The sequence below is a fragment of the Lynx rufus genome, unplaced genomic scaffold (genome assembly GCF_022079265.1).
Source record: "Lynx rufus isolate CCGP_SWC_20201006 ecotype Redwood Valley unplaced genomic scaffold, mLynRuf1.p SCAF_23, whole genome shotgun sequence".
In the NCBI taxonomy this organism is placed as follows: domain Eukaryota; kingdom Metazoa; phylum Chordata; class Mammalia; order Carnivora; family Felidae; genus Lynx; species Lynx rufus.
This window is the reverse complement of record NW_025814838.1, coordinates 17,544,951-17,648,016: the sequence shown is the minus strand read 5'-3', so window position 1 is coordinate 17,648,016 and position 103,066 is coordinate 17,544,951. Positions and strand designations below refer to the sequence as shown.

General features: G+C 49.3%; 1 protein-coding gene across 2 annotated transcripts; it reads right to left on the bottom strand.

The window, feature by feature from the left end:
• Window positions 1-5,086: 5,086 nt before the first annotated feature.
• Window positions 5,087-70,786, bottom strand: USP7 (ubiquitin specific peptidase 7). Of its 2 annotated transcripts, none has more exons than XM_047087103.1 (31): window positions 70,674-70,786; window positions 38,733-38,837; window positions 32,684-32,882; window positions 30,609-30,747; window positions 29,679-29,767; window positions 27,611-27,719; window positions 26,547-26,677; window positions 26,060-26,114; window positions 24,966-25,046; window positions 24,775-24,865; window positions 22,034-22,116; window positions 19,464-19,573; window positions 17,780-17,936; window positions 16,006-16,150; window positions 15,600-15,730; window positions 14,757-14,891; window positions 14,196-14,297; window positions 13,925-14,030; window positions 13,086-13,178; window positions 12,930-12,997; window positions 12,501-12,601; window positions 11,505-11,658; window positions 10,700-10,767; window positions 10,145-10,253; window positions 9,979-10,056; window positions 9,073-9,173; window positions 7,941-8,040; window positions 7,126-7,245; window positions 6,958-7,029; window positions 6,748-6,838; window positions 5,087-6,503 (listed from the first exon to the last, which is right to left on the bottom strand). In XM_047087103.1, exons 1-31 carry the CDS (start codon window positions 70,756-70,758, stop codon window positions 6,397-6,399), a joined length of 3,315 nt encoding a protein of 1,104 aa, XP_046943059.1. In that variant the 5' UTR covers window positions 70,759-70,786; the 3' UTR covers window positions 5,087-6,396. The 2 variants fall into 2 exon arrangements, with proteins under 2 accessions (XP_046943059.1, XP_046943060.1); XM_047087104.1 differs by lacking the exon at window positions 70,674-70,786 and adding an exon at window positions 37,806-37,981 and having other exon boundaries at window positions 38,733-38,810.
• Between the last annotated feature and the right edge of the window lie 32,280 nt (window positions 70,787-103,066).

Below are 103,066 nucleotides of genomic sequence, written 5' to 3'. Positions count from 1 at the left end.
AAGCTTCAGCATCTGAAAACATCTCTGTACCTCCAGCTGGGGGCAGGGTGGGGGGAACACCTCACTCCCCATTATCCACAGCCTCGCATATCCACGAGAATTTGGCCAACGCTTGGGACATTAAAAGGCCCCAAGCTGACGAGGACCAGGATCCCCCCTGAGTTAACATGGGGTCTGCTGGGGATGAGGTGGGGGGGAGGGGAAACCCTGGGGGGGGGGAGGAAACTAAGAATTTTTTTGTTTGTTTTTAAAGGTTTTTAAGTAATCTCTACAGGCGCCCCCTAAGGGATTTTTATTTTGCAAAACAAGGTGAATGCTATTCACCCACCTTTTCAATTAAAGTGAATTTCCTACAGAAGGGGGGAAGAATGCAGGAGAATTAGGAGACAGAAAAGAAAGAGAACCAGGTGCCTGGCTGGCTCAGTCAGAACTGAGACTCCTGATCTCAGGGTTGTGACTTCAAGCCCCATGTTGGGCATAGAGATTACTTAAATAAATAGGCACTAAATTTGCTGTGATGCTCACCCTCCCCTGGGAGGGCAGTGTCCCCCCCCCCCCCCCGCATCCTATAGATGCGGAAGCCCAGGCAGGAGGGTCCCCCTGCTCCAGGAACTGGAGGCAGCAGGGCCCGGCTCCCTGAAAAGGTATGGAGGTGTGTGTGTGTGTGTGTGTGTGTGTAGAGCAGTTTACCAGTCAGCAGGCAGAGAGAGAAGTTCCCGGAAGCCTTACAAGGTCAGGGGAGAGCCCTCTGCATGTAGCCGGCTGGGACAGATTTCTCTGGATCTGAATGTCAGCCCCCTGAAGATGCCAGGGGAAGGTGGCTTTCCGCCCACACCCCAGATGCTCTGGAGAACCAGGGAGAGCACCAACCTCCGACTCAGTGCTAGCTACGGGGTCGGGAGCCTCCATTTCAACACCTAAATGGACCCATCTTAGCAAGGTGTTGAGGGTTAGAAGCCAAAGCATCTGGGGCGCCTGGGTGGCTCAGTCGGTTACGCATCCAACTTCGGCTCAGGTCATGATCTCACACTCCGTGAGTTCGAGCCCTGTGTCGGACTCTGTGCTGACAGTTCAGAGCCTGGAGCCTGCTTCGGATTCTGGGTCTCCCTCTCTCTCTGACCCTCCCCTGCTCGTGCTCTCTTTCTCAAAAATAATAAACATTAAAAAAAAAAAAAAAAAGCTGAAGCATCGGACCCAATAGGCCCCCTGGACCCAAGAGCCAGTCTATTATCTGTGATACAGCAAGCCGGGACAGGGGTGCCAGGTGAACCCGGGGAGACAGAGAGGCCCAGGTAGACAACACAGGTGGCCACCCACCTGGGTCCACACCTGAAGGAGACTGTGCCAGCTCAAACACGGCAGGACATGATCCCTGAGAGGCCAGGGCAGGCCTCCCGGCTGCCAGTACCCAGGGGACGTCTTCACCGGGACCGAGCCAATCTCCGGTTCTGGGGAGCTCTGCACCGGCACAGAGGCACCCGAGCCACATGGGGATGGTCACCGGTGCGCCTGGCTCTGCTGAGGAAGCCAAGACCCGTCTTGAGCCAGAACCAGATGCATCTGGTGAACTCGCCTCGAGGCCCTTGTTCCGATTCCACGATCACCGGGGCACTTGCTGGTTTTGACTGTGATTCCCAGATGGGTCCCGACGGGAGCATCAGTCCCAGGACAGGCACCTCTCGTGGCAAACACACTGCTCGCGGTGCGTCAGAGGGTGCCGGTGTTCGGGCCTCCTCCGTCAGCATGGCTCAGCCCCTACAGTACTTTTCTTTAAAGGTGGTGGGTCCCCGGGATGCCCTCGAGGTCCCGCACGGCTCCGGCCGCCTCCCGACTGTGACATCACAGACCAGCCTCCGGTCCTTTCTGACTCAGAGTGCCTGCCCACCGTAAGGAAATGTCGTTCAGGGACTTGACTGGCAGACTCACGATGAAAATCCAGACTTTCCGACTTCTTCTAAAACCTATGAGGGACCCCTGGGTGGCTCAGTCGGTTGGGCATCCAACTCGGTGCAGGTCATGATCTTGTGGTCTGTGAGTTCGAGCCCCGCGTCGGGCTCTGTGCTGACGGCTCAGAGCCTGGAGCCTGCTTGGGATTCTGTGTCTTCCCTCTCTGCCCCTCCCCCGCTCATGCTCAGGTCTCCCTCAGTCTCAAAAATGAATAAATGTTAAAAAAAAATAGTAAAAAAATAAAAACCAAACCTATGATGGTCCAGCCACACGGCACCCTCCAGCAACCGTTGGGCTAAGTGCTGTGTGACTGCGCCTCACCTCTCCCCACTGGCCCCGTGTTCCCAGGGCCTCCACACTCGCCGCCTTAACGGGAGCCCCCCCAGCCACACTCCCGTTCCGAGATCTCGCTGAAGGTCAGGCTGGGGTGTGGGGCCCGGAGGCCTCACTCTCCCAGGGCACACCTTTCCCGGAGGGCCACCTGGGCGGCATGGCTGGAAGGGCCCAGGGCTCAGAGGGAGGCCCCAGCCTGGGATCCCACAGCCCCGCTCCTTCCACCCAGGACGGCCAGCTGGGAGGGCCTGGAAAGCAGGACGCTGAGGCCGGCAGAGTCTGGGTCTTGAGGCCAGCTCTCCAGCAGGCGAGCCCAGAGCCCAGCCAGGTGGCACAAACTGTCGAAGTCCCCTGGCTACTCCGGGCGGCCCAGAGGCAGCAGGGCACAGTCAACGGTGAGGGTCGTTACAAGAGCGCCTGAGTTTTCTTAGCTTCCTTCGCCCCCAATCAAGGCTAAAGCCCAGAGATGGGACAGAGACCCCCCCCCCCGCCACCCCGCCTTATCCCAGGACCAGGCCGCAGGGCGTGGGGCTTCTCGGCCTTAGTTGGGAGGGAGCCTGGAGCGCTTGGGGGGGCCGCGGGCACCCAGGCGAAGTCGTGCTGTGCGCGCAGGGGCAAGGAGGGCCAGGGGCGGTGGTGGTGTAGAGAGGCCGCAGGCTGAAAGCGGCCGCAGACGTGGCTCAAATGTGTCTGTGCCGCCTGCCTGACGCAAGGCGGACTTTGCAAAGCGAGCCTGAAGGGACAGGCTCTTCGGTGCCGGCAAAGCAGGCAGATGAGCACCGTGGGGGCTGGGGTGTGGCTTTCCCTCCCAACATCCGATCACGTCTGTGAACATGAACCGACTGCGGCCCGATCGCGGCGTCAGCACCCACAGGCCCACTCCTGGATCCACCCATCCTTCGGCGGGTCAGCCGCGTGGGGGCCCTCCCTTCGTCTTGCCCGGACCGCTCTTAAAACCCCCGAGGGCCTGGCTTCAAAGCCTCACTCAAAGATAAAGGCTGGAAGGACGGGTCCGCACAGGCTCTGCTTCCCCCGGGGACAAGGCAAAGGCCTCAGGAAGCTTGGTCTTTGACTTTGCTCCCATCCGGTAAATGGGTCCAGCAAGAAAAGGCCAGGAAAACCTGCCACGGTTTTCTACGTTAAGTCCAGGCTCCGCGTGAGCCAGTCACCGGAAGGACCCCTAACGAACGGGAGGAAAATCGGCTTAGAGCGGCTTTCTCCAACAGGGTAGACGCTTGGCCACACGCGGCTACTTAAGTGAAATTACGAATCCGCCCCCTCAGCTGCTTTGGCACATCTCGGGCGTCCGGCAGGGATGCGTGGCTGCGGCTACCCCTCTGGGCCACGCACAGAACCTTCTGCCGTGGCAGGAGGCGCTCTTGGACAGGGCCGGGCCAGGACAGAAACGGCAAGACGGAGGGAAAGGCGGGAGCCCCACACAGAAGTCCATGGGGCCCTTGGTTCCGGCGTGCTGACGTCCGAGGTGCGTGTCCGCGTTGGCAGTGTTTTCAGGCAAGGCCTGGCCCCGGGCTCGTGCTCACGCGGCCTCTCCCCCGACGGCTCCTTCCCCCCTGGACTTGTGCCCCGGATGCCGTCGCGCTCACCTGCTCAGGTATGGCACGAGGCTGCTACCAGGCTCCAGCAGCAGAGCTCAGTAACTGTCCCCGAGACCACCACGGGGCTCCCACGCCGCGGCTTCTCGCTGGGGACTCCAGCACGACGCTCACGTGTCCCCATCCTAAACAAGCAGACCGCGACCGCGTGCCTCCGAACAAGCACAGAGCCATGCGGGGGGGGGGGGGGGGGGCCCGGACGAGGATCCACCACGCAATCCCAGGGATCCGGTCTGGGGTCCCCCACCCTGACGGACTCACGCTGCGGGGGGCCTCACCCCAGCATGGTGTCACGCACCAAAGCACCAAAGCCACACCTCTCAGCGCCATGCACACAAGACTCTGCTTTTTACCGCTCTGGCAACACGCAGGAGACGCGCACCCCTTCCTGCTGGAAGTGGGGGTCCCTGAGGCAGCAGACTTGGAAGTTCTTAGAGAAAGGCGACCGATCCCCCAGCGGGAAGGGCATGGCTGCCTACAAAGAACAGCCGTTACAGCAAATGGCACGCGCCGTACCCTGGGACGCTCGAATTTTTCTCTGCACACGGCTCCCGCGTACGGGTCACGTGCGATGACCATGCCCCTCATTCCGGTCGCATTATGGTTCCCAAGGGACCCACCCTTCTGCGAACTCCGATGGCTGTCAACAGATGGGAACGTCCTCGGGGCTTAGAGTGAGCTGTTTGAAAGGCTGGGTTCCACCCCGTGCCCCAAAATCAGTCTTAGGAGCTCAGACGCCGAACCCTGTAGCCCGGAGGGAATGGAGAGGCAAAAGCGTAGCGTATGTCCACATCACCAGTCTTTCCGATAGGCAGTCGGTCACTCGGTAACTTAAGGGACAACACCGATCTAGCTATCCTACTAGAGCCAACCCACGGCCAAACCTCAAACAAAAGACCAACTCTTTCATGCTCAGAGGGGGCAGGTCCCGGGGGGCGGAGACGCGCACGGGGCCTTGGAAACCTGCAGACAAAGTCGTGCCGGGCTGGCTCCGGCATGCTTCTGGTCCTCAGATGTGGGCTACGGTTTCCTCCCGGGAAACCTTCCACTGCTCGAGCTTGACCATGACCTGGAAGAGGCGAAATCCAACCCCCGGATGACCAGGACTATCCACGAGCAACCCCGACAGCAGGGGGAACACAGACCTCCAGGGGGAGCAGAAGTCTCCCCTCGACCTGCACGTCACTCACTGATTTCCAGTTTTTATAGAAAATTTTATTCAACATACAACATTTTCCAGCAAAAAGGCAATATACAGGAAGAGTTGGTATACACTGATGCTACAGAAAGAAAGGAAAATCCTGGGAAAGGATGAAAAATAAGTGTGATCTGCTGATTCTATTTTACTGCACTCAAAACTAGACACGCAGCCGGCATTAGCTCCAAAATAAGAGGAAACGAGGCTGGGACTGAAATAAAACTACACACAATGAATATCAACATCAGTGAAGAGTCACTTAGATGCACCCAACAAAAAGTCACCTCCTCCCAGCGGTGAATTATACATGTTCACTCATTAAATATACAATTTCATTTCTCTGTTTTTTTTCTTTTTTTTGTTTTTCTTTTTCTTTTGTTCTTTTTTCGTTTTTTTGGTTTTTTTTTTTTTTTTTTTTTTTTTACAAAGTCAACAGCGTACTGACCACTAGTGAGCATGCCCTCTTTGCTAAAAGGCTCTCCTTTTCTTGTTCCGTCTGTTCCGTTCTGAGGAAACTCTACTGAGAATTCTTTCACCTGCTTGTATGAACTGCTGAGATTGTGGAGTCAGTCTGCCCACAGGCGGCACGCCTGACACCTCAATTGTATCAAACAGCGTTTTCAAGCGAACCAAAGGGGCCCGGGCCGTCCGCCAGGACCGTGCTCACACTCGGGGGCGTCCACGCTGCACACGGGCTGAAGGACGGTAGCGGCTGACGGACTGAGACGCGTTTACCGAGAGACCCGGGCAGCGGGGGGGCGGGGGCGGGGGACCGAGGAAGGGGGACAGTACACGCAGTGAAGGAAAGAGCTCTATTTATTAGGTTGTGAGTTTCTCGGTTTTGCCTTTACAGATGCACACAAAAGGTTGGAAAGTAGAACTGAGGGGAAAACGTCAGACGAGCCTCAACGTAAGACCAGCTGCGGGGCTGGCGCCCGCGACCCCAGGAAGGCAGCCGGGCAGGCCTCTGCCGACTGGACACAGCCCAGAGGCCTCGAGCCGGAGCCGCGTGGCCCTCACCTCTTCTCCCCCGTTACGCTGACGGTTGCCTTGCGCTGTGGTTACCATAAAATAACTCTCATTGGCATCCAAGCTTTATAAAAACACCTTCATTTTGCTCAAAAAGGGCAGTCAATAGATACAGAGAAGCCAAACGGAACAGCCTCAACAAAATAAAATTAACATCAGCAGCAAATCCTCTTGCTGAAGACTTCAGATGGTGCGCGTGTACCAAAGTTCTAGGCTGTTAAAAAGGGGCACACACCCACGCACGGCCCCTTGCCTCGCACGCACTGGGTGAGGAAGTCAGTTATGGATTTTAATGGCCTTTTCCAGGTAGGTGTAGCGACTCCTCTTTGGGGCTTTGTTGAAGTGGTCAAGCCCTAGCCAAGGCCGAGGGTGAGACATGTTACCTGGCGGAGAGAGAGACACAGGGCTGAGGGCTGAGGCTAGACGGCGAGAAAGCGGGCCGAACCCAGCGCAATGCCCCCCTCCCCCCTCCCCCCCCACTTCCCAGCACACGCTGGAGAGCCACCGACATGCCAACCCTGAATGCGTCTTAGAGGAACCCATGGGTCACGCGCTGTGCCTCCCTGCCTCGCAGAAGGAACTGGGACCCAGGGCCGCCCGCGTCTCTGACCACGGGAGGGCTCTTACCAGGCTGGGGCTCAAAGTCTTTCAGGTTCACTTCATACTCATCCTCGTTGATGTACTGGTGTCGGCCCATCATCACAATGGCAAATTTGAACTGAAAGACAGAAGGGCCGCTCCTCCGTGAGCCCTGGGGGCCAGCAAACCCCCCTCCGGCCAAAGTCCGGCCGCCGCGGGAGCCAGGATTTCGGCGTGCGGCCCGGGAGTCCTGCCTACCTTTTCAAACTCCTTTTCCTGGATGTCCAGCAGACTCTGAATCCGCTTCATGACTTCTCTGAAATGCTCGCCCTACGAAGGGTAAAGGACACGTGTGCGCACTCCCCGGCGTGGCGCCGCGGGATCTCACGTCTGGCGGCGGCCCTCAGCCTACCTCCCCGGCCTCACCTGGTGGATCCTCAGCAGAAACGGAATCCCGAACGTCCCGAACACCTCCTTGTGGAAGTGCGCCACGGTGACGAGCATCTCGCTCTCCTTGTCTATGTCCACCTGGTCCAGAGGGATTTCCTGGGACGCGGGGTGGGGGGTGGGGGCGCACACTGAGCCGGGCGGTGCAGTCCACGCGGACACACACTGCGTCTGCCCGCCTCACTGCCCATCAGGGAAGCGGGGGTCCCACGCCCGCCCAGCGCTGTGTCTGGGTCTCATCAGAACCAGGGGAGCTCAGAGCTGGAAGGGGTCTCTGCGTCGGCAGGAAACTCTGAGGTTCCAGCGACCAAAGTGCGTGCGACTCTGGTCACTGTGGACACTTCAGCTGCTCCACACTCGGCAGGGAGCCAGAGCTTCTGAGCAGACCTGCCCGGGGGCCCACATCGAGAATTCCCATCTGGGGACAATTCCCCTAGGATCCCCTGTGGACGGGCACGTAGAGGCCAGCCCCCGAGGGGAGGGCAGGCGGGGGGGAGGGCGGAGCTGCACGTGAAGGGACAGCGTCTCAGGCAAGTGTGACGGGCAGGGAGGGCCGCTCAACGCGCCAACGGATTTCCGGAAGCCGAGCTGTACACACTGCCCACGACTACCGTGAAAAAGCACATTCTGTGTACTTTCTTACAACGCAACGTTAACTTCTCAGCAGCCGGGAGAACAAAATCAACTGCAGGGCTCACTTCTTCCAGCGCGCAGACAAAACTGAAGCAGCATCCACCGCCAGCGGCCGTCCCACCGCCCCACGACCCCGCCCCGCGCCCACGAGGGCCCATTACCTCTATTCGAAACGTTCTACTCGTTGCCGGAGATAAGCATTCTAACAGCTCATCTTCTTGGTGCACACCGATAATCTTGTAGCTTACGATTTCTAGCAGCCTGCACAAAACGGGGGTGGGGGGGGTGGGTGAGGGGGGGCAGGGAGTGAGCCACACCAATCCACGGGAGAAAAGGGGCTGATGAGTTCTCCTAGAAATTCTTTATTACGAAGCTATCAACATTTGCTTATGGTTTTCCTCGTTAGAGACTGGGAATGTCCAAAGCAGGCGTCCTCAAGGAACACAGCACAAAATACTAGTCAGTGGTCCCCCTGGAGTGGGTGGTTCAAGAAAAGGCCGAGGGGGATGCTCCGGCTGGAGGGGATGCAGCGGCATTTGGGCACGGAGAGGGAGACCAAATCTCCCCAAACCGGGCACATCTTTCCCGCAATGGTTCCCAACGGGGCCAGACTTGCGCTCTTTCTCCCTCTAGCTCGTTAGAGAATAAAGATCTCATTCTTTTATTAGCATCACTGAGCAAGCATTCCAGGAACCAAGTAGCCCCAAGGGCTGTTATGTCCTGTGAGCGCCTGTCCGGCCCCATGGTAAGAACGGTCAACTCTCTGACATGAACAGCGCTCGTCAATCGGGGGCCTCTGACTTCAGCCTGAACACCGGCCACGTGGTTCAGAAGCGCCCTGATTCCTCCCGCACAACCAACAGCAGTTTTGGCTGATCCTCTATTTGCATCCTTTCCTTACCGAGTGGCTTTTCCACCTGAATCTCAAGTTCTTTCTATAGCTTAGTAATAATCAGGAGACAGGGAAAGAAGAAAATATGGCTCAGTGGTTAAACATCTGACTTCGGCTCAGATCATGATCTCACGGTTTAGGAGTTCGAGTCCCACATCGGGTGAGCACAAGCCCCATGTGGGCCCCACTTCTTTCTCTCTCTCTGCCCCTCACTCACTTGTGCTCCCTCTTGCTCTCAAAAGAAAAAGGCGGGGGGGGGGAGGGGGGTCCCATTATGAAGGGTCTATGAACTGCTACAGAAGACGGGCCGAAAGCCGGTGTGCAGCACTGTGCGCGGGTCCCAGTGTCGGGTGCCCTGGTGACGCCCCCGCGGCCCGCCGGCAGCTTCAGGAAATACTTGCCTAAGTTTCCCTGACGCTTTCTCCCCGAGCTCGACAGCCTTTTTACATTCTTCCAGCAGGTCCCGGACACACCCGTGCTTGTCGGGATATAGTGTTATTTCCTAGGAAAGGACCGGAGGAAATCGATGCTTTCAAGAAAACGGAAGAGGTCTGCCACAACACGTCCGTGTTGCTCGAGGAAGGAAAGAACGGCAAGGGACGTTCTGTCGTCTCTAGCTTCCCACCGCATCACCGATGCCCCACCCCGAGGGCTCCGGATGCGTGAATTCTGCCCGCCGGCCCAAACCGGAGATGCCCACCCCACCCCAGAGGTGTTTAGGACCTGAGAGGAGTTTAGGAAACAACGCTGATACAGAAAGGTCGCCCTTCACAGGACAGCTCCTCAGGAAACCCCACGGAAAGCCACGCCCCTCCCCTGCCTGCCGGATCCAGCATGGTGACGTGACAGACAGACAGACAGCCCAGACAAGGCCCAGAGGAGGAGCGGAGTATCTCAGCCTGTCAATTCCACCAGAGGAACACGCGTACAGCACGTGGCCTACATGCGCCTTCAAGACTGGTGGAGCTACAAAGGCGAAAACACCGGGGTCCAAGCAGGGCCAGACTTTCTAGAACCACCACGTGCAGGCGGGCTGGGCCTGCCTTCCGTGCAGAACCAGCCTCAGCAATGGCAGACCCCGGCACCCGCCCCACCTGAGGAGGCCCAGAGGCAGCCGGGGTTCCAGAAAGATACTGCCTGGGGCCAAGCAGCTAGAGCCACGACTGAAAATGCTCCAGTCATCGTGGCTGGAGGGGACTGAGGGCCTCTGACACCTTCCCTTTGTTGTTTTAGTTTTCGAGGGCTAGACAGACAGAAACATTAAATGCCAATAAAAGTAAAACTTCCTACCGTTAAAAAAAACCTACCTCTTCCCTAAATTGGCTGTTTAACCATATACACTTAAAACTTCGTCTGTTTTCGAAGTCTGTGATTTTCATCTTCAGCTGGTAAGAAAAGAGAGACCGTCAGATGTGCTTCCACGAAACCCAAACCTTCTCTTCATGACCCACTTACATGAATTCGGGCTCATACCTGCTGATAGTAAAGTTTCTTAGGTTGTCTAGGCTTGAAGAACTGTAGGAGATCTCTTAAAGTCCCTTCATAATTATGTCTAAGAGGATTACCTGGGCCGTCCCTATAACTGCACAAGAAAACAGCACATAAACAAATGCCTTGTTGACTATTTGCCTACACCAAATCCCCGTGAGTGTGAGTAAAAGCAAACCACTGGCCTTCCGCCTACACCTGAACTTGGGCCTGGCACGGGGCCTCCCTTAACACTCCCATTTCCTGAGGCCCACGTCCCTCTGGCTGTCCCACTGGCACGCACAAGTCTGGCTGGGGCAGCCCGGCCGGACGCGTGGGAGATGTGCTGACAATGTATCTACAGTGAGTCTGGCTTTGGACGAGGCCGCCAATTAGTCTGACGTCCGGGAGGAGTGTGGTCAGGACGTGCGTGCGGACGACTCTATCGGAAACTAAGTGAGGGCATGTCAGGTGTTAACCTATCAGAGTTAGTTCCACGATGTCTGGACGGACTAGGAACGGCATGCGGGACAGACAGAACAGCGAGCGACCGAGGCTTACCCTTGAGACTTGAAAAACTGGAGCAGCATGGGGTCGGTGTTGAGCCTCTGTGCCACTGTCTTTGCAACCTGGGAGGAGGGAAGGGGCCCACAGACAGAAAGGAAGTCTCCTTCAGGGATGAACTGAGAATTGCGTATAAACCTTACCAATGAAGCCATTTACCTGATGTTTTTACACAAGTATGAAACAAACAGCCTGAACTTAAACGGCCTGAACCTTTGACACCTACCAGGAATAAATGATACTCCCCAGTGTGCCCTCATGGGGGCAGCACACTGGTGAAGTTAGCTGTTACAGGGTCTTTCACCTTTTTTCTTGGTATGTTTATTTGAGTAAACTCTACACCTAATACGGGGCTCGAACTCCTGACCCTGAGACCAAGAACCACTTGTTCTTCCAACTGAGCCAGTTAAGAGCGCCCCGAGCTCTTAACTTTTAATGGTGAGGTCTACAGGTTTATTTTCCAATGGCATGTTGTAATTGAAGCAAAGATGCTGTTAAGACCATCATCTCTGAAACCAAATTATGCCAGGGTGGGTGCAGGGTCGGATGGGTGCAGCGTGGGGTGGGGTGGATATAAGGGATGCGGGGCAGGTGTGGGAGGGTGTGGGGGGAACAGGGCGGGGTGGGCCTCGGGAAAGAACAGCCGCTGGCCCGGGGCCAAGCCCCTCAATCAAGAACTTCCTCATAGCAGGGCTGAGGCCCTCCCTCCAGAACCAAATCCAATAGCCTTCAACAAGCGCTGTTTTAAAAACTTGGTCTTTCTGCTGTAGAATACGAAGGGAAAAGAGCATTTATCAAATACCTGAAAATAATTCATTCGATTTGATAATGTAACCACAAATCCAGGATCATTAGGGATTGTTTTATCACAGAAAATGACATCAACACGGTGGTAGAGGTCTCTGAAATATTCTTTTGCAGTGGGTAATTCACTGTTATCATTTTCAGGGTCATCCCTAGTGGGAGGAAAAAAACAGTTTGCAGACTAAATCAAGTCCAGGCCAGGGGTATTGGTTAAAAGGAAAAAAAAAAAAAAAAAAAAAAAAAAAGGCATCATCTCCCAAACCACAGTGACACAGACAGAAATTGGTGTTGACATAAATTCTGACTCGCATTTTAGGGTGCCACAGTCTGTCCCGGGCACCCCGGTCAGCAGCCAGGATGGCACAGGAGGGGTGCCCTGAGCCGGCTCAGTGCTAGTGCTGACTGCCTTCTGCCCCTCATCTCAATACAGAAGTAACAGTGGACTCGGGGTCAAGCGCCTCAGGGCAGAGCCTCCTCTCTGACCAGAAGCGGAAGGGACGGGTGACCACTCTCGGGCTCCAACAGCAGGGCTGGGGAGTCGCTAAGTCTAGGTTATTTACTGCCTGGCCCTCCAAACAGAAGTCTTCAAGAGCAGGGGAAAAGGCTACTTTCAGACCAGGGGCCACGACAGCAGCCCAGCAGCCCCAAGGGTTTTAATGCACACCGATTTGAACGGATTATCCACGCAGGTGCACACGGGGGAACCTCACGCTTTAAGGGAAGGAAAACCATCGTGCAGTTCCGTAAAGACGTCTGCCACCCCGTTAAGAGTTACCCTGCTCTACGCCGTTTCTTCGGAAATAAAGCATTCATTAAATGAGGAAGAGGCTCACTGCCCATCATCCCCAAACCAAGAGAAGGTCGGCCTCTATCCACAATCTCAGATACAAATTTAACTTGGGGTCTAGATGCAATTTTGTCTCCTGGTTCTAGGGCTTATGGAAAAACCTCAACGCCCATACAAAGTGATAAAAGTCCTTCAAAAAGTACATACTTCTGGAACACTATAATGTCACCATCCATTAGTTCATCGAGGGCTTTATCAAGAGACACGTCATAGTCCTGAATTCTCTCTGTTAAATTCGGTTTAACTTCCTACAGGAAAAGAGATGAACGGTTACAATTCAACATCTGCTTATGTGTAATATGGCCAGACACTGCCTGCACTTTCTGCATATTCAGTACCTCTCAGCCCTACATTTTTCGTAAGCGAAACGCTAAGTAAATACTAATATCCATAAAAACGTAATCATCACTGGGCCTAAATGAGGGAAAGTCATTTTCCTTCCACACCACCCGAGGCCCCCACCACTGAGCTGCACACTTCACAGAACAGTGAACTCAGGGCCAGCAAAACGAACAAAGACAGCCCTCCCCCAACCACCCAAGATACGCGGATTATGGAAAAACACGCCATCCAAACCTCATAGAGGATAAGGCTAGTGTCCTGGGTAAATCCCGCTCTGTCGCACATAACCGGGAGCAAATCACCTGGGTTCAAGAAAACAAAGAATCCGAGGCTGTAACACGCCAGCACGTTAACAAAACCAGCTCCGAGGTCGGCACAACAAGGACTTACGGATTTTACAGGATATTGGTGTGTAGATGTGCCCACAGTAATTCAAGCTCCGTGTTTTGGGGTCATACATCTTCAAAAATAGCATGACATCATCTATAAGATTAACAAACAGGTTTTGTTAGGATCTTAACACTCGGGACAGTGTTTTAAAAATGTTAACAGTGAGCCTAGTGGCATCCCAAAGGAAGGCTTACAGAGCCTAAAAGCAATTGTTTCAGGGGAGGGTTAGCCCCGGTCCCAGGTCAACAGCATCATTCCAAACAGGCCCCCGGGAAACACTAATCTGAGGCAGTGAGGCTGGGAGCCAGGGCAGTGAACTCATCAGGAATCTCACACTTCCAGAACAGGTATAACTAGCTGGTTGAGCGTTGCCATGGAAATATGCTAATATAGTGTCTTCGCCGCCAGAAGGGACAGCCTGGTCTGTAACAAGAACCACCCAGCATCTTATAGGCACCTGCTGTGTAAACCTACGGCCAAACTGTCCATCCACACACTCTCTGCGGCCGCTTCAGGGCGGCACAGGCCGCACGGGTCGCAAAGCCCCAACTATTAAGGACCGGCCCTTGGCGGAGAGTCTACAAGCCCAGCGCTGTCACAGCCCCTGTCAGGCACGTGGCAAACCATGGGCCCAGACAAAAGTGGAACAGGAGGACTCAACGTGGCCGGTGCCTTCCAGCCACCGGCAGAGGTGGGGCCCACCCAGCTTTGCCAAGAAACACGAACACAGGAGGGGGCCGAGGGCCGGTTTCTTTGCCAGGGAAGAACGCCGGACCCTGTGTCCCTGTGTGTCTAGACGGTGGTCCAGGGAGCCGGCTCTGCGCTCCGAGGACACTTACGATCTTTGTCAAACTTGGGTAACGTGGCTCCGCTGGCGGCCAACTCCGGATCAACGGTTTCCAGGAATATCGTCCAAGGGTTTTCATTGTCACTGAGCTCAATCATCTATTTCCAAAAGAGAGGCTGGTTTTAGACTGTGTCAGCGGCTGTGTGAGGGTGAAGAACACGCCCACCACCCACAAAGTGGGCCAGAAGCAGATAAGGCACGCTGGCGCGCAGGCCAGGCCTCCACAGACCCCCATCAGGACAGGCGGCACCCGCGACACTCACCGTCTTGTTGCCGTCTGCCTCATTATCCAACATCGCTGGCCGTTTGGTTCCATTGCTCCTTGCCTGCATGGGCCATAATCGGATTTGATCTTGTGGAAACCCCTGGGGGGAGAGGGGGGGAGAAAAGCAAACCAAAGTAATTAAAAGCAGCTCACATTTTAATTCCATACAGGGGCGTCCGGGTGGCTCAGTCGGTAAGTGCCCGACTCCTGATTTCAGCTCAGGTCATGACCTCATGGTTCCTGAGTTCGAGCCCCACATCGGGCTCTGTGCTGATGGTGTGGAGCCTGCTTGGGATTCTCTCTCTGCCCCTCCTCACCTGCTCATGTGTGCACTCTCTCTCAAAATAATAAAAACTTAACAAAAAAATTCGATATGAATGTGATGATTCTAGGATTATATTACAGTTACAGCTCTCCCTGCTACGTGGTCCAAGACTCACCCTTCAGGGCTCCTAGTATTCCAGGGCTTGGGTGCCCGATCTGACCCCGTGCAGTTAAATAAGCAAGGGAGGAGAACGTGGGAGAACAAAATAACCACCCCAGAACGGGTGGCACTCACCATGGTCTGAGAGAGGTTCTGGACAAATTCAGCCAGTGAGGAGTTTTTCAACACTTTGAACACAGTATATTTCACTTTTTCTTCATCGTACATATCATTGCCTTGGTGGCCACAAAACTGGTCCTCTGCAACTATCTGAAAAGCCACAAGCAAACACAACACTTTCCACACGATACATAAATGCCACGCGACCACCCCAGCCAAAACAAAGTTCTTACAGTAGTATGCTAAGAATAGCTAGTCTTTTGCTCCGAAGAACCTTCTTCAGAAGACCCAAGGAGAAAAACATCAAAGTGACCGGAGGAAATCAGGTGTTTCATCAGAATCGAGACACCTCCGTTTCCACACAGCCGCTGCCCACTGACCGCGAGCACCAGCGGGAAACCCGCTTGTGTGGCAGTCTCTGGACAGCATACCGCCAGGATACTCGAGCTGGCAGCTTTTTCCCGGCAATCAACTTGCTAAAAGGAACGCCTGTTTCCTGGTATCGCAACCAAACCACAAACCAACACCACCCGGAAATTCACCTCTCCGTCCAGCCCTCTTTTCTGTCCCCACCACTGGCCAAGCTTCTCCATGGCCTGGAGGGCCACCTCCCACTGGGAGCTCGCCCGCCTGAGGCCTTTCCCCTCTGACCCATCGGTGCTTCTCATCCACCCCCTGGCCCAGTGTCTGGGGGTCTGAGTACGTCTAACATCAGCCCTCAGCCTGCGCTGGAACGTATGCCCCATAGGGCCAGGGAAACTGAGCACACGTGCCCAGGCAGCAGTCCCCCCAACGAGGCCACAGCGCTCCGGAAGCGAGGCCTAGCGCGGGTCCCGCCCGGGGGGTGGGGGTGCTGACCTGCACTTGCATGTAGAGATGGGCTTCCTGCCGTTCCTTCCGCTTCTGAGCCTCGATCCTCTTCTCCTCCTGCAGTCGTTCCACCAACTGCTGAGGGATATCGTGGTCGGTGACAGCTTGTAAAACCTCACCTGCACGACAAATGTGCCCACGTTTACCTCTGCGCGGGTTCTAGGATCCCCTCCTGAGAACGCCCCCGTTCAGCGTCGCCATAAATGGAGCAGATCTAATTCGGGGGAAATGACTTGGTACCGTGAGCCCGCATCAAAACCCACACGGCCCTGTCCAGCTTGCTTGCGGAGGTCGGGAGCGAGGCCGCACAGGCAGAGCGCGGAACGTGCTGGGGCAAGTGGCACAGCTCAGGGTACAGCTGTCAAGCTTCCCAGGTAACAAGCCGGCTACTCACTCAGCTTTGATTCCCTGATGTAAACCAACATGTACGCGTTCGTGCAGTGCCGCACCGACAGGTCGTCATCGTGACCCCCGTAATTGTGCTCGATGGCCTCCTCTTTCGTACACCTGGACACCACATCGTCGTCGAACTTACACCACTGGCAACAAGACGCAGCAGAGAGAAAGCGCTTTGAGAAGCACACAACCAGAGAGGCAGCGTTTACCTACAAGTGACGCAGGGAGGTGCTGGGCCAGGCGCCGCCTCGGGCCGCCCTCTCGGGGAAGAGGCCAGCCAGCACCCGTATTCTGGGGCCACTGTGAGTTTGTCCCTCGGCAATTCCGTCACATGCTCAAATGGCCCACTTCGAATCAGATTCAATCTCCCGACAGTACAACTCTTTGCAGATCTGAGAAAATCATACCGAGTACACCTGACTTCCTCGGTAAAACTGGAGATTTTACTGTGTGCTTACAAAATTCAATGGGACATTTGATAGGATACGTTATCGCAGCAAGAGAGGACCTGGCTCAAGAAAAGGTCAGCAGAGTTGTACAGAGTACTTCCCTTCTGATCTCTTCATTGTGGGTCGAGGTGTTCTAAATGGCGCTAAGTCTTGCAGGGAAAGGTTCGTCGTGGTCTGGGGCTGTGTGAGCACCCCCTGCCCAAGTCTCCTCACATGAGGGAGGTGGGCTCGGTCTCCGCTCTGTTCTGCACTGGCGCTACGATCCTGGACACAGACCCTGAGGACACCCTCACCCCTGGGGAACACTAGGAGACGCGACGGAGCATCACGCAGCACAGACAAGCAGGCGCGCAGAACGTGTGATTCATCCAGCCTCCCCTGCCCAAGGATTTCTTTCTTTCTTCCTTTCTTTCTGTCTTTTTTAAATTTACATCCAAATTAGTCAGCACAGAGTGGAACAATGATTTCAGGAGTAGATTCCTGAGTGCCCCTTACCCATTTAGCCCATCCCCCCCCCCCCCACAACCCCTCCAGTATCCCTTAGTTTGTTCTCCATTTTTAAGAGTCTCTTCTGTTTTGTCTCCCTTCCTGTTTTGGTATTATTTTTGTTTCCCTTCCCTTATGTTCATCTGTTTTGTCTCTTAAAGTCCTCATATGAGTGAAGTCATATGATACTTGTCTTTCTCGGACTAATTTCACTTAGCAAAATACGCTCCAGTTCCATCCACGTAGTTGCAAATGCCAAGAATTCATTCTTTTTGATTGCCGAGTAATATTCCATTGTATAGATATTACCACATCTTCTTTACCCATTCATCTGTCAATGGACATTTGAGCTCTTCCCCTATTTTGGGTATTGTTGAAAGTGCTGCTATAAACATTGGGGTGCATGTGCCCCTTCGAAACAGCATCTCTGTATCCCTTAGATAAATGCCTAGTAGTGCAATTGCTGGATAGTAGGGTAGTTCTGTTTTTAATTTTTTGAGGAACCTCCGCACTGTTTTCCAGAGTGGCTGCACCAGCTTGCATTCCCACCTGCCCAAGGATTTCTTAAGTGGACAGCAAGTGCCTCCCATTAGGTATGCAATGATAACGGTCCAATGTTCAAGGCTACTTCAGTGCATACGTCAAGTGCAAGCACTCATTCACTATCACCTTTAAGGTATCAGCCATTCATGCATGGGAACACAGATAAATCAGAGCCCAGGGTGGAATCCTGCACTATTCAGGCCATCGGGTTGGGAGAGGAAAAGGCGAAGCTGAGCGCTGGGTGAGTGCCCCACACACCATGACATCTGACTCCGCCCCCTGCCCGGCACTTACTTTGCCGTCCCCTTTGGGGTTTAGATAAACCACGTAATGTCCACCATGATTATCTCCACTGTGAACCAGGACTGCGTGAAGAATATAATTTGCAGGGTCCTTAGGATCTGTTTTTTGCAAAAATTCATCGAGTGGTAACTGTTCTGGGAATTCAAACCTATTAAAAAAACATTTTTAAAGAAATCCAGGTTTCACTGACATGTAAAATATTTCATGTGGAGACTTTATTGCTAGACGTTCTAATTTACTGGCTCGTCTTTATGTGGAAAGAGAAGTATCACTCTGACTCGGGAGGCCCTCCGAAGGACTTCTGTGGCGGCTCCTATTCATTAGGACAATTATTCACACATCAGTACAAAATGTGAAGCTAGGTATGAGAAAAGACGCGCACAATGCATGGAGACACCCAACAGATTTCTAAGCTGAGGATGTCACACAACAGCCAGTCTCAGGACAAACACACACCAGGACTTGTCTAGGATGTGGATGGCTGCAAATGTATTAATGAGTGATTCCCACTGTCCTGGACCAAGACCACTGAGGACACGCTGCAGGTTTGAGAAACCTGGAGGGATCGAATCTGACAGGGGACACACGTGAGAAAGGATCCCGTACACCCTGGGATTTCGGGAGACATCTGAACTTGATTTGTTTGTAAATTACTGGATCCATAAGCATTTTAATAACAGGGTCACGATTAATTACTAGGAGGGCCTTGAGAGACAGGAAGAAGGGCAGGCAGCTCGGCGAAGACGCGGAGGAGAGCGGCGCATGGAGTCTCCAGGGGCAGCCGGCTCGGCGCCCCCGGTGCTGCCCTCAGCGATTCTGGCTGCGCTGCCACATGTTCTGAATTCCTAAAAGATGCCAGAAATCTGGGCTTTTATGTGAAATCTCAAGGTTTTGATCTGTTTTGTTTTAACGTTGGCAACTAATTCCAAAAGCAGAAACAAAAGCAAGGTGAGGACCCAGCGACACCCACCAGCAGGTGGGGCTTAGTCTGTGCGCTGCTGACGTGTGAGGTCTGGTGGGGACGGTTTCTTTACTACACACTCCACGATCGTGGACAACGAGGAGCCGGCAAAGACCCAGCTGGTGGCAAATAATCGGACTGGGTCCACTCTCGCTCCAGTTCCACGGGGGGACTGACCAACCACCCTATCCTGAGCTCAAACTAACCAGGACAAAAATAATGTATTCTAAACCAGGTAAGGGTGTGTGTACTATCATTCCTTTTTATCTGCAATTTTGAAAACACTGGCAGTAAAGCACACAAGTCCATCTACATCCTCTTCTTGAAAATTCCAACACGTTCTAGAAGTTGATACGGAGAGTACAAAATAATACGGGAACATCAAATCCCACTCCTGAGCAAACAGCTAAGCTACATCGGGTCGAACAGAAAGCACCCTCCCCCCCCCCCCCCCCCCACCTAGGACGTCCATCCGCCACAGCACAGAGGGGGGCAGGGTTCTGGTAGAGGGAGTTATGGGAGGAGGAGCCTCTGAAACTCTTAAAGGAAATTATCCCTTTAAAATTATACTTCTTGGGAAACTGAGGCACAAGGGAACTCCCAAGTACATCGGAGATGAACTGACATTATACAAAGACAAACAAAGCATGGAGACCGACCCCCCGAAGTCAGGTGATGATTCAATCTTAACTTTAACACCCCACAATAGATTACCTATCATTGATCTTGATATTTTGGTCCGTCTGAGGGTCATACATAAATCTCATCAGCTGCAGATGTAACACTGGTGGCAAAGTTAGGAACTTCACACCTTTCTCTGCTTCCTGAACATTGGAAAAGAAACCAAGTTTAGTTGGGCCCTACTTTGTCCCTGGAACAAGGGCAACAACGGCGGCTGGCAAGACGGGGGTGGGGGGTGGGGGTGGTTTACGGGATCCAAGGCGGGGTGCTTTGAAAATGTTCAGGCCCATAAGCAGAGAACAAACGGGTGGTTTTCGGTGGGCAGGGGCTGGAGGATGTGACAAAATAGGTGAGGGGGATCAAGAGGCACTAACTTCCAGTTATAAAATAAACAGGTCACAGATTCAAAGTACAACGTAGTGACACTGAGAACGCTATGTGGGGACAGAGAGCCACTAGGCCTGTCGTGGTGAGCATTTCATAATGCTCAACACCAAATCTTACATGGCACACCTAAAATAAAATAGTGCATGTCAACTACATTTCAAGTAAAAAATAAAAATAGCTTAGGTCAGGATCTTGTGGTTCATGAGTTCAAGCCCCACATCATCTCCTCTGATGTCAGCACAGAGCCCACTTCAGACCCTCTATCCACCCCCCCACTCCACCTCCGCCCCATCCCCCCCACCATCCCCACTCACGAGTTCTCAAAAATAAATATTTAAGGGGCACCTGGGTGGCTCAGTCGGTTAAGTGTCCGACTTCGGCTCAGGTCATGATCTCCCGGTTCACGGGTTCGAGCCCCACGTTGGGTTCTGTGCTGACAGCTCAGAGCCTGGAACCTGCTTCGGATTCTGTGTCTCCCCCTCTCTCTGCCCCTCCCCTGCTCATGCTCTGTCTCTCAATAATAAATAAACATTAAAAAATTTTTTTAAATAAAATAAGATGTTCTACTTAGACCTTCACCACGTCTGCTACCAAAACTGAGACCATGCAGCAGCAGCTCATGTACGAGGTTTATTTTGGGTTATGTTCTCTCTGAGGCCCAACCACAGGCAATAGCCAGGTGAATGGGGGCTTAATCATGCTGCCATGTTATACGCTCATTAAACATGATGGAAAATACATGGAAAAGCACAGCAAGTCATTAAATGGAGAGGCAGAAGCCTAGGATTACAATTCTGTAAGGTTCGAGGTGTCCACAGACACCTGGACAGAACAGGCAGAGGCACAGACAATTATGCGCCGGAAGGTCTAGACTAGATCAGCTTCCCTCACCCTGGACTTTCGGGACCTTCGCGTCGGAGCGCGCCCTCAGTGCTCAGTCCAACCCGCTTCTGAAGACTGTCCTCAGTACCAGCAACTCAAGTCTCTGTGCTGCGGGACTCGCCCACTCCTGAATGAGGCCCACCCTGCAGGCCCGACTCCGGTCTGCTCACTAAAATAAGCCTCTGTGGAAAACTCAGCCACCAGCAGGCCACCGGGGGTCCTGTCACAGCTCCACTTTCAATTCAGACCTTGCTTCTGGGCTATGTCCACCCGGAGGAACGGGGCTGTGACAAGCCACAATGTTCTCTGATGCTGAATCAGTGTGCTTACGAGGGCAAGGTTTCTCTGGAAAGAAAAATGAAAACCTGGGAACCTCCTGCCACACAAAGGAATGGCGTGGTTTTCCTACACCTTGAAAGAATCAAAGAATTGTTCCTCCACCACGGTCCATTGTGACTGTGATTCTAAAATACTACGTACTGCTCACCCAGACCCCCAAACCCACTGTGGACAAGGCAATTCTCGTGAGCTGACTGCAGTGCTCCCTGAGCACGTCTAGCTGCGTGTCTGCAACGTGACTTTCTGATCCACAGTGCAGCATCCCTGAGTGGCCTGACCAAGCAGGAGAAGAGGAGATCCGAGGCCCACTGAAACAGGGGGCACATCAGCACCATGAATTATAAATCGGCAAGCCTGGCAAGCAGGACGGTCTGAGAAATTGGCAACTGGCTGAGCCGATGTGTCCGGGTTAGGAGTCTGCAACACAGACCCTGGATGGCTGCGTCTGCGAGGGCGCTGCTGGCCCCACCGATCGTGCCCTAGGCCGTGTCTCTCCACCTGACCAGTCACCGGTCCACAAGGCTCACTGCTCTGCCAAGAAGCTTCAGGTCCCTGCAGGGCCTTGTGGAAGATAAGCAGGGACAGCCCGGGTTCACAGAACCAGGACAGAAGACGCACTCCTTATCCTCTAAGTCACGACCCTTTCAAAAACTAACTGCACCCCACACATGCACCCCAAAGTGGAGTCCGAGCGACAAAGTCCACCGCAGCCGGAGAAGCGGAGGAAAAGCTCTGCGTGGGCAGCACTGAGGCCAGGAGCAGGGGAGAAGGACACAGTGAGAAAACGCCATGTGCTGGGTGACAGGCTTACCTGAGAAACGAGCTGCAACCCCCCCCCCCCCAGCCCCCACCCCCGCCGTGTGATCGCAGCTCCCAAGATGTAACGGCTGCACTCAGAATTCAAATCCTTTGAGCTCTGGGTCTGAGCAGCTTATGAAAAGCTCCAAGTGACTGTTTGGTCCCCAACTGAAGCAGTGCATCGTTCCCCGCGTTACCTGCAAGCCGTGCTCCCCGGCGTCGTATTTATTGTCGCCGTCTAGTTGTTCCACGGCCACGTAATCCACAAATGATTCAAATACTTCAGAGAGAGAGAGAGAGAGAGAGAGAGAGAGAGAGAGAGAGAGAGAGAGAGAGAGAGAGAGTGTCAGTCAGCCAATGGTCTCACTAAAGGCCTTCATGACGGCACGGCTGCCCCATGCGCTCAAGCTTGCCAGGGAGGACACCAGTGGTGGCCTCCAGCCCCTGCCCCGGACGGCCACCAAGCCCCCGCTGCTCCATGAAAACCCGGACCCCTGAGAACACTGACACGGTTCCTTGAGGGTGTTTGAAGCTGTAACACGGAATCAAGTGTTTTAATAGCTTTACCAAAATCAAGTACCGTTAAAGTACAAAATCTAACCCACACATAGAGCTGTAAGAAAGACCGTGTATATAGAGCAGGAACGTGGGGTCAAGGTGAAAGGGTGCAAACTTCCAGACGTCAGAGAAGGACTAAGGACCTAACGCAGAACACGATGACAAGGGCTCAACATCCTGTTGTCTAACTGAAGTTTGCCAAGAGTGTAGCACCTAAATATTCTCTCATGCACGTGCGCGCGCGATGAAGGGACGTGTCAAGGTGGTCACTGGGACAGAGCACTCCTTTCACAGTATATCCGCAACGATCACAACGTACACTTTGAATATCCTAACATTTTTGTCAATTTAACCAAAATAAAGCTGGGGTGGGAGGTGTACAATTTGCTCAGGGAGAACCAGTGGACCAGAAGCAAGAATCTAAAAACAAACCCACACAAATATGAGCAACTGGCCGCTAACAAAGGTGCAGAGCAACGCGGAAAATGTGACGGGATCACCTGAGACCCACAGTCTCAGGTGGGTCGGTCTTGACATCCTACCACATGCAAAACACCACTGTGTGGGGACTGTAGACAAACAGAAAAGATAAAACAGTAACAAATCAGAGACGACCTTATGACTTCAGGACAGATGTTCTTAGGACACAAAAAGCAAAGAAAAAATCCGGTGATTTCACTAAAATTCTGCAATTCCATTAAACACGTGGCAAACTTAGAAGAGTGAAAATAGGTGAGCCCCACAGAGGGAGCAGCTCAGCAACACAGCCGGGCCAGTGCCCAGAGCACCGAGAATGGCTCCTGCCCGGCTCCCTGCCCGTCACGGCTCCCTCAGGAAGGAGAGGCACCAGGCACACTCTCCTGCGCTGGACAAGGACCCCGGGACTGTCCCGTCCAAAAGAGGTTTCAGGCCCGGGAAAACAGGCGGTACGGGACCATGATGGGTAAGAGCAGTTCAACTGTCCCAGCTCACCGTGTGGGAGAGAAACCCAAACAGGGCCCACAGCAGCTGCCATCTGCAGCGCAGAGTGCCCAAGAAGAAAGCGGCAGCTCTCCCAGAGCCCCCAGGGAGGGCTGACCAGCAAGCAGGGTGAAGACTTATCTGGGGGCAGGGAAAGAACCACCCAGAGGCCGGGGGTACAGCCCCCAGAGGACACGCGAGCCTGGGAACAGTCTGTGCTCCCTCCAGCCACGGTGAAAAGCCTCCTTGTACACGGAGCTCCGGGCACGGCCTCAGGTGGTGGCCCATGTAGCGCTAACCACAAACTGCTGTGCTCCCACCGGACAGGGCGTAAAAACAAGCCTCCAAAGAATCACATGGTGTCCAAGCAACTCCAACAGGTCCCAGAACAAAGGTGAAGAACGTCCATACCCGAACAAGGTAAAAATCACAATGGCAGGCATCCACTAAGAGGACCAGACATGCAAGGAAGCTGGAAAACAGCCCCTGATGAAGAGCAAAGTGAATCAACAGAAACCAACCCAGAAATCACAGGTGACAAAACTGGCAATCGAGGACATCAACTATTATTAACTCCATCCCAGATGTTCAAGAAGACATCCAAATTGCCAGTAAGCAGCCGGAAAGGTGACCATCTCGCTGACCTTTGGGGAAATGCATACAGACAGCGAGAGTGCCACACTCTCACCAAAATGTCCAGACTGCTGACCGGTGGTCCTGCTGTGGATGCGGAGAGATGGCCACTGTCACACATGGCTGGGGAACAGAGATCAACAGACTGCTCTGGGAGCCTTGCTGGCCTCGCCCACCGAATGTATATGCGTACCCTTGGAGCCTACAATTCCGCTCACCGTGAACGCAGAAGGATGCGTGCCAGAGACGGGCACAGCAACGGGAAAGGAACCTTATGTCCGAGCACCACACACTGAAAACGCAAACATCTACCAAGGGAAGAGTGGTTCCCTAAAACCTGCGGCATCCTCCTCACGTGGAGTAGCGTAAAGCAACGAAAGCCATCAAGTTACCACCGCTCCTCGCGATATGCACGATGCACAGATGTGGCGCTGGGCAAAAGGAGAGAAGCAGGGGCTGTGTAGCCTGTACGATCCCATCTCTATAAATACTTAAAACAGGCAAAAATAACGGGGGTGGGGGGGGGTGGGTGTTAAAAGGCCAAACAGCGGTTCTCCTTTGAGACGAGGAGGTCGTGGCCGGGAAGAACCAACGTGTGGGCGGCAGGCGTCGTGATGTGTGACCCGTGTGGGGCCGCGAGCCTGCGTTCACTTGTGAGGCTGTTCACTCATCACTCGGGTGGGGGTCTCTGTCTGCACTAGATTTCAATGAAAATCACCGGGGTCAATGAAGCATGAAACCAAAACAGAAATGAGCGGAAGGCCAAGGTTATGTACACGGAACTTACTGTTTTTCTTTCCTTTTATACTTAGCTGGATATCATAATAATCTTCTCTCCTATCGGATCGATAGTCTACTTCTTTACACTGGATATAGGACTACAAATAAGGAAAATAAGAGGGCTTAAGTGTTAATTGTCGCTATCGTAGCGTTCTTAAATCATCTTAAAATCATTCTCTAAAGCTGGTAGCCACATACCACCATTTTGCCTCTGAACAATTTAGGTATGGTGCCTTCCACACACGTGCCCTTCATCTTGTTTTCCACATTATCAAGCAGCTGGAAGAGAAAAGTTTGGGCTTTAAGAAAATGTGATGCTTCATTAACAGACAGTAATTCGAAACTTGACTAGGAAATTTCAATGGTCAAAGAAGTTCTAGACTATGAATATTATGACCTCCAGCATGCAATTATGAAAACATACAAAATCTTCGTCCTCGGTTGGGTATTTACAAAAATATCTACATGCAACAGTTGAGATTAACCTCTATACAGCCTTTGGAATGAATTAGTAATCTGTAGTGCCTTTAGAAGCATTTTTTATATTCATTTTACCTCTGTGGAAAAGCATGTAAATTGAGCACTAAACTTAACTCGTATTGGTCCACACCAAGAGATAAATGAGGTTGAGCCTGTCAACAGGATTGACTGGTTTGTCCATGGATATTTAATGAACTGGATTCAATCCAGCTAGTGCTGCAAAACAGAAAACACACCTTGCCCAGCCAATCACCTTGAACAGCCGTTTCATGTTGTGTATGTGTGTGACTTTGTGTGTGTCTGTGCGTCTTTGGTCACTGGTCACGACTGGAAGGACGGGAATTTGCTAGTGACTAAAGATGGTTTGGGGGAGAATCACCCGCACCGAGAGCTGCCTCTGTTAGAACTTCTGTGCAAAAGACGAGTCTGGGCGCTACGGAGTAACAGGAGTCCCTAGTCTACGGCGAAACAGGGCGGCCAGGACAGCTACGTCAGCCAATCTGTGGTTTCTCCGACTGGTAACTGGGGCAGATGTACCAACGGCAGATTTAAACCACACTACCTACCGCTACCGAAATTCAAGTTTCCCCTCACGCTGCCCTCTCCAAGAACAATTTTGTTCTCATTCTCTCTGGCTCGTAAACTAGACAGACGCTGCCTTTCCTTCCTGGCCTGGCTCTGTCCTGAACAGAGATGGGCGCACCTGAGTTGCACTGGCGCAAGGCAGGTCTGAGGTTTTACTTGCTACCACGTCCGACAGTGCTTTACAGCAGTCAATGTTAAGTAGTGTGCGGTTACGGCGGAGAACTTACCACTCGACACAGCTCCTGAACGTCGTGCTGCATGAAGCTATCTAAAGTTTCCCACCTTGGAAAGAGAAAAGGAATGTTTGCATTTATTTACACTTCCAGACTTCAAGTAAGAGTAAACTAAGCAACTCAGACTTGAAAAGCGAGCTGTAGGACAGGCCACTATTCGTCAATCCATCTTCTGAGGGAATTATCTTTAGGGGTCCCCAATTTAAAGACCACTGAATTCTATCAGGGCACCAACATCTTCACAGCTCTGTCCTGTTCTGAACGTCCTGCGGTGCATAAGAGGACGTCGTTAAGTGGTGAATTATTTCTCAGGCCAAATTCCAAACCACAGCCTTTTATTAAGGAAAGGACAAACCAAATCCAGTGATCGAAACACCCAGGCGCACTGAAATGCCTACACCGCGCTCTGGATTCTCCTACTACGCGCTCACCCATCTTTGCGGAAGGAAGGAGAAGGCGAAGAAGGCGATACAATACATACCCGAAGGACTTCGTTAGCTTTTTTGTTCCTACAGGCTTATCGCTGTGCTGTAATTCGTAGAACACTCTTTGTAATGCTAAGGGGACGCTTTTGGATGAATCATCACCCTCTGTTGGCATCATGTACACAGCCTAAAATAATTGATTAAGAAATAAAAATGGAATTTTATGTGAAAGTATCATTTCCAATATCACAACGGCTAAGGTAGTTGGTAGGGCTTCTAACTATCCCTCCAAAATAGCTCAGGAAACTTTTTTAAAAGATCCTCAAAGTCTGCAGAGGCAACAAAAAAACCATGAGAAAGCAAAAAAGAATTTAAAAATTTACCTACAACTCGCCATCCAAAGAGAACCACTTGTATTTCATAGCTCTTGGAACAACACTTTTTAGCTTCACATCGCTTGTGAACAAAAGGTGTCACGAAACCTAAGTGCCACTGGGATGATCCACACCCCCACCCCCACCCCCACCCCCGGTCCCGACTATACCGTTCTGTCGTGGTCACTACAGCGCCAACGTAACCGGAAAAGCCAGCAGAGCAGACCAGCCAGTGCCTGCCCCCGCCCCCAACCCGGAGTCCGTGTGGCCTGCACCCTCGCATGGCCTTCCGAAAGGACTGACGACTAGCTAGCCTGTCCCAGACTCCGGGGGTGTCTGTGGTCTTTACTATTAGCGCTCTGAGGAAAATGACCTTTACCTGTATGTGAAATTAGACTTCACAGCCGGTGGCTTTGCAATTCAATTTTAACATAAAAAACTTGTCAGATGTTGCTGCTAATGCCTTTCATATTTAAAAAAAAAATTTTTTTTTTTTTTAGTATCTCTAGCCCAACAAAATTAGGTTAGCCAGCAAACTTTTGATCATCCAAGTTAGTTTCACGAGTGTCCAAACACGGAGGAATAAAGATATGCATAAGCATCCCAGAGGGGCCCCCGTCCGGAGACAGCACTGTGGTGGTACCGGGAGAGACACGGCAAAGTCCGCCGACAGGACTCTGCTTGTCCCTTAAAACTTGAGAAGAGGGTGGGCGGGAGGTTGAGGGAGAGAAATACCATCCATTTACCTTTCGTAGTTGATTTGTGAAAAATAAAGTCTGCAGCAGGCTGTTCATGTAACAAGTCGCTCCCTGATTCTTTAAACCGACATAGCCCGTGTGCTTCTTTGAATCCCACCTACAAGACCAGTTTGAGGTTGAGGGAAAACCGCACAGGACACCGCCTCGCTTCCGCAAGTGCGTGTGGAGCGTGTGGCCGCCACACTGCTGTGCACCACCGCCTGTCTCCCGCCATCCTGACGTGGGAGCGACTGCCACGCACTCCTCACCGCCAGGCCCCTGCCTGGGCACCAGGGCCCACAGTGCTGGGCACAATCACGGGCTCAGTTCACCCAGGTGCACGAACCGGGCGCTGGAGAAGCAGCTTAATGCCGCCGACAGCAGCGCTGTCCTCGTCTACCGAGATCGCCGCTCGCACGTACTGGCTGGATTCTATCAGACTGGCTCCCAGTGTGGCTCTCCTGCATTCGTATTAAGTCACGTGTGGAGTCAGCAAGAAATGCCAACGGCTGAAACCCCTCTTTTCTGCAGACTCATACACACGAGCGAAGCCAGGCATGTGTACCAGGGCAAGCTGAGCTCAGACTTCTGAACTAGCTCTCTCTCTTTAACCTGCTAGGCTGGTGGTCTTCTCTGAGCAGAATGGGTAGGTCTTCTCAGAGCTGGCGGTCCCCACTGCACGCCCCTCCACCAGCCCATAGTGACAGGAAGCTCGAGGGAATACCAGTCAAACCACCCCCGGGCCCATCCCCATCTGCATATAACGTGAAGACAAGAACGAACACTTCTGCCACTGAGCTGTGGCCAACACTAGACCAGGTGTCGGGGTCAACAGTAAGTGCTGATTCCAGGGCTTAGTCCGTGACCTTTCTGACACACTTGGGTATACCACACGGCCCTGGTTACAGTATGTGCGTATCTGTGGATCATTTTAAAAATTGGCAAGAAAATGCAAGAATCCTAAATTATAAATGGTTATTTTAAAATCTATAATCACAAAGATTTAGGTGATAATGCCTGAATAGGTTGTGGTAAGTAACACTAAGCCAAGAAATCAGTTTTGATTGGTAAGGGTGAAAAACCCAGTCCACTTTTTTAGTCAAGAAAAGTAGATCATAAACAAAGGGAAAAGGTTTTTAAAATGGGGGGGGGGGGGGACACAAATGCAAAAGACTGAGTTTTCTTGTTTTTTGCCTCCACCCCTGCTACAACTCAAGCCCTGAAAAGGCTGCTCAAGAAAAGGTGGATCCCTCCTGTACTTGCCCTGGCCACGTCAGCCAGGACCTGGGCTAAGTAACAGCTCCTCCCTGGCTGCCCCACAGTCCCCGCCGGATTCCACCCAGGCCAACCACACCCTCCTGCCAGAGCAGGGCCCCATGAAGACACACAGGCAGGGGGGAGAGACGGGTGCCTGCCACTCCACTTCTTCCCAGACTGTGCTTTCCAGCCTACCCCACCCCCAGCCCTGAAAAGTCAGCAGGTCCCCATGGCCCAGCGTACCCACCTCAACTCCCACCCCTTCCAGATGCGCCACCCAACCCCACACTTCGCTGCCGGTGCCTTCACTCCTGATGTTCTTCCTGCCCCAACCCCTTAACCTCCTTTACATGTAGCCCAACCCCATGCTTTCCGCAAGGCCAAGCACGGCTTTGTGCACACAGACCTCCCACCCCTGGGGTTCGATCTCATCTCCTCCTCCGAGCTCAGCTACACCTCCTTCACCCTCCCGCCCGCCACCCCTCCACCATACCAGCCACTTCCAGAACTGGTAGGAACTGCCCCCTCCCCGCCACAACGGCCCCACCAGTCTGTGTATTCCTTGGGGACAGAAACCCATGGCTAACTGGCCGACCAGAATTACACTCCTAGTGCAGAGCAGTGTCTGGCATACAGAAAATGCTCAATACATGTGTCAAGTGAAGGGGTCAATGTGAAGCTGGGTAAGGTGTGTGCGCCTAGGGGCAAGCACAGGGAGGGTGCTTATCGGTTAAATATATGCACTGTTAATATGCTAATGTTTCTCTCACTACAGCACAAAAGGCATTTCTTAAGAGCGCCCAATTAAAGAAAAACTTACGCAACTCCATGGGGAGCATCCGCCTGTACAAAGACTTCAAAAGTAACTTTGTCATCATCTATAAATCCTTTCTCAGGATCAGTCACTTCCTATAAAAAATAAGAATATCCAACTTGCATAAGAACACACGGACGCGTGCTACATTCCAAAGAGACAATTACCCTCACACCCTCTGCATGTTAGAGGAAAAGACTGCTTTTTCAAACACCCAAATCGTGCTTCTGGTTTTGCAGTGTTTTGACTGGTTTTAAATAGTGTCCTCTGAACAAAACCAGCAAAAGCATGGTTCCTCTTGGAGGCATCTGGGAAGTCCCGGGGAGCCCCTCGCCAGGGCACAGGCGGGAAGGAACGCGCACCTGCTCACAGGAGCAGGGCCTGGAGAGCCCAGCAGGATGCCCCCTTAAAAACCTGCCCTGGTTTCCACTTCTGCAAAAAGCAGCCAAGGGACACCTGGCTGACTCAGTCGGTTAAGCGTCCGACTTCAGCTCAGGTCACGATCTCAAGGTTTGTGAGTTCGAGCCCCACAGAGGGCTCTGTGCTGACAGTTTGGAGCTCGGAGCCTGCTTCGGATTTTGCGTCTCCTTCGCTCTTTCTCCCCGTCCCTTGCTCGCGCACTCTCTCTCTCAAACTAAGTGGGGAACTGATGAGGGTACATGAAACCAGGCCTGGCTCAGGGAAGTGCCCCCTTTTAAAGGAGATTCGGCCTGTTGGGAAAGCTAGGAACTACCTTACGGACGTCCGACAAAGAGCTGAGACTCAAGCCCTGTCTGCTGGCTGCTTCAAAACCTCAGCTTGCAAACTGGAGAGATCACATTTTCACAGACACCTGTTCACCTGATAGAGCAAACATTCTCACTGCGAACAGAAGGATCTGCAGAATGAAGAAGGAACGCTGCTCAGGTCAGTCAGTGTAATGGCACGGTTACTTACGCTCCAGGCCATGAAATTGGAGAAGCCCCAGTCATTCTCTTTGTGGAAGAACAAGTGGCTGATGCGTCGACTGAAGGACTTCTCGTCGTCTCTGTAATTTATTATCTTCAGCACAGCTTGTGCATGGCAAGACCACGACCTGGTCAAAGAGAACCTAAGCCTCAGGTGACCCACTTAACTGACGTTTACACATTGTTTCAAAACAGAGCATGTGAAAATTCCCACATTTTTTCCCGTCCTTCTTTTTGGGGAGGTGGAGTGGGGGGACACATTTACCTTTAATGAAGAAAGAAGCTAAAAGGGGTCGAGGAAACCACCCCCCGCCCCCGCCAGTGTGAACTGTACTGATTTGACCCATGGGTTGTTTTTGTTTTGTTCTGTTTTTTAAGTAGGCATTGAGCCCAACGCAGAGCTCAATACAGAGCCCAACGCAGGGCTTGAACTCATGACCCTGAGATCAAGACCTGAGCTGAGATCAAGAGTCGGACGTTTACTGACTGAGCCACCCAGGTGCCCCGAGCCATGGTTTTATTTTAATTTTTACAAGTTTTTTTTTAGGTCAGTTTTTTTTTAATTGGTATCAATAAAATACAGTTTCTGAACTTTAGATACTGGCCTTTAGAGTCTGTAAGAGACTAGCTTCTGGTCAGACAGTGGTTCTGGTATCTGGGTTGGGTGTTGGGTGAAAACACAAGAGCTCCCCTCCAGGAGCCCCCGGGAGCTCTGAGCAGGGGCGCCTAGTCACAGCCACAGCCCAACTGTCCGGGCTGCAGTCAGGCTGGGGGCGGGTCACAACAGAGCCTCTGGATCTGTGCATAAAAACCGAACGGACGCAGCCCTTTAAAGGGCCACTGGGGGCTCGGAGCCACAGCAGAGCCACACACAGCAGAGTTTCCAGAGAGCTCTGAAGTGACGGCAGTGCAGGCCCAGTATGGGCACTCCTGTCTGCCCAGGCTGCCTGCTCCAGGGACGGACGGCTCACCGCGTTCCCAAACTACTGTCAGGCCCAAATTGTCTGTTAGGCTAAAATGTAGCCTCAATACTCACCGGAAATCAGATCAGAATGTGAACACAGGAAGGAAAATTTTAACCTATATACAGGCCCTGGCTGCAGCACAGAATTGGCCTGGCACTTCTTAAACATCCACGTAAAAAAGAAAAATGTAACGGACTGTGTTCCCTGGAGCTCGGACAGAGTAGCCAAGGCCAGTGCCCCTGTGGCCCTCTGGGGACCAGCTTTCACTGAGAGGTCTAAAGGGCCACAATCTGGGGGTGGCAGGGAGCCTGGACAGACGTGGGCCAAGGAAGCAGCCTTCTCACAGATTCCTCTATATGGGAGGAGAAGGACACAGTGACAAAGTGATCTGGGACCCTTTCAAACAATGTCAACTAAGCTTCTGATATACGCTGACCGGTGACAGTTTTTAATTAAGGGAAGAATCAAGCTATTGAGGATCTATCAATAGGTAGAAAACGTGAAGCCTCTGATCTTTGTTTTCATCTGAATAAAGGGACCATAAACACTTTTCCTAATTTGAAGACATTTTACTACATATTTCTTTTTAAGAATTGTAAGAACAAAACAGTTTCTCTAAAATAAACTGGGGAGGCCCACGTGGTAAAACCCTCAAAGGATGTTTTAATCCAAACTCTCTGAATAACACACAGGAGCTGGTTAACACAACAATGCCGAGGCCTCAAGACTTGAGGAATGTTCCTTAGCTACAGTTTTCCCCTCAGGCACTTACTGGTAGAATAATTAAACCTGGTAATCCAGCAGTCAGCTAGTCCAGATGGACCCTGATTCCGTGTTCCCTGGGTGGGCAGATTCTAATACCTGAACCTCAGTGTCTTGTTTGCAAGAAAAACATACACCTTTTCTAGCTTGGAGAGAATACCTACCATTGAGTTTTAAAGAGAGAAATGTAGTTCATCTAATGTAAAATCAGAGGGCTATGTAGAGGCAGCAAGGAAAGGCAAAAGTTTTAAACTCAAAGAGGCCGATCAGACTGAGCCTCCAATCACGGAGCATAACTATTTGTGGGTTCGTAATGGCATCATTTAAACTGTCTTACGTGGAATCAGATTCAGCATTGCACTGGAGAAAGAATCCTACGCTTTTTTGGTGTGGTCTGTCTGGATAAAAGCGTGGCATCACCATAATCTTCCACGGCAGATTTCGCACAAAACACGGAGGGCTAAGGACCGACTCACTCAGTCTGCTGAAGCGCTCGACAGTGAACTGAAAGGTTGCCTCGGAGCGCCAACTCGTGTCTGCAAGAAAAGGCCGTGTCAGTCACAGGGCTCGGGCGTCGTGAGACCACACCTGACAGCCGACAACCGTGGGACCCGCGCGGGACAACCAACCACGTCGGGGAGCCGTCCCGCACAACTGCGACCTAACCGCTAGAGCCTAACTCTTGGGAAAATGAGAGCATGGCACCTAGAAGAGGGAGGGGACACGCCATTTGTGTGTGAATGAAATCCAAATCCCAGAGGGCTACTGACACACCCCTGCCTGCCCTCCTAGATTCCAGAGCTGGGCCTGTAAGAACGTCTACTCTACCCTCGAGCCCCGAAATTGCCAAGTCCTCCCTGGTTGAGTGGACAGGCTCTGCAGAGAAGGCCCGGGGCGGCCGTGGGACAGCTGCTCAAGGTCAGGGCGCGCGGAGGAAAAGCGGAGGGCGGACTCAGGCCGAGTCAAGTCTGGAGAAAGGAAGGGGAGGGGGCATTGCACCCGCAGGCTCACCAGGCCCCGAGGGGGCAGAACAGTCATTCCCGCTGTTCTAGAGACAACACTGCTGAGAAGTTAGCCCCAAACAAACGTTAACATCATCAGTTCACAGTTTCTGTGAAATACCAGCCTGGACTCCCTAGGGGGAATAATTTATAGAGAAAGAAACCGGTATTCTTCTCAACACGAATGGTAAAAATTGTTCAATTTACTCAACAAGACGTGAAGGCCATGTACAGAACTAAGGTTTCCTCCAATAGAAAGCGATATATTGGTAGAGTGCCTCTTAGCAGACTTTCAATTACAAGTCACACTTTAGAATTCCACCCTTTGCCCATGGTGACTGTTCATTTACAAGTGACTCAGGCTCCCAGGACATCTGCGGCCCCCCGCCCCCAACTGCTGTCTGTGTGGTGCTTCTCAAACTCTTGGGGAGTGGCAGCCTCCCAAGGCTGCCCCGCCACCCTTACTGACCGGCACTTTTACGAGACATCACAAAGCTGCCACAGCAAGGTCAAGTTGCCATACAAGCTTCGAAACGCTTTCTCTCACTTTCGGTGCCTATCTGGTTGGAGACGGGGTACAGTTCACAGACTGGCAGGGGAACGAGGGCCACGATGTGAAAAGCCACCACTGGCGTATGCAAGAATCAAAGGGGCGTGGAAGGCTTTTTCTGGTGTGGCAGCGGGAGGCTATTTTGCCATCCTTGCCCCCCAGGCTCCTGACGCACAAGAGGAGACTCTCGGGCTCGGGGAAGGGCATGTTCGGAAGAACAACATGCCGCCTTCCTTCACCCTTCTGTCTCCTAACTTCTAAGACAACCAAACGCTCAGGACAGAGACTTCTCAGGGTACAGAGACTGCTTGCGTTTGTGACTGTCTGAATTTGTTCCTAAGAAAACATGTCCATCAATCCTCATGAGAGGGTAGTATTCTTTACCAAAGAAATAAGAACCAAGAGGAAATGCGACAGTTAGCACTAACACCTTCTTTTCACACTCTTCATCCCCAATTGTTCTGCTACACACAACCCTGCTCAGCAGACCGCAGAGGCTCTCTGGGAGGAAGAGCGGCTGAACAGGGGAGGGGGGGTGTCCGTCTGAGAGATGCAGTATTTACTCCAGCTTCTTGAGGTGGCAGATACGACCCTAATCCCTCTGAGGGACCAAAGTACCAAAAAGCCAAGAAATGTGTTCTAATGTCTAGGAATGGCGCAGGAAAGACGTGGGCCACTATTTCAAAGACACAAATCACACGTGCGCAGCACTTAAATCCTGCAAGGTAGGCAAGGGCAGGGGTTCTAGGAGTCCCACTTCACAAGATGAGGAAAACTGAGGCTCGCTGAGATTACATGGTTTTATCTTATCTGAGGTGTTTTACAAAATGACCACAGTGGGTTTCAGTACCCATGATCTGTGCACCCTGAACAGTGACCTTGCCTCTGGTTTGTACAATGCCATATTCTGAAGTTTAACATACCCCTCGCAAGGCAGAGCACAATAAAACTGGGCTCTTCGTGGAGACCAAAGAACTGCAATCAACCAAATAAAAGTCACCAGAGGGCACACACTCATGGGACCTAAAGAGCTCAACTTCACAAAGTCCTGCCTCTCTTGTAACTCACTTACTTGTTTTCAGAAACAATTCAACCCATTGTAGGATTAGATTTTTACATAGACAAAATGGAAATGTATCATAAATGCTTTCTCCATCCCAAACTTCAGCCCAAATTCGAAGCTGACCTTAAATACGCAACAGAACCAACCAGAACCCTGCATGGCACTGAGACTGCAAGATGGCAAGCCCTTCCTTCAGAGGCAGGAGGAGCAGCCAGGAGCCAGTGCCTGCAGCCATCCTGCCTCACAGAGCTCAGCTCACACGTGCATTTATACACTCCATGTGAGATTCCGCCTCGCATTCAAGGCATATCCTTAGGACAGACTTGTTTCTGAAATATGCTAGGAGACTTCGTGAGAATAAAAATGTTGCCCTGTGGTTCCCAACTCTTCATAACCAATTGAATTAATTGAAAAACTACATTATATACCAAAAGATAAGGGCGCGGGGGGGGGGGTCTACAAAAAAGTAGAGCAGACTTGAAACCCATCTCTGGCAGAAAGGCCTGGCCTGATGACAGTCCCATGAGGAATTAAAGGAGACCTAAATGTCTTCACCCGAGAAGACAGGTGAAAAGTACTCAAAAGTCCTATTTTTGCAACTTCCCTGTGTCTATAATTACTTCACGATTAAAAACGTGTTTACATGGGGCGCCTGGGTGGCTCAGTCGGTTGAGCGACCGACTTTGGCTCAGGTCATGATCTCGCGGTCCGTGAGTTCGAGCCCCGTTTCGGGCTCTGTGAGGACAGCTAGGAGCCTGGAGCCTGCTTCTGATTCTGTGTCTCCCTCCCTCTATGCCCCTCTCCCGCTCATGCTCTGTCTCTGTCTCAGAAATAAACATAAAAAAAAAAAAATTAAAAACATGTTTACGCCAGTGCACTTGGGAATCTGGAGGGTGCCCCGCATCCTGCGGAATTAGTTTTCGTCCAGGGACTTTGTAACCCGCCTCAATGCCGCCGTCAGCGCATTAATGCTGTGCATCTCCGTTTACTGTCAAGGACAGGACGACAAAGCTCCCGCTCCCTGCTGTCATCACACCTCCTCAGCCCGAAAACCTGGGGAGCCATCACCTCCACTCATGCCACACACAGCAGCACTGGCTGTCATCGAAGCGGCCACCACGCCCATTCGTACCCCAACCTTATCTTCACAGGACAGAGGCCTGGGGTACAACTGCATGGACTTTGTTCTGTTTTGTTTAAATCAGAAGGCTGGCCTACGGAGTCCCCAAATGGCGCCCTTGCGGTAAACTTATCAAACCTCAATTTTTCATTTTTTGCCAAGTCCCAGTTAATACCCAGAAATTACTTTTGTTTCACGGGTACCAACAATCTCTATTTGCAGAGGCTATATTTGCTCTAAAACTTCTTGCGGTCATCTATGGAAAAAACTAAGCAAGAAACTAAAATCAAAGTAGAATAGGTAGGTGTAACCAGAAAATGATTCTAATTCTTGTCCAAGTTCCACATTAACATGATTTTTTTTTTTTTAAGATTTTATTTGGGCGGGGCGGGGGGGGGGGAGAGAAAAAAAAAGATTTTATTTTTGAAGTAATCTCTACAGCCAACGTGGGGCTCGAACTCACAACCCTGAGATCAAGTGTTGAACATTTTGCTAAGCCAGCCAGGTGCCCCTAACAGGATTTTTAAATGCTCTTTGTCTCAAGCAAACACCTGTCCATCTGTGCTGTCAGCCACTGAACTTTTATGTAGGAAACCCCCCCTCTGCCCAGTAGATCACTCTAATCCAGCGTTTCCCAGATTGTGTGCCCCACTTTACGATGTTAGAAGGAGATTCCGGAAAGGGGGTTCTAAAGTTCAGTCTTGGGGAATCATTAGCAAATCTTCGGGAGAAAGATGTTAGGGTGCTGACGGTCCGGAGGTCCTCTGCAATGCAGACCCTTGCTTGGCCCAGCGCCCCTGAAAGTTCCTGGACTCAGCCCCTCTCACCACATGCTAACGTCCTGCAGAAGAGGGTTTCAAAGCACTTATCACGACTGGGAAAATGCTGCCCTAAACTAATTCTACTCCTAGAACCAGAACCATCTCCCTCCCACTCTTTACCATTAAAAAGATACAATCTTTTCACTCTCTTAGCCTGGACCTTTCAAAACACACCTCAAATCCCCAACTGGGAAGGCCGTGCAACTGAAGACCACACTCTGCTTTCTCCTGTAATGTTCCCAAGTGGTAACTCACCACAGGAATATTTCTACTTTTAGGTTCTATGGTTTGGCACCATTATTTACTACCACTAATTTAGTAGTAAAATTTGCCTCAAAAGGAAAGGGGTTTTATGTACGTTGTGGAGACCGAGGCAATCCGGCAACCTGGACTTCCGGAGACATCTAGCAATGCAGAGCCGTTTCTGGTTGTCGGGGCTACGGGGAGCGAGGATTATGGGTGGGATGGCACTGGCATCCTATCACACAGAGGATTGCCCCGCAACAAAGAATGATCGGCCCAAAAAGGCAACAGCGCCACCAAGGTTGAGAACCTGCCCTTCATCTACATCTGCACCTCCTCCCAAGCCCTCCCCAAAAACACTCGCAGAAATATTCATTTGGAATTGCTCTGTGGAACTAGACAGGGAGCTCGCTGCCTGAGGTGGGCCAGTAACCGCTCTGCAAGTGACTGGAACCCACCTCTAACTCACACCTGGCACATCTGGCCTGGTCACACCTTCCCAACTGCGCTCACAGAAGCACTTTTGGCATCTCAGGTGTCTGAAATTAAACCAAGAGCCCAGCAACCAAAGAGACCACACCCACACCGTTGCCCTTGATCTACGGTGGAAAGCGCACTCCACAGGTAACAAAGCAGCGGGGTTCAGACCACGCCTCTTTACCTTCCTCAGATATTGCCTCAGCCAGCTGCCAGGGGGTAAACCGCACTGTGAGAGAACTCTCAACTACGGCTGCAGTTTCTCATGGAGGCTGAACTTTTGGCAGGAGGTCTGAACAGCAGTCCTTCTGGTGGTGCAGCCCGTGACTGACGGTTTCTTTCAACTGCCCCGTTACTCCCCTGGGAAGGACACAACCCTCATGAGGATTGATGGACATGCTTTTGACAGAACATGGTTTCATATTACACTGCAAGATTCCAGGGACTGCATAAAGTGATTACTGGCTGCTACCGTCTCATGATTTTGACCTTGCAAATAAAAGTATAGGTCACATATCTGACAAATTATAAAGAAGAAATAGCCTCGAAAGAAATGGATTTCCTGGGCACAAAATGTCCATGCATACACATATGCAAACGCTTTTTGCATAGAGGATATAGACCAAAAGTTAGTGTGGGAGAATGAAGCCCAAAGCTCGATTCTGATTTTCACACCTATTGGGAGTAGGGAGGGATTTTCGGCTACAGACAACTGATATACACACTACAGTAAGAATGCAATGGAAAGCCAAGTTCCAATGTCTAGAAGTATCTTGCTGCAAACAAAAAGGAAAGGAGAGTAAGGTACACTAAGATACACTTGTTCTGAGCGCTAACAGTGGTGGGGAAATGGCAAGCCTGAGTAAATACCCATCTATCACAAACTTCTGTACTGAAACCTTCTCTCCTGGGCTGAGGAGAACCAACTTACCCTGAAATTTGTAGGTAGTCTTAAAATTCAAAACCAAAACAGGTTCCTCAATTTTCCTCAGATACAAACCTCCTGAAAACTAGCTACTCCTAAGAAACTCACAAGTACTCAAGGAAGAACTCTATAGCACATCCAGTTGTGTTTCTGCCCATTGCAAGTAAACAAACCACATGTACTCACCATCCTCCATATCTTCCTCTGTGTTGTTGTGCCCATCACTCATGGCTACATTCCCGTTGATAACAGGGTTTTGAGTAATTCTTGGTGGATCATCTGTATCTCCAGCTTTAAAGAAAACAAAGAAATTCCATGGTTTTTACCCCCAATCTTGGATTAAATAAAAACACATTTGTACTTCTGATGATTGTCAGTCACCAGTATGTTCCAAGTGTGCCATAATAAACATACTCTAACCCAAAAGGTATTTACTAGTATGTTTACTAAATAAATATGAATTCTGGTTGTTTTCAAAATGCTACATGGGATGCAATCACTCTACCACATTTGTTCCATTTGCACTATGTTGAAATAGCCTTCATACTCATTAAAACTCAACCCCAGAGAAAATACTGTTGAGCTTACTAAATATATACACAGCAGTGTGCATTAGAATGTTCTACCACATGTCAACGCTTTAAAACATCAAATTGTGTCTCTCAAAGTATCACAGGGCAGTTACTTTAATAATTAAAAACTGTAAATCCACACAAAAACCAGAACTGGAGGGACTGGAAGTTGGGGGGAGGGGATAGAGGGTGTGTGAAAGGGGGTCCCTAGAAGGACTGGCATTTATAAAGAGTCTGGAAGGGATTGAGAAACACATAAAAAGGTTTTGTCATTCTAAATGCTTGCTGAAATCTGGCTTGACAAACATTTACACATAATCAAAGGCATGGATGCAAAACTTCGAAGGAGTGGCAAATATAGGGTGTAAATGCCAAATGTAACATTCTCATCACTATTTATGCACAATCTTCTTACTTTGACATAGGTCCTTGTCTTAAAAGGAAAAAAAAAAAAAACACTATGTCAAGATTTGGGATTTAAATAGCCTCCACTGGCCAAAAGGGTCACACACCATGTGTAAACCCTCTCCATCCTCCACATGTCATGTCACTGCAACTAATGCGGGCCCCCATATGTTGCCTGTACACGTTCTGATCGAAATTAGCAGTCTCAGCTACAAACAGGAGATGTGGTTTTGAAAAGCGCTACTTAAGTGTGTCCTAGTCTTGTGACAGGTCTCCCCCATCAGCGGTCAGTCTGATTCAGCACCACGGACAGCACCCTCGCCATTCCCCTCTAGACACTCTCCCAAACCCCCAACTATCCGATTACATCCGTCAAAGAATCTCTGGATATAAACCATGCTTTTCCCCTTACACATCTCAAAGCACACCTTCAAAATCCTTGGAGGCCAAGAGACTGATATTACCACCCAAATTTGTATCACTTCAATCCTGATATTCTTTAATTATCAATATATATACACTTCAATTAACAATCGTGCTAAAGGTATTTTTAAAAACAAACACATATACATTTTTAAACTGGTCTCGACCACCACACCCTGACAAAAACCTGGGATGGGTGGGGGAGAAGGACAAATTCTTGTTTGCTCTTGCTTATAATTACCTCAAAGTCTAAAAACTCTTAAAACATATGTGCTTAAAAAATCAACATGAAAAATCAGGTACTTTGAGACGTCTTTCATCCCACATTTATCCTCCTAAATTAACATCTAACCATCATTAAAAATATTTTATGAGGGGGGCGCCTGGGTGGCGCAGTCGGTTAAGTGTCCGACTTCAGCCAGGTCACGATCTCGCGGTCCGTGAGTTCGAGCCCCGCGTCAGGCTCTGGGCTGATGGCTCGGAGCCTGGAGCCTGTTCCCGATTCTGTGTCTCCCTCTCTCTCTGCCCCTCCCCCGTTCATGCTCTGTCTCTCTCTGTCCCAAAAATAAATAAACGTTGAAAAAAAAAATTTAAAAAAAAAATATTTTATGAGGAAAAACACCTATGAAGGCCTATGAAATAAATTCTGGCACATTCTGCCGACAGAATATTATACAGCAGTTTTCTCTTAAAGGTTCTCAATGTACCTAAATGTAAAGTTCTCTAAGCTATGTTAAGTTAAAAAAAAAAATTTAAAGATACCAAGCAATAAATGTTATCACACACAACCTCAGTTATAAAAGAGACAGTCTGTTGGAATAAGAACGGATAAATTCTCATTTCCCCTTCCATGACAAACACTGGAAGGACACACAAACACACAACTAGAGGTCCTGCAGGAGGAGCAGCAGTGGGATGTACACACACACACACACACACACATCACACCAACACACTGTCTCACAGTAACTTGCTCCACGTATGCCTGCCATTTTAATTTAGTTCCTTGTTTCAAAATCTGTCCCACTACAAGTGCCTTAGGTTTTTAATGTTTATTTATTTTTTAATATTTATTTTTGAGAGAGAGAGACACAGACAAAGCACAAACGGGGAGGGGCAGACAGAGAGACAGACACAGAATCCCAAGCAGGCCCCAGGCTCCGAACTGTCAGCACAGACCCCGATGAGCGGCTCAAACTCATGAACTGTGAGATCATGACCTGAGCCAAAGTCGGACTCTTCACCAACTGAGCCACCCAGGCGTCCCTAAAATATGATTTTTAATGCACAAAAGCACAAACAAATCATCTCTGTATACAAAACAGAGCATCACACCTAAAAACTAGGGTGATGTGTAAATATAAGCAGTCTGCACTACTGTAGGTCATAGAATTCGACAAGTGATTCATAATCCCAAAGATTCTTTTTTTTCTTTTACTTTTTTAAAAAAAAATTTATTTTTGAGACAGAGAGAGACAGAGCATGAACGGGGGAGGGTCAGAGAGAGAGAGGGAGACACAGAATCTGAAGCAGGCTCCAGGCTCTGAGATGTCAGCACAGAGACCACAGACGCAGGGCTCGAACTCAAAAACTGGGAGATCACGACCTGAGCCGAAGTCGGACACTCAACCGACTGAGCCACCCAGGCGCCCCAATAATGCCAAAGATTCTGACATCCAAGCGAATTCAGATTATAGCTGAAGCAAGGTATCTTTAAGGGTTTTGGTGACTTGAAATAGACTATTTCTCACCAGAAGTTATGGCAATAATAAAAATCAAGATCAAGTCAAAAGATCTATGGCTTATCTCCACAGCACTTTACTGTATGTACAGTGTGGGAAGATAAATCGGGTCACAGTTTTGCAGAAGCAGGATTAACTACAATGTGACAACTGATGAAAGGCTAGTAACTGATAAACAAGGGATCCCATCCTTGTGTTAGTAAGATGGGATTTCTCTGCCATAGGCCCCTAAAGGCAAAGTAAATAGAGTTCTACTTTTGAACCGGGTTCTCCTGAGCAGTACACCTCACCTTTTTACACACCAAGTTACACATTTGTGCTGGGCTGACCCACTTGCTCTTTTCCACCCTCCAAAAGCATGGAGATGCTAGTCTAAGCCAGTGGCTGTGAAATGACAAAAAGTCCCTGCTGGTCCACCATGTATAGGAGAAACTTGACCAACGACAGGCCCCGTGAAGCTCCCAACCAAGTGCCATGGGGCCTTGGTAGAAAAAGTTGACAACTCAAGTCTAGCTCCTAAGGGACTGAATATATCCAGTTAAAAAAAGCTCCTCATAAATGAGCTAGTTCAGCAAGAGGATTAAAAATTTAATTAAGACACAGTAAATCCCTGGACCTGAATTCAACTATGAAAGCAAGCCCACAAAAACTCTATACTAGGCTTCCAGAATTATCTTAAATACTAAGTCTGCTTTCATTATCATCAAAGAAGTTTAAGATTGGGGTGTGTATCTATTTATCACCACATATAAAGTGATCCTGTTCCTGAATTTTAGATACCATCTAATTGGAATTTTCCCTTATGTGTCAACTCTCATTTGGCCAAACATGAACTACAGCACTAATTTTTTGACAGACATGGTCTCAAATAACATTGGGGACATGTGGCAAGCACCAATGACAATATGCAATGCCTCAAATAGAAAGACAAAAGTTCCCTAATGTGCCAAATATCTGTAGGGGTGGGGTGGGGTGCGGAGGAGGAGTTATCATTTGAAAATGCATTTATGAGACTCAAATACAATCGAAGATCATTTCCATTACTTGTGACTGGTTAACCTTGCGATGACAAACCCTGTGGTAAGCACCCAAGGCACAATTTATACATATACATGTACATATATTTTAACATGTGTAAGAAGGGGCACAAAATGCCTTTTCTAAAGACTAGAAACACACAAAAGGCTAGCTTGTCTGGTTACGAAGCCTATATATCTCCTCCTGTTACTGAGGAGGCCATGCTTGTACTCTGAGTCCCTTCCCACAGACTTCCACTTGTGAGGTCATAACACAGGATCGCTCCACAAAGAACACTGGCCGATTGCTATGGAAATGATGTGGTGCTAACTCAGCATCTCAATCTCACTCCTGGATGAAGTAACAGACAAAGCAGAATTTCAATTTGTCGTTTTTGACATTTTCTGTCACCTCACAAAAATTACTCAAGCCTCTCCCCAAAAGGGGGGGGCGGGGCAGAGAACCACCACAGGAAGACCTCAGAGCCTTCCAACTAAGAGGTGTATACTGCCACCAGGTGGTGCGTCAGCCGCAAAGATGGAGCCACACCTCCGATTCAGTCTCCGCTCAGGCCCCAGATTCCCCCTCAAACTTTTCAACTAGTGATTACAACCCAGTGGGCAAAACCACAGCGCAGTTAAGAGGCCAGAATATATGGAGTGCCAACGCAGAGCACACGCTCTCAACTCCGGGCCCACTGGTTCACTTGGAATTCCAAGGCAAAAGCCATCTGGTTTCTGCTTAGTCCGCCTCCCCTCATCTCCTCTCCAGACCCTGAACCCATTTTAAAGATTATCACTGAAGCAGAGGATATCACGGTAAATGAGAACACGGGTATCTTTCTGCATAATGACTTCTTAATTAGCAATCCCCAAGGTATTTCAGAAGGACAGTTTAGAAACATTGGTGCTACTGGTTCTAGAAATCCATCAGCATCTAAAGATCCCCATCTGAACTCCCAAGTCACCTTCTCGTCCAAGCTTGTGGTTCCCCGCCATGTCCGCATAGCTCAGCAGCAGAGTCTGCTGGGGCTGGAGCCAGGACGAGGACGGTTCTCTCATCCACATCAGAGTGATGCATAGAATCTCTAGGAACTCTACCTCAACATTCTTTTTTTCAAAGCCCCTCCCCCCCCCAAAAAATTCTTGGGTGTCGGACAAGGAACATATTCAAGAAACCTCATCAACTTACAGAATCACTCCCAAAAGGTAACGAGGTCCAGAAACAAAAAGCGGGTGTTAATGGGAAAAAAGGAAGTCTGGAGTTTGGTTACTAGTTCCTTAGTTGCTGACATGGGCACACCGTACACAAACTACATCTTTCCTGTAAATCTAAAATTAATCCAAAATTAAAAGTTCACTTGAAAATAGACAAAACGGGGGTGCCTGGGTGGCTCACTCAGTTGGGTGTCTGACTTTGGCTCAGGTCATGATCTCCCGGTACGTGAGGTCAAGCGACACATCAGGCTCTGTGCTGACAACTCAGAGCCTGGAGCTTGTTTCGGATTCTGTCTGTCTGTCTCTCCCTCTCAAAAATAAATAAACATTAAAAGAGAGAGAGAGAGAGAGAGAGAGAGAGAGAGAGAGAGAGAGAGAAAATAGACAAAAGAGAAGACCCGTAAGCCTAAGAAGCAAGGAATGTAACTGATATTAAAGATATATGTGGGAAATTTCAGCATGAAGCATCCACATCAGCATGCCAGAGATTCTCACACAATTAAAGATAGAAAAAGGTAGCCTGGAAGGGAGCTTGGGTCAGTGCTGGGGCAGGACCAGCAGAAGAAACAGGATCTAAAGTTTGATGCAAGGGCACCTGGGTGGCTCTGATGGTTGAGTGTCCGACCCCTGATTTTGGCTCAGGTCGTGGTCATCGTGGCCCCAAGATGGGCTCCTCACTGAAGGTGGAGCCTGCTTAAGATTCTCTCTCTCCCTCGGCCCCCTCTCCCATGCCCGCACATGCACACTCTCCCTCCCTCCAAAAAAATAAATGCGGGCCCAGAGCAAACATTCTCAGGTGAAGACCACAAGCCTTTTTTAACATGGACCCACTGGCTTCGGGTTACAGCTGGATGTGAGAGGCACCACTGCCAGGGGAACCCTGTCTGCATTCTCTGCTTTTCCTCCTCAAGACTGAGTCTGCCCACGTGGTCTGTCCTCAAGGAGAAATGCTCACCCCTTAGACAAACTAAAAGTTCACTGGAGCCCCCAAATGAGCCCAGAGGCACCAGTCAAGAAGAAATAAAGAAGGAAGAGGTCCTGAATAAAGTAAGACAATGCTATGGAAAGGCTGAATTTCTTTATGTGTTTTTTTAAGTGCCTACTCTCAACATGACCCGTACTCCTGCAAATTTCTATCAGGTCAGGCTGATTCCATTCCTTATTAAACATACTGTGAGATTACAGAGTCACAATTACTATAAAAATAATAGAGATCCAGGGCACCTGGGCGGCTCAGTCATTTAAACGGCCAACTTTGGCTCAGATCATGATCTCATGGTTCGTGAGTTCAAGTTCCACACTGGGCTCTCTCCTGTCAGCTAGGGAGCCAGCTGTCTCCTTCCTGTCTGCCCAATCCTGTCTCCCTCTCTCTGCCCCTTGCCCACTCACACTTGATCGTGCTCTCCCTCACACACACACACACACACACAAAAAACAAACATTAAAAAAAAATTTTTTTAGGAGTGCCTGGGTGGCTCAGTCGGTTAAAAGTTTCATGATCTCACAGTTCGTGGGTTCAAGCCCCACATCAGGTTCTGTGATGACAGCTCAGAGCCTGGAGCCTGCTTTGGATTCTGTGCCTGCCTCCATCCCCCGCCCCGTGCCTCTCCCCGCACTCACACTCTGTCTCCTTCTCTCCCCCAAAAACAAACACTAAACGTTAAAAAAATTTTTCTTTGATAAAAAAATAAAATAAAATAAAAAGAAAGAATAAAGATCCAATTCCCTTTACCCAGTTTCCCCTGGTACCATTTTGCAAAATCATAGCACTATGTAATTCACAACCAGGACACTGGTGCCGAAGCAACATGCTAATCCTGTTCCTGTTCACTTGCAGTTGTAAGACACAAGTAGGTCTATGTGTCCAAGAGTCAAGACAGTGAATGGGTCCGACACAAGGACCCTTGGGTTGCCCTTTCATGGCCACACCCAGCTCCCAGTGTGCACCCCCCCTCCCACAACCCCCCGGCAACAACTAATCTCCATCCCCATATTTTTGTCATTTCAAGAATGTTACATAAATGGATGTGGCATACAACCTTTTGGAACATCTTCTGTCACTCAGCATAATTCCCTTGAGACTCAGGTCACCAACTGGTTTCTTTACATCACTGAGTAGGATTCCACGGCAGGGACATACCATCTGACATGCAAACAGCTGGGTTGTTTCCAATTTGAGGCTATTGGAAATAAAGCTGCTATAAACATTTTTGTGCAGGTCCTGGTTCTATTATTTACTTTTACTTTTGGGTTTCAAAGAATGAAATGCTAACAGCACCAAGGCAAGAAGTACAGGATGAAGATGGGCAAATAAGGACTCCTCCACTCCACTCCTAACATGAAGGAAGCCACTGTTTCATGCGCCCCCTTCCAGGTTTCCTCAAGGTTCATATACATGCACGTGCAACAACGTACGTGAAATTCTTCTGAACACAAAACGGTATTCACAGGGCACGAATAAACTAGAGCTACCCCAAGTCGGTGCACATAAATATGCGTATTAATTTAATTCTGAATAGCACCATACCATATCACGATTTATTCAACCATTCCCTGACAAGGACTGCCTCCAGTCGGGTTTTGTTTTTTGCCAGTGAATGGTGCGACGATCTGTACTGTGACTTTAGTTGGGCTACGATTTAACACCAGGTAGTCTTTCTCAAACTCGTGGGACCCCTCCCCCCAAGTCATTATCCAAGCTCTTTCCAATGGCAATTAGTAACACATTAATCCTACTCCTGTTCACTTGCGCTAATACACACGTAGGTCTGTGTGTCCACCAGACACACAGACACACCAAGACCCACAACGCTGCCAATTAATGCCCAGCAATACATCAGAACACCTGCGTCCTGCACTACGCTCACACGCTGTACCGGAGAGCTCTTCCAACTCAGACACAGCTCCTTCACTCTTGCTTTGCAGAATTCAACTACAATTGACATCCTGACGTCCACAGCATGAATCCTAACGTACAGAACCTAGCTCTAAGTTCACCCAGAGGAGCAAAATGACAGCTGATAACTCAACAGGGAGACACAGAGGATGCACTCAGCACGACTGAGACAGAGAGTGCAGCCGCTGAAGTCTGGCTATACAGGGAGACAGAGCAGGTGACTCATCTGTGGGATCCAGCAAGTGGGGGTGGGGGTGGGCAGTCCCAAACAGCCCCCCCCCCCGTGTAGGGGCTGGGGAGGCGGGTGCTCCAAGGACATCCCCGGAATCAGGGACTCACAGGCCACGGTGAGATGGCATACTCCCTAAGAAACCAGAACCCCTAAGACCTGGGTAAGAGTCCGGGCAAACACGCAGCACCGCGGGAAGCCTCAGCTGCTGTGGAGTCAATGCCAGGCCCTGTGGAGGATTCTTCTAAGGCAAGGCTGGGCCTCAGGCAGAACCATGGACCATCTCCAGGCCTTGAACAGAACCCGGAGGTCACAAGGGGGTGGCAATCAACCAAGGAGACACTAAAGGTGAGGACGGTGGGTCCCAATAACTCTGCAGCTGCAACTGGCCTCCTCTATTCCAGGACTCAGTGATTTCTAAAGGGAACCCCCCCCTCACAGCCACTGAGTGGAACAAGGCGGGTACTGACCAGGAACACTGGCTGTTGACTATGCTCACCTCCCCAGTTACAAAGACCACATGCCTGGGGGCTGTGAGAAACACAGATGCTTTCCTGTCACTCTCTGTGCCTGGGGAGGAAAGGGAATCCTCTCAGAAGCAGTTTCCAGGGCGCCTGGGTGGCTCAGTGGGTTAAGCATCTGACTTGATGGCTCAGGTCATGATCTCACGGTTCATGGGTTCGAGCCCCGCGTCAGGCTCTGTGCTGACAGCTCAGAGCCTGGAGCCTGCTTCAGATTCCGTGTGTCCTTCTCTCTCTGCCCCTCCCCTGCTCACGCGCTGTCTCTCTCAAAAATAAACAACCATTAACAATTTTTTTAAAAAAATACAAAATTAAGGCAGTTTCCGAACGTGGTCCTAGATGGAAAACTTCAACTGTGCTTCAAAAAGATCCTTTCTTTTTTTTTTTAATGTTTGTTTCTGAGAGAGAGAGAGACACAGAGACAGATACAGACAGCGAGAGAGCAGGAAAGGGGCAGAGAGAGGGAGACACTCCAAAGCAGGTTCCAGGCTCTGAGCTGTCAACACAGAGCCCGACATGGGGCTCGAACTCACAAACCGTGAGGTCATGACCTGAGCCGAAGGTGGAAGCTTAACAAACTGAGTCACCCAGGTGCCCCCAAAAAAATCCTTTCTAATCCATTATCATGACATTACCCAGGATTCAACATCTCTCCCTAGAACACAGGCAGGCCCTGTGTGCCTGCAATTAAAGTAACTACTAACTAAGACAATGTTTTAATTACTTCTTTGCTGAACGCAGGAAGAGCGGGAAGAGCTCGAGAGGTAAGGGCATCCATTTCCGGGGGGGGCTGGGTGGAGCCAGCACCCAGTGAGCCAACCTGCTTATCAAGTATCTCATATGTGCCAAGTGCTGGGTTGGGACTTGGAGGGAGCACAGAGATAAGCCCCCCACCCCCACCCCGGTCTCCTGGTGCTCCTTTCTTGCGGGAGCAGACAAGAGGGAAGAATTCCAACAGACGGGGAAACAGAGTACAGGGGAGCCGCGGGGCCATCAGCCTCGAAGGAAGGGATGACACGTGGGTAAAGACCACGGAACGGAAAGGAGCCCGGCTGTCAGACATCCGAAAGAAGCACACTATTCTGGATTCAGCGAACAGGGTCAAGGGCAGTGGGCCACGGAGAAGGAGGGCAGGGCCAAGGCCATGGAGGGCCCTGAAGGCTCCGATAAGGACTCTGAATTTCTTTCTCCTATGTTCCCCGCTGCGCAGGCTGTCGGTTCCTGCCGCTCAGCCCACTGCTCAGGCCAGGTCTGCTGCCGTGGAGTCGAGACTGTCGGTCCCATGACCGTCAGGAGCTCCTTACTTCCGTCAGAAGCTCCTCTGCCAAGCCACCGAGGATGGATGCGGAAGAGGGGGTTTTGTTTTGTTACTGGTTTTTACTAGCTTGCCCCTTGGGGCTAGCCTGCCAGGCTGGAGGTATCGTTAACAATGAAACCATGGCCGAATCAATACCACCACTCCAAAGTGCTCTGCTCTCATTACTTTTCTGATTTTATATACAATGTGGCTACACCCATCCCCCATGAGGCTGGCCGGGAGCCCATTTCCAGATCATGGTCGTGGCCTACTAACCAGGGCCTGCTTTGGTCCTCTGCCGTTGGCGGGCCACCGCAGGGGCCAAGGCCAGTGCCCGCACAGCTTTTAGGTCACAGAGCCTGAAGGTTCAGAGCAGACCCGCTGTGTTGAGACCTGACAGTTAGCTTCACGCTCTGAATCCTGATTTAAATTAGGAGTATGAAAATAAAAGCCCCAAAGACGGCCACATATAAATTCGTGTACCTTAAATAAAAATATTTGTTTGGGACCTCCAGGTTAGTGTGATTATGTAAAAACCATCCTTTCCCCTAGAGGATGGCCCTAACTGCCAGTCACGTCCCACATTCTGCCGGCCGGCGTGCATACTGGCTGGCGCGGAGAGGGGCCTGCGATCCGCACCACCGAAGAGCTTAGGGTTGCGGCACTAACTACTAACTTGTATAGCACAGACCACCGGCGGGAAAGAAAAGGTGAGTCCCAGCAGGCCCAGCAGAGACGCAGCCTCATGGAAGCCAAAGGACAGAGGCAGGAAGTATTTGCGTCACACGACGGCCAAAGGATTAACAGCCAGAATACACACACAGTTCCTAAAAATCAACAACAATCAATCCAACTACCACAGAGGAGAAATTCCTATAAACTACAAACGATTAATAAACATGCTCGACTTCCCTCACTAACATGATACCATTGCCATCTAACAGCTTAACAGTGAAAAATACTGGAAATGCCCCCTTGATGCTGTGGGTCTCACAAAACGAGTGGGGTCAAAAGGCTGTCAACTATCCGACCTAGAGGCTGTATTTATTCAAACCAAAATGCCAAATACCCTTTTACTCAAATGTCATTCCTAGGAACCCATTCCAAAGAAAACTAGCATCCATGCCCAAAGATCTCCACAAGCACAGGCTTTACACTGAAGCACCATTTTTTACAGAGAAGTTAATGGCTCTATTTTTATGAAGTGTCCAGAACAGGTAAATCTACAGAACGGTGATCAGCGCTCGCCCGGAGCTGGGGAGATGGGGAGGTTGGAGGGGTCGCAGCTCAGGAGTGCAGGGGCTTGTGTGGTGTCAGAATCTTCCCAAACGGACCGTGGTGACGGTGCACAACTGTAAATACACTAAAAGCCACTGAGCTGCGTGCAGTGAATGAATGACCTACAGGGCGAATGAGAGCTCGATAAAGCTGGATGCAAAAGACAGAGACAAGATCTTAACAGAAACGGGCCATTCTGTGTGGGGACAAAACAGTTCCAGAAATCACAGTGGTCTCTGAGGCTACGCAGGTCAATGGCGTGCACAACCAGCTGGAGCGGAACTGTTCGGCTTCCTGCAGCATTCCTCTAAAATGAAGATGCAACATTTTGGTGTTTTCAATGTTCAGTGATCTACAAAACTGACTCGTGTGAAGTCCACTCTACATTCATGTAGTTTTAAGGAAAGTAAAACGGTCACGAAGGGAGATGCCCACCAAGAGACGAATCACCGAGTGGGTCACCAGGATGTCCTTACACAATGAGTAAGGCTATGTGTGTGTTACCTGGGACAGAAGACCCACCATATGCTATGTGCACGTTTACTTCCACGGAATCGGGCACTTTCTCCTTGCCTTCTGGCTTCCGTGTCATTTGAACGGTTCCGAGAATATGCACTACCTCATCCAAAAGTAAAAACACAAGAGGCGCGTGCACCACCCACCCACCCACACACACACAGCAAAGCAAACCATGGTGCAAAAGGTACAACCCAAATACTTCCTAAGGCAGGACACCAGTCCAAGAGTCCTTAGAAAACGCACCAGAGAAGGAAAAAGATGACACACTAGTTGCACACCTGGAGTCAGGAGGGAATGGAGTCCTGAAAGTTCTCTTTACACCGTGGCGAATGGCAACATCTACTTAAATGTGTGGGTTTTCCTGAAGAACTGGTTACAAAGAAGGCAGTCTAGGGGCTGAGGATGAGTTCAGACACGGGGAGAGCAAACTCTTGATTGTGCTAATTAAAACTTTTAAAAAGCAGTCAAACACAACCAATTTCAAATGGGTTCATTTATTTGAATAAAACCACCAACAGCAACTTAAGAAGGGCACCTGGCTGGCTCAGTTGGTTGAGCATGCGACTCTTAATCTTGGGGTCATTAATTTAAGTCCCATGTTGAGTGCAGAGCAAATTTAAGAAATAATAATAAATTAATAAGCAAAAAACAGCAACCTAGAACAGAAGACTAAATTGTTTGATTTCTTTTACACATTGATGCAGGCCGACCACCATTCACCACACCTTCTTCTCATCTTCCTTTTGAGGAGACCCATCAGGGCTATCAATAAACAGACAAATCCAAGACCTTTTAAAACAGTAGTGGCCACAGAAATTGTGTGATTTCGGGGGTGAGGGGTGGAGGCTGGTGCCTGGTTGGCTCAGTTGGTTAAGGATCTGACTCTTAATTTTGGCTCAGGTCATGATCTCATGGTTCATCACTTTGAGCCCCGCATGGGGCCTGCTTGGGATTCTCTGTGTCCCTCACTCTCTGCCCCTCCCCAGCTCTGTCTCTCTCTAAAAACTAAATAAATAAATAAATTTGTCAGAGGAAGACTAGTTTCTCAGAGAATAACGAAGGAATTCTGGTTTTGTTTAAAAAGGTGGGGGGGAGGGGGGACACTTCAGTCTACAAACCAGTGGAGACCTTGACCATCTGCTATGCACAAGAAACATCCCCTGTGAAAACTGGACTTCCAAGAGGTAAGGTCATTAGAATCGGAGGCATACCATGTTCATGGACTGAAAGACTCCTACTCAAGATGTCAGTTTTCCACAAATCCGTCTTTGTGTTTGAACACAATTTCAATCAAAATCCCAAAAGGATTTTTTTATACTTACAGACAAGCAAAAAGTTTTCATAGAAAGATGAAAGGAATACAGACAATAAAACCATTTTGGAAAGAACACAGTCCGAGAAATTACACCTGATTCAACTCACTCTAAAGCTTCAGTAATCAACACAACAAGCAAAGTAATCATAGTGTTGTATTAGCAAAGAGATGAGCACACAGATGCATGCAACTGTGGGGAGTCCAGAAACAGACCCCCACACAAATGTTACTATTTTTGGGAAAGGTGACCACGGAAAAGGGATAGTCTTTACAACAAATGGTAAAGGAACAGGGCGCCTGGGTGGCACAGTCAGTTAAGCGTCCGACTTCAGCCAGGTCACGATCTCGCGGTTCGTGAGTTCGAGCCCCGCGTCAGGCTCTGGGCTGATGGCTCAGAGCCTGGAGCCTGTTTCCGATTCTGTGTCTCCCTCTCTCTCTGCCCCTCCCCCGTTCATGCTCTGTCTCTCTCTGTCCCAAAAATAAATAAACATTGAAAAAATAAATTAAAAAAAAAAACAAACAAATGGTAAAGGAACAACTGGACGTCCACAGACTAAAACAAGGAACCTCAACCCACACCTTACACAAAAATTAACTCATAATGGACCTTAGATACAAATATAAAATTTAACAATGTAAGGCTTTAAGAAGAAAACACACAGCGTGGGGCAAAGAATTCATAAAAGAACATTTTGACAAATAAGACTTCACTAAAACTAAGTTTTGCTCCAGAAAGATACCATTAAGAGAAAAGACAGCTACGGATTAGGAGAAAATGCATGTGCAAGTTGCCTCTCTGACAAAGGACTTGTGTCCCAAATACACAAAGAGCTCTCAACATTTGACTGGAGTAAAACAACCCCGTACTTGAACACACACTTCCAACAGGGTGGAGGGATGGCAAATAAACACGTGGAAAGTTGTTTGACCTTCAGCTCTTAGGTGTGTGCAAATTAAAACCACAGTGAGAGGGGCGCCTGGGTGGCTCAGTTGGTTGAGCGACCGACTTCGGCTCAGGTCATGATCTCGCAGTTTGTGAGTTCGAGCCCCGCATCAGGCTCTGTGCTGACACCTCAGAGCTTGGAGCCTACTTCAGACTCTATGTCTCCCCCTCTCTCTACCCCTCCCCTGCTCACGCTCTGTCTCTCTCTGTCTCTCAATAATAAATAAACGTTAAAAAAAAAAAATTAAAAAAAAAAAAAAAACCAGAGTGAGATACTACTGCCATTAGGATGACTAAAACCTAAAACACCGACAATATCAAGTGCCGACAAGGACGTGGGTCAGCTGGCTCTCTCGTACACTGGCATGGGATGCAGGATGGCAAGCAGTCTGGGTAAGAGCTTCTGTAAGGTTAAGCATACTGTGCCATATGGCCCAACAACTCTGCATCTTACTCTAGACAAAAGAAAACTCATGTCCACATGAAACCTGCCACTAATATTTAGAGTATCTTCATTCATAACTGCCAAACATAACTGGAGGCAACGCAGATGTCCTGCAGTGGGAGGACGGATAAACAGTGGTACGTCCACACACCGGAAGGAAGACTGCTCGGCAATAAAAAGAAATGAAGCGCTGACACACCGAACCCAGATGCTACACCCTGAAGAAAGAAGCCAGTCTAAAAGGTTACATGCTGTGCGATCCCATTTACATGAGATCTGCAAAATGACAAACCCGCAGGGGACGGAGGACACAACAGTGGTTGCCAGGGGTCCCATCAGGTGGAAGATGGGACGGCACAGGAAATACTTGAGGGGGGTCATGCAGTGAGTGAACTATTGTGCATGTTGATTGTGGCAGTGTTGACACAAATCTATACAGCTGTTACATTCGCAGAATCCCCTCCCCAAGTCAATCTTACTTTATAGTAACTTAAAAAACCAAAAGGGAAAAAAATCACCTGCAGGGCAGAGAGAAGAAATAATTTACTGACTCTTTAAATACTCCCTTGATGTATGGTTTCAGATCTCTTAACTCTTAGGGAAAAGAGAACTAAAAGATTTTATAGAAAAGATGGAGAGTCTGAACCTTCTTTGCCCCAAGACCTTCAGATGGGTCTTCGACAAAGCAGTACAGGAATGTCTGCATCAAAATTTATTCTTCTTGGGGGAGAGGGAGCTGCAGGTGGCAAGGAACCAGGGAAGCGGGAGGTCAGAACAGAAGTGAAAGAAAGTATCGACCGAAACACTGGTTTCCTAACGCGCACAAACTATGCGCCAATAAACTGAAGCACATTTAACAAGGTGTGCCGTTTTACGAGCAATATTTAAATCCAGACTTATTTCCCCAAGAATTCCACACAAGCTCTGTTCCACACAAGCTACTGGAAACTGGAGGAAGTGGGGGAGGGAGATACAAACAATAAATATTAACAAGTGGAATGGTCGCCATTATGACTAGGAAGGAAAATAATCAAAATCACAAGTTGTTTTTGGCTTAAGCCCTCCCTCGTTGAACGCTCACGAAATCTGTTGTTGATCATAACAGCGTCATCTTGTATACACCTTTAAGTAGGGGGAAAGCTGTTCTGGAGTCCACTCCCCAGTCACGGTGCTTCCACATCGCGCGAGGGGCTGGGGGGGGGGGCAGGGACACCCACTCCTGCCTGCTCCTGCCCCATGGCATTAGCTCATACGCACACAGCGGCCACCCAGCCACCCTAGTTACCACCCAACCTTCTTCACCCACTCCGCCGAAAAGTATTAAGACTTTTCATACACAACAAAAAGTCACTGCCCTCTTTGTCTGGATGAGCTTCCTAGAACTCTAAGGACAACCCTGTTCCCAATTAGGTAACAGCAAGGCACAAGGGCATAAAACATGAATGGGATATTTTATGCATTTACACTCAATGTTTTATTTATTTTTTTAATGTATTTATTTTTGAAATAGAGACAGAGCATGAGCGGGAGAGGGGCAGAGAGAGGGGGAGACACAGAATCCAAAGCAGGCTCCAGACTGTCAGCACACAGCCCAACGTGGGGCTTGAACCCATCAAGCGAGATCATGACCTGAGCAGAAGTCGGATGCTCAACTGACTGAGCCACCCGGGCACCCCCCTCAATGTTTTGTGTTTTTTTTTTAATCTTTTTAATGTTTATCCTTGAGAGAGAGAGAAACAGAGACAGAGTGTGAGCAGGGGAAGGGCAGAGAGGGAGACAGAGTCTGAAGCAGGCTCCAGGCTCTGAGCTGTCAGCACAGAGTCCGACGCGGGGCTTAAAGTCATGAACCACAAGATCACAACCCAAGCCGAAGTCGGACGCTTAACTGACTGAGCCACCCAGGCGCCCCTACGCTCAATGCTTTAAAATGCAGCTGCACAATAAAATGTGTCAACATTTACAAGACCTGGACAACTCAGTGAATCAGTATTTTCCAAATGAGCACCGAATGGCATAGAACAGGTCCATTCAGAGTACAAGACAGAACAGTGAATTTTAATGTAACAGAAAAGCGATCTGCAGGGTTTCGAACTGGCACAGTGCAGTCAACTTTAAAAAGCTACCAAAGCTGGGTGTGGTACCAAAGAACTGACTGTCTGAACAGGCTGTTAACCCACTGTCCCCTGTATTAACTAGACGCCTCTGTGAGCCTGGCTTTTCTGCTTCTGCCACAATACACTGCAGCAAGTGACAGAAAGCAGAAGCTGAGAGAACAGAGAGAGCACAGAACCCAGCTGCCTCCTATTAAGCCAGACAATAAGGACATTTGTAAAAATGTAAAAATGATGCCATTCGTCATTAAATTTGGTTTGGGAAAATATTTATTTCCTGTAAAACATACATTATTCGTGTTGCCTCATAATGGTTTGTTATTCTTAAATGAGCAACGAAGACGGGTCATAGGTTTCGTTTCTAATATGGCAAATGATGACAGACACAACCCACCTACTTAAAGCTCTTGGGGGTTTTCATCTCTTTAAAAAGCGTAACAGGATCCTGACAGCAAAAAAAGTTTGAGTCCAAAGACCAGACCGAGTGGGGGATGTGCGCTGTGCGGGGCTAGCAAAACTGGAATCACAAACCCTACTCTGCAGAGCTCCCACCTGGGAGCCACCATGCCCGCAACCTGGAAGGAGGCAGTCAAGGAGCCCACATTCCTTTATGCCTGGGGGTTTCTCGGCCTTCTGGGCCCTTCCGGAAGGGCACCTGGAAGCGGTAAGAGGCCCACAGGGGTGTGGTTCCAGCTCGGCCTCACTCACCCTGCTCCCCATTCAACTCCCCTCAGACCCCACACCGATGGACTCCAGCACCAGATCCCTTGTCACCAGATGGTCAGCGGCGCCCACAGTTGTGCATGGTAAAATCTAACCAACCCCTCATATCCGCTGCTGCTCTGACTGAACCCTCAAATGACACCGAGAGCCCCACCCTGCGCCACCCGGTTCATTCATTTAGTAGTGAAGCACATACACAGCCACAGAAAGGTTCCAAGTCCCCTTAAAACATACTGAATAAGGGGCGCCTGGGCGGCTCAGTTAAGTGTCCAAATTCGGCTCAGGTCATGATCTCACGGTCTGAGTTAGAGTCCCACGTGGGATTCTGGGTCTCCCTCCTTTTCTGCCCCTCCCCACTCGTATTCTGTCTCTCTCGCTCGCTGGAAAATAACCAAACTCTAAAAGGAAAAAAAATTTTTAATGTATCAAATAAAACCTACTACAGATGACAGAATCATGGGAGCCCGCACATCCTCTTGCTCCAACAGAAATCACGGTGAGGTCCCATTCGATGGAGCACTGGCGCATCTACAACATGAAGAAGCCTTGAAGATGAGATACTCAGTGCAAGAAGCTGGACACAAAAGACCACACACAATGCAGGATCCCATTTATACCAAAGGCCCGGAAGGGGCAAATCTGAAAAAGAGGAGCCGGACAGCTGCCTAGGCTGTAGGGAGATGGGGAGTGTCCCTAATGAGTACAGGATTTCGTTTCGGAGGAACGAAAATGTTCGAAATTTGGGGGTGCCTGAGTGGCTACATCAGATGGGTGTCCAACTTTGGCTCAGGTCATGAGTTTGTGAGTTCGAGCCCCACACTGGGCTCTGCGATGACAGCTCAGAGCCTGGAGGCTGCTTCAGATTGTGTCTCCTTCTCTCTCTGTACCTCCCCTGCGCACAACTCTGTCTCTCTCTCAAAAATAAAAAACATTAAAAAAACTTAACTAGGGGCACCTGGGTGGCTCAATCGGTTAAGCATCTGACTTAGGCTCAGGTCATGATCTCACGGTTTGTGAGTTCGAGTCGGGCTCTGTGCTGACAGCTCGGAGCCTGGAGCCTGCTTCAGATTCTGTGTCTCCCTCTCTCTCTCTCTGCCCCTCCCCTGCTACTGCTCTGTCTCTCTCAAAAATAAACAAACAAAATTTTTTTCAAATCATGGTGACTAACACGTTTTATCAAAAAGACTTACAAAAGGGCAGGTGCAAATCTAATCCTCTATTAACTGTTACCAAAGCAGGTAAAATTAAGAGCAAATATTGTGGCGTGTTCCCATCTGATTGAAACTAAAATACAAAAATGCAGTGTACCTGATTATTTGTACTATGTGGGAGAGAAACTGTGGATGGAGGCACGGCAAATGACCCAGACTCTTCCCTACTCCCCTGATCTCAAAGTCTGATGGGGAGAAAAGGAAAGAAACACCAGGCAGCGTGTTAATTATACCACAAAGAACATATCAGGAAATACAAAGATGCCTCTATTTTCACCTACTGGAAGCCTTGCCTCTGGCTCTCACCTCAAATTCCCTGGAACTCAAACCCTAACCTTACCCAGCCAGCCCTCCTACCCCACTCTCCACACCACTGCACCAGACCTCACTGCCTCCCCCACAGCCAACGTAATCTTTCTCTTCTCCACCTCCAGAGCCTTATCTCCTCACCTCTTGTGGCATTCATCACTTTGTATCCTGCACGAATTCTGTGCTCACGGGACCTATCTACATCCTGCTGACTTTCCTTAAGCAAAGACATCTTATCACCTCTTCATCTTTGAGAAAGCACCCCTATCCCCAGTGCCTGAGCAGTGATTCCAAGATTACCAGCAAGTATGCACTATGATGAGCCAGTTTGGGGAACCTTCTTCCTAAGTAATGACAGAAGAAAATGCTCGGTTTCCCATTATTCTAGATGATCCTGTTCAAGGCAGTGCGCACTAGAGAGGCAGAGCTAAAATCCAGTCCACAGGTTGGGTCCAGAGCATCCCTGCCCATCAAATTTCTGTGCTAATGGAGATTCTCCATAGACAGCTGCGCTGTCCAATACCAAAGCCACGACCCACATGTGGTGGCTATGAAGCCCTCGAACGACAGCTCGTGAGACTAAGTGACTGAATGTTTAATTTTACTTAATTTTTATTAGCCTAAATCTACTCAGTCATGAGTGAATACCGGCTACAACACTGGTCAGTGTGAATCTAGAAATCATTCCATCCCTCAGAGCCTTGGTTTCTTCATCGGTAGAGCAGGGGCATGACAGACACTTTCTGCTCTAACGCACAATCATACGACCAAACGGCTTCTGATAACACACCCAAAATGAAATAAGTACTTCAAGAAAACCAAGAGACCTTCAAATAATTGATCGGACCAGGGTGCCTGAGTGGCTCAGTCAGTTAAGCATCCAATTTCAGCTCAAGTCATGATCTCCCGGCTCACAGGTTTGAGCCCTGCATCAGGCTCCCTGATGTCAGCCCAGAGCCTGGTCCCGCTTTGGATTCTGTGTCTCCGTCTCTCTCTGGCCCTTCCCTGATCGGGCTCTGTCTCTCTCTCTCTCAAAAACAAATAAAACATTAAGAAACAATTTTAAAAAATGATTGGACCTAACTTCATCAAAATAGAAATTAGATTTTAAATAAGAGCCTCTGATTTCCAAGAACTACTGACCCTAAAACGTTTAGATCTGCAGTGCCAGTTCTCCCCTTCCCCATATACACGCCAAGGTAATTAACAACCAAGTGAATCGTCCTGAAGACTTAAAGGGGTAGGGACCGTGCTTTTCACATCACCCCACGGCACTGGAGCGGAGCCAGCCACCAAGAGGACCACCAGCGCCCACCTATGGTTGGTGAGAGCGCACGGCTGTGTCCAAGATGCAAAGACTAGCATCAAGCCATGTTAGGGTTTCTTAAAACTATTCTATAGACATTGACTGCTGCAATCACTTTCCAAACTAAACATGCTCCCCAAAGCCTACAAATTGTGTGTGTCTGTGTGTGTGTGTCTATTTTTTTTTCTCCCTTCGCATTCCCTGTTAGGGGAAGAGGGCCCCCCCCCCCAAAAAATATTCAATATATGCCATAAAAGCAATGCCACATGGCTAGGTGGTGGCTATGAGGCAAGGAGGATGGCCTCTTAGGTCACCCCGTTTCTTTCAGCACCCACCTTGTTAAGGAATCTGGGTCTCTGGGACGCCTGGGTGGCTCAGCCACTGAGTGTCCAACCGGCTCAGGTCACCATCTCACAGTTTGTGAGTTTGAGCCCCACATTGGGCTTGCTGCTGTCAGCGCGGACTCCTCTTCTGATCCCTCTGTCTCCCTCTCTCTGCCCCTCCCCCTCTCTCTGCTGGCACTATCTCAAAAATAAACAAACATTAAAGGGGGGGGCGCCTGGGTGGCTCAATCGGTTGAGCGTCTGACTTCGGCTCAGGTCATGATCTCACAGTTTGTGGGTTCGAGCCCCGCGTCGGGCTCTGTGCTGACAGCTCAGAGCCTGGAGCCTGCTTCAGATTCTGTGTCCCTCTCTCTCTGCCCCTTTCTCGCCCATGCTCTGTCTCTGTCTCAAAAATAAATAAAAACATTAAAAAAAATTTTTTTTAGCTTAACAAAAAAATACTGAACAAAAAAAAGGAAAAGGAATCTGGGGCTCTGGTACCCAGCTCCACAGAATCAGAAACTCTGAAATGCAGCATGTTTACATCCTGAGCCCCTGCTAATAAACCTTCTCAACTTTTCATCTCTCCATATACCCAGAGTCCCAAATGGTTTGCTTTAGGGATGATCCATTTCAGCTAAGGATCTCAGTATATAACAGTTACTGAATACCTCAGTTACTTCAATTCTATTCTCGCAAGGAGGGAGGCACCTGCCCTAAAAGCACATAATATTCTGCTCTGTATCTTCCTGACCCACACATCCACTTGCTGAACTGTACACGTGACCCCAACCACTTCTGGCAGTGAGCTACTTTCTATATTCAAAGCATGTGGTGAACCACACAAAAACGCTCAACCAGGAAGACCGACTGCAGCACACCATTCAGGGTTGGCGAGGGAAGGAACGTGGGAGAAGGCAGCAAAGGTGTTTCAGCTAAAAAGCAGTAACCACGTCTTTTACGACCCACGGGGTCTACTGGGTTTGACGAATCGCCATCAGCTGTGAGGCCAGACTGCACGGGTTCAAATCCCATTACTGACCCTGAGTAACTCGGTGTCTTGTTCTGCTTTGCTATGAAGCAGGGGTGATGATACAGCCATCTCGGAGAGCCTGCACATCACGTGGCCCAGAACAGAGTGAGGGGTCCTCAGTGAGGGTGGGCAGCCTCGCACTCATCGGGCTTCACCAAAGCCCCCTACAGGTTCAAGGCCAGCTACAAATATCGGGCACACACCTGCTCCTCACCCACCTCCCCGGATCCGCTATGACTTTCAGATGGCTGCTGGAACTTATTACTATAAACTTACTGGCCTAAACAACACACCCTTAGTCTTTGTTCTGGAGATTAAAAGTCTGAACACTGGGCTCCTTGGGCTGAAATCAAGGTGATAGCAGGGCTGTGTAGCTTCTGCAGGCTCCAAAGGAGAAATCTATTTTTTTTCTTCCCTCTTTTTTTCTTAAAGTTTATTCATTTTTCAGAGACAGAGCATGAAGGGGTGAGAGGGGCAGAGAGAGAGGGAGACACAGAATCTGAAGCAGGAGCCAGACTCCGAGCTGTCAGCCAAGAGCCCGATGCGGGGCTTGAACCCAGGGACTGGGAGATCATGACCTGGGCCGAAGTCAGATGCTTACTTAACCTACTGAGCCACCCAGGTACCCCGAGAAATCTATTTTTTGCCTTTTCCAGCTTCTAGAGACCTCCCCCATTCCTTGGCTCCCCTTTCCATCCTCAGAGCCAACAAGGCCTTCCCACCCCACACCACCCACACGGCAACCTCAGGACCCTTAGGATTACACCAGGCTCACCTGGGCAGCACTGGATACTCTCCCCATTAGGGACACTTACCTTTGCAACGTAAGGCAATACAGTTGCTGGCTCTGGGGATTAGGACAGGGACATCTCTGGGGGCCATTATTCCACCTACCACAGACCCTAAACCACAGACACAGACGCACAGGTCCCGATCCGACCAACCCTGTTGTGCTACTCGACATCTGCCTCCGACCACTCCAGCGCAGCGCCCCGCTTCTCAAAACCGGTCGTGTGCCCCCCTCAGAAAAGCCTCTGCTGACTCACCCTTCCCAGGGGAGCCAGTCCCGTCCCTACTATGTGGCACGGCCACCTCCTGTCCACCACCCCTTCGGAGCCCTTCACGGAGGCCCTCCCGTGCACATGTCCACCTGGCACCTGAACTCCGGCCCTCCGTAGGCAGAACATGTCTGGTACACAGGAGCCCTGCTAACCAGGCTCTGTGAGAACCACAACAGATCACCTCTGCTGCCGCGAGAATGCAAGCCTCCATTCCTGGTCCCTCTGGAAGCCAGACAAGAAGACAAAGAGGACAGGGCTAAAAACGAGAAGCCCTGCACAGGGTCGGCGAACAGGTGCCCCTCTGTGCACCTAACCACAATGAAGATCGAATGTAGGAACTTTCCAGTGATGTGACTTTCCCGCAACACCCAAGCATGGGCCTGTCACACCGGACCACATTACACCCTGCGAGACTTCAGAGTTCATTTGTTAACTGCAACCCCAAAGTAGGTATGATCCGCAATCCACTTCTTTGAACAAAAGAGAACTTAGCTCTGAGCTTGTAAGATACAACTGAAGCTATCCACAGAGAAATTCTAGAAAATCACTTTAAAAATCTCCCCCATTCTCGGTGTACCTCTCTAGCACTGAATTCACAGGAGTATTAGCAAAACAGAGAAACACTGGGGATAAACATCAGCCCCCATGAGCAGCAGAAGCGAGATCATCTGTTACTTTAAGAACTACACATGGAGGCTCTCGATGTGGGGGTTGCGACTTCACACAAAGTCGGGTTTGGTTACCAGAGCGGACCGACCGGCAGTTACCAGTGTAATAGGGTCTCTCTATACTCATGGTCTAGACACACACTTTCTTTTTTTTTTTTTTTTAATTTTTTTTTTAATGTTTATTTATTTTGGGGACAGAGAGAGACAGAGCATGAATGGGGGAGGGGCAGAGAGAGAGGGAGACACAGAATCGGAAGCAGGCTCCAGGCTCTGAGCCACCAGCCCAGAGCCTGAGGCGGGGCTCGAACTCACGGACCACGAGATCGTGACCTGAGCTGAAGTCGGACGCTTAACCGACTGAGCCACCCAGGCGCCCCTAGACACACACTTTCAATGAACACAAACGGTTTCTGTAATTTTCTTTCTTAGGACGTATGTTTGTTCTAATCACTGATTTCAACAGTTAGCTGTACATTTGTTGAATTAATAATAAACTTGGGCTTGTATTTTGTAGGTTTACTTGTATTTCACTTACATCGTCTGTTGGCACTGTATTTCTACAAAATACAGTCTAGAATGTCCACAGTGGACTAGAAATTAAAGAAAAAACCTGGTTCTTCACCACAAATAACTGGAGAAGCTAGCTCTATAGGGTTTGCCCAAGAACTATTTTATTCATTTTAACTGAGCTCTCCCAGAACACACTGCAAGTTTCCCAACATTCAATGTGATACCAATGCTTCCAGAAACACCACCAGCCAAGGATCCAACCAGATCATTTAGGCCAGCACTGGCCACTAACACTTTCTGCCGTTGCCAGAAGTACCCTGTACCTGCACTGTCCAACATGGTGGCCACCATCCACGTGTGGTTATTCATCACTTGAAATGTGGCTAGTAAAAACATTTTTTAATATGGCAAGTCAGTTAAGGAATAGGATTAATTTAAATTTTTTTAATTTTTTAATATTTATTTTTGAGAGAGGCAGAGCACGAGTGGAGGAGGGGCAGAGAGAGAGGGAGACACAGAATCCGAAGCGGGCTCCAGGCTCCACGCTGTCAGTACAGAGTCTGATGGGGGGCTCGAAACCACAAACTTCGAGATCATGACCTGAGGCAAAGTCAGACAGTCAACCAACTGAGCCACTCAGGTGCCCCTAATTTTTTTTAACGTAAACTCTACACCCAACTTGGGGCTAGAACTCATGACCCCCAGATCAAGAGTTGCATGCTCCATCAAATGTACCAACCAGGCGCCCCAATTTTATTTTAAACCTAAAATCGCAGGGCTGGTGGCCACTGTAATGCACTGCACGGGTCCTTATACCCATGTGGCATTTCCTCCTCCCCCCCATATGAAAACAAGTGGATTTCTGGAGAAAGATGGGCCTAAGAAGGAACCTGATCTCAGTTTGTTCTCATCAGAACCGGCAGGAGACCTGGAGTGCTTCGGAGAAATGAGGAATCCTGGCTAGGACAGCACCCCACTCCAGTCCAACCGAGGACAAGCGACCCCTCAGCCACTACCGCTCCCAGTCTCGAGTGGGAGAGTCAGCCCAAAGGCTGGGGCTCACAAAGGGGCCACAGCAACCCACGCCCCCACCAGCTGCTTCTGAGGGCATTCTGCAAGTCAGGCTTTTCCACCCGATTTGTGCATCCTCTTAATCCTTACACACTCAGCATAGAAGAGAGAAAGGCTGAGAATCTTTGGGGACAATTCTTGTAAATGTCCATGATGGAGACAAAACAGCACTATGGACTGAGGAATGTTTTTAACCACTTCACATACAGTTTCTTTGACTGAATAATGTCTCCTCCACGGTGATCTAAACCACCGAATGCAAGAAGCAGGCACTTCAAAATCACCCACCCAACACTAAGAGAAGCTAGGCTGCATAACCACACCGACAGTTAAGAACTGTTACACGCACTCGTTTTAAGACAGCCACTGCACAGGGTCAATTAAGAGCCTTGAAACAGAACCTATTCCTGAAAGTCGCATTGATGAAACATACTTCCAACTCCAGGTACGGGGCCCGTAAGTCCTTTTATAAGGGACCCCACAGTGATGGAGTTTGCTCAGCCAACACATTAGAGCCACTGGACAGGGTCTCCCTCGGAATAATCCCCCATCAACTCCTTCTGAAAGTACTATGAATCGGGTGGCAGGAGGGGTGGCCAAGAGAAGTTTTAGTTCCACCCAGACACCTGTGGCTACGCCCTGGAGCGTATCACACTCTACAAGACAGGCCACTCTCGTAAACTCATACCAGAGGCCAGTTTAGCAACTTATTGTGAGAGCAAGGCCTTCCCCAGGTGGATATGCTGAGGGCTGGCACACGATACAAGAGTCCTACCAGTATCAGGATGTCAGGAAAACCAATTTAGTCACTGGCACGGAATCAAAACCGGAGGACCTAGGCTTTGAATAGTCTATGCCAGGCAGGAGAATCACACAGAACCGCTGTGGTCACACAAGGGAACCTCCTCCTCCCCAGCTTTCAGACTCTCAACGACCCTCTCCCCCACACCCGACCAAAAAAAAAAAGGATCGACCGCCACCCTGAGACTCAGACTGACCACTCACGTGGCAAACGGTGGACTAGAGCTCCCTCAGGCAGGTAACCTGTTCTCTTCCAAAGGACACGGGCCCCCCTGGGCATGTGTGTCCACATTAGCAGCGGTGACCTGCGCAGTCTCCACACCTCCAGGCTGGCCTAAGAACTAAGCTGGTGACAAGCAGCACAGGGGCCAGGGAGGGCCCACCGGGCGGGGCGAGGAGCACCGTGCTCCCTGTTACCCCCAGAGGCCTTCCAACCCCAGCTCTTGCCACCCCAACAACATGCCGTGCCACCACTTCTCAGGGTGCAGCCCTCGAGCTCTCCCTCCCCCGTCTCCTGCTCGACTCCCACTTAGCCCTGTCGTCCCCATGTTCTGGAAGCATTCAGCTCTTGCCCAGGTCCGTGTATTTCCTGACTCTCTCATTACCCCCATTCCCAGCTTCCAAGTTCTAATTCACCAACCCTCAGAAGTAGGCCTGCTTCTCTTCAAGAGAATTTCAACACGTCTGACTTCTCATTAGCCAAGGCATGTGTTAACTTACTAGAAAAATGGCATAACTGACTTTCCTGCCTACGCTTGACACTTAAAATCCTGCTTCCTCCAACTTTCTTAAGTCCAAGTAAGTTCAGGACAAGTTCATGAAGCAGGTGACATTGAACAGTCAACTCTGTCACGGTACGTGTCAAGAAGTGCCTCGTTACAACTCTTTGTCTCCAGAGTAAGATCCCTTTGCCTTGGAAATCAAACAAAAAGACTCAGGCTACATATTACTCATCCAAAAAACCAGAAGAGTAACAAAACCAAATTTTAAAATACTCAGAAGCAACCGTCAGTAATTTATATAGACCCGTCAACACCCTGGTCTGGAAAACAGAAATGAGCTCCTCCTTCCAAAAGGATCAAAAATGCCATCTGAAGCAACTTACGTTAAAAGCAATAAAACTGAATTAGCAGCTATCAAAGCAACATCAGTTTATGGCTTCGGCTTTCTCTTTCACACACCACCTTGCCAGCCAGCCACCTCCTGTTGTACCGTTTAGCCTTAGAATTGCTTTTTCCTGAATGAATATCCCCCACAAGTACACTGAACAACAAAACAACAAAAAAAGAACAGGAGACGGTCACCTTCCACACTAACAACCCAACACTGAGGAAGAGAGGGGTATGCGAGGGACAACCACGGTCTACAGGACTCCAGTGCAAGCCAAACAGCCGTGGCAACCAGAAAGGTTTAGGGAGAAGGTGGCATGGGAACAGGTTTTGAACCACTGTCCTGGGGTATCCATCCTGTGTGCATTCTCAAAAGAGAAGCCATCGGTGTCTATGCAAGGCCCCAAAGCCGGGGCTGCACCCCAGGAAGCACCAGCCTGTGTGTGTTCGGACCCCAAAGCACAAAGAAGGCCAAGGCCAATCCTGAGGACTCTGATGGCCTACACGGGACTGTGTGACTCCCCACATACAGCACACCTGCGCCCCCCTAAAGCAGGGCGGTGAAGGGGCCAAGCGGTCCTGCGGGCAGTCTACTTTCAAAGAGCTGCACGAGCCGTGTGAGGTTCGGGAGGGATGGAGCAGACATCAGCAAGAAGGCTATTGCAAAGTCCCAGCATGAGGCAACAGGGGCCTCATTTAGGGTGGTGGCTGAAACCAAAGGGCTTGGTAACAGGATGTGGGGATCCAGAGAGAAGAATTCAAGGCCAACTCCCGAAGTGTGGAGACTGGGTGACCTGATTCTCAACCTCAAATCATCATTACATGCTCTAAAACTTTTCCCAGAACAGGAATACTCTTTATCACAGGGCTAGTGAGCTGAGCACACTTCAGTGCCCGTGTCTCAGCGCCCCAAGTCCACTCGTGTCCTCCGTCATCCACAGATGTTTCTTAAAATATTAAACCATTAATCTTAAGTACCTCTTTAGGCATCCCAAGCCCAGAATTCCATAATGCTGCTTAGATTGAGGCTGGTCCTGTTTTCTTCCTAGTCCACACTAGGACATAATCACCGTAGGACATTTCTGCACACCACGGAAAATCACAACCTGCCCTACCTGTGTATGCCATGCTCTGGTCCTAAGTCGATCACTTCCTCCCGTGCAAGGCTCCACTGTCCCAGGAACCCCACGAATTGAACATCCGCACTCCCAGTTCTCTGCACGGTACTTTACAAGAGCTTTGTGCTCTTGTCACACAATTAAATGGCAAAGTCCACACTCAAACTCAGGCCTGGCCCAAAGCCTGTGCTCAAGCCACCATAACTGCCGCACCACGAGGAGCTGGAACTCACTGGCCCCTTTCTCCCTTTCCACCAAGCTGACTGCAAAAAAATAAAAATAAAAATCAAGGAGGAAGGTACTCACTTTCTTCCCGTATCTGCTGTTAGCAATCTTTTATTTGTTCCCAGATCATCAAAATCAGCAGCCTGAGAAAATCGAGAGGGTTGATGCCTGTGGAGAGTAACTTCCAATCCTACCAAAACCTGCCAGGCTCAGAGTCAGACATTTCCAGGTTTGGCCTAATTTTTTTCTGCATTTCTTCTGGGTTCTCTAAGTTGACTTTCATCTTGTAGCTTCGCAGTTCTTTTACCAACCAAGGCTAACGCGAGAGAAAAATAGGGATTCCCGTGATTTTTGTCTTGTTACAGGGCTATCTGAAAAGGCAACTTGCGTTTTAGACAGAATAAAACGTGCCCAGTTTGGTTTATCTGGGTGCGTGTGTGCAAGGAAACTCCCTTTCACTCCCAAACCTGCCTTAGCACAAGGGTAACTCGAAACTCCGCCTCCCCACGAAAGTTTAAAAGAAAAAGAAATCCACCAGTGCTGCCTCTTCCCAACCAAAAACACAGAAGTCAATGATCAATTCTTTGCAAACTACAGATGACTCACTGATTTGCTCCCAGCTTGGTGTCCCAACGGCAGTGGTCTGAGTGTTGTACCGAGGTCAAACAAAACTGTCTGTCCCCAACAGTCTAAGAGATCACACTCTGCAACGGAGATTGCTCACAGGGGCCGAAGAAGCAAGGAACAAACATCAGGGTATTTACATTTGTGCTGGCCCGTCTATGCAGCAGAAGCAAGGGCCTTGGGAAAACTTCCTGTTGACTGGACAGGGCACAGCACTGACCAGATGATCACCGCTCCAAGTACTCAGAGGGCAGAGGCGTGCACAAGTCGCTCCTTCAGCCCCTCGGCCCGCACCTCCTCTGAGTTAGACAAGGAATAAACTGCTAAGTGAATTCCTTCCTGGCCAGACCGAATAACACCACCACCACCACCGCGTGTGCCTCCCCACTTGAAACGTGTGATCAACTGCTTCGGGACCTAGAGGAGGCATGGGGTCCGACCCCATGAACTGCCGTCCTGTCCCTCGTCTCTTCCCTCTCTGCCCTTCACCCTTTGTAACTTTCGCAATTGCTCAGAACAAGTCATTTTTAAAATAACAAAGCGTGAGCATTGTTACTCTACAGCAGATACGCAAGGACCGAGCAAAGTTCCGTCAAAAGCAAATGCAATCCCAGAGAAGTGGAGTGAGAAGGAGAGCAAACTAACACTGACCTACTGATAGGAAAGAACAACCGACCTAACCAGTCTCCCAAGCTCCTCCGAAACGGCCCTGCCCAGGAGGGGCAGGTAGGATGCTCCTCATTGACAAAGCCTTCCCTTCCTCAAGCTGATCAGAACCCTAACTGCTACCAGCTGCCAGTTCTATTGGACTCAGGGCAGGTTCAAGGCACTAGCATAACCTGGCACGTGAAGCCAAATGGAGTTGATTGTCACTAAATCCCACCCTGCTGGCTTTTTAGTAGGAAGGATTCTTCCCCTCTTCCTGATCCTAAACTACAATATTTAAAGCCAGCACATTTCAGGAGTGGGAAGCTTAATAAAGGCTGATAGGCAGCTTTGTGAACCACACACCTGTGGGTGCTCACAGGGAATTGACAATCCCAAGTCCTACAGAGGCAAGGTATCGGCGGGATAATGAATTTGGGACAGAGGTCCACTCAAAAGAAACAAGTTTTCTTAAGTTTTAGAAATCAGCATTAATAACCGCAACCTTCCCCTCCAATTTTGAGATTCCAGTAAATTCGCAGATTAATGATTTTAGGAGTGACCTTTCCAATACAAACTTTGATATGAAAATAAAACTCCATGAGAAAAGGAAGTCATCTTGCAAGCAAAGAGTGTGTGGATTTCTTGGAACTGTGGATTTCTGAAAATTCTCCCACTACCCTTCAACACTCTCCAATCTTACAGAAAAGTCCGCAGAACTCGGGGCATGACGATTTCCCCAAAGACAGTTCTGTATCAGAAATAGGTCCTTCAGTGATGTCCACCTTTATTGCTTCTCACTACTATTTTAAAACACTTGGAAAAGTGGTAAAACAACATATAGGGGAAATCAGTATGCTAGCACTGTTGGATTTTTGTCTTCATGGAGCGCTATTCAAAAAAAAGTGGGGGGAGGGACTGAAAAGCAACCTGTTTGGTTATGTGGCATAAAAGGAATACCCAAAATTGTCTCAGCAACATATTCCTGCAACTAGCTGGTTTAATCACCCATGCCAAAAGCTTCATGAAGCTACTGCCTTCCTGAAGCCAAAGGAAATACATAGCCCGGTCCTTGGCGCGGACTCTGCTCTCCTGTCCCCCACGACTGCCCATTGTTAAGTACCACTGGGAAGTGCTTTCTGCAGGCATTTCCACCACTTTGCCTTTTGCAATCTGGCAAGCCATTTTTTTCAGGGAACATCCAATTACTGGCAGTACGTCATTCACAGGGGAATACCAGTCATGGTTAAGTGTTCCCACCAACCAGGGTGGCAGGCAGTCCCCACACGTGTAGCCACCCGACAGGACAAATGTGGTCCTTTGCCTCAGCTTCCTGAGCAAGGTTCCATTCATTTATGCAACCCGAGATCGCTGGCTAAAAGCAAACTAAGAACATTCAGTGCCCAGTTCACTTAGCTACCCCCTTTTTTGGCTCCTGCCGGTCTGACCCCTCAAGGCAGGTAAAAAAGCTGTTTTTCCAGACTACTTTGACTTTGCTCTTTTAAACACTTGGGGCCACGAGAACTAAAACATGCCTTCCAATGGCCAACTTGGCCCGAAATATGTAAACCAAAGACTCTTGACATCAAACCTTTATAACCAAGACCCCGTATCTGGAAGTACCTGAGGAAACTGCTGCCAGAAGGGCAGAAAATTAAGTTACTTTTGGAGTCAGGATTGATTCGGCTGTAGGTAGCCATGTGCGGCGGGGCTCTCGCGCAGTTGCAAACACACACCTGGCCGGATGCTGACTGCACCGCACACAGTCGGGTAACCCAACTCTCCCCTCCCCGCCCCCCGCCCAAACAGGTAAGTAGAAACAGCGTCCGGCTCAGAACTCGGGGCCAGTCCCAAGGCGGAGAACATGTGCCTTCCTTGCAGGTGTTGCACCAAAATGAAGCCCAACGCTAGGAACTGCCGTTTTAAAGGGATCCGGGGGAACGCCTCGCAGCCCTGGTGGGCGCTCCGGGGGAGCGCACGCGAGCAGGTGCGGGCGAGCCCCGCGTCCACGGAGGGCGAGCGCTCCCCAAGCTCGCCGGCCGGAACCGGGCCAGGCGAGGCAGATCGCGGGGACGCCCGCCACGGGGCACGGCCCGCCCCCACCCACACCCCCCCTCCCCCCCCTCCGGAGCCCGGCTCCCGACCCGACGGCCGCCAGCAGCCCGGAGCACGCCTGCGTCCCTCGGGCGGCCAGGGCGCCCTCATTCACAAGCCCGGGATCCGGGCGCTTTGTGCCGGAAGGCGCCCCGGACAATGAGCCGGGCAGGGGGCCGCCGGCCGCCCCCAGCGCGCGCGGGCCCGGCATGACGGTGCAGCCTCGCCCGGCCCGGCCCAGGCCCAGGCCCGCGGCCGCCGGGGCCTGCTTAAAGATGGCGAGCCCCTCGCGTGGCTCCCGCGGCTCCCCCCGGCCACAATGGAAGGCGCCCCCCGGCCCCGCCGCGGCCGGTCCGCGGGCCTCACCTTCCATCTCCATGTCCTCGGGCTCGCTCAGCTGCTGCTCGCCCGCTTTCTGCTGCTGCTGCTGCTGCTGCTGCTGGTGGTTCATGTCGGCCGCGGCCTGGGCCTCGCCTGCGGCCGGGAGCCCGGGCTGCGGGCCCGGCGGGCGGGCGGCGGCGGCGGCGAGCCGGGGCGGCGGCGGCGGCGGCGGCGGCGGGGCGGCCTCCTCCTCCTCCTCCCGCGCGTCGTCGGCGGCGGCGGCGGCCCCGGGGCGGCCCGCGGCGGGCGGCGGCGGCGGCGGCGGCGGCGGCAGGGAGACGCGCACGTACTTGCTCGCGATTCGCCCAATCTCGGCGCCGAGGCGGGCGGGCGGCCGGCGGGCCGGGCCGGGCGGCCTCGTCGCTCGCTGCGGCCGCCGCCGCCGCCGCCGCCGCCGCGGGGCCCGCCTCCCGCCGCCGGGGCCGGGGCCGGGGCTGCGGGGCCGCGGGCCGGCCGGGGGCGGAGGGCGGCCGGGCGGGGGCCGCGGAGTCAGCCCCGCCTCGGGCCGGGCGCGGCGGGCGGGAGGCCTGGCCGGCCGCGGCGGGCCTGCGGGGCCTGGGGCCGGCGGGAGCGGCGGCGGCGCGGGCGGGCGACTGGCCGGCCGCGCTCGGGGCGCTGCGGCCTCCGCCTCCTCGGCGTCGTCGTCGGGGCTCCGGCAGCGGACGCGGCGCCCGGCGGCTCGGCTCGGCTCGCTCTCAAAATGGCGGCGGCGTGAAATGTCACATCCGCATGGGGGGCCCGAGAGCGAGCGAGCGAGCGAGCGGAGAGCGGGCGGGCGGCGCAGGGAGCGGGCGGGCGGGAGGGCGCCGAGCAGGAGGGCGGAGCGGGAGCGGAGGGCGGAGCAGGGGAGGCGGAGCAGAGAGCGGCCCGCCCGCCGCTGCCGCCGCAGCCGCCTCGGCCCGCCCGCCGGCTGCGGCTCCGGCTCCCGCTCCCGCTCCAGCCCGCGTCGCGCCGCGCCGCGCCCCCCGTGCCTCCCACGCCCCCAGCGCCGCCCGGCCCCGGGTGCCTGCCCCTGAGTCCCGGGACGCGCCGGTGCGGGCCCCCCGGCACCCCGACCCTGGAGGGTGAGAGCCCCGAGCCCGGCCCAGCGCAGGGGCCTTACCCCCCTTCCTCCCCATACCCTGGGGCCCTCGGCGCGGCCGTGTGACCTTGGGCGTGTAGCTGACCAGGCTGCTTAGAACAGGGTCTGGGACAGAGCCGGGGGCGACGCGTACCACCAGTGCCTGTGGTCAGTAGTAGTAGTAGGATTACTCTCCACCCTTAACCGAGCTGTGTTGTACGTGCCCAATACCCTATGTGGGAGAACTTATTTTCTCATTGTTGTCCAAACCAGAAAAGTTAAGTGCCTCAGAACTGACCCCAAAAGCTCTTCGTGTGGCATTTAACCTGTTCCCCTCAAATCAGCACAGACTGGTGAGTAGCGTCTCAGCTTTTTTATGGTAACCGAGGCAGCGCAGGTGAATAAATAGGCAAAAAGGACATACATCTCTGTACATCTGTCCCCATCTAAGGGACCGTCTCAAAGGAGAATGTAATTTTGCCCCCTAAAATGGCCAGGAAGTTGTGATTCCCACCCCACTTTCCATCTCCGTATTTCCTTTCCCTGCATTTTTCTCCAATTTAGTTAGGATCCCATCTCCCCACCCACAAAAGAACGTTTTGTTCACTGTGGTGTCCCACGTGCGTGGGACATTGCAAGGGCTCAATGAATATTTGTTAAATGAATGCTTGATTCAAATGTGACTGCCCCCCCTCACCAAGCATTTCATATATGCGAAGGTTTCCCACCAGCGGAATTTCTTGCTAGACCAAGGAAGGCAGCAAATGAGAGGGAAGGAGTGATTTCACCAAGAATCGGTCCCAGTCCCTGGGTCACCCCCAGATCCCGAAGAGGTGTTGTTATTCACACAGATTCTCACAAATGCTAATGAACTGTTCTCAGATGCAAAGGAATCCTCCCCTCCAGCTCTGCAGAGCCTTGGGGGAGGGCAGAAAGGACCTTGGTGGGGGGGGGGGGGGCAGTTGGCAGAGAGCAACACACAATGCCTACTAGGTTCCACACCGCCCAACCTTATTTTTATGACTGGGTTCAAAACCAACCTGGGAAATATATGAGGAGTAAAAAGGATACCCTGCGTGGTGGATAAAATAAATGTGGTATAGCCATCCCATGAAATACTATTTGGCAATTAAAAAGCATGAGGCACTGAGACATGCTACCCGTGGATACACCTTGAAAAACACTGTGCTGAGTGAAAGAAGCCAGACACAAAAGACCACATGGTGAATGATTCCCATTACATGAAACATCCAGCAGGCAAATCAATCTATGGAGACAAAGTAGATTGAGGGGTTCCGGCTTTGAGCAGTGATGGCTCCTAGGCCAGGGGTTTCTTTGGGGAGGTTATGAAAATATCCTAAAATTTGATTCTGGTAATGGTGCGAATATGCTAAAACCTTTGGAACCGTATGCTTTAAGTGGGTGAATTGTAGGATACATGAATCATATGGCAGTAAAACTTTCTTTTAAAAAAAGGCCAAGATGGGGCGCCTGGGTGGCGCAGTCGGTTAAGCGTCCGACTTCAGCCAGGTCACGATCTCGCGGTCCGTGAGTTCGAGCCCCGCGTCAAGCTCTGGGCTGATGGCTCAGAGCCTGGAGCCTGTTTCCGATTCTGTGTCTCCCTCTCTCTCTGCCCCTCCCCCGTTCATGCTCTGTCTCTCTCTGTCCCAAAAAAAATAAATAAATGTTGAAAAAAAAATATTAAAAAAGGCCAAGAATGAGTGAGGAAGACCAGAATGGAGGCTGGTCACAGTCTAGAGGAGAGATGGAGGTGAGCTAGACAGGTGTAGTGGACCTGGAGAAAAAGAAAAAAGAACAGGTGTAGGTGTGTTGACAGGTCAAACTGGCTAGACTTGCTGATAGGCTGGAGTTGGGTGGGAGAGGAAGAAATGTTGCTTTAAGCCTCTGAGTTTGTGGTCACTTATGACACAATAATAAAAAAATGAATACACACAAATAATATGTCTCCAGTCCTAGAAGCATCTCAAAGGGAAGAAACTTCACAGCTGTATCCTAGCACGGTGCCTGGTATATAGTAGATGCCTGATAAAGCCTGATTGAATGGTTTCACCTCAGCTAATGTTTACTAATTGCCAGGAGCCAGGGTCTGTCTGGGATACAAAAGACTGCTTGCTTGCTTTAAAGGCTTTTAGTAAGGATTCAGTTACAGAACTTCTTTGCAGCTTCCTGCCTTTCACCTAGGAGTAGAGGATGGGGGGCAGGGAGGAGGCCTCATTTCTAGGCCGCCTCAGCTACTCAAAACAGCAGTACCAGTGCCCTCTGAGGCCTGCGAAGAAGGTCCAGACTCAGTTATTCCAGAGGCCTCTGCTAGCCTCTGCATCTCCACCTTGGGGAATCAGGTCTGCATTAGCTGTAAAGCCCATTTGCTCACAGAAGGAGTGTGTAGGGAAGAACACTAAAGACACCAATCAGCTGAGTAATGCCTGCTTCCTGGGAGCTGGAATGCCAAGATGCCTCCAAAGGACCTAGAGCAATAAAGGGCAAGGCGACTTACTAGGGCACCATTTCTAATCATTGCCAATTCTTAAAAATTTCACACCCCCGTACCCTGGTTCAGAAACCAGGGACCTAAGAAAGACGGGAAACTGGGGAGACAGGAACTGCTAAAGCAGCTGACTTGTCATTAGGTAGAGTCAGTAGGTGCAGGGAGGGGCCACCCTATCATTACTCTCGGAGCAAAACATATTTTTGCTGCTCCCAGGGCCGGAGCCATGACTTGGCATAAACAGCCGGTTGGGTTTTCTTCTTAAGAACCAAAATATTTATCTACCTGGCAGCTATGTGGGCCAGGGTCTAAAATGATTTGATGGAAGTGTCAGACAAAAAAGAAGGGATTAATGGGAGCTCTTTATTTTTCAGGATAACTAAATTTGTAGATAATCCATGTCTGGAAAGATGACCTAACCCCACAGCCACAGGGTTAGTGAGGAGGGTCTGAGCTTAAAAGAAATAAGGCGGAGGGCACCTGGGTGGCTCAGTCGGCTGAGCTTCCGACTTCGGCCCAGATCACGAGGTTCGGGAGTTTGAGCCCCGCGTCAGGCTCTGTGCTGATGGCTCAGAGCCTGGAGCCTGCTTCGGATTCTGTGTGTGTATGTGTGTGTGTGTGTGTGTGTGTGTGTGTGCGCGCGCGTGCCCCTCCCCCACTCGTTCTCTCTCTCTCTCTCTCTCTCTCTCTCAAAAATAAAATAAAAATGGAGCACCTGGGTGGCTCAGTCAGTTAAGCGTCCAACTTCGACTCAGGTCATGATCTCACAGTTGATGGGACAGCCCATGTTGGGCTCTGTGCTGACAGCTCAGAGTCTGGAGCCTGCTTTGGATTCTGTGTCTCCCTCTCTCTCTCTGCCCCTCCCCCACTCATAATGTTTCTCTCAGTCTCAAAATTAAACATAAAAATTTTTTAAATAAAATAAAAACATTTAAAAAAATTTTTTAAATAAAATAAAAAAATAAAGAGGGATAAGGCCAAGGTCCTGCAGCTAGAAGCTGTTTGGAGGGTAAAGGGCTTTCCGAGTCAGAACCAAATGACCTAGGTTCCACAGGAGAGGTTCTGCAAAGTTGAACTTGGGAAGCTAGTTGCCTTAACCTCTTTGAACTCAAGGTTCTTACCCGGGAAATGAGGAAGACAGTTTCTACCCTAAAGGGGCCTTTGGAAATCAAATGAAATAAGAAAACTTTACTTAAACACGTCATGGTCCAGAGGTTGTGAGACAGTTATTGGAAGGGCGAGGGCAGAATGACATGAGACCCCAGCCCCAAGTTCCCCGCCCACCTTTCACGCAGAACTGTGGATAGGTTGACTACCTGCTGTGTGCCAGAGACTGGGCTGCTGGGGAGGGGGGGGGGTGTACAGGGAATGAATGGCAGAAATGACCAAAGGGTGTCTCAACACAAAGTCACGTGACCAACATTTTCCTGGGCCGGGTTTTGGAAAGGGAGAGGCAAATGTTAATGCAAGCTCTTTGCTAGAGTGACTGCTCATACTTGGCCACGAATGCATGTAGATTTTAGGGTCTTGTTTTTATTTTTTGAAAAAGAGCTCACAAAGATCCTTTGGCTTCAGTGTGACCAGGCTGACTCCAAAAGAGGCGGTGGAAAGAGGCGGTGAGAACCTGGCGGACAATGGTGCTTTCTTTTCCTTGTTTTAAATTTACGTTTTGTTGGTTTGTCTGTTTGTAGGAAAATTAGTCAAACCATTAACCACTCCTCTTGGTCACACCCTCTTAAAAGGGTAAGAATATGGAACAATGGGATATTTCCAATTAGGTGGTTTTGGGGGAGAAAAAACAAACTCAGTTGAAGAACACTTACTGGGGCACTTGGGTGGCTCAGTCGGTTAAGCGTCTGACTCTTGATTTTGGCTCATGATCTCACTGTTCATGGGTTTGAGCCCTGCATCAGGTTCTGCGGTGACAGAGGGGCCTGCTTGGGATTCTTTTCCTGTCTCTCTCTCTCTCTCTCAAAAAAAAAAAATAAATAAATAAACAAATAAACATTTAAAAGTAAAATAAAGAGCACTTACTCTGTGAACCAGAGACTGTTTATTTTTTTTAATTTTTTTAACATTTTATTTATTTTTGAGAGAGACAGAGTGCAAGTGGGGGAGGGGCAGAAAGAGAAGGAGACACAGAATCCAAAGCAGGCTCCAGGCTCTGAGCTGTCAGCACAGAGCCCAACGCGGGGCTCGAACCCACAAACCGTGAGATCATGACCTGAGCCGAAGTCGGACGCTTAACCGACGGTGCCACCCAGGCGCCCCGAACCAGAGACTGTTTAAAGCATTCCACATGTTGACTGTTTTACTCTCACGTCAACCCTATAAGGCAGGTGCTGTATTCTTATTTTACAGTTGAGGTCACTGAGGTGCAGTCTCCAGACTAAGTAACTAGCTCAAGGTCACACAGCTAGTAAAGAAAAGCCCAAATCTGAATCCAAGCAATCTTGCTTCATATGACCCAATAGAAAAATATTAATAAGAGATTTACTTTATAACCCCAATGTAAATCCCCAAATGTGATCAAGAATCCTATAACTTCACGGGGCGCCTGGGTGGCTCAGTCGGTTAAGCGGCCGACTTCGGCTCAGGTCATGATCTCGCGGTCAGGGAGTTCGAGCCCCGCGTTGGGCTCTGTGCTGACAGCTCAGAGCCTGGAGCCTGTTTCAGATTCTGTGTCTCCCCCTCTCTGACCCTCTCCTGTTCATGCTCTGTCTCTCTCTGTCTCAAAAATAAATAAACGTTTAAAAAAAAATTTTTTTTGGGGGCGCCTGGGTGGCGCAGTCGGTTAAGCGTCCGACTTCAGCCAGGTCACAATCTCGCGGTGCGTGAGTTCGAGCCCCGCGTCGGGCTCTGGGCTGATGGCTCAGAGCCTGGAGCCTGTTTCCGATTCTGTGTCTCCCTCTCTCTCTGCCCCTCCCCCGTTCATGCTCTGTCTCTCTCTGTCCCAAAAATAAATAAACGTTAAAAAAAAAAAAAATTTTTTTTTAAAGAATCCTATAACTTCACAACCGCATATACGCTACTTATCCACGTTAGCTGGAAAACAGACACAGGTCATCTTTCCACAGAACTGGTCTGGAACTATGCAAAATCTTCAGTAAGCAGCCTTTGCTTTTTTTTTTTTTTTTTTTTTACTGTTTATGTATTTATTTTGAGAGAGAGAGAGAGAGGGAGGAGAAGCAGAGAGAGAACCCCAAGCAGGCTCCACACTGTCAGTGCAGAGCCTGACTAGGGGCTTGAACCATGACCTGTATCAAAATCAAGAGCTAGATGCTCAACTGCCCAAAAGCCGCAAACATCCTTTGCTTTTAAAAGGCAACTGATCTATGTTTTGTTTTTGTTTAATGTTAATTTACTTTTGAGAGAAAGACAGAATGTGAGCAGGGGAGGGGCCGACAGAGAAAGAAAGATAGAGGGAGACACAGAATCCGAAGCAGGCTCCAGGCTCCGCGCTGTCAGCACAGAACCCGATGTGGGGCTCGATCTCACGAACCGCGAGATCATGACCTGAGCCCAAGTCGGACGCTTAACTGAGCCACCCAGGCGCCCCTCTTGTGTTTTCATGTGGCCAATATTAACCTAGAAGTTTGTCACATTAGGTACATTCTTGACAAAACTGTCTCAGCTCTGACTGTAAACCAAACACGTACCTCCTCACAGAGCCAGGTAACACGCTCTAAGTGGCTATCTTACTTAATCTTCACAAGGTAAGAGCAATAATCATTGCTAATATTTATTGAGTGCTTTCTTCCCGCCAGGCACTGTTCCAAGGACTTTACATTAACTCTTTCCTTTAACCTGTCAACAACCCTGTGAATTACAGATGTCAAGTACTCCTCTTTAGAGAGGTGAAACCGACAGAGAGAAGGAAGGTGCTCAGTGTCACAAATAGCAGCGGAAGGGTTTCTCCACATAAGTCAAACACAGAATTAGCACAAGAGTGATCCAGCTATTTCACTCCTGGGTATAAGCCCAACACAATTGGAAACAGGGTCTCAAACGAAAACTTGTACACTAATATAGCAGCACTATTGCCAACAGCCAAAGGTGGAAGCAACCCAAATGTCCACAGACAGATGAGTGGATAACGAAATGTGGTCTGTCCACACAACGGAATATCATTCAGCCATCGGAATGGATGACGTCCTGATCCGATGAACCTTGAAAACATGCTAGTAAATGATGGGGGGCCTGCTGGCTCAGTCAGAAAAGCATGCGACTCTTGACCTCAGAGTTGTAACTTCGAGGCCACGTTTATTTAAAAATAAAATCTTGGAGCGCCTGGGTGGCTCAGTCGGTTAAGCGTCCGACTTCAGCTCAGGTCATGATCTCACTGTCCCGTGAGTTCGAGCCCTGCGTCAGGCTCTGGGCTGATGGCTCAGAGCCTGGAGCCTGCTTCCGATTCTGTGTCTCCCTCTCTCTCTGCCCCTCCCCCGTTCATGCTCTGTCTCTCTCTGTCTCAAAAATAAACGTTAAAAAAAAAATTTAAAAATAAAATCTTGGGGCACCTGGGTGCCCAGTCAATTGAGCATCCGACTGTGGCTCAGGTCATGATCTCACAGTTCATAGGTATGAGCCCCACATCAGGCTCTGTGCTGACAGTTCAGAGCCTGGAGCCTGCTTAGGACCCTGTGTCTGCCTCTCTCTCTGCTCCTCCCCCACTTGTGTTCTGTCTCTCTCTCTCTCTCTCTCAAAATAAACATCAAAAAAAATTTTCTTAATATATATATTTTTTAAAAATAAAAAAATCTTGGGGCGCCTGTGTGGCTCAGTCGGTTAAGCATCCGACTGTGGCTCAGGTCATGATCTCACAGTTTCTGAGTTCAAGCCCCATACCAGGCTTGCTGCTGTCAGCACAGAGCCAGCTTCAGAACTTCTGTCCCCCCTCTCTCCGCCTCTCTCCTGCTTATGTTCTCTCTCTCAAACATAAATAAATCTTAATAAAAATAAAATAAAATCTTTAGGGGCGCCTGGGTGGCTCAGTCGGTTGGGCGGCCGACTTCGGCTCAGGTCATGATCTTGCGGTCCGTGAGTTCGAGCCCCTCGTCGGGCTCTGTGCTGACAGCTCAGAGCCTGGAGCCTGTTTCGGATTCTGTGTCTCCCTCTCTCTGACCCTCCCCCATTCATGCTCTGTCTCTCTCTATCTCAAAAATAAAATAAAATAAAATTAAAAATTAAAAAAAAAATAAAATTAAATAAAATCTTTAAAGAAAATGCTAGTAAACGAAAGAAGCCAGAGGCAAAAGGCAACATATTCCATGATTCCATTTGTATGAAATATCCAGCGTGGACAAATCCATAGAGGCATCAAACAGATTAGCAGGTGCCAGAGGCTGACTACGGGGGGTAGTGGGGCATGGCTGCTTCATGGGTATAGGGTTTCCTTTTGGAGTAATAAAAACGTTCTGGAAATTGAGTAGCAATAATTACATAACATGAATGTACATAATGACACTAATGGTAAATTTTGTTATATGCATTTTACTACACTACACAAAATAACAAGATTTGAAGTAGGGTATTCTCTCATTCCATAGCTTATGTCTCTAGCCAATATGCCATGCTTTGGATTCTGGTAGAAAGCATGATTATTTTCACTACACGAAAGAGGAAACTGAGGCATAGCTAGGAAGAAGTAGGAAGGGATTCAAACAGCTCTGCCCACTGCAAAGTTGCCGGGAGCGCCTCCAACCCCTTCTGTGACAGCCAAAAATGCCTCCAGAATTGCCACTGCGTTATTCAGTGACTCAATTTACTTTTCTACCAATACCTCTAAAAATAAATTGCTGACCTGGAAAATTAAACGATTTTTCACAAAGACATTTGGAAATGAGGGTGGAGAATATCTATGTGTTAAAAGTAAAATTCAGTGGGGCATCTGGGTGGCTCACTCGGTTCAGTGTCTGACTTGGCTTCAGGTCATGGTCTCACAACTCGTGAGTTTGAGCCCCATTTACCATCAGCACAGAGCCCGCTTCAGATCCTCTGTCTCTCTCTCTCTCCCTGACCCTTCCCCGCTTGCGCCTTCTCTCTCTCTCAAAAATAAATAAACATTGGGGAGCCTGAGTGGCTCATTCAGTTGAGTGTCTGACTTCAGCTCAGGTCATGTGTTCATGGGTTCGAGCCCTGCGTCAGGCCCTGTGCTGACAGCTGGGTGCCTGGAGCCTCCTTCAGATTCTGCGTCTCCCTGTCTGTCCCTCCCCTGCTCACACTCTGTCTCTCTGTCTCTGTCTCCCTCTCTCTCAAAAAATGAAAAATCATTAAAAAAAAAATGTAAAAAGGAAAAAAGAAACCTTGCTTCAAGACAGCAAGGTGGGTCCCCTGTTCCGAGAGACCGTGGCTCATCCTTCCAGCTGGAAGGGCCCTTTCTTGGAACCCTTCCTCCCATCTCTCTGGACACTTAACCAACACAGGGGGCACAGCAATGCTGCTGTTCCCTTCATAGTGTTTACTGAGTCAAGGAATACGCACGCTGGCACCCGCTTCCAGGCAGATTTCTTGCACCACAGGAAGAGTTCAGTGACTGTTGCAGACAGCAACTGGGTTTTATCTGCCAGATGGGAACTCAGGGAATTTAAATTAATTAAAATAATGGCATTTGATATCACAGTTGATAGGGAAAGAGTTCCAGTCTTGGGTTCTAAGGGCAACAAACAAGCTTGAAAACATCCAGATCCCTTTTGTAGGAAAGAAAATTACACACAAGGAACAGAAAAAATTTATTAAGCACTTACTGTGTGCCAGGCACAATGTTGAGTGTTTCCCTTGGCTTTTTTAATAACCCAGAACCCCAAAAGATGTAATACACAAAGATAATGTCCCATGTCAATAACGGTCACATTTCTTTAGAAAGTAATTTTTGTTCACAAATAATCTGTTGCCCCTCACCATGTCTACCAAAGTAAGAGCATAAACGGAATTCTTGTCTGTAATTCAATTACTACATTTTGTGAGAGCCTTTTGAGTTTTTTAAAACAACAACGTTGTGGGGCGCCTGGGTGGCGCAGTCGGTTAAGCGTCCGACTTCAGCCAGGTCACGATCTCGCGGTCCGGGAGTTCGAGCCCCGCGTCGGGCTCTGGGCTGCTGGCTCAGAGCCTGGAGCCTGTTTCCGATTCTGTGTCTCCCTCTCTCTCTGCCCCTCCCCCGTTCATGCTCTGTCTCTCTCTGTCCCAAAAATAAATAAACGTTGAAAAAAAAAATTAAAAAAAAAAAACAACGTTGTTTTTTTTTTTATTTTTTTTAACGTTTTTATTTAATTTTTTTTTAATTTTTTTTTTCAACGCGTATTTATTTTTGGGACAGAGAGAGACAGAGCATGAACGGGGGAGGGGCAGAGAGAGAGGGAGACACAGAATCGGAAACAGGCTCCAGGCTCTGAGCCAGCAGCCCAGAGCCCGACGCGGGGCTCGAACTCCCGGACCGCGAGATCGTGACCTGGCTGAAGTCGGACGCTTAACCGACTGCGCCACCCAGGCGCCCCATATTTTATTTTTGAGACAGAGACAGACAGAGCATGAACGGGGGAGGGGCAGAGAGGGAGACACAGAATCCGAAGCAGGCTCCAGGCTCTGAGCTGTCAGCACAGAGCCCGACGCGGGGCTCGAACTCACGGACCGTGTGATCATGACCTGAGCCGAAGTCGGACGCTTAACTGACTGAGCCACCCAGGCGCCCCAACAACAACGTTTTTAAATGGCAAAGAACAATGTTTTTTAGGATTGAGTGTTATTTATTTTTCAGGATTTTACTTCATTACTTTTTAAGTAGACTCCGCTCCCAACATGGTGCTTGAACTCACAGCCCTGAGGTCAAGAGTCACACGCTCTAGAGATACCTGGGTGGCTCAGTCGGTTAAACCTCCAACTTTGGTTCAGGTCGTGATCTAGTGGTTCAGGAGTTCGACCCCTGCATCAGGCTCTCTGATGTCAGCATTGGGCCAGCTTGGGATCCCCTGTCCCCCTCTCTCTGCCTCTCTCCTGCTCACTCTCTCTCTCAAAAAGAAATAAACATTAAAAATACTGGAAAAAAAAATAAAAGAGTCACGCGCTTTAAAGACTGAGCTACCCAAACGCCCCAGGATTGGGTGTTATTTAGATATTTTTTTCTCACAATAAGAAAAACTGAGGCCCTATGGGGTGCCTGGGTGGCTCAGTTGGTGAAGCGTCCGACTTCGGCTCAGGTCATGATCTCACGGTTAGTGAGTTCGAGCCCTGCATCAGACTCTTTGCTCTCAGTGCAGAGCCAGTTTTGAATCCTGTCTCCCTCTCTCTCTGCCCTTCCCCTGAGTACTCTCTCTCAAAAATAAACAAACATTAGAAAAACTGAGGCCCTAAAAAGAGTGACCTTTAGCGGAGCCCCAGTGTAACCACTTTGTTTACTTATGTAGTCAGAGGTTAATTCTGCTATCAGCTTGAAGTGACAAAAGAAAAAGCAGCAGTGGTAAAATACAGCTAAGAGTGTGGAATTAAATTCTTAGATATATCCAACAGTAGAAATTCAAGAGAAGAGGAAAAAGAATACAAATATGTATTAATAAATCTGCATTGTCGCTAGTGCTCTGCTTCAGATTTTGCATTCAATCTACTGGGCCAAATTTATTTAGTTACTTACTTATTTTTAATTTTTTAAAGATTTTATTATTAAGTAATCTCTAAGCCCAGGGTGGGCCTCGAACTCACAACTCTCCGAGATCAAGAGTCACATGTTCTACCGACTGAGCCAGTCAGATGCCCCTAATTTACTGGGTCAAATTTAAATGGAACTGCCCTGGAGCACCTAGGTGGCTCAGTCGGTTAAACGTCCAGCTTTTGATTTTGGCTCAGGTCATGATCTTACGGTTCATGGGATCAAGTCCTGAGAGTCCCACGTCAGGCTCTGTGCACTATCAGTCTACTTGGGATTCACACTCTCTGTCTCTCTGTCTGTCTCCCTTTCTCTCTGCCCTTTCCATGCTCTTCTCCTCTCTCAAAATAAACAAATATCCAAAAAAAAAAAATTAAAAAAAATTTATGTTTATTTATTTTTGAGTGAGGAACACAGTGTTGAGGGGGGGAGGGGCAGAGAGAGAGAGGGAGACACAGAATCCAAAGCAGGCTCCAGGCTCCGAGCTGCCTTCACAGAGCCCAACATGGGGCTCGAACTTGGAAACGGCAAGATCATGACCTGAGCCGAAGTCGGATGCTCTACTGACTGAGCCACCCAGGTGCCCTGGAGTATTTTAAATCAAATAACGCAATACATATTTTTGGAACATCTATTAAGTTGGTCATTAACCCAAACATATCAACCATTTATGACAGAACATCTTTGTTACTTCTCAACTCTCTGACTTGGTTTATCAACACATTTTTGTATGTCTATTATATTCAAGGCAGTGAAGGTGGAAAGTGAGTTGGGCTTTTTTTTTTTTTTTTTTTTAAGTAAACTCTACCCCCAACATGGGGCTCGAACTTACAACCCCTGAGATCAAGAGTCACATGCATGTTCTGCCGACTGAGCCAGCCAGGCACCCCTGGACTTTTTCTGTTTTACCATAAATTATGTTACTGGCTTGTTCTTTTTCACTTTTATACAACATCTCTAACATTGATATTATCCCCATTTTATACAGCAACTCATCCATGGGCACACAGGAACCCAGATTGGATCAAAGGTGGTTTGGCTCCCAAACCCTGCTTTTAGCCACAACACTATGCACAAAAAACTGTTGACAGTGGTTTCTTCTGAGGAATGGGAACAGGATAGGCGGGATACCATGTCTACTTTTCACTTTAAACTTGTCTCCTCTATCGAGATCAACAAACTATGGCCCGTGGGCCAATTCTGCATGTGCCTGGTTTTTTAAATAAAGTTTTATTGGAAAATTGCATTCATTCATTTATGCATTGTCTATGGCCACTTTCACCCTACAAAGGCAGTAGCTGAACCAGAAACCAGAAACCAAGTGGCCTGTAAAGCCAAAATATTTACTCTCTGGCCCTTCACAGAAAGTTTGTTGACTCTTGCTGTACTCTTTGAATTTTTTTTGTTACGTACGTATAATCTTTATTTATTTTTTTTAAATTTTTTTTTCAACGTTTATTTATTTTTGGGACAGAGAGAGACAGAGCATGAACGGGGGAGGGGCAGAGAGAGAGGGAGACACAGAATCGGAAACAGGCTCCAGGCTCTGAGCCATCAGCCCAGAGCCTGACACGGGGCTCGAACTCACGGACCGCGAGATCGTGACCTGGCTGAAGTCGGACGCTTAACCGACTGCGCCACCCAGGCGCCCCAGGTACGTATAATCTTTAGTTTGTTTGTTTATTTTGAGAGAGAGGGAGAGCACACAAGAGCAGGGAGAGGGGCAGAGAGAGAGAGAGAGAGTCCCGAGCAGGCTCCACACTCACCGTGGAGCCCAACTCAAGGCTCGATCCCACGATTGTAAGATCATGACTTGAGCCAAAACCAAGAGTCAGTCGCTGAACCACCCAGGCGCCCCTATAATACTTTGATAATAACATTTAGAGGAAACACACGCCAAAACTATCCCATTAGGGCTGAGCTACAGGGAGCCTCCAAGATGGTTAAGGCTGAGACCCCAGGAGGCAAGCAGTTACTCGGGCGTGGGTTGGTGGTCGAGAGAATCCAGGGGGCCATTATCGGCGACTTCCACTCTATTACCCTTCTTCTTGGTTGCCTCTCTGGGTACAGTGGGCTCCCCAGATCCTGGCGGAGCTGGTCCCAGACTCTTCCTATGTCCCCTTTCACCCTAGAGATACCAGGACTTCTCCAGCGCTTTCTGGTCCACATCGCACAAGCCACCCCAAAGCAGTTTCTCAGGAGGTATGTAGTCCCCACGATCTTTTGTGCCACCAGCCCAGGAAAGGCTCCATTAACTATCCCACCCAGGGAGGCTCTCCTAGGCTGAGGGTAGGGCCAGGCATTTTTCAGAAGTGCCCCCAAGTGATGGTGACTCACTACAGCTCACTGTGCTTTGCTGGTCTCTAGCACCCCCACTCTCACCCCACAGCGGACAGAGCCCACCAGTCGGTGGCCTCTGACATGTCTTTGACAGTTAAAACAGCTCATAGGTGATGGGTGCTTAATACGTGCCAGGCCTTGTCCTGAGTGCTTGCTAGGAACTAATTCATTGAAATGTCACAACCACCCCATGAGCAGAGAGCCATGCTCTTAGTCCTGCAGTTTTGTGCATTGTACATAAAGTGTGACTGCTAATCAGTGTTTGCCGGGGTTTGGGAAGTAATTGAGGCACAGGAGAAGGCACAGGGGAATTTTTAAGATCTCCGTTTTGATCATGGCCCTACGCATTTGCAAAACCCATAGAATCTTACATCACCAAAAGTGAACTTTAACATAGGTAAACTTAAAAAAATTTTTTTTTAATATGTATTTATTTTTGAGACAGAGCGAGCAGGGGAGGGGCAGAGAGAGGGACAGAGGATCTGAGGTGGGGTCCATACACTGACAGCTCAGAGCCCGACATGGGGCTCGAACTCATGAATCATGAGATCATGACCTGAGTGGAAGTCAGACGCTTAACTGACTGAGCCGCCCAGGTGCCCTAAGTTTATTTATTTTGGAGTAAGAGAGAGAGAAAGAGCACAAGGGGAGGAGGTAGGGCGGGGACGGAGGGTCTCTGAAACAGGCTCCATGATGACGGATAAATAGCCTGATGCGGGGCTTGAACCCACAAACGTTGAGATCATGACTGAGCCAAAGTCGGATGGATGCTTAATGGACTGAGTCACCCAGGCGCCCCACCACTCTTGAGCTCAGAGTTAGAAGTTCAAGACCCACGTTGGGTGCAGAGATTACTTAAAAATAAAACCTTAAAAAAAAAAAAAAAGTCAAGAGGGATATTGGGAGATCCTAGGCTGGAATCCAGACAATGACAAATGAATCTAACTGTACTGCAAGTGTAGACAAAGGAGCTGTCACCTCTTTGAAGGTGAGAGAAAAAAGGAGCTGACTTCAGTGACTTTGATTTTTAATGAAAACTATAAAAGTAAACTCAAAGAACTACACATGTAAAGAAAGGAGAAGGGCTGAAATCCAGCCCAGGAACCCCCAGCTAAGCTTGCTGCTAAGAACAAAGGTTCCATCTGCTCACCCTACCATGCGATAAGACAGGTGTCTTCCAAGAGGGGCACCTCTTTAGAATTTGCACAAAAGGGTCTATAGAAGGGTGTAGTGGCCCTGCCTACAATCAAGGTGCTGTATTACCCCCATCTTACAGATGAGGAAGCCAAGGCAGCAGGTGGTCAACTGGTCCAAGAACTGGTCCAATAAAGCACCAAGATTTCGCCTCTGGAAACAACTCAAAATGTCCATCGGCGGCTGAATGGATAACTGAATGGATAAATTAAAGCGGTCTGTCCGCATAACGGAATATTACTCAACCATAAAAAGGAACATCACACGGACACCTGCTGCAACATGATGAAGCTTGAAAATAATTGACCAAAGTGAAAGCAGACAGACACAAAAGACCACATACTGTATGATTCCATGTATATGCCACGTCCAGAATAGCCAAGTTCATAGAGACGGAAAGTTAGAGTGGAGGTTGCCAGGGGCTGGGGGCTGGGGTGGGGAGGAGAGCAGAGAAGGGGGACTGAGTGCCAATAGGGTCCGGGACTGGGGAAGGAAATAGATGTTTTAAATTGTGCCGATGGTCCCATGCATCTCCGCATACACTACGAACCACTGAATTCATTAGACACCTAAAACAGGAGAATTACGTAGCATGTAAATTATATCTCAATAAAGCTGGGATTTCAAAAAAAAAAAAAAAGACATTCAGCTCTGGCAGCCTGACCGTCACACCATGGGAGCTCCTAACAAACATACCAGGTTGCCTTCACCCAGGCAGGCTTGTTAATATTCCAAAACCCATATCCAAGAAATGCCTGAATTAAGCCCCTGCCACTGAGTGAATACAGCAGCCATTGTCTTGCCTGGCCCACTCTGTGCCAGCCACTTTCCTTATATTAACTCCCCTTTTCCACAGCAGCCGGGCAGGTTAGGTTCCAGGCTCCCGTATTTTCTAGGAGGGTGGTGTTCTGGAAACCTTGGCAATATGGAAAGCTAATCATTCAAGACTGCCCTTGACCATGGGAGGGCAGGTATTTATTTCTATTTATCAGCTCAGGGGGGATGTGGGGGGTTGCCCTAGTGGAGAGAGTATAGGCAGAAGGTGTAGAACTTTCAGTCCTACCCACCCTTGGGGTTACTGGATTCCTAATGTGGGGTGTCCACTTAGAGACAAAAAGCAAGACTTACCCATATTTTGATTGCACGGATTCAAATTTGCACTGAAAATGACAACTCTATATCATTATCTTTTGTTTTTTACATTTATTTATTTATTTTGAGAAGAGAGAGCACAGTGGGGAGGGGTAGTGAAGGAGACACAGAATCCCAAGTAGGGTCCCCGCCATCAGCACTGTGCCCAATCTGGGGCTCGAACCCACAACCCCCAAGATCATGACCTGAGCGGAAGTAGGATGCTTCACCGACTGAGCCGCCCAGGAGCCCCAGTAACTTTTAAGTTTTTAAAACCTGTAACACTTTGGATTTGAATAGAAGCTTTGGCTTCCATTGACTTGTTTGCTCTCATTTGTCTTTGGAGCATGTGTATGATGGATGGAACAAGGACACAGTCAGACTGTGTGAGCTCCATGCCTTCATCTGACTGAAACTGCTTCTGCATGTAGTGGAAATAAGAATCATGCCTCCCTGTCTACCTCGCCAAGAGTTAGCCAAGTTCAAATGGGATAAAGCAGAGGTTGAGCAAACTACAACTAATTGGCCACACTTGTCTGGTTTCCTTCCTGTTTTCTATATAGCCCAGGAGATAAAAATGGTTTTTAGAGGCGCCTGAGTGGCTCAGTCGGTTGAGCAGCAGCCTCTTCACTTCAGCTCAGGTCATGATCTCGTGGTTGATGAGATCTAGCCCCACATCGGGCTCTGTGCTGACAGTACACTGAGCCTGCTTCTGATTCTCTCTCTCCCTCTTTCTCTGCCCCTTCCCTGCTTGTACTTGCTCTCTCTCAAAATAAATAAACTTAAAAATTTTTTGAAATGGTTTTTACAATTTTCCAGTGGTTGAAAAAAAATCAAAGAATGATATTTCATGATACATGAAAATTATGTTAATTTCACATTTCAGTGTCCATTAACAAGGTTTTGTTGGAAGGCCACCACACCCATGAATTTACTTATTGTCTATGGCTGTTACAGTGTAAGACTGCTGCCTTCCAGGATAAAGGACGCTCTTGGTAAAACAGCGCAAGAGATAGAAATATCAGCTATTGTTTATTCTTCCTCATTAACAATGTTCCCAATATACAAACCCAAGTTTTTTTAACTGCCTATATTTATGAACTACTAGATTCATTTGTGAGCATGTATTATCTTTTATATTTTTCAAGGCATTAACCCAACAAGTGACAAATAGGGAAAAAAAAATACTCATGACACAGATGGGAGAAATCCTTGATGCGGGAAGAATCCTTTTAGATACAGACAAACCAAACTTATAATTATTTATTTGGTCATAAAACCAAATAACAAATAGTTAAAGATGTTCCACCTAAGTTAGTAACAAAGAAATCCAAATTAAATACAAGATACTTTTTCATCCTGCAGATTGGTCATGGTTAAAATTTAGAAGATGAGGGGCGCCTAGGTGGCTCAGTCAGTTAAGCGTCAGACTTCAGCTCAGGTCATGATCTCACAGTTGGTGAGTTCGAGTTCCGCGTCGGGCTCTGTGCTGACAGCTCAGAGCGTGGAGCCTGCTTCGGATTCTGTGTCTCCCTCTCTCTCTGCTCATCCCCCACTCACACTTTTACTCTCTCTGTCTCTCAAAGATGAATAAGTGTTAAAAAAAAATTTTTTTTTAATTTAAAAGATGACTACCCAGGGATGGAAAAGATGCACGAAAAATACATACATTGCACATGTGATGTTTCCCTGAATGCTAAATAATTTTAAATGTTAACCTTTTTCAAATTCAAAATGCCTCTTAACAAATATATCGGTTTGGAACCAAAAGACATAAAATATTCTCCATTATTTATTCAACAAATATTTGGAGCATCAGATGAGTGCCAGACCAGGGGAAGAATTTACATTTTATAAAATTGCAGTGGAAGGCCACTGAAGGGTTTCAAGCAGGGGATGGCATGATTAGATTTACACTTTAAAAAATATCTTTGGCTGCCGGGTGGAGATTTGGCCCTGGGGGCAGAGAGACCAGTTAATAGCCTTTATCAATTACCATCAGGAGAAATGGTGAAAAGTACAGTAAGATATAACCTACCGAAGGGTACCAACCACCTCACTGCCCAGCACTGCCTTCTCCTGACCCACCAGGGCCTTCAGTATATTCTTTCCAGCCTTTTATAACAATGCTTGGGCCCAAAGTAGACATTCTAGGCCAGCTGTCCAACACAGGTATTATATGAGCCATATTTGTAATTCTTAACCTTCTGGGATGTTGAGAAAAATCTCTGCCCAACATGGGGCTTAAATTCATGACTCCCTGAGATCAAGAGCCAAACGCTCTACCCACTGAGACAGCCAGCCACCTCTCCAGGAGTCACATTTTAAAAAGTAAAAAACAGGGGCGCCTAGGTGGCTCAGTCGGTTTGACGTCCGACTTCAGCTCAGGCCACGATCTCGCGGTCCGTGAGTTCGAGCCCCGCGTCGGGCTCTGGACTGATGGCTCAGAGCCTGGAGCCTGCTTCCGATTCTGTGTCTCCCTCTCTCTCTGCCCCTCCCCCGTTCATGCTCTGTCTCTCTCTGTCTCAAAAATAAATAAACGTTAAAAAAAAAATTTTTTTTTAAAAAAGTAAAAAACAGGGGCGCCTGGGTGGCTCAGTCAGTTAAGCATCGGACTTTGGCTCAGGTTCAAGCCCCACATTGGGCTCCACAGCATGGAGCCTGCTTGGTATTCTCGCTCTCCCTCTCTCTCTCTCTCTCTCTCTGCCCTTCCGGTGCGTGTGTGCACTCGCGCGCTCTCTCTCTCTCTCTCTCTCAAAATAAATAAATAAACTTAAAAAAAAAAGTAAGAAACAGTTCCTCAGAAAGTTAAACAGAGTTACCATATGACCCAACAACGCTGCTACATAGAATTCCAAGAGAACTGAACATGTATGTCCACACAAAAGCATATACACAAATGTTCATCGCAGCCTTATTCGTAATAGCCCAAAAGTGGAAGCAACTCGGATGTCCATCCACTGTTGAATGCATAAACAGCCTGTGGAATCTATCCATACAATGGACTATTATTCAGCCATAACAAAGAATGAAGTACTAATAGATGCTAGACGAGGATGAACTTTAGAAACGATATGTTGAGTGAAAGGAGCCAGTCGCCAAAGGCCACATAGTATATGCTTCCTTTTATAGGCAAGGTCCAGCATAGGCTAATTCTAGACAGAAAGTAGATCAGGGATAGTTGGGGCTGAGGGAGGAGGAGTGGGGAGTGGCGGCTAATGAGCATCGGGGAGTGATGCAAATACCCCGAGATTAGAATTATAGCAATGCTGGGGCACCCAGCTGGCTCAGTCGGAAGAGCCTGAGACTCTTGATCTCAGGGTGGTGAATTCGAGCCCCACATTGGGTGTAGAGATGACTTAAAAATAAAATCCTAAAAAAAAAAATATATATATATGTATGTGTGTAAAAATAGAACTGGTGACATTAATTTTAATAATACACCTTAATTTAACCTAGCTATACCCAAAATATTATCATTTCAATAGGTACTTGACATAAAAAGTTATCGATGCTGGGGCGCCTGGGTGGCTCAGTTGGTTGAGCGTCCGACTTTGGCTCAGGTCACGATCTCACAGTCCATGGGTCCGTGAGTTCGAGCCCCACGTCGGGCTCTGGGCTGATGGCTCGGAGCCTGGAGCCTGCTTCCGATTCTGTGTCTCCCTTTCTCTCTGCCCCTCCCCCGTTCATGCTCTGTCTCTCTCTATCTCAAAAATAAGTAAACGTTAAAAAAAAAAAAAAGTTATCGATGAGATATTTTATTGTTATTTTTTTTCCCTTTTTCTTTTTGAGAGATTCAGAGCACAAGTGGGGGAGGGGCAAGGGGAGGGAGGGAGAGGGGGGAGAGAGAGAGAGAGAGAGAGAGAGAGAGAGAGAGAGAGTCTCAAGCAGGGTCCACGCCCTAAATGGAGCCCGACACAGGGAGCACCATCTCACGGAACTGTGAAATCATGACCTGAGCCGAAATCAAGAGTCGGATGCTTAACCCACTGAGCTACGGAACCCCTAGTTTTTTTCTTTTTAAAAGTCTTATATAAGTAATCTCTATACCCAAGATATCAAGAGTCATACAATCCTCTGAGTGAGCCAGCTAAGTGCCCCTTATTTTTTCTAAGTCTCTGAAATCTGGTATAGATTTCCCACTCACAGCATATCTCAACTTAGATGTTAACGTCTTTGAGAACACTTGATCTGCATCTAGATTTCATCAAACTTACCTTTGAAAAAGTAGAGTCAAAATGTTATCATGAGGTGTTTAAATAGCATCAATATATGTTTCAAATTCCCTTGAAAACAATGTATAAATTTTTTATTAAAAAAATTTTTGGGGGGTGCTCCTGGATGGCTCAGTCGGTTTAAACGTCCAACTTTGGCCCAGGTCAGAATCTCTCAGTCCATGAGCTTGAACCCCACATCGGCCTCTGTGCTGACAGCTCAGACCCTGGAGCCTGCTTCAGATTCTGTGTCTCCCTCTCTCTGCCCCTCCCTCACGCGTTTTCTCTCTCTCTCTCTCCCTCTCTCAAAAATAAACAAAACATTAAAAAAAAAAAAACAAAAAATAAAAATTTTTAAGTAGGCTCCCAATGTGGGGCTTGAACTCATGACCCTGAGATCAAAAGTCGATGCTCTCTGGACTGAGCCAGCCAAGTGCCCCTATACGTTTTTCAAAAAGTAGAGCGGCATATCCAAATTGTCCCAATCGGACTTAAAAGTTTTCCAGTAACAAAATCAAGCATCAGTTTTTTTTTAACTGAAAATAATGAGAATTAAATTCAATCAGAAGTTCAATTCCTCAGTAACACTATTTTCATTTCAAAGGCCCAACTACAAGTGGGGTGGTGGCTCCTGCTTGGGGAAGCCCAAAGACTATTTCCAGGGTCGTCTGCCTGGTTCAGTTGATGGAGCGTGAGACACTTGATCTCAGGGTCCTTAGTTCACGCCCCGTGTTGGACCTAGAGCTGACTTTAATAATAACAGTAATAATAAAAAGACCATTTCCGTCATCACTAAAAGTTCTTTGGCATCCCTCTCTTAGAAGAGGGTCATTGTGAGGCTTAACAGAATTGATGGACTTGAGTGATCACTGCTATGCCTGCCCAGTTCTCAGTACTCAATCCCATGTAATTATTTCACGGCTGCCTCATCTAGGAAGCCCATTCTTCCAGGCTGGGCAAGGTCCAAGCCTGTCATCCTGCTTTTTCCCTCCCTCTTCCCACTTGTAACTCTCTTCAGCCTCCCAGTAACTCGTAACTGATAAACACCGCCCCTTCCATCCCTGACGGCTGAGTGCAAGTTTCCTGAGGGCTTCCCGCGGCCTACCCTCGCGTCCCCATTCCTCCAAGCAGCAGCCAGAGTCATCCTTTCAAAAGGTAATTTGATGGAGTAATTCCCTTTCTTAAGAACTTTCTAGATCTGGCCTTGTTTGTTCTGGCCCCTCCCAGCCTGCCTTTCCACCCCACCTAGAATCTGGAACTGCCTCTGGCCTCCAGGCCTTGCCCCCAAATACCATCCTCTTCCATCCAACAATCTTTGCCCCAAGTGGCTCCAGTCATTTTCTTACGGTCCTCGCTCGCCGCCCCCCCCCCCCACCGCTGCGCCTCACACCTTCCCAGCAGCTGCAGAGGTAGCCATCTGCGTGTGACTGTTCTGATTAAAAGCGTTGATGAGTTAACATGTGTTATTGTGTGCTTAATGGCTTTCTTGTGCTAAATGTGAATTTCTTGAATGAGCGGGGCCCCATCTGCCTCATCTGTCCCCCAACCCCAGGGCCCGGCACACATAGGTGCTCAATAAATGTATGTGAGTTGAAATGTTTTCTTAATGTAGATTAAAAAAAAAAAAAAAGTCCGTCTGCTCCATAGAACTGTATCCTCCAAGAGGTAGGAACTGCCCTTATCTGTTCCGGGTAGAAACTGCAGGAAAGACTCAAATATCGCCGGAAGGAAGAAACCGATGCATTTCATTTGCTGGTTTCTCGGAGCCAGAATGTCTGAAACAGCGGTGGTCAGCGGCCTACCTGCGCTGGCGAAGCCCCGCCCCCTTCTCCAGGCCGCCCCGCCCCCCGCAAGCCCAACAGGCTCACGCAAGCCTCTCCAGATCCGCACGCTGCCCAAGAGTACGGACTCTCCGCCAGCTCAGAGCAAGCAAGGGCACCCTCTGCCCCGGGAACCACAAGAATCTATGTAGCAGGAAGCTCTCAACCACAGAGGAACAAGGGGGTAAGGGGGAGGGGGAGGGAAAGCACCTTGCAAGTCTATGGAGCTAGAACAAATGTCCAATATTTTAATGCTAACTTACAAAACTTCACCTCTGGACTGATGTGCTTCCCAGATTTGAAGGGTTTTATTGGTTTTGGGGGGGGGTATTTTTGGAGGGGGGGATGTAATGACATTTCTAAATACAATGGTCAATTGAGCAGTACTTGTAAGGTGATCTGTTCCTACTCTGCAAGAGAACTGGATTTTAAAAGATGACAAAGGTGCCTTAAGGGATTTTCAGGGAGAATTACGACCGCACTTCTGCATCTGCGCCGATCGCGGAGCCTGGGTTCTCATAGGGGCCCTGTCGCCAGTTATTCTGGTTCGACCTTGTTAACAGCTCACCCTTTCTTTGCTCTCCACTCGGCCTCTGGCCTCTGCCCCAAATCCATCCTTCCGCTAGTTACTGAAGGACGCAACTCCTTTTTGGTCAATCCAATCAGCTTGGCACGAGAAGGCCAAAGGCACGAGAAGAGAACTCAGGCTCAAAGTGCAAAGGAAGCGGTCAAACGTGCATTTACAAATCACAGGCTTGCCTACCTAAAACCCTCGGCAGAAGAGACGAACCAGCTCGGGAAGGCAAGGCCAGATTTCCGTAAGGCGGCGGTCGGCAGACCCCACTCCGCACCCTGAAATTTACGGCTTCCTCAGGAACCAGCAACAGAGTCGGAAAACAGGATTCTTAAACAAAACAAAACAAAACAAAACAAAACAAAACAAAACAAAAAACATACCTTGTTTTTTGCTGTTTTCCCTCCAGCTAAAGCTAGTCAGGAACAACCTGGATTGGAAGCTGGTGCTGGGGACGTGAGGAGGAAGCTCCCTCAAGCACCTGGGGAGGGACCACCGTGGGAGAGACCCGGCTCTGCGCCTCCTGCTAGGCTTACAGCCCTGCGCAGGCATCTGCTTCCGAGGTGGCCTTGACTGCTTGGTGAATCTCTTGAGACCCAGGCCTCTGGGGCCTCGCTTACCGTCCTGCGACCGCTCAGAAGGATCTACCCCAGAAGGGAAAGCGATCTGGTCCTCTTCTTCCCAATCTCCAGCCTTTTATAGGCCCCCTCCCAGCGGCCCACCTCCCCTCCCCCACTGGCAGGTCTAAAGGCACGGGCCGGAATCCTTGCTTCATTTGCATAACCTAAAGGTTTACTTAAGGCGTGGTTCCAGAACCAAAGAGCTAGCTATTCTAAAGTAATTTTGAAGGCTCCACCTATTCCTTTTAAGATGCATTTATTTAAATAATCCCTACCCCCAATGCGGGGCTCGAACTCACAATCCGGAGGTCAGGAATTGGAAGGCTCCAAACTCTGAGCCAGCCAGGAGCCCTTTCACCTCTTCTTGAAGCATAGTGACAAACCCCATAATGTTAGGACTTTCATTCCAACCACAGTAGCGCCTGCTCCCCCTTATGCAGGGGGATACAGTCCAAGATCAGCCCCATGAATGACTGAAACCGTGGATCATCTCGAATCTTACATATACTGTTTTTACCTGTACACATATACCTATGGTATGCATAATTTTTTTTAACATTTTCTTTTTTTAAAAAAAATTTTTTTTTTAACGTTTATTTTATTTTTGGGACAGAGAGAGACAGAGCATGAACGGGGGAGGGGCAGAGAGAGAAGGAGACACAGAATCGGAAACAGGCTCCAGGCTCTGAGCCGTCAGCCCAGAGCCTGACGCGGGGCTCGAACTCACAGACCGCGAGATCGTGACCTAGCTGAAGTCGGACGCTTAACCGACTGCGCCACCCAGGCGCCCCTAACATTTTCTTTTTAAGTAATCTCTATGCAAAGGTGGGGTTCAAACTCATGACCCCAAGATCAAAAGCCTCATGCTCCAAGACTGAGCTAGCCAGGGGCCCCCACACATACCCACGATAAAATTTAATTTAGGGGCCTCTGGGTGGCTCAGTCGGTTGAGCATCTGACTTCGGCTCAGGTCATGATCTCCCAGTTTGTGGGTTTGAACCGGCATGGGGCTCTGGCTGGGCTGACAGTGCAGAGCCTACAAGGGATTCTCTCTCCCTCTCTGCCCCTCCCCTGCTTTCTTTCAAAATAAATAAATAAAATTTAGAAAAAAAAAATTAACTTATAAATTAGGCACAGAGATTAACAACAATAACTAATAATAAATAATAGTTAAAACAATATACTAAATACTGTAATAAAAGTTATGTGAATGTAGTGTCTTTCCAAATACCGTATTGTACACTCCCTTCTTCTTTTTTTTTTAACTTTTTTTGTTTTTGAGAGACAGAGAGACACAGAGTGTGAGCAGGGGAGGGGTAGAGACAGGGGGAGACGCAGAATCTGAAGCAGGCTCCAGACTCTGAGTCGTCAGCACAGAGCCTGACACGGGGCTCAAACTCACAAACTGCGAGATCTTGACCTGAGCTGAATTGGGTCCTTCAACCAATTGAGCCACCCAGGAGCCCCTACACTCCCTTCTTCTTGTGATGATGTGTGAGACGATAAAAAGCCTACGTGAGGAGATGAAGTGAGGTGAATGAGGTAGGCGCTGTGATATAGTACTGTTAGCTACTGTTGACCTTTTGACCATACTTAAGAAGTAGGATCATCTGTTTCTGGACCAAGATTGGCCATAGGTAACTGAATCCTGAAAAGTGAAACCAGAGATAAGGGGGAGCTACTGTATTCACTAGAACACTTTGTTAGATGGATGAATGGATGGATGGATAGATAGAAAGAATGAATTTAGCTGTGCTACAAATAAATGTCTGCCTTTTTTTTTTTAATTTTTTTTTAACATTTTATTTATTTTTGAGACAGAGCATGAACGGGGGAGGGGCAGAGAGAGAGGGAGACACAGAATTGGAAGCAGGCTCCAGGCTCTGAGCCATCAGGCCAGAGCCCGACGCGGGGCTCAAACTCATGGACCACGAGATCGTGACCTGAGCCGAAGTTGGCCGCCCAACCAACTGAGCCACCCAGGTGCCCCTAAATGTCTGCCTTTTAAATAATGTATGTTTCTACATCTCAGGGTGGGGAGTTTACATTTTTTCTTTTTAATGTTTATTTTTGAGAGAGACAGAGACAGAGCATGAGTGGGGGAGGTACAGAGAGAGAGAGAGAGGGAGACACAGAATCCGAAGCAGGCTCCAGGCTCCAAGCTGTCAGCACAGAGCGTGACGTGGGGCTCAAACCCATGGACCGTGAGATCATGACCTGAGCCGAAGTCGGACACCCAACCAACTGAGCCACCCAGGCGCCCCTCAGGGTGGGGAGTATAAACCCCACATTGGGCTATGCACCAGGCATGGAGCCTACTGAGAAAAGGAAGGAGGGGAGGAAGGAAGGAAGGAAGGAAGGAAGGAAGGAAGGAAGGGAGGAAGGAAGGAAGGAAAGATGCCTTTAATGGGTCCCAGTGTTGGCTTCTGCCATGTACCTTGGGGCTAATGAATCAGGCCCAGTTTAGATAATATCTTTATAACCTTTAACATATTTTTGCATTGTTTAATTACATTACAGTACAGGTTCTTTGCAGGGTTAAAGGAAACATAATTTAACATCATAACATGAATGCATGTCATACATACTGTATAATATCCGTGCATACATCACATCGCTCCACTGAGTTCATTAATGTGAAATAATCAGGTAATTTTACTCATTTTTATTTTCATTTTTTTTAAGTAGGCTCCATGTCCAAAAGGGGCTTGAACTCACAACTCCAAGATCAAGAGTCACATGCTCTACCGACACTGAGCCAGCCAATCGCCCCATTTTTCCTTAAGTAATCATCAGCTGGTTGTAAATGCTTTATATTTCTCAGAAATCCTTAGTAGGTTGTTACACGAGTGTTTCGGAATGTTTTAGCAATATGTTTGGGGAGCATATTACCTGGGAATGCATCATTATTATTTTTTTTTTTAAGTTTATTTATGTTGAGAGAGAGACAGAGTGTGCACAAGCTAGGGGAGGGCAGAAAGAGAGGGAGAGAGAGAATTCCAAGAAGGTTCTGCATTGTCAGTGCAGGGCCTGAAGAGGGTCTCAAACCCATGAACCAAGCTGAAATCAAGAGTCAGAGTCTTAGCCAACTGAGCTACACAGGTGCCCCCGTATTATTCTTTTTAAAATAAGGGGACACACGGGGCACCTGGGTGGCTCAGTCGGTTAAGCTGCCGACTTCGGCTCAGGTCATGATCTCGTGGTCCGTGAGTTCGAGCCCCGTGTCGGGCTCTGTGCTGACAGCTCAGAGCCTGGAGCCTGTTTCAGATTCTGTGTCTCCCTCTCTCTGACCCTCCCCCGTTCATGCTTTGTCTCTCTCTGTCTCAAAAATAAATAAACGTTAAAAAAATAAAATAAAATAAAATAAAATAATGGGACACGCTAATAACAACAACAAAACTAGAAACAACCCAAGGGGCCATCAACAGGGGAAAGGTTAAACTGGCTATACTACAATCACAATGGAATACCCTACAGCAATAAAAAAGAGTAAGTCATTGAGACACAAAAACATGAATGACTGTCACAAGCATGTGAGACTCTATGTATACTGAATACAAGAAGAGGCAAAACTAACCCATGGTGCTAGAACTTGGTTTATAGTTCCCGCTGGGTGGGGAATGGGTGGTGCCTGGGGAGGCCATGAAGGAAGGTTTTGCTGGACAAGTTGTTAGTTGGCGTTGGCCTGCATGGTGGTTATGGGATGCATCCATATGCAAAGGCCATCACTGTACTCTCTGTAAATTCATTCTCCTTGTCCCCTGTAGCTGTGTTCTATAAGGTCACCACAAACACTGAATTAGTGAACAATGAACAATTGCTCTTAGGGAAAATATAGGAATTGGTTCCCGCAAGCCTTGGGTCACATTTCCCAATCAATACATAATCTTGTTTTATGTGTGTTTCTGTTTAAGGACACCTGACTGAATAGACATTGTTGACTCATAAACATTGAATTCAGGGACAGCAGCCACACAACGTGTGCCTGAGTGAAGCTTATCTGACACCCGTATTTTCTCTGTGAGGCCCATCACAGCATTCTTGCACTTAGGAACACACTGGCCAGCCCCACCACGTTAGGGGGCCATTCTAGATACCAAAATCAACAAAAAGTGCAAAAATGCAAAAACCATGGTGCTTAAATAGACCACGAAGAGGACACCTGAGGACCATGATAGTTGAAACAGGAGGCAGAACATCATTGCCTCGTTGGACATCAGCTCGAAACATGCCTGTCAGGCGACTCTGTTACTTTGCACGTGTCCACGGATGACCTCCCAAAAGCGCCATGAGTATTGATTTGGGGGTTACAAGCAAATTTTAGTGAGTGAAGACACAAATACAGAATCCACAAATAATGAGGATAGACTATTTTATAACTCAGTGAGGAAAAGTTTTAAGAAAGGAGAGCGTAGGCTCTTGCTATCAGAAACTTTGCTATCCAACACAGTTTCAAGAACAGATTTCATTGGTTGCCCACGCTCTTCTTCTTCTTTTTTTTTAAGTTTATTTACTTATTTGAGAGAGAGAGCACAAGCTGCAGAAGGACAGGGAAAAGGAGAGACAGAATCCCAAGCAGTCTGAGCCATCAGTGCAGAGCCCCATGCGGGGCTCAAACTCACGAATGGTGAGATCACGACCTGAACCCAAATCAAGAGTCAGATGCTTAACCAACTGCACCACCCAGGTGCCCCTCCAGTGCTGTTCCTAAAGATCTCTCTTCTCATCTTCTCTCTCTGTGGATCTCACATTGTATCTCCATTCGTACTACAAACATTTATTGGGCACCTTCCGTGTTCCAAGACACTGCCTATTAAATCAATGGCAGTTCCCAGAAATCAAAAACACGGTCTTGAGTACAGCTCCTTGACATAATCACAGTGCTTTTTTCCCCTCTTAAATGGAAAAACTATGGACATGTGGTGAAAAATCACAATTGTAAGAGTATAAAAAACAAAAGCTACCCTTACTGTCCCAAGGTTGTATGCAATACATATAAATGGTGATTAGCGGAGCAGGCTTCACAATGGAACTCCCTAATAAGCCTCAGTTTCTTCACATGTAAAACAGGGACCCACCATGGCATCTAACTCAAAGGCTTAACCCACCTGCCTGTACATGGGAAGCCTGTCTTCCTCTCGTCACTGAATAGTTACTGAGCATCTGTTACAGGCCAGGTGCTGTTGTAGGCAATGAGGCTATAGCAGAGATTAAAAAAAGACAAGTACTGGGGTGCCTGGGTGGCTCAGTCGGTTAAGCGTCCAACTTCAGCTCAGGTCATGATCCTATCTATAGTTCGTGAGTCCGAGCCCTGCATTGGGCTCTGTGCTGACAGTTCAGAGCCTGGAGCCTGCTTCGGATTCTGTGTCTCCTTCTCTTTCTGCCCTAGCCCACTCATCTCTCTCTCTCTCTCTCTCTCTGTTTCTCAAAAATAAATAAACATTTAAAAAAATTCTTTAAAAAAAAACTTGCAAAATGGGGCCCCTGGGTGGCTCAGTCGGTTAAGCGTCCGACTTCAGCCAGGTCACGATCTCGCGGTCCGTGAGTTCGAGCCCCGCGTCGGGCTCTGGGATGACAGCTCAGAGCCTGGAGCCTGCTTCCGATTCTGTGTCTCCCTCTCTCTCTGCCCCTCCCCCGTTCATGCTCTGTCTCTCTCTGTCTCAAAAATAAATAAAAAACATTAAAAAAAAATTTAAAAATTAAAAATTAAAAAAAAACTTGCAAAGAGGGTAGATCTGAAAGAGGGTACATCTCAGGTTAAGTGTTCTTATCCACACAAAAAAAAAAAAGAAAAGAAAAAAAGAAGAAGAAGAAAAATGGGCACCTGGGTGGCTCAGTCGGTTAAGTGTCCGACTTCAGCTCAGGTCATGATCTCATGGTTCGTGGGTTCGAGCTCCACGTCGGGCTCTGGGATGACAGCTCAGAGCCTGGAGCCTGCTTCAGATTCTGGGTCTCCCTCTCTCTCTGCCCCTCCCCCACTCAGGGTCTGTCTCTCTCTGCCTCTCAAATATAAAGAAACGTAATAAAAAAATTTTTTTAATAAAAAAATAAACATTAAAAAATTTAAAACTTAATGTTTATTTATTTTGAGACAGAGAGAAATTGGGGGAGGGGCAGAGAGAGAGAGGGAGAGGGAAAGAAAGAAAGAGGATACCAAGCAGGCCCCACACTGTCAGCACAGAGCCCGATGGCGGGGCTCGAATTCACAAATCGCGAGATCATGACCTGAGCTGAAGTCAAGAGTCAGATGCTCAACCGACTGAGCCACGCAGGCGCCCTGAACTCATTTCTTTCTAAATCCAATTATTTTCAGCCGTGTGTATCATGCCACCAGCAGAGGATGATTCATCCACAAGCATTCCTTTGGCCTTACCTTCTGGTGGAGGAGACGGACAAGAAATGGATCCATCTGTAAGTGCCGGAGGGAACACGAGGCAGGTTCAGGGTAAGAGTGTGGGGAAGGGGCCCTCTCGGAGACGGTGGTCCAGAGTGCCTTCTAAGGAGGTCCCAGAGAAAGTAACCCTCCGTCAACCCTGGTTTCACGGACCACCAGCCCTGCTACTTGTCGGGGGTGGGGGGGGCCCCGGGGCTCAGTGTGGGTTCTGAAAACTGGACATACTGATGCTAGCCCCTGGCGTCACTCTGCAGATGGGACAAAGCAATGCACAGACAACTAGCGAGCTGGCTGTCACTGTCGCGAGCACCTAGGCAGGGCAGGGAGCCCTGTGTTTCCAGGAGGCCTCCTTCAGACGCGGACACCGTGCCACGGATTGAGGAGTAAGGTCAACCCACATCTATGGAGAACATCCAAAAGAATAATGATAAAAATTTGTTCAGCTATTTAGTTAACGGCCAAGTGTCCTTGACCGTCATGACTGTCAGCTCTAGGAGGCAGAAACAGCTCTTTCTGCCTCCTCACCAGCTCTGTGGGACCTGCGCATAACTGGAGCTCAAAAACAATCCGGAGAATGAATGAATGAATGAATGAATCTAAGACAAATGCGAGAACGCACCTGCGGGTTGTGTGTTTTTTCTGTAAAAGCAAATGAGGAAGAGGACCAAGTCAGGCAGGGCCTCTAGTGGAGGGGAGGACACATGTGTGCTCTGCCCTGCCCCATGTCTGCACCCCAGCATACAGCTGGAGCTCAATAAATGTGCATTGGACAGGGGAGTGGATGACCTTCTCGGTCCTTTCTGTCCTTGGAGGTCGGCAGCCTATCCCGTCATGCATTCAGGTAAAAGCACCTCTCATGCCCCACGCACCGGCATTGACTCAGGTCTTGAAATTCATTCATTTCATTCTCCAGATTGTTTTTGAGCCCCAATTATGTGCAAGCCTCGCAGACGTGTTCAGGAGGCAGAAAGCAGCTCTTGCTGCCTCCTGGAGCTGACAGTCAAGGGGGAGATGAGAATTAACTATCTAACAAAAGATTATGATTATGATCCTGGACGGATGTCTAGATGTGAGTTGGCCTAATCCCTCAGTTCCAGGTCGTACAACATTGGAATGTAAGCAAGGCCTCTGTTTTCTGTTTCCTCCTTCCCTTCCCTCCCATCCCCTTCTCTTCCATCCCCCCCCACCCCCATGCTTCTTTGAGGACTTGACTTTTAACCTGTGCTTTGAAGCTAGGCAGAGAAAGAGCAGAAGAGCCCAAGGGCTAGGGGGCGCAAGACCTGGACGGGGGGCAGTGGGAAGAACAGGACGGGTTCTCAGAGGGTTGGTGGGATCAGACTGGGCCTCGGAGTATTGACTGGATTAGGTTTCTAATCTCAGGTCTGCTCCCACACCCAGCTTGACCCTGGGCCATCTTTCCTCCAAGAAGGAAACGTGTCCTTCTCTTCCTTACCAAGGTGATCCTCAGAAGCCTTCTGGGGATGCTCCCAGTCATATCTGGGATGTTCCCTTGTCTCTGCAGCCCACGGTCCAAGTGCCATTGTCCCACCCAGACCCCACTCTACTCCAGTAGATCCCACAGACACACTTGTTCCCTCCTGTCTGCAGGGTGACATTAGGACTTCATCCAACAACTGGGTGTCTGTTTACTGAACCCCTACCAAATGCCGGGCCCTGTTTTGTGTGCTGGGGACACTGTGAACAGCAATGTCCTTGGCTTTGAGGAGCTTTCATTCTGGTAGGTGGAGAGAGAGAAGCAGAGAGGTGAGATACATGGGGTCCCGGGGGGGTGGTCTCTGGAGAGGAATACAGTTGAGGGGGACGCAGGCATAGAGGGCTGCGTGCAGGTCAGGTGGGCTGTGTGGTGGGGAATGAGGGTGTCGGGAGCCAGCA

What these genes read in the sequence shown, in the direction of transcription:
- USP7 (XM_047087103.1), bottom strand. Translation starts at nt 70,758, where the DNA reads ATGAACCACCAGCAGCAGCAGCAGCAGCAGCAGCAGAAAGCGGGCGAG. An exon ending in AAGCTAACGAAGTCCTTCGG is followed by an intron (nt 26,115 to 26,546) that starts GTATGTATTGTA and finishes TCTCTTTCCAAG; the next exon opens with GTGGGAAACTTTAGATAGCT. An exon ending in ATCGAATGAATTATTTTCAG is followed by an intron (nt 10,768 to 11,504) that starts GTATTTGATAAA and finishes CCCTCCTCCCAG; the next exon opens with GTTGCAAAGACAGTGGCACA.